The 144,179-nt window shown below is 42.0% G+C and overlaps 1 long non-coding RNA gene across 1 annotated transcript; it reads right to left on the bottom strand.

Annotated features, from left to right (window-relative positions):
- Positions 1 to 36,899: 36,899 nt before the first annotated feature.
- On the bottom strand, positions 36,900 to 124,598 carry LOC140190511 (uncharacterized). Its single transcript, XR_011883621.1, has 3 exons — positions 124,019 to 124,598; positions 70,366 to 70,472; positions 36,900 to 36,970 (listed from the first exon to the last, which is right to left on the bottom strand). It is a non-coding gene; the product is annotated as an uncharacterized lncRNA (long non-coding RNA).
- Positions 124,599 to 144,179: the final 19,581 nt, after the last annotated feature.

Below are 144,179 nucleotides of genomic sequence, written 5' to 3'. Positions count from 1 at the left end.
GATATCAGACTGTACCTTAATTGATAATTTCACTTCAAGGGGCAAAACACACAGTGAGAATCCTATTTAGTTCATTCTCGGGATATGGGCAGTTTGACAGGACTCAGCGTGTATTTTCTACTTGCCCTTACACAGGAAATGGTGGACAAACCTGAGAAATTGCTGGATTTGGTCAGGAGTCTTCAGAAACTTAAATCACTTGAGGAACTCGTGGCAAAGGCTTGGGTCACCTGACCTGAGGCACACCCAGATTTGGTCTATCACCTGATCTTGGCTCTGTTTGCCAGGAAAATCTCCATGCAACTCACAGACAGTGCTGGAGGAACTCAATAGGTCAGGCAGCAACTATGAAAATGAATAAACATTCACCCATTTGGGCTGAGACCCTTTATCAGTACTCAAAAGGAAGGGGGAAGATGCCAAGAATTAAAAGGTGTTGGGAGGGGATGGAGGATTGCTAGATGGTAATAGATGAAGCCAGGTGGGTGGGAAAGGTAAAGGGCTGGAGAAGAAGGAATCTGATAGGAGAGGAAAGTGGACTATAGGAGAAGGGAATGAGGAGGGGCACCAGGGGAGGCGATAAGTAGGTGAAGAGAAGAGGTAAGAGGCCAGAGTGGGGAATAAAAGAAGGTGGAAGAGGAAGGGGAAAAAGAGAGAAGAAAAAGAATTACCAGAAGGAGAAATTGATGTTTATGCCATCAGGTTGGAGGCTACCGTCATTTCCTGCGCACACTAACCAGCACCCTGTGTGTCTATATCAGCTGGGTCCAAGGGTTAGATCCCTGAGAAGGTCCACAGATATGGGTAACCAATTGTTTACTTTGTGGTGAAATTGTCCCAATGCCTATAAAGAGAGATTTGTCGGATTTTGATTGTGTTGTTCCAAGCTGGGATGGCACACACAACTTTCGAGCACACAATGCTGCAGACATTTCTGCTGCATAGCTTCTCAGGTAGGGGAAGGGATGCAATATCAAGCAAAGATTAATGGCTGCCAATCTTTTTCCACAGTTTGGAGTTCATTTCCGACACTGTTCTCTAATAAACCTCTGTACGTTCAGCCCATAGAATGTGTGAGTTTTTCATGTGCGTTCCCATTTCCTCCCACAGTCCAAAGATGTATCAGTAGATTCATTGATCATTGTAAATTGTCTCGTGACTAGGCTAGGGTTAAATCGGGTTGTGGGGGTTGCTAGGGCCACATGGCAAGAAAGGCCGGAGGAGTCTTCTTCACGCTGTATCTCTAAATCAGATAAATATTTAAATTTAGCTTTGGTATTGCTTTATTATTGTCACATGCACCAAGATAGAGTGAAAACCTTGTCTTCCATATTGTTCATACAGATCAAATCGTTACACAGTTCATGGAGCTCGAATAAGGTCAAACAATAGCAATGCAGAGCAAAGGGAAAAAGCTACCAGAAGAGTCGAGTGCAGGCTAACAATAAAGTGCAAGGTCATAACGAGGTCGATTATCTGGCCAAGCTGCCATCTTACTGTACAAGAGGCACCTTCAAGTCTGTAACAGTGGGATAGATGCTGTCCTTGAGCCTAGTGGTTCATGCTTTCTGGACTTTGTATCTTCTGCCTGATTGGAGGGTGGAGAGGAGAGAAAAATTCCAGGAGGATGGGATCTTTGATTATATTGACTGCTTTACTGAGGCAGCCAGAATTATTGACAGAGACTCCAGAGCGAAGGCTGGGTCCTGCGTGTCCAAAACTCCCTGAAGTGGAAATTATCCACTCAGACAGTAAAAATGCACCCCTCGCTTTGGTGATCACTCTGTATAAGGAGTCGGAGTAGTCCTGGTGGTGATCGCTCTGTATAAGGAGTCGGAGTAGTCCTGGTGGTGATCGCTCTGTATAAGGAGTCGGAGTAGTCCTGGTGGTGATCGCTCTGTATAAGGAGTCGGAGTAGTCCTGGTGGTGATCGCTCTGTATAAGGAGTCGGAGTAGTCCTGGTGGTGATCGCTCTGTATAAGGAGTCGGAGTAGTCCTGGTGGTGATCGCTCTGTATAAGGAGTCGGAGTAGTCCTGGTGGTGATTGCTCTGTATAAGGAGTCAGAGTAGTCCTGGTGGTTGCTTGGAATTCCCAGCAGCAGCTTGCTGAGTACATTTTCATTCAGTTAATCATTTTTGGTCAACATTTTAACTACAAATGCTATAAATTACTTTCATTATTAAAATGCCTGAAATCTTTGTTGTGGCTCCGGAAGAAGATGGTGCCAGCGAAAATTGCTACCGCAGCGACACTCTCCAGGTAGTGCAGGCAATGTTTTTTTTAATTTCTATTATGTTTTTTCTTTAAGTGTGTTTCTGATACTGCTGGAGCCTGTGATCTACAGTTTGATGGGGTGTCTTGGACCGATTGAGTGACCTGGTGCTTTGCTGTCTCCAAGAAGGTTCTGAGAGGTGAACAGCAACAAACCCAAGAAGCTTCGAGATGGAGGATGGTACCGAAGTTCTGGGTCTACAGTTGTGGATTGGACTGTAGTTTCTGTTTGCTCCTTTACTGTTGCAATTTTGCTATTTTGGGTGACTTTGATTCGGGGCGGACTGCAGCTAATGAACACTGAGCTGAACTGAATATGGACATTTTTTGATTTTGTGTTCTGTGCTCGGTGCTTTCACTTGTTTTTTCTTGTTGCTGTTTGCGCATGAGAGGGTTTGATGCTTTTCTTTGAATAGATGGCACGGATTTTCTTTGTTTTGTGGCTGTCTGTGGAGAAGACGAACCTCAGGGTTTTATACTGCATACATACTTTGATAATAAATGTACTTTCAACATTTCACCCCAGACTGGCAACCACTCTCATTGATAATATACACTTACTTCCAGAGATAGGAGAGTGAATGTTTAATCCGATGATTATCTGACAAAATCCAGCTATTACCTACAATTATTAAACAAACAGGCTTTGCTACCTAGAAAGAGTGACTTGAGAATTAGGCAGATATAACAGTGGCATCTTAAAGCTATGTACGCCTTCCTTCTCTTCAACAGATAGGTTAGAAAACTGAGCATATGTTTGACAGATGGTGCAGGAAAACATATTTTGGGTAATTGAATAGGAATAGGGCGGAAACTGTCGGTTGTACACAACAAAAGAATGTTAATGAACAGATTAAGGTTTTAAGACTAGAATTCTTTAAAAGCGACAGCATAGGCTGGTGAAGAAGGAATATTGTATGTTTGACTTCAAAGTTTGGAAAGCGACAGCATAGGCTGGTGAAGAAGGAATATTGTATGTTTGACTTCAAAGTTTGGGGGATAGAATATAAGAATCTATCCAGCTTCTTGGTAAAGCTCACTCAGGTGTAATACTCAAACCGTCCCTGCACAACATCCGTTAAATGTTCTTTCCTACTCTCCTTGTCCTGTTGATAATTATTGGGTCTGTTCATATGTGCACATTTATTTAAGTTTGATTATTGACCTTTGTGCATGTGACCGTTTGGTTAATTGATTGACCTCGTAGCCGTTTGAGCTATTGTCTTGAAAAGTGTTTGTTGCTATTGTGTTGCCTGTTATAGTATTGTCTTGAGTTTTATGTTTGGCACTGAATCACAATCAATTCTGGCATGTTTCACATACTGGCAATGAAGTGATTCTGATAAGAGTTGGGATGTTGTGTTGTGGCACGACATCTAAAACTTTGACTAACTTCCATTGATGTGTAGAGGAGATTGTATTGAATGGTTTCATCACGGCCTGCTACGGAAAGACCAATGCCTTTGAATAGAAACTCCTACAAAAAGTAGTGGATTCGGCCCAGTACATCATGTGTAAAGCCCTCCCAACCATTGAGCACATCTACATGAAAAACTGTCTCTGAAAGTCAAATCCATCATTAGACATCCTCACCACCCAGGCCATGCTCTTTTCTCACTGCTAACAAGAGTCTCAGGACTCACACCACCAGGTTCAAGAACAGTTACCAACCCTCAACCATCAGGCTCGTGAGCAAAAACTACACTCACTTGCCAATCCATTAAGATGTTCCCACAGTCAATGCTCTCACTTTAAGGGCCCTTTTATTGATTTTTCATTGATCCTGTTATAGTTACTATTCTATAGATTTACTGAGTATGCCCACAGGAAATTAAATCTCTGGGTTGTACGTGGTGACATATATGTACTTGGATAATAAAATTTACTTTGAACTTTGTAACCTTACAGTTCTGGTTGGCTCACCATTGGAAGGATGTAATCACACTGTAGAGAGTGCACTGCAGAAAAGATTCACGAAGATGTTGTCTGGATTGGAGGACTGTAGTTATAGGGAGAGATTGGTTAGGCTGAACTTGGTTTCTCTCAAATGAAAGAGGGTAACTGATGACCTGATTGAAGAACATAAGATTATGAGAGGCATAGATAGTGTAGATAATTCAAGTCTTATTCCAGAACTAGCAGGCGCAAATGGTAGCATAGTGGTTAGTTGAGTCGATATTAGAGCTCGGGGTGTGAGAGTTTGGATTTCAATTCCAAAGTCATCTGTGAAGAGTTTATATGTCCTCACCTGAGGAGCATGGGTTTACTTCGGGTGTTCTGGTTTCTCTCACATTCCAAAGACATACCAGTTAATAGGTTAATAGGTTATTATAAATGTGCTGTGCTTGGGCTAGGGTTAAATCTGTGGGGTGCTGAGTGACTTGGCTCAATGGGCTAGAAGAGCCTATACTGCACTGTATCTCAAATAAATAAATAAACAAACAAACAAACAAACCCCAGACTTCCAGAATGGAGGTAGAAGTATAAAGGACAGCAAGGCCAGTATTAAGGTGCAATGTAAATATTTTAAATGAGATCTGAGAATTAAATTTTGTTTTACACAGACAGTAGCTGGTGGAATCAAATACAATCACTACATAGAACATAAAACATAGAAATCCACAGCACATTACAGGCCCTTCAGCCCACAATGTTGTGCCAACCATGTAACCTACTCTAGAGACTGCCTAGAATTACCCTACCGCATAGCCCTCTATTTTTCTAAGCTCCATGTACCTATCAAGGAGGCTCTTAAAAGACCGTACTGTATCCGCTTCCACCACAGCCACCAGCAATGCATTCCACGCACCCACCACTCTCTGTGTGAAAAACATACCCCTAACGTCCCCTCGGTGTCTATTTCCAAGCACCTTAAAACTATGCCCCCTCTTTTTAGCTATTTCAGCCCTGGGAAAAAGCTTCTAGCTATCCACACGATCAATGCCCCTCATCATCTTATACATCTCTATCAGGTCACCTCTCATTCATTTCAGAGATACTTAAATAGACTTAGAGGATATGGTCATAATGAGTCCAAATAGGATTAGTGTAGATGGGCAGAAAGGCTGCTATGTACTTGGTGAGCTGAAGGCCCTGCTTCTGGGCTAAATGACTCTACCTCTGCAATCATAATAAATACTCAGTTAACCTTGAGTGAATTCCAGGATGGGTAGATTTGCAAGACTTCTATTGTTTAAGAATCTGTAGCTGAAGGTTCAATGTGCCACTGTTTCCCTCAATTCCATTTAGTATTCAAGTGCTCTGCTGTCCCCAAGAAAATTCCAGGAGAGGACAATGAGCACGAGCTGTCTCGAGTAGAAAACCAGAGATGGGGTGCAGGGCCATAATCGATTCCATTTTTTGCTGATCAAAACATCGAGGAAGGTTTAAGCATTAAGGCGATTGCAGAGGAGGCCAGGTCGGTGGTCAGGTTCACGGTAGGTTTCCCACGTCAGGCCGGAGGTCCCGAAGCCGCAAGTCCACTACAGAAGGACCGTGTTCGAGCTGTTGTTCTCCTCAATGCTGACAGAGAGTGTTTTCAAAGTTCCTAGACATATGTGATTATTGGTGGGGACCTTCAGTTTTCTGTGTTCTCTTTCTTGTCGAATGGCAGGCAGGCGATCGGTTACTTTTTGGGCAAGGAAGGGTTTGGGGATTTGGAGTCCAATGTTCTTGTGAGTGTTTTTCTGTGTGGGCAATCTGTTGGTTTTTTGTGTGCAAGAGTGGGGGCTAGGGGTTTAACATTTTAGCTGCCGTTTTCCAGGTGGGCGATCTGTTAGTTTTTGTACAAGGGAGGGGTTGGGGATTTGGGGTTAGTGAGTTTTGTTTTGTTTTCTTTTTCATGTGGGAGGGATTGATGTCTTTTCTTTCAAAGATTTTCATGGTTTTTCTGTATTTCATAGCTATCTGGAGAAGACAAATCTCAGAGTTGCATTCTGCATACATACTTGGATAATAAAAAACATCTTTGAACCTTGAACCTGCCTCCAAGTTGTGTACACCATTGCAGCTTGGAATATATCACCATCACTGGCTCGAAAACATAAATTCTTTCCTCTGTGGGAAAACCTATGCACCAAATTCTCTCCTCTGTGGCCAAATACTGTACTGCAATCATTCAAAAAGACAGCCACCCAGGTATTATTTGTAAATTTTTGCTTGTTGTATTCAATCTTCCAGTAAGTATGAAGTGGCCACCAACTATTCATGAAGTATTCTCCTCAGATTTCACTCAAGGTTAGCCAGGTCTCTGCTGCGATTGATTTTCTGTTCTGCCCGAACCACATTAGGAAATAAACAAGCATTTCCAAAGTTCACTCCTGGGCATCATTCTGCATTTAACAATATATATCCACTGGCTTTACCTCAGTAGCTCTCCTCCACTGTAAACCTCAAAGGAACATTTTGCATTTTATTTAGCACTCATTATGACTTCAGGTCAAAGGTGCTTTATACCCAGCACAGTACACTTCAAATACAGTGGTGTTAGAAAGTTTGTGAACCCTGTAGAATTTTCTCTATTTCTGCATAAATATGACCTAAAATCTGATCAGATCTTCATGTAAGTCCTAAAGCTAGATAAAGAGAACTCAATTAAATAAATAACACAAAAACATTATACTTGTTCATTTATTTATTGAGGGAAATGATCCAATATCACATATTTTTGTTGGAAAAAGTATGTGAACCTTTGCTTTCAGTAACTGGTGTGACCCCCTTGTACAGCAATAACTTCAACCAAACGTTTCTGGTAACTGTTGATCAGCCCTGCACATCAGCTTGAGGGAATTTTAGGCCATTCCTCCTTACAAAACTGCTTCAACTTTGGGATGTTAGTGGGCTTCCTTGCATGAAATGCTTGATTCAGGTCCTTCCACACTATTTCTATAGGATTAAGGTCAGGACTTTGACTCAGCCTTTCTAAAGCACCAATTTTTTTTTCTTTTTAAACCATTCTATTGTTGGTTTACTCTTGTCTTTCCAATCGGTGTCTTGTTTTTTTTATTTTGTTATTTACAGGATGTGAGCATCACCAGCTAAGCCAGCATTAATAGAAGTTGTATTATCCAAGTTCCGTTAAGCTTCAGATGACAGACTGCTACCTTGACCTTCTCCTGTAAAACACCTTGATACTATTTTGAATTCATCGTTCCCTCAACGATTGCAAACTGTCCAGGGCCTGAGGCAGCAAAGCAGCTCCAGACCATGATGCTCCTTCCACCATGCTTCACAGCTGGGATGAGGTTTTGGTGTTGGTGTGTAGTGCCCTTTTCCCTCCAAACATAGCAAGGTGCATTTTTGCCAAAAAGTTCAACTTTTCTCTCATCTATCCACAGAACACTATCCCAGAAGCATTGTAGAACATCCAGCTGATGTTGGAGCTGGTCTTTTGCAAATTTTTGACGTGCAGCAATTTCATGTTTTTGGAGAGCAAATGTTCCCCTCTGCCATCCAATTCCTAAATGGACACTATCTCACGTTTTTTTAATACACAGTATTTCTGTTTTTGCACATTTTAAAATCTATTCAATATAATTTTACTTGTTTATTTATTATTATTATTTTTGTTTTATTTATTATTTTTTTCTCTGCTAAATTATGGATTGCATTGAACTGCTGCTGCTAAGTTAACAAATTTCACGTCACATGCCGGTGATAATAAACCTGATTCTGATTCTGATTCCTCTGGGGTGCCCTTCGCTGAACACTATTCTTGTTCAGTGCTTTTTTATAGTGGACACATGAACACAGACTTCAGCAAGTTCTAGAGATTTCTGCAGGTCTTTCGCTGTTACCCTTCAGTTCCTTTTCATTGCACATTGTGCTCTTGGTGTGACCTTTGCAGGATGCCCACTCCTAGGAAGCGTAGCAACAGTACTGAATTTCCTCCAATTGTAGATAATTTCGCTTACTGAGAACTGATAAACACTCAGCTATCTAGAAATGACTTTTTAGCCTTTTCCAGCCTCATACATCTCAACAATTCTTCTTCTAAGGCCCTCTGAAAGTTGTTTTGATTGAGGCATGGTGCACATAAATAGATCTTTCTTGAGAAGAGCAGGCTCTGCCCTAAACCTGACTTTGTGTGTCTCTTTTATCGGGCAGGGCACCTCTGCAACCCACACCTCCAATCTTGTCTCATTGGTTGGAACACCTGACTCCAAATAACTTTTATAGAAGGCACTACCTCAGAGGTTCACATACTTTTTCCATTAAATACATATAATATTGGATCATTTTTCTCAATAATTAAATGAACAAGTATAATGTTTTTGTGTTATTTATTTAATTGGGTTCTCTTTATCTAGTTTTAGGACTTACATGTGATCTGATCACATCTTAGGTCATACTTATGCAGAAATAGAGAAAATTCTGCATGCTTCACAAACTTTCTAGCACCACTGTATACCATTGGAAGAAAAGCAACAACCAATGAAAGACAACAAGTTAATAAGGATCTGTTTTACTGTTAATAATTGAAAGATAAACATTAATTAGAGCACTGTATACAACCTGAAATTATACTAATTGATCTGAAAAGGCAAACAGAACCGCAGTTGAACATTCAACCTGACTGAGCTATTCTCCTGGGCTGAGCATTATAGTCCAGAACAGGGTTCCCAACGCCAAAGCCTCATCCCAGCACAGACCCCTTGTTTAGAGGTGTTGGTCCATGGCATAAAAATGTTGAGAACCCCTGGTCTAGAATGTTGTTGAGGAGTCACAGACAAGGACTGAGGTTGAGTTTTTTGTCACGAGTGCATTGGGAATCACCAGCACGTAGCCTCATTTTAGCAGCATTCACAAGATAAGTATAAAGTAAGTGCAAATTATACATAATTTTACTAGAAAAAATCTCAATTAGAACAAAATCAAAGTCCATTATATGGTGGACACCAACCACTGCCCCCAAATTCACTGTATGGTGCAGCAGTGCTAAATAAAGGCCTTACTAAGCAATGATTTCTACATATAATCAAATGTTTAGCTTTAACATTATGTTAACTATCAATCTTAGAATCAGAGCTGTTTTCTCTCAGGATTTTGTGTGTGTTTCTCCGGATTTCCAGCAACTGCAGAATCTCTTGAGTTTATGATACATACAGATCTATCCAAAAACTTGTAATACATGCCCCTAAATCAGGAATTTGTTTATTTATTTGTTTATTGAGATGCAGTGTAGAGCAGGCCCTTCTTGTCCTTCGAGCTGCACCACTCAGCAATCCCCCGATTTAACTCCAGCCTAATCATAGGACAATTTACAATGAGCAATTAACCTACAAACCAGAAGGTACATCTTGGGGCTTTGGAAACCAGAGCACCTGGAGGAAACCCATATGATCACGGGGAGAATGTACAAACACCTTACAGTCAGCGGTGGCAACCTAGAACACTTGGTCAAGAAGAAGAAAGCCCTTAACTCCGATTGGAGTCACCAGGACGCCGTCATGACAGTGTTCTTTTTTTAGCAGGCTTTCTTATTTTTACGAGGTCGAGTTGCTAGCTCGACGCTCAACCCAGCACGAACGGAAAGCGTGCAAGGGAGCATTTGGTCAAGAGGTAAGAGTCAAATCCAATGAGCGCAGGTCCCCCCCAGGTTATGAATATACAACTTATAGACATCCTGTACGCATGAGTGAGTGCGCAGGAGACAGTGGGACAGGCGGAGTTGGGCTTGCTGATTGCAAGCATCATTAACTGGGTGGAAGTGGGGCACTTTTACAGGTCTCCAACAATTGGTGGGGTGGGGGGGCGTAGAGCCAAGCAGAGCAGAAAGCACTGAATGGATTCCTTTGGTCAAATTAATGAGTCAGGTAGGACAGCTGTCAGTCAGCCTTCCCACACCGTGTTAATCTCCCATCACAGCTGTTTCTGTCATCTACTCCTACTTTCTTTTCCCCTTCCCTTTCCCTTCTCGTCTGTTCCCACTCTGGCCTCTTACTTCTCCTCGCCTGCCCAACACTTCCCCATGTGTCGCCTCCTCCTCCCCTTTCCCTTATGGGCCACTTTCCTCTCCAGCCCTTTACCTCTTTCCCCTCACCTGACTTCACCTATCACCTACCTATTCTCCTTCCCCTCCCTCCACCTTTTTATTCTGGCATCTTTTCCCTTCTTTCTCAGACCTGAAGAAGGGTCTCAGCCCAAAACATCGACTGTTGATTCATTTCCATAGATGTCGCCTGACCTGCTGTGTTCCACCAACATCTTGTGTGTGTTGCTTCTTTCCTTTTGCTCATTTATGACTTCTGAGCAGTGTGGGTTACCACTGTTCTTTGGAGTGGAATCCTGTTGTAACCTAGGCACTGCATGTGAGGTAATAAAAAACACGAGAAAGTCTGCAGACATTGGAAATCCAGAGTAACACACACAAAATGCTGGAGGAACTCAGCAGGTCAGGCAGCATCTATGGAAATGGATAAAAGTCCACATTTCAGGCCAAGACTTTTCTTCAGGACTGGAGAGGAATGGGGAAGATTAAATAGGTAGGGTTAGGAGTACAAGCTGGCGGGTGATAGGTGAGACCGAGTAAGGAGAGGATGGGAGGGTGGGGGAGGGAGGATGAAGTGAGAAGCTGGGTTGTGATAGGTGGAAGAGGACTGAAGAAGAAGGAATTTGATAGGAGAGGAGAATGGACCAAGGAAGAAAGGGAAGCAGGGGTCTCAAGAGGAAGGTGCTGGCAAAGTTGGGAGAGCAGAGGGGATGAGAGGGCAACCACAGTGAGGAATGGGAAAGGAGAGAAGGAGGGAGAGGGAAGAAATCACTGGAAGTCTGTAGCTACAGTATGTTCCTAAATGGGACAATCACAGTGAATCTAAAGGAGTGGATATTCGAGATTATCATTTCTCTCCATTCATGCATGCCTTCCAGCTGAAGCAAATTGAGGAACCATAAAGGAGTTGAACCCTGGCTGGGTGTTCCATCTTACCCTGATATGCTCAAGGTGAATGGTTTTATCACAAAATCATTGTAACATACATTAACTAGTCCAGCATCTAGTTCAATGTTCACTGTGTACAACTTAACTGCAGACCAGATTGTAAACATATTGACAGGGTTAGTTGCTCTGATTATTTTGAACGTTGGAGTTCTGGTGAGATTTAAAAGCTTGCAATTCCATACCTCCTCTGGTGTAAAATCCCACGATGACAGAATAGACTCCCTTCATTCATTGAAGAACACATGGATAGGAAAACTTTAGAGCACAGGTTCCAGACCTTTTTTATGCCATGGACCCTTACCATTAACCTGTGCTACAGAGGGATATGAGCCAAAACAGGGAAATGGGATATGGGAGAGTGCATTAGTGGTTGTGGGTATTGATCAGTCTTGCTGATAGGGTAAAGTAACTGTTCTTGTGTCTGGTGGTCCTAGCATGCTTGCTACGTAGCCTCCTTCCTGACGGAAGTGGGACAAACCATCTATGAACAAGGTGTGTGGAATCCTTCATGATGTTACTGCACTTTTTCATGTTTTTAAATGTCCTTCATGGTGGATGGGCTGGTGCTGGTGATCTATTAGGCAGTTTTGGCTGCCCGTTGTAGAGCTTTCCTGTCCTCTGCAGTGCAGCTTCCGTACCATGCAGTGACACAGCATGCTAGGATGCTCTCTGCAGTGCATATGGAGAATGATGTGAGTATAGATCTGCAAATTCCAACTCTCTTCAGCCTCCTCAAAAAGTAGAGGTGTTGGTGAGATTTTCTTATAGTGTATAATGTGTTCTGGGACCATGAGAGAGATGTGCACTCCCAGGAGTTTGAAACTGCTCAGTTTCCACCACTGTGCTGCCAATGTAAGGAGGGGTGTGAGTCGTGCAAGTCCTCTTAAAGTTGACAACTACCTCCTTTGTCTTGTTGACATCGAAAGAAAGGTTATTTGCCTGGTACCAGGCTTCGAAGTCTTCCACTTCCTCTCTGTAGGCCATCTCTTCATTGCGACAAGTCCTGTTATGCTTTATAACTCCAAAACATAAGAATTAATGGGAAGAAAAACAAGGCAGTCCAGCTATGTGAGTCTAACTTTGTTTTACTTCGAGGTGCATAGATATGATGAGGTGGCATGATGATGTATGACATTAGCATACTTCATGTATATAACAATAATGAATTTTTAAACAACAGTATATTTACAATATTATTGAAAAATTAAACTCACAACAAGCCCCATCACTGCCCTGTCACTGGCAAACTTAACACTGTGTTTACTCGGGTGTTTGGCCATGCAATCGGTCGTTTATATAGAAGTGTTCACATTTTCACCAATTGATAGAGAATGTAAGATTATAAGAGGCAGAGACAGAATGGACACCCAGCGCTGTTTCCCAGGGCAGCAGTGACTAACAACAGAAGACCTCTTTTTGAGGGAGGGCTTCCCAACCTGGGGTTCACTGACCCCACGGTTAATGGTAAGGCTTCGCGACATAAAAAAGGCTGGGAACCCCTGTTTTAAGGTGAGTGGAGGAAGCTGTAGGGAGGGGAGATGTCAGAGGTAAGTTTTTTACATGAAGAGTGTTAGGTGCATTCGGGAATGGTGGTTGAGGCTGATACATTATGGGAATACATCTGACTCTAACATGGATGAAAGGAAAATGGAGGGTATGGATAGTGTAAGAGAAAAGGTTAGATTAATCGTGGAATAGGTTAAACCATTAGCACAATATCAAGCACCAAAGGTCTCGAACTGTTCTAGATTCTCTGTTCTATGGTCATTATTAAGACATTTCTGAACATTTTACAACTAATAATGTAATCCTAGAAGTATATGATGTGGTCCAGCATATTTATGTGTGGCATTCACCTAAAACAGCAATGTGAGTAATAATCAAAAGACTAAAATTCTATTCCTACTTACATTCTGACAAGTCACCATGGCCTCCTCTTGTGCCACGATGAAGTCACTCTCAGGAATGAGGAGCAACACCTCATATTCCGTCTAGGTGTCCTCCAATCTGAAGGAATGAACACCGATCCCTGTTTCTCCTTTTCCTTTCTTCCCTTCCCCTTCCCTCTTCTTCTATTCTCCACTCTGGCCGCTTACCTCTTCTCCTCACCAACCCCTGGTGTCCTTCCTACTTCCCCTTCTCCTACGGTCCACTCTCTTCTCCTATCAGATTTCTTCCTCTCCTGCCCTTTATCCTTTCCCACCCACCTGGCTTCACCGATCACCTCCTAGCTAGTCTCCTTCCTTTCACCCCACCTTTTTATTCTGGCATATTCACTCTTCCTTTCCAGTTCTGAAGAAAGGGCTCAGCCCGAAATGTCTACTGTTTATTTACTTCCATAGATGCAGCCTGACCTGCTGAGATCCTCCACTATTCTGTGTGTGTTGCTCTGGATGCAGCATCTGCAGACTTTCTTGTGTTACTAAACGATCTGTATTTTGTTTATCAGAATCAGAATCAGGTTTAATATCACAAGCATATGTTGTGAAATTTGTTAACTTTATGGCAGCAGTACAATGAAGTACAATGTAAATAAATATACAGCAAAGAACTGAGTTGCATTAAGTATATATGCCTATAAATAGTTGAGTTAAAATAATGCAAAGAAAAAAGTAGTGCAGTATTGTTCATGAGTTTAATGTCCATTTAGAAATTGAATTACAGAGGGTAAGAAGCTGTTCCTGAATTGCTGACTATGTGCCTTCAGGCTTCTGTATCTCCATTCCAATGATAACAATGAGAAGAGGACATGTCCTGGGTGGTGGGGATCCTTAATAATAGACGTCACCTCTCTAAGGCACTGCTCCTTGAAGATGTCTTGGATGCCATGGAGGCTAGTACCCATGATGGAGCTGACTAATTTTAATTGCGCAGTAGCCCCCCACCCCCCCATTCCAGATGGTGATGGAGCCAGTCAGAATGCTCTCCACAGTAGTTTGTAGAAGTTTTCAAGTGATTCAGCTGATAAACCAAATCCCCTCAAACTCCTAATGAAATATAGCTGTCGTCTTGCCTTCTTTATAGCTGCATCAATATGTTGTGTCCTGGTTAGGTCCACAGTGATACTGACACCCAGGAATTTGAAATTGCTTACTCTCTCCACTTCTGATCTCTCTTTGAGGATAGGTTTGTGTTACCCTTGTAGTCTTTCTGTAGTCCACAGTCAGATCTTTGGTTAAGTGCAAGGTTGTTGCTGCGACACCATTCAACTAACTGGTATATTTCGCTGCTGTACCCCTTTTTGTCACCATCTGAAATTCTGCCAACAATGGCTGTATCATCAGCAAATTTGTAGATGGCTTTTGAGCTGTGCCTAGCCACACAGTCTTGGGTGTAGAGAGAGTAGAGCAATGGGCTAAGCACACATCCCTGTGGTAAGTCAGTGTTGATGGACAGCGAGGTGGAGATGTTATTTTGAATCCGTACAGATTGTCTGTGGTTTTCCAATTAAGAAGTCGAGGATCCAGTTTCAGAGGGAAGAACTAAGGCCTAAGTTCTGTAGCTTTTCAAGCAGAACTGTAAGAATGATGGTGTTAAACACTGAGCTGTAGTCAATGGACGACATCCTGACACAGGTGCTTGTATTGCCCAGGTGATCCAAGCCATGTGAAGAGCCATTGAGATTGCATCTGCCGATGACCTTTTGTGGCAATACACAAATTGCAATGGGTCCAGGTCCTTCCTGTGACAGGTGTTGATTCTAGCCATGACCGACCTCTCGAAGCATTTCATCACTATAGATGTAAGTGGTACTGGACAACAGTTGTTAAGTTAGCTCATGCTGCTCTTCTTGGGCACTGGTATAACTGGTGCTCTTTTAAAGCAGGTTATTGATGTTCAATGATGAAAGATATCAGTCAAGGTACCAAACTACATCTCCTCTGAACTTGAAATAATGCTACAGATGTACAGATGAGTCCACAGGTTAATGCCTCATCCAAAAGACACTGGCTCCTGCCGTTCAGCTTTTTGGTGCAGGTTCTTTTTGACGATAGGGGCAAGACAGCTACCCGCAGAACCACAGCTGATAATACAAAGTTAACAATGTTTTCACACCATGTGACAGATTTCATATTTCAGTAGTGTGTGACACTATCTTTTTAATCAGCAGGAAGGTGGCTGAAATGATTCTTTGGTTGCTAAACTGTCAAAACAAGATAATTGTTCTGACAAACATCTCTCTCCTGTGAACATAATTTAGACCTGTATGTATGTATCAGGCAGCAGCTCTGATGCCTTGAAACATTAATCAGTGCTTGCATATATCATTCCGTGTGGAATGTGGTCTCTGATTCCAAAAATTCAACAGTAGCCTGCAAACATTCATCTAGCCTAAAATTTACATGTAGATCCTCGCCATGTTTCCCACATAATGATATAGTATTCATATTGAGCATGTTCTTAAAGCATTTGTATTGTTACCACTTGTTAAAGTTCAAAGTTTATTGTTCAAAGTAAATTTTTTTATCAAAGCACATATACATCACCATATAAAACACTGAGATTGATTCTCTTCTGGGCATTCACAGTAAATACAACAAGAAAAAAAATTAATAAGCAATAAAACATGAGATGAAGAGTCCTTGAAAGTGAGTCCATAGGTTGTGGGAACATTTTAATGATAGGGTGAGTGAAGTCCAGGATCCAGCTACACAAGGCAGGGTGAAGGCCGAGGTCTCTGAGCTTCCTGTCAAGCCTGGATGGAATTATGGTGTTGAATGCTGAACTGTAGTCCAAGAACAGCATTCTCACATAAGCATCCCTCTTCTCCAGGTGTGTAAGGACAGTGTGTAGAGGAGTGGTTATTGCATCGTCTGTCAATCGGTTATGTTGGTAGATGAATTGTTGGGGGTCCAGTGTGGATGGTAGCTTGCTGCAGATGTAGTCCTTGCCCAGCATCTCAAAGCATATGCTTATTATTGAGGTGAGTGCGACAGGATGCGAGTCGTTCAGACATGACTGAATTTTTAGGAACAGGGACAATGATGGATGTTTTGAAGCAGGAGGACACTCTACACTGGGAGAGGGAGAGATTAAAAATGTCTGTAAACACGGCTGCTGGTTGTGCTGTGCACATCCTGAGTACCTGTCCTGGGATGCCATTCGGTCCCGCAGCCTTGGGACTGTCCACTCATTGGAAACACCTGCGTACTTCAGCCTCAGAAATGACCAAGGTGTAGTTCGCTATGGCAGCTCTCCTTGGGGTCTCAGTGTTGGTGACATCAAACCAAGCGTAAAAGAGATTCAGTTCATCTGGGAGAGAGGCAGCAATGTCAGCAGCACCACTGCGCTTAGCTTTGATGTCTGCAATGGTGTGCAGACCCTGCCAGAAGTCTGCAGTGGTGTGCAGAGCCTGCCAGAAGTCTGCAATGGTGTGCAGACCCTGTCAGAAGCCGTGTGTGTTGTTGGTGGAGTGTTGTGTCTGGGCTGTATCTGCTACTTTGTGTTGGCTTTTCCATTCAAGGGCATTGGTGTTTCCATACCAGTCTATGATGCATTCAGACATTATACTCTTCACCAAACATTTACTGAAGCTTGTCAACATTTTAGATGACATTGAATCTTTGCAAACTTCTATGAAAGTGGAGGTGCAACCGTGCTTTCTTTGTAGTGGCACTTACATGCTGGCCTCAGGACACATCCTCTGAAATGATGGCATCTCTGATCCCCCGACGAGGACTGGTTTATGGACCTCCAGTTTCCTCCTCCTATTGTCAATAATCAGCAATGTAGAGACAGAGAAGTAAAGCACTCTTGATTTAACTCCTTAGTCACTATGTCTAGTTATACTTTTGCTTAACAATCTTCTCCAGCTGAGCCAGCAACAAGTACCATTTGTAGAAGATAGCTTTGAACATCTGCTATCCTTTCCACTGAAAAATATTTGCGAACTCTACTCTAGAATAGCTTGTATCTTATTTGTAGTTTAGGCTGTGTGGTCTTCTGTTCCTAAACTCCTGAAATGATGGAAGAACAAATCAGATCAAGTTTCATTACCATTCAACCATACATGGATACAGCTGAACGAAATAGCGTTCCACTGGGGCCAAGGTGCAAAACGTACACAGCACATTTAAAATAACAAACAAAAAATCAACACAGTAACACAAAAAAGCACATATAGTCCAAGACCCTGAACGACTTGTCCTGCAAACTCAAGGTACAGTCTCCTAGTAGTGTGCAGATGCACATAATCCAGCCTGTCATTCTACTAATTAAACACTGGAGGACAGCCGAGAACTAATGCCAGGCTACACTGCCTCTGGTGTCTCCTCACCTGGGCTGCAGCAGCAGGCAAGCCCACGGCTTGAGGCCTAGTCCTAGCTACATCAGGGGCTACGCAGCTCCCACACTGCTTGCCTTTCCACCAAAGAAGGGAAACAGGCCTGTGGCATCTTACATCAGAAATACCCAACAGTGTTTTGTGATGGCAAGAGAACCATCCAAGACAATCACCCAACGTTACACTGCATGCTGTTTTGCACACCAGCTCCAATGCCTTCAATTAGCAGGCAGCTCTTCTGAATCCAATCTGGCTCCTCCACTGATGCTCTGACCAGCTCTTTCTCCAACACACCGGCCAGCTACTTCGATCAACAAGCAGCTTGCTGATGCATTATACCTGTTGTACCCAAAGTTCTTGGAGTCCAGTATCGACTTGTGATCACACAAAAAAAATACATTTAAAAAGAAAAAAAAACACTTTTGATTGGCCCCCGAGAAGCCACTGTGTCTGAATGCTCTGCCATCTTACCAGAACCTCAGCATTCTTAAATTTCGGCATTCAATTCATATGTTGGTGCAATGTTATTTTGGCCTTGATTGTCAGGTACCATGTGCTCATGTTGGCATGATATTTGCTGAAGTTTTCATAGTGCCCATTGTTATAGAGACATTCTGATGGGTTGTGAATTCATAGACTCACTGAGTTCTGAAGCATGGAAATGGGCTCTTTGACCAACTCGTTCATGATGACCAAGATTCCCTGGCCTGTTTGCCTGCACTTGGCCCCCCACTAAACCTTTCTGATCCATGAACCTATCCTAATGTCTTTTAAACTGCCTCTACCGCCTCCTCTGGCAGCTTGCTCAATATACCCATCACTCTCTGTGTGAAATACTTCCACTTTGATCCCCTTTCCCTCTTTCACTTCTCACCTTAACTGATGACATCCGTTTTACACTCCCCTACCCTGCAATAAAGACCATGACTATTTACTGTATTCATGCCCCTTTATAAGGTCACCATTCAGCCTGTTTAGTCCCAGCCCAGCCTATCCAATCGCTCCTTATAACTCAAGTCCTTCAGCCCCTGCACCCTTCTAAAGTTCAAAGTAAATTTATTATCAAGGTACATACTGTACATGTCACCATATACTACCCGAGATTCATTTTCTTGCGGGTATTCAGAGTAAATACAAGAAATACAATAGAATCAATGAAAGACTACACCCAAAAGGACAGACAAACAACCAATGTGCAAAAGACAACAAACTGCAAATACAAATGAATAATAAATCAATAAATAGATAGGTAGGTGAAAGGAGGAATGAATAAATAAACAGATAAATAAATAAATAAACAAACCAACAAACAAGCAAGCCAGCAAGCAATAAATATTGGGAACATAAGATGAAGAGTCCTTAGAAGTGAGTCCACAGGAGTGGGAATAGTTCAGTGATGGAATGAGTGAAGTTGTAGCTTGCTCACCAGCAGTGCACACAATACTCTAATTGCATCCTGATCAGCAATCAGTGCGGCTGCAACCTGATGTCCCGACTCCTGTACCCAAAGCCTCAGCCAATGAGGGCAGGAATACTATTATTATGGCTTTGTTACAATTTTGCATACGTACATTGCCACATTTGGGGAACTATGTACTTGTTTGTATCCCAAGGTCTCATTGTTCAGTAACACTGCCCAGAGTCCAGCCATTCACTGTGTTTGGTCAGGCCTGGTTTAACTTCCCAAAACACATCATGGGTTAAACAGGTAGATTTTCCTTTTAAACGGAAATCTCAGTAAGGCTCAGTATATAATACCGTGACTCTTTTTTATGCTCAAATGTTAAAACAGATGAGAATTGGTAACCATATAATCTCAGTGGCTCTATGCAGTCAACATAGAGGGAAATCAATATGGCAATCCTGCTTTCCCTCTGCGTAGAGATAAATCCTTTATTGATCCTTTCTAAACTAACACTCATGACCCTGACTGGGCTCCAGTCCTGCCTACTGTGTTGTGTGATTCATTATTGCCTGACTGCAGTTACGGTGAGCAAAGCTCTCACTAATGAGGTAGTTCCTCCAAAATATCCAGGAAGGCAATCTATTTACCGTTACATCCGATTGTCTGCAGTCTCATTTTGAAACTGTCCACTGTTGATAAGGTAGCAGTTGGCGTGATGCTATCATAGCTTGGGGCATTGAAGTTCAGAGTCCAATTCTAATGTCATCTGTAAGGAGTCTGTACGTCCTCCCCGAGGAAGGCGTGGGTTTCCTCTCACAGTCCAATGACATACCAGTTAGAAGGTTAATTGGTCATTGTAACTTGCCCTGTGATTAGGCTCTGGCTAATCGGGGGTTGCTGTGCCAGAAGTGGTGTTCCATGGTGTATCTCAATAACCATATAAAGAAGAATCTGCAGAAATGATAGATGTTGCATTTTTACTTGTAGCAAAAAATATTAATCAATTAAATTATCCTCTAACATATAAACCCCTTTGTGTACTGGAGTGGCTACGTTCATCACCTGATCATAGCTAATCTGTTAATGAAAACAAGCTCAATTTAAGAAAGTATTATTTTTAGATAACACTTTAAGATAAGTAAGGGAAATTGAAAATCTATCTAAGTGGTGTCATAATCAGAACCTCTCGCTCAATGTCAGCAAGACCAAAGAGATGATTATTGACTTCAGGAGGAGAAAACTGGAAGTCCATGAGCCAATCCTCTTCGGGGGGGTCAGAGGTGGAGAGAGTCAGCAACTTTAAATTCCTCATTATCATTTCAGAGAATCTGTCCTTGGGTCAACATGTAGATGCCATTATGAAAAAAGCATGGCAGCGCCTCTACTTAGAAGTTTGCAGAGATTTAGAATGTCTTCTGAAACTTTGACAAACTTCTATAGATGAACACTGGAGAGTATATTGACTGGTCGGATCATGTCCTGGTATGTAAACACCAATGCCCTTGTGGAGAAATTCCTACAAAAATTAGTCAATATGGCCCTGTCCATCACAGGTAAAGTCCTCCTCACCAGTGATTCAATCTACATGAAGTACTGTCAGAGGAAAGCAGCATCCAAGATCAAGGACCCCCTACCATCCAGATCATGCTTTCTTCTTGCTCCTGCCATCAGGAGCAAAAGCCTCAGGTCCCACAACACTAAGTTCAGGAACAGTTATTACCCCTCAGCCATCAGGCTCTTGAACCAAAGGAGATAACTTCACCCAACTTCACTCACCCCATCTCTGAAATGCTCCCACTGAATTAGACTCACTTTCAAGAACACTTCATCTCATGTTCTTAATATTTTTTGCATATTATTATTATTATTATTATTACATCTATGATTTATTTTTTTCTCTTTCTTTTTGTATTTGCACAGTTTATTGTTTTTTTTTTGCATGTTGGTTATTGTCCATCTTGTTGGGAGCAGTCTTTCATTGATTCTGTTGTGTTTTGTGTACTTACCATGATTGCTCACAAGAAAATAAACATAAAGGTTGTATCTGGTGACATAAATGTAATTTAATAATAAATTTACTTTGAGTTTTGAATTTTTTATGTAGCACTTCCAATAAGAACATACGACCAGAAGACATGGTAGAGGAATTCAGTCCATCAAGTCAGCTCTGCCGTTCGATTTATTCTCAACCCCACTCTCATGCCTCTCCTTGTAACCATTAACATCCTGACTAATCTACAACCTATCATCTCTGCTTTAAATATAACAAATGACTTGGCCTCCTCTACTGCCTTTGGCATATTAGAAGTCTTCACATCAAATAGTTACTATTGAAGAAAGATCTAAGAGAATATTGAAGTTATATGAATTATGAATGCATTCTGAAGTTGGAGACGAAGAAATAAAATGCAATGTGTTGGAGTTTCAAAGAGCCAGAGAGGACTTCATTAAAGCATATAAAATCCTGAGGGGTTTTGATAGAGCGGACATGAAGAGGATGGCTCCCTTGGGGATGAATCTTGAGACAAGTTTCAGGGTTTTGAAAGTAATGAGTCACCCATTTCAGAAAGAGTTGAAGTGAATTTGTTTTCTCTGTGATTCACAGAGTTGTAAAGCAATTCAGCATGGCTACAGTCCTTTCAGCCCATCCAGTCCATGGAAGAGTCTTCCTCAAAGGATAGTTAAAGAAGAGAGTTGAATATTATTAAGTCGGGGTAGATTACTCAGCAAGCAGAGGAGGGAAATGTTATTGGGGTAGAGAGGAAGCTGGGGTTGAGGCTACAATTAGATCAGCTATAGCTAATGGAGGAAGATGAGGAGGATATTCTTGTTTCCGTACCTATGTTCCAAACTGTAAGACCATAAGACATAGGAGCAGAATTACATCATTCAGACCATCAAGTCTGCTCCGCCATTTGACCATGGCTGATTTATTTTCTCTCTCAACTCCATTCTCTTGCCTTCTCCCTGTAACCTTTGTGGCCTTTACTAACAAGAAACTATCACCCTCCGCTTTAAATATACCCAATGACTTGGCCTTCACAGCCATCCGTTGTAATGAATTCCACAGATTCACCACCTTCAGGCTAATGAAATTCCTTGACATCTCTGTTCTAAAGGGATGCTCATATTCGGAGCCTGTACCACCTGGTTCTACACTCTCCCACTACTGATGAATCTATAGAATTCATTGATATAGATGACTATGTAGGCCAAGTTGTTGGATATATTTGAAGCGGAGTTTGATTGGTATTTGATTAATCAGGGCATCAAAGGTTATGGGGAAATTCAGGTGAATGGGGTTGAGAGGGATAATAAATCAGCCATGATGGAATAGCAGAGTAGATTCAATGGGCTGATTGTACTAATTCTGCTCCTAAGCCTTACGATATTATGATCTAATTGAAACCGTTCTCTCCAGTCCACTTTATCTGTGATGTTCAATATTCGGTAGGTTCAATGAGACCCCTCCCCCCCATTCTTCTAAACTCCAGTGTGCGCCGGCCCAGAGCCATTAAGTGCTCCTTGTACATTAACCCTTTCAATTTTGATCATTCTCACAAACCTCCTCTGGACCTTACCCAAGTGTCCGATTTGGGTTGCCATGCATCTTTGGAGCCTATGTACCACTAAATCTGCTCATCCCCTCGAGCTCCAATTCCGTAATGTTTTGTGATTTCTTCATTGGACACTTAGTAAAGGCAATTCATTTATTTGAAAAGACTATTTGTCTTCCCCTTTGCTGGGTCCATTTCAGTCTAACACATCTCATTTGCCAGACCTGATCTGAGGATTCAGGCAATTTTCATATTCTCACCATGCCACAACTTCAGGTCCGGAATTTCCATTCTCAAACCATTTATCTATTGCCATTCCTGTTGTTGGTGCAGAAGTTTTATTCTTGTATGGAAAATAAAAAAAGAGGAAGAGATCATGGCCATTTTTATCTACTCGGCAGCTGAAACTCTGTTCAAATTCCCATTCACAGCGTCAGTTCACGCAGAAGAATTGTACCTTTGAGTATAATGCAAGCACAAGAAAATCTGCAGACGCTGGAAATTCAGGCAACACACACAAAATGCCGGTGGAACGCAGCAGGCCAGGCAGCACCAATAGGAAGAAGTACAGTTGACATTTCGAGTACTTCTTCCTACAGATGCTGCCTGGCCTGCTGCGTTCCACCAGCATTTTTTGTGTGGTACCTTTGAGTATTTTAGATTTCTGGTGCAATTTATTATTCACAGAGTTTTCATATCTGTAGCATCTTTCTGCATTGGATTTGTCTTAAGAAAAATGTGGCTAACAAAATACTTAGACAGGTGACAAGTTGTAGGTTTTAAGAAACATCCCAAAGGAGGTGAGTGCAGCAGAGAGCTACATACTGGGATTTGCATGAGATAAGAATTGGAAAGGAAGTACAAAATGATCCAATTAGATTTATTGATAAAAAATGCTTAGTGCCACGAAAAAAAAATGAACACAGTGTTGGATTCTGATGTTTTAATACAAGGTTCTTTCAGAAGTCAGGAAAGAGGCATAAAACTTGTTTCTTCATGATGTTTTCCTAAGCACTGACACAACAAAGAAAAATTGAAATAGACAGTGATAGAGGTCTGTTAACAAAGAAAGAGAAAAACTATTAATGTGGTGATGCTTTGCGGAGCAGCTATGTTATACTAATGGATAAGGAAAATTCTATTCAAATTTATAGATAAAGGGTCAGCCAATTAGAAAGCCATTGTTCAAATAATGCAGAACAAAGAAGCTTCCAGAGCTTTCCAGATTTATACTTTGTATAACCACATGAGCCATATCAATATTGCATATACATACCACTACCACTAGGAAGCATACTAGGCAGTTACTTGTATTGAAGTAATTATATAAAATATGAGAAGATAATTAATTATTAAATTATAAAGTAAATACCAATTAAACTGTCTAATCTAAGAATTAAGCAGTCAGTTCCAACAATAGGCTGGTGGAATACAGAGCACCCACTGTTTCCACACACAGGTGACAGATTCATTCTCACAGCAGCCAATATCTGACCAGCACAGAATGTCAATGTTGCCGCTACTGGAGGTAAGTTGAACAGAATTTTATGGTGCCTATCTATTAAGATTTTTTTCTGTATATTAAATAATTAGCTACATGGAAATGTTTAACCACCAATATGCAAGCTAACAGATTTTCTCTGTGTTAATTTACCATTGGGAGTATGAGTACATCAGGCACACTCAGGCAAATTAACTAGTCTAACAAGTAGAAATTAAATGCCTGACCTTTCAATGATGATTCACATTTATTTTTTCTTGCTAATAACTGATATCAAATAACAAAGAAGTTCTGAGATCAGGGCTTGTTGCAGGCTGTATAAGACCATAGATAAGAAAGGTAAATAGGGTTGAAAGAGTGCAGAGAAAATTTACAAGGATGTTACCAGGTCTGGAGGACCTGAGTTATAAGGAAGGGTTGAATAGAGTAGGACGTTATTCCTTAGAACATGGAAGATTGAGGGGAGATTTGTGAGCGGTATACAAAATTATGAGGGGTATAGGAAATGTAAATGCAAGCAGGCTCTTTCCACTGAGGTTGGGAGGGCCTACAACTAGAAGTCATGGATTAAGGGTGAAAGGTGAAAGGTGAAAAGATTAAGGGGAACATGAGGGGTAAATTCTTCATTCAGAGGGTCATGAGACTGTGGAATAAACTGCCAGTATAAGTGGTGCTTACAAGCTTGATTTCAATGCTTAAGAGAAAGTTGGATAGGTACAGGGATGGTAGGGGTATGGAGGGCTATGGTCCTGGTGCAGGTCGATAGGAGTAGGGAGTTTAAATGATTTTGCACACACTAGAAGGGCTGAAGGGCCTGTTTCTGTGCCGTATTTTTCTATGACTCCATAACTCTAAACCTTAGTCAAAAAGAACAGTATAAAACATAGAACAGGGTGATAAAGGAAGAAAAAGTGCAAAAATATTTTTAAATCTATCATATAGTGCTAACTTTTAGCAAATGCATCTGCTCTGGATCTTAATTTCTTGTTTTCTACAAAAACACAAGAAAACAGGTGCACAAGCAGGAGTAGGAACGGGACACCAGACCCACTAGCCTGCACTGCTCTGCATATGGTGACTCAATGTGGCTGATCTATGGTGGGCTCTAACCCTCTTCTGCACCATTTTCCTATAGCCATGTGTTCCTGGATTTTTCCAATAATCTGTTTCCACATTAACTATTCCTAATAATTTCTGGCTTCCACTATGCTTGGGGCAGAGGGCTGCAAACTCAGTCAGTTCCATCATAGGCACTTGCCTCCCACCATTGAGGAAACCTTCAAAAGTCAATGCCTCAGAAAGGCAGCATCCATCATTAAAGACCCCCATCACCCATTTCATGACCTCTTCTCATTACTACCATCAGAGAGGAGGTGCAGTAGACTGAAGACACACATTCAACACTTTAGGTACAGCTTCTTCACCCAGGAAATCAGCAGTTCCTGAGATACTCAAACCACCCTATCAGGCAGCAACAATGATTTCACAGACAAAGTCACTAAGATCATATTTCTTCACTGTTCTGATGTTTGGTCTGAACAAATGAACCTCTTGACCATGTCCATGTGCTTTTATGCCTGCTGCCACGTTTACTGGCTGATCAAATGCTTGCATTAACAAGCTGTACAGATGCACCTGATACAGTGGCCACTGAGTATATTTCAGTGATAACAAACCTGACTCTGATTATTACTTCTAGCGGTGATGAAACAGCCTACAGAGAACAGGTAGGCACCCTGACACAGTGGTGCCAAGAGAACAAACTCTCCCTCAATTTCCAAAAATCAAACGAGCTGATTGTGGATTGCAGGAGGAACGGAGCCAGACTCGGCCTGATCAACATCAATGGGTCTGCAGTTGAGAGGGTGAGTAGTTTCAGTTCTTCAGAATACACATCAGCAAAGATCTCACCTGGACCGTACACACAAGCTTTGCAGCAAAAAATGCCCAATAGAGTCTCTTCCACCTCAGGCGACAGAAGGAGTTCAGTATGGGCCCCAAAATCCTCAAGGCCTTCTCCAGAGGCACCATTGAGAGCATCCAGACTGGCTGTATCACCGCCTGATACGGGAACTGCACCAACCTCGATCGCTGGGCACTGCAGAGAATGGTACGGACAGCCCAGCGCACCTGTAGATGTGAACTTCCCTCCACTGAGGACATTTACACCAGCAGGTGCAGGAAGAAGGCCTGGAAGATCATCAGGGATACCAATCACCACAATCATGAACTGTTTCGGCTGCTTCTGTCTGACAAATGGTATTACAGGTTAAAGCCAGAACCAACTGGCTACAAGACAGCTTCTTTCTACAAGCCGGTAGTCTTTTAAATTTATATGTCTGTACATTGTGATGGAGTCATAATACAAAGATTTTTACTCCCTCACGTTGTGGGATGGATATAAGATTTAAATAAATTCAATTTCAAATTCTAATTATAGATACTTACTTCAAGAGAATAATGAGACAATGAAATCAATCCACATGCGCCTTAATCCAACAACTCCACCATGGCCAGTCACAAGCCCAGCTAGACAAAGAGGTGGGTTGAGCAACCCCATCCTGCAATAACCCAGAGCTACTGAAATGCCTACAGAAGCTCCAAGGACCTCATCCCAGGGAGAGGAAGGATACGCCAAGAAGATGACTAACCTGAAGACTGGCCCAGGACAGAGGACAGGCCGATGTCAACAGCCTTTGCCCCAGTAGGTGTGATGGGCTTAAGAAGAAGACATTGGTCCAACAGAAGCAATGGCAAATCCAATGCTCCCATTAACCTTTCTCCTCACTTCTTGTGCAACAGCAGGAAGTGATGCCTGCCCATGGTATTTAAAGTGATTATCACTACTTTTTGCTTCATTGCTCATTTAATTTCTGCTGGTTTCGCTGCAATTCACAAATGTCAGATGCTTTCTGGAGATCTTTAAAATAATTAAATTCTACTGCATGAGCTGATTGCTGAATCATTTTATCTTGGCTTCCAAGCACAAACCAATTGCTTGCCGATATGGGTGAATAAACAGGCACCAGTCCAGGATTACAACGTACAATAGCTGAGGTTGAATGCAGAGGGCATGCAGAGCAAGAGAATCTGCTAGAAAATGGAGAAGGTGAGTGTGGGGAGGGGAGTCTGTATTCGAAGGGCCTTATACAGCAGCAGATCATATGTCCTTCAGGTCATAGAAACATAGAAAACCTACAACACAATACAGGCCCTTCAGCCCACAAAGTTGTGCCGAACATGCCCCTATCTTAGAAATTACTAGGCTTACCCAGAGCCCTCTATTTTTCTAAGCTCCATGTACCTATCTAAGTGTCTCTTAAAAGACCCTATCGTATCCGTCTCCACCACTGTTGCCGGCAGCCCACTCCACGCACTCACCACTCTCTGCGTAAAAAACTTACCCCTGACATCTCCTCTGTACCTACTCCCCAGCACTTTAAACCTGTGTCCTCTTGTGGCAACCATTTCAGCCCCGGGAAAAAGCCTCTGACTATCCACACGATCAATGCCTCTCATCATCTTATACACCTCTATCAGGTCACTTCTCATCCTTCGTCACTCCAAGGAGAAAAGGCCAAGTTCACTCAACCTGTTTTCATAAGGCATGCTCCCCAATCCAGGCAACATCCTTGTAAATCTCCTCTGCACCCTTTCTACATCCTTCCTGTAGTAAGGCGACCAGAACTGAGCACAGGTCACCAAAAAGTTCTTGCCAAGTTTACCAAAGAACACTGTGTGAGACACTTGTCTTCACTAAAGACGCTCTCAGTAACATACACTCAGTGGCTATTTTATTAGATACCCCCTGTACTGAATAAAGTGGCCACTGAGTGTATGTTCGTGGTCTTCTACTGTGGTAACTCATCCACTTCAAGGTTCATCAGAGATGCCCTTCTACACAGCACTGTTATAACAGGTGGTTATTTGAGTTACGTTCGCCTTCCTGTCAGCATGAACCAGTCTGGCCAATCCCCTCTGACATCTCTCATTAACAAGGTGTTTTCCCCTACAGAACTGCTGCTTACTGGATGTTTTTTGTTTCTCACACCATTCTCTGTATCTCTGGAGACTGTGTGTGCATGTGAAAATCCCAGGAGATCAACAGTTTCTGAGATACACAAACCACCCCGTCTGGCACCAACAATCTTTCCATGCTCAAAGACACGTAGTTCAATTTCTACCCCATTCTGATGTTTGACTGAACAACAACTGAACCTCTTGTCCTTGTCTGCATGCTTTTATGCATTGAGATGCTGCCACATGATTGTCTGATTAGATATTTTCATTAACGAGCAGTTGTACAGGTGTACCTAATAAATTGGCTACTGAGGTATATCATATGCTAAAGATAAGCAAAACACAGGTCAGGATGAGGGTTAGTTTGCACTGGTTTCTCCATGTCTTAACATCAGCTTCTACCAAAGATACCTCACCCCTATACTCAGAGAGTTACCAAAGTTAGTCCCTCATTTTCACTCAGGCAAATGGACAGAAAGTGTGACAGAGGCAAGCTAAGCTTCACACTAGTGAAAACTAAATATAAATAAAGAAATAACCAGCTATAGGGGATCAAAAGAGGGCAAATGTGAAGAACTTTCCCTCTGTTCATCACAAAAAGTAGGAACTCCTGGTGGTCATCCATTTCAGTTCAACTTCCCATTTCCATTCTGACATGACTGTCCATGGCATCCTCTGCTGTCAAACTCAGGTTGAAGGAGCAACATATCATATTCTGTCTCATAGCCTCCAAACTGATGGCAAGAACATCAATTTCTGGTATTCTCCCCCCTCACCACTCTTTTTCCATTGGTTACCCCCTCAGCCCTTCTCTTCACTTGCCCATCACCTCCCTTTGGTTCAGCTTTTAGAATCCTTCTTCTTCAGTCCTTTACCACTTCCACCTATCATCTTCAGCTTCTTACTTAACCTCCCCACCCCGTCCACCATTCACCCACCTCCTGCCTGGCTCACCCACTTTCCCCTCACCTGGTTTCACGTATCACCTGCCAGCTTGTGCTCTTTCCTCTCCCCCTGTCACAGCCACGGACTTGGCTGAAGGGTCTATGCACCCCGACAGGCGGGCTGCGCAGCAGGTTCAGCAATTGTGCCCATTAATATGCATGTGTCAGTTAACTAATATTTCATTATGCTTCTCCGTGGATTGTCGCCTTGACGTGGTGGAGAAGCTTGTGTGGTCCTGTGATCCCGAGAGCAATGCCGTTTGGAGCTATGCTCCTGGTAGGGTCACCCATGGCGGTAAGGTCGAGGGTGAGGTCCCTGACAAAGAACAATCCAACCAAGACCTCAACGCTGGAACAAGCGGATAAAGTTACTTCGAACTCAACGGCTGTGAAGGCAGATGAAGGCTGCAACAAATCCATCATCTCCATTCATCGTGGTTTCCATGCTATTGGAATCAGTTTGTTGATTTGTGAAGTATCGTGTGCTTCTTGGAGTGCAACATCAAGTACACATTAAACAAATACACGCACAGGCGTCTTCACTCTGTGGAAAAACAGAACGAAGACCATCATCCTCAACTTCGAGGGACAGGCACGACGACAATTTCATTATGGCTGTATCTAACTGTTTTTGTTGTAGCGCTTGTCAAGACTTGGGCAAGGCACAGCAACGTTACGCTGCCTGATCGCTTGAGAAAGTGAACCATCGAGTGGACAGGCACTGGAGACTAGCCGTATTCATTCTATATTTAGATATTCTGTTCAGCCACAGTGTTGGCTTCCAGTTTTCTATTTGGGAGTTTTAGTTATGGTCCTGTTTGTCTTAAAATCCTGTTTGCATTAAAGTTTGTGAACTTGCGGCTCACTTCTGTGTCTCTCTCCACACTTGGGCCATATCCAAGTGTACTGACGGCAAAATCAGAGCCCTGCATTCCCCTCCCATCCATGTACTTCTCCAAGCTTATCTTAAATGTTGAAATCAAGCCTGCATTCATCACTTCAGCTGACGAAGGTTCTCAGCCTGAAACACCAGCTGTTAATTCCCCTCCATGGATCCTGCCTGACTTGTTGAGTTCCTCCAGCATCTTGTGTGTGTTGCTCGAAATTTCAAGCATCTGCAGAATCTCTTGTGCAAATGTATTATAGTTGTCCCAAAACTACGTCTCAACCAGTAATCAAGCATATTACATAAATGAATATTGGCGCAATGTACAAATCCCCTGTCCTATCAACTCACTGCATCACTCAGGGTCACGTTGTTTACTTCAGTTTAAAGTTTGATTCATCATCATCATTATGTGCCATATTGTATGAATGTGGATGATCATGGTCTTTCCATGACTATGACTGGTCTTGGCAAATTTTTCAACATAAGTGGTTTGCCATTGCCTTCTTCTAGAAACATAGAAACATAGAAAATAGGTGCAGGAGTAGGCCATCCGGCCCTTCGAGCCTGCACCGCCATTCAGTATGATCATGGCTGATCATCCAACTCAGACCCCTGTACCAGCCTTCTCTCCATACCCCCTGATCCCTTTAGCCACAAGGGCCATATCTAACTCCCTCTTAAATATAGCCAGTGAACTGGCCCCAACTGTTCCCTGTGGCAGAGAATTCCACAGGTATCTTTACAAGACAGGTGACCCCAGCCATTATCAACACTGTTCAGAGATTATCTTCAGTGGTCACTTAACCAGGACTTGTGATAGGCGCCAGCTGTTCATATCACCATCCACCACCTGTTCCCATGACTTCACGTGAACCTGATCGTTGGGGGGGTGGTGAGACTGGTGGCTAAGCAGGTACTACATGCCTTGCACCTCCTTTGGTAGAGACGTATCTCCACCCCACCACCCTAAAGTTTGATTAGTTAATTTAAATCTGACCTTTTACAAAAATCTTTACAAACTGCAAGAACATTATTTATCCTCTTAAGCCTTTGGAGGATGCATTCATTCATTTAATAAACTGGTCACCTAACAGTGAATGTGGATCAAAATCCCGAAGCTCAATAATTTTTTTTGGTTCTTTTGAATGTTTCAATATATTCAATTCCTTTTCTTTTCCCAGGTAGGCATTGATAGGGCAGGAATATGGAATTAGGATGGAAGCACAGGCATGGTTTTAATATGGTGCGTGGGGAGCTTGGATTGATATGTGCCTAGTTCTCATGTTCTAGTGTGCTGACACTACTTTTACTTCACAACCAGCTTGGAATATCTGAAGTAACCTCCGGCATTGTGCTGTGCATAAGCAATCCAGAAAGACAAAATGGAGGCATGAGAGTTTGGGAAAAATTATTATGTGGGACAGTGGGAAGTAAATTGGATAATGTTTATTGGTGCTTATGCTAAGTTCAAATTCAAGTTCAACTTTAATTACCATTCAATCCTACAATAATACCGCCAAACGCAACAGTGTTCCTCCAGAACCAGGGGACAACACACATTACCGACAGCTCACAGCACATAGCACTTCGCTCAAGTAGTACATATGGTTACGATTTCAGAAGAACATACAGTCACAAAGAAAAAAATATATATATTCCAGGTCCCAGAGTGGTATGACTGGAGATTGTCCTGGTCAATCTTGTTCTTCCACCGAGCAAACACTGGACAGCAGCATAGAGAGAACGCCAAAGGGCAGTGCCAAGCTAACTCTGGAGGCCTGCATTTATGAAAGAGAGGGGCAAATCCCCAATCCAGTACAGATTCCAGTGTGGCCAACTGAGGCCACTGCTGTCTCCCACACTGCCTCAGCTCTCCTGGGCAGCTGCAACAGGTAACACCGCAGCCTAGGCCTAGTCCTCATCACAACCAAGGCAAAGGAGCTCCCCCACCATCGGTCTCACCAATGAACCAGTGAATCAGACTTGCGGTATTCTTTGTTACCAATTTCCAACAGGGTCTGGCGATCCCAATAAAGTTGTCCAAGCCAATCACTTGTACCATTTGTTGGATTGTGCACAATGGTACAAAACACTTCCAGGCAATGACACAGCAGTACACAATAAGTTCAACTCTGTCACTATCAAGCAATTCGCTGATGGGATAGTCCAGCGGCACTGATGGTCTTCGTATGCAGAGTGACTCGCGATCGTAAAAAAGATGTACAAGATGAACAAGTATGCCTTTGATAGGACCCGGCGTGGCTGCTGTGTCCGAGCACACTGCCATCTTACCAGAAGTTACTAAACACTATCGTGTTCCAGTCAGTGATGGATAGAATGAAATAAAGTCACTCATAGTTGTGATATCAGCAGAATATTTTATTGTTTCAAAGGCATCTATAGCTCTGTTTACTCCAAATTTATTACACTTAGGAATTTGCCAACACATAGTAGTTAGGTTTTTCATTACAAAAGATGTGAGATCTGCTCATTAATCAAGACCTTTACAAATCAGTTTTCAGGCAGGGATTATCTGGGCATAACTGCAGCACATAAAACAAATGCTACAAGCTCAGAAGAGATAATTGCCTTTAATGTATGTATTATATCCTGGAAAGTGTTGGCAAATATCTACACTGCGTGCAAAAAGAACATTAGCATTCACACAGTAATGATGCTATTATTCATAAAAGTGGAAGCTGGTGAACTATAATCAAACTACCTGAAACATTTGAAATGCATCTTGTAAGTGATGTACTATTGCTATATCTGTATGAATGCTAGATGTAGCTAGAGTTGCAATCCTTTTGTCTCAGGACCGCAGGGTAGTAGGTTCAATCCCACTCAAATAATAAAATATTATTGGGCTGCTTCACTGTGTAATACTTTGCTGGTGAAGCTGTCCTTCAGGTGAAAGGTAAAATCAAAGCCATGATTTCCCCTTTAGGTAGACCAGTTTAAGAAGGGGAACAGAATTACTCTTCCTGCGTATAACACGAACAAAATGCTGGAGAAACTCAGCATGTAGGAAAAGAGTACAGTCGAGGTGTGGGGCCAATGTGTCGACTGTACTCCTTTCCTAGATGGTGCCTGTCTGCTGAGTTTCTTCAGCATTTTGTGTGTGATCTGCAGATTTTCTCTTGCTTCCTGCATATAATTTATCTTTATCTTTCAAACAATATCATGAAACCAACACCTCTACTTCCTTAGGAGTCTTCAGAGATAAGGTATGACTTCTAAAATATCGACAAACTTCCATAGATGTGCAGTGCAGAGTACATTGGCTAGCTGCATCACGGCCTGATATGGAAACACCAAAGCCGCTGAATGGAAACTCCTACAGAAAGTAGTGGATTCGGCCCAGTAAAGCACTTCCAGCCTCTGAACACATCTACATGAAATGCAGTCATAGGAAAGCAGCATCCATCATCCCCCAGCTCCCAGGCGATGCTTTCTTCACTGCTGCCATCAGATGGAAAGTACAGTACAAGCGCCTTAGGACTTGTACTACCAGATTCAAGAACAGTCGTTACCCCACAACCATCAGGCTCTATACATTTGCTGAGTATGCCCACCGGAAAGTGAATCTCAGGGTTGTATATGGTGACATATATGTACTTTGATAATAAAATTTACCATGAACATATGGTTCTCATCATATGTTCTTGAATTTCTTGAAAATTCCCTACCTCAGTTTCTCCTGTTATTTGTTTGTTCGTTATGTGCCATGTCATATGATATGAGTGATTGTGGTCTATCCTTGATCATGCTCTATCCTTGACCATGGTCTATCCTCGACCATGAATGTTCTTGGTAGTATTTTCTGCAGAAATGGTTTGCCATTGCCTTCTTCTGGGCAGTGTCTTTACAAAAGACAGGTGACCCCAGCCATTATCAATACTCTTCAGAGATTGTCTGTCTGGAGTCAGTCATCAGATAACCAGGACGTGATATGCACCAGTTGCTCATACAACCATCCACTAACTGTTCCCAATGCTTGATGTGATCCAGATTTGGGGGGGGCGGGGGAGGCTAAGCAGGTACTACACCTCGCCCAAGGGTGACTTGCAGTTGTGGAGTGAAGGACTGCCTTACACCTCCTTTGGTAAAAATGTATCTCCACCCCACCACCCCTGTCTTGTATTAGCATTGGTTTATTATTGTGACATGTACGAAGATACAGTGACGTTTGTCTTGCCTACTGTTTAAATAGATCAGATCATTACACAGCGCATAGGGGTAGAACAAGATAAAACAATGCCAATGCAGAATAAAGTGTGTATTGATTTGAATTGAATTGACTTTATTACTTACATCCTTCATATACATGAGGAGTAAAAATATTTATGTTACATCGCTGTCTAAATGTGCAATATGCAATTTATAGTAATTTATAATAAATAGTATGTACGACAGGAGCAGCCAAACTAAATCAAAACCAAAACATAACAATTGCAGCTGCCAATGACCCTACGGATTGTTATACCTGCATAACACACCCTCAGCTTCAAAAAAGCTCCAAAATGATGTCTTCAGAGATTGATAGGTATCTGAGTAGCCAGGGCATCAAAGGCTATGGTGAGAAGGCGAGGGAGTGGGACTAAATGGGAGAATGGATCAACTCATGATAAAATGGCAGAGCAGACTCGATAGGCCGAATGGCCGACTTCTGCTCCTTTGTCTTATGGTCTTATGGTCTAAAAGTCAAGGAATAGCATTCAATCCTTTATTAACAATTAGCAAACGTACAATCTTGAAGCGATCATCAGCCTCATCTACTACAAACTGTGACAAACAATGCACAAATATGTGACTTATTCCCTTTGCTTTTACCACACCCCCACTCATGTGACTAGTTACGATAATAAACATGCAACACAGATTACAATGCAGGTAGAGAACAGATGCATGGCCCCTAAAAAGAGTAACAGCTACAGAGAAAGAGCAGTGCAGGTAAACAATTAAGTTCAAGATTACAGTGAGGTAGATCATGAGGTTAAGTGACTATCTTATTGTACAAGAAGTCTGTTGAAAAGTCTGATAATAGCATGACAGAAGCTATTATTTTGCCTGATGTAAATATAGAACACCTATTACTGGACTGAGTTATTTTTCTGTGTAAAGGGTACTGAAAAGAAGCTAGCCTTTGTAAGTGAACTAAGAGAAGTAATAGAGTGCAATTGCAAACAGCACTTCTTTATAGATAGAATCAATAATTCAAATTACAATAGTACCCAAGTTTAATAATAAACTGTGCACTAACAGCACAGACCGAAATACCCAGTGGAGTCTTCAGAATGCTGGCTATACTAGAAGTAAATATTCACAGCATGGTCTTCAATTCTCAATAGGAATATGACCTCCATGTACAAGATCCTACTGTAAATTTTTTTGCAAACAAAACTGCAAACTTTCATTCATTCATGAATGGTTGCAGAAGCATTATTGAAATTACCTGTGGGCTGATAGCATTTTATCCTGTAAGAACTGTATCCCCATTACTGCTCGTGCCTTGCTGTGTTGATCAAGCAAAGTCATAAACACAAAATTGCTCGCAGTAAATTCAGTGGATAATAAACACAAGGGATTCTGCAGATGCTGGAAATCCACAGTCACATGCACCAAGTGATGGAGAAACTCAGCAGGTCAGGCAGCATCTACGGAAATCAATAAACAGTTGATGCTTCAGGCCAAGACTCTTCTTCAGGAATGAAAAGGAAGTGAGAAGATGCCAAATTAAAGGTGGGGGAGGGGAAGGAGGATAGTAAGAAAGTGATAGGTGAAACTAGGTGGTTGGGAAAGATAAATGGCTGGAGACAGATGAATCTGATAGGAGAGGAGAGTGGACCATGAGAGAATGGGAGAGACTAGGGGACCCACGGAAAGGTGATAGGCATTTGAGAAGAGGTAAGAGGCCAGAGTGGGGAGAGGAAAAAGAGGGGAGCAGGGGATGGGGAAAGAATAAAAAAAGAAAAAAAGCATCAATTACCAGAAGGAAAAATCAATGCATGTGGCATCAGTTTGGAAATTGCCATCGCTTCCTGTATGTGGTACACCAACATCCTGTGTGTCTATGAGCTGGGTCCAAGGGTTAGATCCCCTGAAAAGGTCCATAGAAGGGCTGGAGAGGAAGAGTGTGTTAGGAAAGGAGAGTAGACCAATGGAGCAAGGCAAGGAGGATGGCACCAAGGGGAGGTGATAGGCAGGTGGGGAAAAGAGGTACATATTCAGGAGAAATGGTTTTACCTGCTGAGTAGAAAGAATGTCGAACTTGGTGACACAAATATTTAAGACGATCAATGTAGTTGCAGTTGAGTGAGTATTAGAAAAGTACATCAGGATGAGAAGTACAGATGATATCATGAGAAGATGAATTAAAATGGGTGGGAGGAGGTTCATGTGGGGCAAAAACCTATTGAATGGATGACTTGATCTTATGTCCCAATGGCTTGAATGATTTGTTCCTTGTAACATTATGCAAATGTAAATAAATGTGTACTATTTTAGCCTGTATGCTTCAGATTAATAAAATGGTATTTAAACTATTTCAATGAGGATATAGTAGGTACCTCACATTAAATCTGACGTACCTTATGTGATAAAAAGGAATTGTTCTGAACTACTTGGAGCAGAATACTCCAAGTAAAGAAGTAAGGAGTGGAATTCAACTTTGCATGGAGTGTCAGACTGAAGTGGAGAATTAACCAGCCGAGCTGATATAAAAATGAAGTGGTTCCTAAGTGTTCATTTTGTAGTCAATCCCATAGATCTTGTCTCATTAAACATTTGGTCCGATTGTGACTATTTTCCAACAGCAAAGTAATTTCCATGTTATTTCAGCAAGTTTCACCTGTTTGAAGTTTCAAGATGGAATAATTAGGGGATAAATCAATCAGTGTCGAGTGTTGAATGTAATGAATCGTGGATACAGGGAGGATTGGAAACTATTTGCATTGACATTGAACATTGCATTTCATGATGCCATCCACACTCTCTAAATGTCCCAAAGAACAGTCACTGAGAGATTCGGAAGAGTGGTCACTTTGAATATGGGAAGCAACCACAAATAACAAAATGGTAATACCTGGGCAATGTCCTTTCCATAATGCTGATGGCTGGCTATTCCTTCCTCTTCTTTACAATGGGATCATTCATATTCATCTGAGAAGACAAAAATATTTCAGTCTAACATCTTATCCAAGAGACAGTAATAACACTCCCTCAGTACAAGATTAGTAACATAGACCTAGATGTTTGTGTTTAACTTACCGATATGAGACATACAATCTCCTGACACAAGTTCAAGTTTAATTGTCATTCAGCCATACATGAACACCCATGAATACAGTCAAAGGAAAGAGCGTTACTCTGGGGCTAAGATACAAAACATAGTATCAACAGTCATACACAACACAAGTCACATACAGCACATATCAGATAGCAGTAAATTACAGTCCAAATCCCTGAGTCCATGAATGTTCCAGCGGTCTGCACTCAAACACAATATTGCTTGTTTTCTGCAAAATGAACACAGCGAGGCGGGGGGTGGGTAGTACTGACTCCAGCATTGTACCACACTACCTCTCGCACTCCAGTGGAGCATTCAACTCTGACACCTCCTCCTGGGTCGCTACAGAAGGTGGCACCACTGCAACCGAGGTCACGCAGCTCCCCTGCTGTTTGCCAATACATCAAAGAATTGGACTTGCACTATTCCACACCACCAATGCCCAGCAGGGTCTTGAAACCAGCAGAAAAGTGACTAAGATGATCATTCGCTGGTAGACTGCACACCACCCTCTCTGATACATGCAGCAACATGATCCGCATCAAGTTTCTCTAGCAATAAACAACTCGCTGATGGGGTAGATCCGCGATCGCAAAAAAAAAATGTTTAATAAAGACAATAACACCTTTGGTTGACCCCATAGCAACCACTGCATCCGAACGCACTACCATATTACCGGCTCATCAGATGAGCCACCTCTCACTTTTTGAGGCTTGAAAGAAAGTTAATGAGAAGTGATCTTATGAAACTTTATAAGTCGTATGAAGAAATAACACAAGATATCTGAGGCCCTCCTTTGGTCCAGTTGACATTCTAGCTGTACACAAGCAAGGGCAATACGATATGGAGAGCAAGCTGGTGCTCATACAGCAGGCTGCCCGTCTCCATGCAGCTGATGGATTCAAAGGAACAGCAGAAACCATTACAGATTGGCACCAACGATATCGCAGGAGTTGTCAATCAGCGTGGAACTTAACATAGGACTGTCTTAAGGACTCCAGCTCCAGACTTCTCCTCGGAGTTTAGTCCTGAAGCCTTCCCCATGAATGAGCATAGCTGCACAGCAGTGCAGGTTTGAGATCAAAGTTTTCCTTCTCCTGGATGAGCTGCCAGCCAAAGCTGATGAGTCCTATCCATCTGCCCAAGTATAAGGTAACTGGATAGAATTAAGTACTGTGGAACATTCTTTCAAAGTGAAACAAGACTGTATTGAAAAATCTTAGATTTGAAGGATGTTGATTTATTGGGATTGCTACAGCTTCATTATTGTTGTATCATGTTATTACCTCAGAATGGAAGAAGCCAAACTAGATGGAAGATTTTCCTGTAATTCAATTCCTATGTTCCTTTGTGGTAAAATAGTGAAGGAAATTGTGCTGGAATAACTTAAAGAAACAATCACACCACCACCAGGTTCAGGAACAGTTATTAACCCTCAACCATCAGTCTAATGAACCAGAGGGGATAACTTCATTCAATTTTGTTCAAACCATCACTGAATTGTTCCCATAACTATGGACTCACTTCGAAGGATTCCTCGTCTCATGTTCTCGATATTTATTTCATACTTACTACTACTATTATTTCTTTTTTTCTATATTTTTGTATTTGCACAGTTTGTTGTCTTTTGCACATTGGTTGTTTGTCCGTCCTGTTGGGTGTGGTCTTTCATTGATTCTATATGTTTCTTGAATTTACTGTGAATGCCTGCAGCGAAATGAATCTCAGGGTTGTATATGGTGACATATATGTAATTTGATAATAAATTTTCTTCAAACTTTTAATCAGATGCTACAGTAAGAGACTGACCTGAGGGTCTCAGCCTGAAACATCGACTGTTTACTCTTTTCCACAGATGCTGCCTGGCCTGCTGAGTTCCTCCAGCATCTTGTGTGTGTTACAGTAAGAGACTAAAGGTTTTTTTTTGGACAGATGAGTTGGGTTTAGTGGAATTCTTTCACTCTCTCAGGTTAACCAGCTTTAATAACATTCAAGACTTTTATTAGCTTGACTTTAGAGTTCAGTGAAGGTGAATGTTGGAAAAGGTTCAAACGAGCTTCAGTCCTGTGGCGTGAGAGCTAGTGAATTTATTTAAATGGTATGCTTCATTTTCAAAAAAACGAAGCAATTACGTGATCACTCTCATTCTTTTTGATTATAAAAATCACATTCCCTAATACATTTTCAAAGTTGAAAGTTCTGATGCAGAAAAAGACATTAAGGATCTTTTGGGCATTCAGGCACACTCAATTAAGTCCCAGTTCACTGAAGACTCTTGAAAATTTTTACTGATGTACAGTGGAGGGTATTCTGTCTGGTTGTAAATGCCTAGTGTAAAGCGTCCAATGTGCAGGACAGTAAGATGCTGCCGAGGGTTGTGAACTCAGCCAGCTCCATCATGAGCACAAACCTCTGCACCATCAACAACATCATCCAGAGGTTACCACTGAAGAGGCTCCATTCAGCAAATTAAATGAAGGGGATAGAGATTTTAATAAGCAGAATTATCATTGAAGTACATCATAATTAATTTTTGTTTTGCAGTAGACGTACAGTGGCTGGCTGGTGGCGCAGTGAGATCAGCGCCGGACTCCGGAGCGAAGGTTCCCAAGTTCGAATCCAGGTCGGGCCACCCCCAAGCACGCTTTCCATCCGTGCCGGGCTGAGTGTCGACCTAGCCACTTGGCCTCGTAAAAAATACAAGGGTCGAGTCAGGAACGTTCATATTGTGACCCGGTTAATCCTGACACCACATGCCAGACAAGAATGGCTGAATGTCTGGTACAACATGCTTAAAAAAAAAGTAGAAGTACAATAATTATTCAATTACTAATAAATAAATATTGCAAAAGAAGGATAACAAGATAGTGTTCATGAGTTCATGAACAGTTCAGAAATCTACAGTCTTAAGTACAAAGGGAGTATGGTGCAAAAATTGCCAGGAAATACAACCTCTACTTAAAGAAGACTGGGTTTTCTTGTGATGCCTAGACTAAACTTCACTTTAAATGCAGAACAGATGCTCATCCGCCTCATTCTAATTTGTGACAACTGTGGCCAGATGTTTTTCAATTATTCATCTTGGCATCTATACTACAACCTTATACATCTTCCAAGCCCTTGGAAGTTCATTCTAAACATTAGCATTAATCAATCAGTATGTTCCGGGCGTAAATATAACTGCAACTATATGCCAATAAAATCTGAAATGCTTAAAGTCCAGTCTTTCTTTCTTATTCCTTGATTTTTTCCTTCTGTCAGTTGAATATACTCACTATGATCTACAGATTTTGACATGTGGTCTGACGACATACTGATAGAACGAGTAAGCGCAACCTGCTCTTGGTATCTTGCTGTTAACCGCAGTATAACAATCCTTGTTCAAAGCTCCTGTGTCTTGTAACTGTTATTATAAGCAGAACTTACCAGTATTCAACAGTACCTAAGGACCACATTAGAATACATTGTGGTCACTTATTAGATGCATTAATGCATATTTACTATGCATTGGGGAAAAATAAAAATAGTCCAGATGTTGCTCTTCTGTTCCAGATGTCATTAGGTTCTCTGCAGAGATCCACAGACATAAGAAAAAGTTGAGAACCCTTACTCTACAGCAACAGATGGTAAGAAAATGGGGTCAGAAGGTTGTTGTTTCAAGCATCTGATCCACTGGGATATTGGTGTGCATCCACAGGTAAATCTGCAAATCAGGAAACAAACTGGATGCAAGAGCGCATGGGGAAGACTTAACTACTATTATTATTTTGGACAGAAAATCCACAAGGATGTCAGGTCTAGCAAGTGCAGGTTTCAAAAGTGTGTGAATTGTCATAAATTATATGGAGAGCATGGAGATGGCTTGTTTGAAGTGCTAATTATATTCATGAGCTGGGGTACGATGTTCAAGGCATTGAATGCTGTAGAGAAGAAGTAGAAGAAACATAACTATTCCGAAATGCATTCCATGCTATATTATTTAGTAGCCCTGCAGCAAAATATAATACAATATTTTTGTTGCAGCTGTCCAGGAGTTAGAGGAAAATTTCAAGTCACTTTGAGATAGGCGAGAGCTAGTAATTTGACAAAATAAGTCAAAAGTTGGGAGAAGCCATCAGTGACAATACTACTGCACCCAAGGTCTACCATTCTTTTGCAGCTTTTTGAGATTCCACAGTGAGAAAGGTGTTTGTTTCAGTGTGCAAATATGCCTTGTGTGTGATTTGACTTCTATGTAGGTGCAGCTAAAAATACCAGGAACTCCATCCTGTGATATCCATATATGTAGCAGTAGTCTGCCATTAAAGGATTACTCCAGAGGCTTTGGCTCAGAAATGAAGAAAACATCACGTCTGCAATGACAAGGTTTCTTTTTCAGATGTGCTAGCAATCATTCCTCATTCTGCTCATGTAAAGATTCCAAATCTTATACTTTTTTGAAGAAAGGATGCAACAGCAGAAGTTTGTAAACTGAAATACTAGACAATAGGCTGGAGGATCATCTCAAATTCAATTTCAACAAGGAGAATGAGTATTGTCATAAAATGGGAATCCGCATGAAATTACAATCTGCGTAAGTGACATAGAATTTATTGTATCAGTGTTCTGAACAGCCAGAGTGTGAGGCAGCAGTCTAAGTTTCAGTCCTGAAGACAACATGTCACTATGGAGACGGACTGACATAAATGAAGGCTGTTCCATCGCAGGAAGGAGGTGTGCATCATTCTAGTCCTTTATCCTTATTAAGCAACCAAGTCAGTGCCAGAATGTTGAGTTGGGATGGACGAGTAATAATATGATTTCTTGATAAAATCAAAACTATTGGGCATAAGTGGTTGATATTCCATCAATTTTAATACATGTGTCATCAGATGTTGGTAATGAGAGTTCACACTCACAGTCAAAAATTTCTGTCTTTGAAAATGAAAAGAAACCACATTTCAGCAAGATGTAAAACCAAAGCAACTTGTTGGGAAGAAAAACTAACCTGGATAAATATCCAAATAAAATCCTAGAGCCATTTTATATTCAAAGGTTTGAATTATCAATCGGGTTAAGGCCAGGATTCTGACTGGGCCACTCAAGAACATTAGCTTTCTTCATTTGAAGCCACTCTGTGGTTGTTCTGGCAGTGTGTTTTGGGTCATTAACCTGCTGAAAAATGAACTTCCTCCCTAGTTTAAGCTTTCTGATAGAGGCAAGAGGTTTTTATCCAAGATCTCTCTGTATTTAGCAGCATTCATCTTCCCATCAAACCTGACGAGATTTCCCGTGCCTTCTGGTGAAAAGCATCCCCATAGCATGATGCTACCTCCACCATACTTTACGGTTGGGATGGTGTTAACATGATAGTTTATTTGTGCACATTCACATGTACTCCCAGATAGATTGATATAATTTCTGAAGGAACAGTAGAATGTATCATTGAAGTGTTGTGGATCTTTGCTACACATAAAGTTGGTGTCCATTAACTTGGCATTAATTTGAGAGTTATATGCAGTATCACAATATGGCAAATATACTACACAATGTCATGGAGTGATTGAGTTAAACACCATGGAAACAGGCCCCATGTTCCACTATCCGCAGGGATCACTCCCTATGAGACTCCCTTGTCCATTCATCCCTCCCCACTGATCTCCTTCCTGGTACTGTCCTTGCAAGCATAACAAGTGCCATACTTGCCCCTACACTTCCTCCCTCACTACCATTCAGGGCCCCAAGCAGTCCTTCCAGGTGAGGCGACACTTCACCTGTGAGTCTGTTGGGGTCATCTGCTGTATCTGGTGCTCCTGGTGTGGCTTCCCGTATATTGGTGGAACCTGACATAGACTGGGAAACTGCTTCACTGAGCACCTAATGCTTCATCTGCCAGAAAAAGCAAGATCTCCCGTCGGCCTCCCATTTTAATTCTACTTCCCATTCCCATCATTCCCATTACAAGTGTCAGCCCATGGCCTCCTCTACTGCCACAATGAGGCCACACTCAGATTGGAAGAGCAAAACCTTATATTCCGTCTGGGAAGGCTCCAACTTGATGGAATGAACATTAATTTCTCGAACTTCCAGTAATTGCCCCCTTCCCCTTCACTATTCCCATTCTCATTTCCCTCTCTCACCGTATCTCCTTACCTGCCCATCACCCCATCACTTCCCTCTGGAGCTCCTTCCCCTTCCCTTTCTTCCATGTTCTTCTACTCTGTCCTATTAGCCCTTTCTCTCTTTCAGCTATCAGCTTCTCAGCTCTTTACTTCACCCCTCCCTCCCTCCCAGTTTCACCTATCACCTACCACCTTGTACTTCTTCCTCCCCCCCCCCCAACTTCTTCCTCTAACTTCTCTTTTTTTTTCCAGTCCTTGATGAATGGTCTTGGCCCGAAACGTCGACTGGTTACTCTTTTCCATGGATGCTGCCTGGCCTGCTGAGTTCCTCCAGCACTTCATGTGTGTTGCTTGGATTTCCAGCAGATTTTCTGCAGATTTTCTCATCATGGTGTAAAGTGATTCACTTTGGAGGGCCAAACATGAAGGCAGAATTTGTGGATGAGTCCAAGATTGAGGGTGTTGTGGATAGCAAGGAAGACCACCAAAACTTGCAGTGGGATATAGACCAGCCAGAAAAGTGGACTAAAAAATGGCGGATGGAATTTAATGCAGACAAGTGTGAGGTTTGCACTTTAGGAGGACCAGACAAGGTAGGTTTTACACAACGAGCAGGAGAGCAATGAGGATTATGGTCGAACAGAGGGATCTTTGAATACAAATCCATAATTCCTTGAAAGTGGTGTCACAAAGGTCATGAAGAAAGCTTTTGGCACATTTGCCTTCATGGATCAAGCTATTGAGTACAAGAGATAGAATGTTATGTTAAAATTGTGTAAGATGTCGATGAGGCCTAATTTGGAGTATTGTGTCCAGTTTTGGTCATCTACCTACAGGAAAGATGTAAATAAGATTGAAAGGATACAGAAAAATTACACAAGGATGTTGCCAAGACTTGAGGCCCTGCTTAATGGGGAAATGTTAACTAGGTAAGGACCTTATTCCTTGGTACACGGAAGATTGAGGGGAGATTTGATAGAGGTATACAAAATTATGAGAGGTATAGATAGAGTAAATGCAAGCAATCTTTTCCCCTGAGGTTGTGTGGATCTACAGCTAGAGGTCATATGTGAAAGGAGAAAGGTGAAATGTTTAAGAGAAACCTGAGGGGGAATTTCTTCCCTCAGAGGATGAGGAGAGTGTGGAACGAGCTACGAGCAAAGTGGTGGATGCAATTTTGATTTCAAGTTTAAGAGAAGCTTGGATAGGTACATGGATGGTAGTGGAGGGCCATGGTCGAAGTGCAGGTCGTTGGGATTAGGCAGATTAATAGTTCAGCACAGAGTAGATGGGCCGAAAAACCAATTTCTGTACTGTAGTATTCTATGACTCGATGACTCTAATACAGGATTATTGGCAGGATCCTTCACAGTACAGATGAAAAAAAGGAATCTTGGTGTTCATACCCATAGATGTCTCAACGTTGCAGTGAAAGTTGATAGTGTGGTCCAGAAGCCGAATGGTGTGTTGGTGTTCATTAGTCGAGGAATTGAGTTCAAGAGCTACAAAATAATGTTACGATCCCATAAGATTCTGGTTAGACCATACATGGTGTACTGTGTTGAGTTTTGTGTTCATTTCAGATCACCTCCTGATTCAAAGGAGGTGGTACAAAGGAGAGTTACCAGGATGATGTCTGGATTAGGAAGCATGCCCTGTGAGGGCAGGCTGAGTGAGCTTGGCTTTTCTTTTAGGAGACAAGGTGAGTGAGGCATAACTTGATAGAGGTGTACAAGATTATCAGAGGCATAGATCAAGTGGACAGTCACAGACGTTTTCCCAGGGTGGAAATAGTTAATACAAGGGGGCATAACTTTAAGGTGTCGGGAGGAAAGTATAGGGGGAGTGTCAGAAGTTGGTGTTTTACGCAGACAGTGGTAGGTGTGTGGAGAACGTTGCCAGGAGTGGTGGCAGAGGCAGATACGTTTTTAGGTAGCCACCTAAAAGAAGAATGGAGGACTATGTGGAAGGGAAGGGTAGATTGATCTTAGAGTGGGTTAGGGGATTGGAACCGTATCGTGGGCTGAATGGCCTGTACTGTGTTATGGAGCTAAGCTACACTCTGAAAGATTATCTTCAGTTGCTCTACACTTTGGCTGTTGAGTTATTCATGATTACATTTAGTATACTCCACTTCATCTGAACCTCCCTTTGATTCAGCAACAGCAGAGTACCATTTCCCATGGTGTCTCTGAGCTAAAGCTGATGATGGCCCCTAATAATTAACAAAATTAATGAAACATAGAAGAGTAACTACTCATCACAGCTGCAGTGCTTTACTCTTGCATGAGTGACAAAAGATGTTGTTATCTACTGACCTGACATAGGTTAATCATAAATCTTAATAGTTATTATTTTTGCAGAACAAATCACACTCACAGGTAACCCGAAGAGTGTGGTTAATAAAAGTCAGTCTTGCTTTAGATCTTTGCTTTTACCTAGATTACAACCTGCATTTAAATCTTCTGCTGGGAATATTGCAGTACACAGTTTGTCAGCTGCTGCTCAGTATAGGAATACTACTGGAATCTGACTGATCTTTACCGTGGAAAGGGCAAAATGAAGACTGGGGAAATCGTTACGAACAAGCAGGAAAAAATTATAGAGATTTTTTACATTACCTTGTGTTTGGGGAATGGAAATTTCTAGATACAGTGAGTTGGTAAAATAAGAGTGAAGGTGAGGAAGGGTTTGTCCTCTGACATTTATTCACTTACAGTCTGGAAAGGCTGACGTTTACTGCTTACCCCATCAGCTGGAGAAGGCAATTAATAGAATAAGCAAAATACAGCTCTTCCTCGAAATCCCAAACCATAATGTGAAATGCACAAAGAACGAAGGTCAGGTAGGGGTGAGCAAGAAAGCAAGGGGGAGAGGGATGAGAGAAAGGGAGAGGAAATGGGAGAGGGAAAGCGAGAGGGAGAGGCAGAGAGAGAGAGGGCGAGAGACAGATGGAGAGACAGGGGCAGAGGGGACAGGGACAGCTGTGAATAGCGGGAGAGGAGAGGGAGGGAGAGGGATGGGGAGCAGTGGAGGGAAAGTGAAAGGCAGAAGGAGAGGGAGAGGGGAGAATACTTCAGGGATCATTGTTGTCAAAGTAATTGTTGCTTTAAATTGTGGCAATTAGAAACAAAAGAGAAAATAAGTAGATGAAATTGGAACAGAAATATCAATCATTCTTTGGAGAGAAATACAAGCTAGAAATTACTGAACTAATTACAAAATGTAAACAAAGAGATACAATAGGTAATCAGAAAGGCTAATGGAATGCTAGAGGGAAGGATGTAAAAGGTCAGGTACTGATCCATCTTTATAGGGCACCTGGACCACTGCAGAAAGTGATTGTCTCCATATTTAAGGAAGGATGTGATTGCATTGGAGATAGTGATGTGAAAATCTATCAAGACGGCTTTTGGGATTCAGTAGTTGACATGTGAAGGTTAAGCTGAACAGGTTGAGTTCTAGATAATTCAAATATGGAAAAGATATAAAGAGGACTCACGGTGTGCACTAGAAGGGATGTTTTCCATAGTTGGAATGTTCTGAACTTTCAGACTCAGATGAGGAGGATTTTTTTTCAGAAAGACATGAAATTTGAAATTCTCCATGTGGAGTTGCTAAGTAGATTTCACAATTCTTCTAGGTCTAGGTAGTTGTAGGAAATGATAAAGTTTGACCTGGAACTAAGGTTTTAAGTTGGAAAGGTTTGTAAAAATCCAGAATCAGTATGTCCCTGTAAGGATTTGAAGCACATGTGGTAGGATTAGGGAACCTTGGAAGAGGTCATTGAGGGTTTGATCAGAAAGAGGAAGGAAGTGCATGCCTGCAATGCCAGAGGTTCTGCAGTTGCTGGAGATCCAAAGGAACACACACAAAATGCTGGAGGAACCCAGCAGCCCAAGCTGCATCAATGGAAGGAAATAAACAGTCGACATTTTGGATCAAAACAACTTCATCAGGACTGGAGAGGAAGGGGGAAGAAGCCAGATGCCAGAAGTGCATTCAGTTTGAGAAATCATTTGTTAAGTGAGTACTGTGAGGTTTATAGAGGAACCAGTTAGGAGGCCAAAAGGGGGACCAGGGTCCTAACAGAATTTAACAATCCAAAGCAGTTTATACATACATAATCAGAATTAGAATCCAGGTTAATATCACTGACATACATTGTGAAATTAGTTGTTTTGCAGCGACAGTACTTGCGAAACATAATAATAAAAACTGAGAATTACAGTAAGTAGTATATTTTTTAAAGTAGTTAAATCAGTCGTACAAAAAATAGTGCACCATTCTGGCCCCCACTCCACAGGAGGATGTGGGAGCTTTAGACAGAGTAAAGAAGAGTCAGCTGGATGCTGCCTGGGATGAAGAGCTTCAGTTACAAGGAGAGATTGGACAGATTGAAGTTGTTCTTGTTGGAGCGCAGGGTGTTGAAGGGTAAATTTAGAGGTTTACAAAATTATGAAGTAGATAGATGGGGAAGGCATCACAGTTCATTCCAATGGTAGGGGAGCCTAAAACCAGACAACGTAAGTTTAAGGTGAGAGGGGAAATACTGAAAGGAAATCTGATCAGCAACTTTTTTCTCACAGAGGGCAGGGGTTACATAACACCATCTGTCAAAGGAGCTGTCAGAGGCAGGTATATTCGGTGTTTAAAAATCATTTGGTTGGGTAGATGGACGAAAAGAAAAGGATGTGGGCCAATTGCAGGAAAGTGAAATTAGCATAGTTTAGATAAGCATCTTGGTCAGAATATTGTGCTTTAGACCGAGTGAGGAAAAGTCTGCATGGAATGGCTGGGTCAAAGGACCTGTTTCCATGCATGAACCTATGACTCTAGGAGATCGAAGCCAAAGACTGCCATACATTTAAATTACAAGAGAGTCGAGGGGTATGGGAAGACACCATCAAAGAGGCATTGAGACCGAGATTGGATTGGTCATCATCTTACTGAATGACAGAGCAGGTTAAAAGGCTGACTTACGTGCACTAACTTCTGCTCCAATTCGTTTTGGTCTTACCTCACATCTGTGACAATGTAAGCATGCAGTTGATCGTTTAACAGAACACTTTAGTCCCAAATTCTCCTGAACTCTGGAGACCCAGTTTGCTCATGTATAATTTGTACAGGATACCAGCTCTGTGCAGACTGGCTGGAGCGTTAGTTTCTTCACAAGTATTTCATATTGACAATGTCTGCTGAATATTTCAAACCACACCAGATGTGACTTTGCATTCATGCGTACGTCCTGGGTTTTTCTAATGAGATGGAAGGGAAGGTTGTACGTGATATGATTGAGATTTTCTGAGTGTGCTGGGAGGGCAGGGGCATGTGATATGACTGACATTTTCTCAGTGAGATGGGAGGAGAGGGGCATGTAGTGTGATTGAGATTTTCTCAGTGAGATGGAAGGGGAGGGGCATGTGATGTGACTGAAGTTTTCTCAGTGAGATAGGAGGGTAGGGGTACTTGGTGTGATTGACATTTTCTTCATTTTTGTGACTCCATTTATTTTGTCCATCAATGCCTTTCAATTTTGTTTGGCCAAATTTTGAGTCTTATTTATAAATTCTAATCTGATAAAATAGAATTAAAAATTGCTTTTTTTAATTAAATCACATTCACTTACTGTAAAAATGACAACAAAGTTAGCCTTCTTCTGAACTGTAACCTTTCCATAATTCTGTAAAATTACTTCTGCTGGTTGACTAAGGAAAAGGTAAAATTATAAATAGATTTTTCAAAGTGAAGTTGTGAAATGCCTCTCCATCTCAGAAAGTCCTACAATTTGTGATAATCTTCTGCAAATTACATCCAGTGACCAGCCAATTGATTTTAAACCTGAAACAAGAATCAATCTGCAGGGAGAACTAGATGAGTTAAGCAGCATCTGTGGAGGCAAAGGGATGGTCAAAGTTTTGGGATGAAATCCTACATCAGAACGGAGAAATTAATGGGAAAAATAGCTGGCATACACAAGTGAAAGGAAGGAGTGAGACTGAAGCTGGTATGTGATAGGTGGAACCTGACGAGGGGGTGAAGGGGTGGTGGAGCTAGAGAGATGGACAGGCAGAAGTAGGTGAGGGTGCGTGAGAGGAGGCCTGTTGGATCAGAGGCGGGTAGGTTAAAGGTGGGGCGGGGAAACTTTAAGCAGATGGAATAGGTGGGAGAGGGTGGAGACAAAGGTTGGTAAGTGATAGGTGGAACTAGATAAGAGAGGGGTAGTGGACAGATGAAAGCAGGTGGGGAAGGGGATATAAAGGTGAACCAAAGGAAGGTAGGTATGTGCATGGTGGGCAATTTGAAGCAGGTGTAGGATTGTAATGAGTGTAGGTGATGGGATTCAGGGGTGTGGAAGGTAATGGAAGATTTGAACAAAGGAAGAGAGAAAGTTGCTGGACCAGTGGGAATGGGGAGGTGACTCAAGGTGTGCCTATTACCTCAAGTTTGAGTATGATGAGGCTTTCGCAACCAAATGTACTAAGGGATATGTGGGAAAGACTGGCACATAGAATCAGACCATACTTTAAAACCATAAGACATTGGAGCAGAATTAGGCCTTTCAGCCCATCAACTCTGCTCCGACATTTCACCATGGCTGATCCACTTCCCTCTCAACCCCATTTTCCTGCCTTCGCCCTGGAGCATTTCACACCCTGACTTACCAAAAATCTATCAACCTCCACACTAACTACACCTAATAACTTGGCCACCACAGCTGCCTGCAGCAATGAATTCCACAGATTCACCACAGCTGGCTAAAGAAATTCCTCCTCATCTCCATTCTAAATGGACATCCCTCCATTCTGAGACTGTGCTCTGTGGTCCTAGACACACCCATAATAAGAAAATTTCTCTCCACATCCACTCTGTCTAGGCTTTTGAATATTTGATAGGTTTCAATGAGATCCTCCCCTCATTCTCATTTCCAGCGAGTACAGGAGCAGAGCTATCAAAAACTCGTTATATGATAAGCCTTTCAATCCCAGAATCATCTTTGAGAACCTCCTTTGGACCCTCTCCAATGTCAGCACATCCTTTTTTACATACGGGGCCCAAAACTGCTCATAATACTCCAAGCGAGGCCTCACCAGGGCTTTATAAGGCCTCAACGTTACTTCCATGCTTTTATGTCCTAGTCCTCTTGAAATGAATGCTAACAATGCATTTGCCTTCCTCACCACTGACCAAATCTGCAAGTTAACTTTCAGGGAAATCTGCACAAGGACTCCAAAGTTCCTTTGCACTTTGGATTTTTGAATTTTATTTCCATTTTGAGAATAGTCAACACTTTTATTCCTTCAAACAAAGTGCATGACCATATGCTTTCTGACACTGTATTCCATTTGCCACTTATTTACCCATTCTCACAATCTATCTAAGTCCTTCTGCAGACTTCCTGCTTCCTTGACACTACCTGCCCCTCCACCTGTTTGTATCATCTGTAAACTTGGTCACAAAGCCATCAATTTTGTTATCAAATTATTGACATACAACATAAAAACAAGTGGTCCCAACACGAACTCCTGTGGAACACCACTAGCCACTGGCAGCCAGTCTGGAAAGACTCCATTCTGCTTCATGCCAATAACCAATGCTCTATCCATGCCTGCATCTTTCCTGTAACACCATAGACTCTTATCTTGCTCAGCAGCCTCATGTGTGGCACTTGGGCCCCTTTAACACAAAATGGTAGAATAGCATTAAGGATCTAATCATCTTGTACTGATATAGTAAAACACCATTAATTGGGCATGCTTAGGACTCTGGTGGGAGATTTTGTGGACTATTGGATGTTATTCCAGTTATCACACCAGCACACTTTCAACTCAATTTTCACTTAGACCCTATGGCCATAAAACATTGGAGCAGAATTAGGCCATTCCATCATGGCTGATTTCTCATTCTTCTCAACCCCATTCTCATGCCTTCTCCCTGTAATCTTTGACAGCCTGACTAATCAAGGACCAACCAACCTCTGCTTTAAGAATACCCAATGACTTGGCCCCAACGGATGTTTGAGGCAATGAATTCCACAGATTCACTACCCTCTGGCTAAAGAAATTCCTCCTCACCTCTCAACATTTCTGACTGAAACGTTTCATCAGGACTGAAAATGAAGGGGGCAGACATCAGAATAAGAAGGTGAGGTGAGTGGAAAGAGTACAAGCTGATAGATGAAATTGATAGATGAGACCAGGTGAGGGGATGGTAGTTGGGTGGGGGAGATGGGGTGAAGTAAGAAGGACAGGGTCACCCATGCTTTAAGAAAATGTGATCATGAGTTTACGTTCCTCAAACCTGAGTCTACTGTTTCTCAGCGTACAGCCATGACACCCCGTTAGAGTTGTGTCAACACTGATAAAATGATGTGGCAGCTGTGGGAACCCCATGAAAAATAGAGGTAAAAGGAAGGGAGTAGAAGAACCAGGAGAGACACCTGTTAACTATTCCCTATGCAAACTTACAATAACTTTATGTCCTTGCACTGTACTACAAAACAAATGTTTCACATCCTACAAGGCATTGATAATAAACTAATTCTGACTCTGAGCAGTATTTTTTCATTCCGTGTCACCGCTTGACTTCTTGCTCTTCCAGAGGCCCAATTTTAACTGGGCACCTCATACGGATTTAACCTCTAAAATTCCCTCAGTAAACCAGAAGGAATTATAATTGTTCACCTGCCTTAAGATACTCTCATGTCATTCAATGTAATGTTGTATTGGAAAGTACCCCATGAAGAGTCTTTGGAATTTCATGCCAAATCAAAGGTTCTGTATAAATCTTAACCCAAGCACTGAAGTAAGTGTTAAGTTTTTGATGATTACGTGGAAAATTCACATCAACATCCTTTGAAAAAATCTCAAGCTTTTCTCATTTGTCTATGACCTCCTCTGTTGTCATGATGAGACAATTCTCAGATTGGAGAAGCAACACCTCACATTCCACCAGGGAACTCTCCCACCTGATGGCATCAACATCAATTTTGCTCATTTTTATTAATCTCTCCCCTCCCCCTCTTTCTTTGTTCATTCCCCTTTCTGGCTCCTCTTACCTCTTTTCTTCTCCTTGCCTGCCCATTACCTCCCCCTGGTGCCCCTCCTCCTTCCTTTTCTCCCATGGTCCACACTCCTCTCCTATCAGGTATCATCTTCTTCATCCCTTTACCTCTTCCACCTATCACCTCCCATGCTTCTCACATCATCCCAGCCATCCCCTCACCTGGCTTCATGTATCAACTGCCAGCTTGTACTCCTTCCCCTCTTCCCACCTTCATATTCTGGCTTCTACCTCTGCTTTCCTTTCCAGTTCTGATGAAGGGCCTTGCCCAAAAACGTCAACTGTTAATTCACCTCCATAGATGCTGCCTGATTTCCTCGGTTCTTTCATCATTTAACGTGTGTTGTCTGGATTTCTAGCTTCTACAAAATCTCGTGTTTAATCTTTTTGTTTAAAAGGTTTTAATGCAAATTTTCTGCATTGCTGTTCTAACTTCTTCTTTAAGACCAATTTTAAAAATACACTGACCTACTACAGTAAAATGCTTCCCAGAAAAAGATGATGAGGTTAACTGAAGGAAGTACATGACCACATGGGCACCATGGCAACAACACACTGAGCCCTGTCCTTTCCTTTGTGAATTGCCCATTGGTGCAGAATGGGAGTTAATGCATAAATATCAGGCAGGAGGATGCAATACAGGAGAGATGAAAAGGGTAAGGCATGATGAAAAATTCTAAGTTTTCTTAAATAACCTGCCTATTCTGGAGCCAGAACCAGGCTGTGGCTTTGAATCACAGTTCAAAGCCTACAGATAAAACCAGCAAGCACCTTCTGGTTTGTTGCCTGTCCTGAGAAGGCCCACAGCATGATACCTTGCACACAGTGAACCTGATGGTTGAGAGCTGGAGGAGCAGACATGCTAAACAGAACTGCTACCTTCTGTTCAATACTTAATGTTCCTACCACTCATGCCCTAGTGGAAATAGAATCTCAAAGATAGATTGAACTGACTCAGTTACTGGGATCGTATTGAACGAGTCCATTCAATACTGCACCATTTTTGACTGTTTTTAATTCTTCCAATTCCCCATTACAAAATGACGTTATAACAGTCATACTAGAATCTAGTCTCACATTAGAATCAGCCCACCCCCTGACACTTTTCCCAACTTTAAATGGAGAAAGAGAACAAGTAAACTGAAGGTAATTGTGAATACTTTTAGATTAGTAATTATTTTTTGTCTGTCAATCAAACAACATTAAGCTTAACACTGATCACACCTGACTGCAAGATCCTACAAAAGATTGCAAGGACTGCTGAGAGCATTATCGGGGTCTCTCTTCCACCCACCCCAGATATTTACCAGGAGCACTGCATACACAGGACCCTTAACATTGTCAGTGATCCCTCCCATCTGTTCCACAATCTCTTAGAACCCCTACCATCAGGCAAAAGGTTACCATAGCATTAGGACAAGGACTGTTAGGATGGAAACAACTTCCTCCTGCAGTCCATTAGGACTACTGAACTCCCTGCCATCTCCTGGTCTCATCGCGTATAATGCACCAGTAGCGTCATGCTGTTTACCTTTAATCTGTGTCGTATATTCATCTTATGCTAAATGTCAATCCTCTGTAATGCATTTTATTATTTGTTAATTTATTTGTGGTGATATTATTTTATGTGTTATGAGTGTGTTATATGTGTTGTGTTGTACACCTTGGTCTGGAAGAACATTGTTTTGTTCAATGATATACATGAGTAACATTGGATGACGATAAACTTGCACCTGAACACTGACTGATCACACCACTGCAATGACATTCCCTATGCTTTTTAAAGGACACTCCTCCTCTGATCCATCACTGTAGACAGATGCAACGTCATCATTAAATACAATTTCTTCAATCTCCAAAGAATAGTTGATTAAAATTCTGAGTGAAAATTTTATAACAGATAGAATTTTCTTTCAATTTCCTTTTCAAAGGAAATACAACAAATCTCTCAATCATGTTTAATTACAGAAAGAAAGAATTATATAGAGCGTCGACAGCTCATAGCATCACACAAGACAAATTATATTAAAGAACCAGTGTCATTATGTAGCAGTCAATCTGCTCCCAGGATGATTCCCTCAAGCAAGACTTCCTTTTAATTCTCTCAGATGTAGATGTCATTAGCAAGGCCAGTATTAAATGCAGGCTCCAGATGCCAGCCCCTCTTTGCCATGGCATGCATGATAAGGAGCTATTATATTTTTTTAGGTTTTCCATTGGGATCAAGGTCTGGCATTCACTCCAGTTCTTTGTTTTCTAAGGTGAGTAATGTAGCTCTTCCAGAGGTAGTTTCTGCAATTACCACTATTGTGTGTTCAGGACGTATATCCTTGAGATGCAGATTGGGTGACCATTTTGTAGAGTACTTGCATGCAGACTGCAGTGGAAAACACCAAACCTCCTGGTGCCTCCATCCAATCCCCACTCTGATCTATCCAGCTGACACCTCTTGCACAATTACAACAAGCTCCAAAGCAAGCTTGATGGACAACACCTCAACTCCTATTTAGGAACATTGTAGCTTCCAGACTCATTATCATTCCCATAACCACGGACTCTGACGCAGAGTATTGGCAAACTTGCAGGCGGGGCTGCGGAATGGGGCTTGCAATCATGCTTCTGAGTATGCACATTCCAGCCAATTAGAGATTCATTGTGATTGTATTTAACACCCTTCTTCTTCTTTCAGTCTTGTCAGGTTTTGACCAAAAGCATCAACACTCCCTGCTTACCGTTACTCTTGGTACGGGAAAGAAGACTACTGCTAGATTGACGCTGAAAAAGAGCAATGTTTACTTAGTGTTAGGTCACTGCCTCTGAGCCATAATGTTAGTTTAAGAGTTTAGTTAATGGCCCGTTGGCTTATTGTTTATTACTTTTCCTTTAATTCTGCACAGTTCTTATTAAAAGTCAGTGAGCTGTTCATCCACTCTGCACTAGGGCCATCACTGCACACCCTTGTTAATTGTGATAACCCACTTTCTCTCCCTGTATCAGACCAGCCTCTTTTGCTGTAGTCATTGCTTTCTGATATTGGCTCTGTTTTTTTGGCACACCCTACCCCACTATATACAACACATCACACTTCTCTGTCTCTCTCAAAATAACATGACCAGGTACTCTGGCTCCATCACACATTTTGCCTCTGCCCTATCATCCCTCTCTACCCATCATATCTGCAGAAAAAGTAACCCTCTTTTCCCCTCACAATCCCAGTTTTGATGAAAGGTCTTTGACCCCAAACATTAACTCTGCCTCTCTTTCCATAGATGCTGCCTCAGTGTTTCCAGCATTTTCTGTTTTTGTTTCATATTTCCAGCATCTGCAGTTCTCTTTTGTTTTCAACCGCAAGGCCACTAGATTGGAATGTATGCTATTTGTGGTTTGGGGTCTGCGTGGTTCACTGTCCAGTTATTTGCCTTATCTTTCATTATCCACGTCCCTCTTAGTGTCAAGTCTGTATATGCAAACACCTCCCAGTCTCCACCCAGCGAACAGGAGTCATCTGCCACTCATTCTAAGCTCATCACCTGCAGTCTTTGTTCACTCGTCAAACCAGCGGGACTCAACCAGTTACTGTGAGCCTTCAGTTACCTTGTTGTCTATTGTATTTGGTAACTACTCCCTTTTGTTTTGTGTCCCCTCATGGCTTGTTATCATGCAGTCTATTACTAACGCTATTGCTCACTGCTAAATCGTCTCCACTGCTCTGCATCTAGGTCAAGCCTCCTCTACATTTCCTGACACTTAGTTTTTGAAGTGGTGTGGATTCATTATACTTTTTAAAATAAATTTATAAAATTATATTAAAAAATAAATCTGCCTACAGCATTAAACCCTCATTTTCGTAATATTGCCGCAGATTGCAAGACAGTATTTATTTGAAATCAGTTTCTGGTGTCATTTCTCTTACCCAGGGTCCCATTTCATGTTATGTTTCAATTTACAGCCCCTTTACAATAAAATCAGGAGATTTTACAATACTGGTCTTGACAAATAACTAAAAATTAACCACAGTTACGCAATTACAGATAGTTTGTCAACCAAACAAAAATTGCATTCTCTGCCTGGGATTGCTACTCCTCAAATACACCAACAATCATGAAAAGCAAGAAATTAAATTCATCCAAGGTCATATACTGCAGTGGCTGCTCCTCAGAAATGCCATTCCAGTGGTGTGAATTGAACCCAGTTTCAGTGATGGGCTGCAGTGGGCCTTTCGTTGTCTCTTGAATATTCAGTAGACAAGCACAACGATAATTTTTTTTCAGGAAATATCTACTCTATCATTGGCAGCAATCACTGAGTGTTAATCATAAATGAATACATTTTAAAACAAAAGGTAAGTGCAAGACATCCAAACTATGAAAACTACTGGAGATATTTTCTTGTAATTACTAAGAAATAGTATATGCATTTCAGAATCAGAATCAGATTTAATATTATTAGCATATGTCATGAAATTTGTTAACATCTTCAGAATTTGATAGCTTAAATATAGCACATAACATCAAAATCTAAAGTAATTTTATTATCAAAGTACATATATGTCACTATATACTACCTGGAGATTTATTTTCTTGCAGGCATTCACAGTAGAACAGAAACATACAATAGAATCAGTGACAAAATATACACAAAGATTGACAAACAACCAATTTGCAAAAGTGGTAGAGTGAGTCCATAGGTTGAGAAATCGGTTCAGAGTTGAGGTGAGTGATGGTCTAAGGGTAAGAATTGTTTCTGAACCTTATGCTGTGGAACCTAATGCTACTGTACCTCCTTCCTGATGGCAGCAGTGAGAAGAGAGCATGGCCTGGATGGTGGGCTCCTTGATGATGGATGCTGCTTTCTTGTGGCAGGACTCCATGTAGATGTGCTCAATGAGAGAGAGGGTTTTCCTGTGTTGGACTGGGCTGTAACCATTACTTTTTGTAGGGTATTCCATTCCTGGGCATAAGCCCTTAAGGCATAGTTGCAAACTTAGGCCATTTGGCCCATCAAGTCTGTTCCATCATTTCCCGATAACTTGGCCTCCGTGACTGCCTGTGGCAACAAATTCTACAGATTCACCACCCTCTGGTGAAAGGAATTCCTTCTCATCTCTGTTCTAAATGGACGTCCCTCTATTCTGAAGCTGTGTCCTTTGGTCCTAGAGCTACCCACCATAGGAAACATCCACTCCTTCATGACCTTTCAACATTTGATAGGTTTCTATGAGATCCCCCTTCATTCTGCTGAATTCCAGTAAGTACAATCCCAGAGTCATCAAATGCTCCTCATATGATAAGCCTTTCAGTCCGGGATTTATTTTCACGAGTTTCCTTTGAACCTTTTCCAATGTCATCATATCCTTTCTTAGATAAGGGGTCCAAAACTGCTCACAATACTCCAAGGGAGACCTCACCAGTGCTTTATAAAGCTTCAACATTACATCCTTACTTTTATATTCTAGTCCTCTTGAAATGAACACTAAAGTTGCATTTGCCTTCCTCAGCACCGACTCAACCTGCAAATTAACCTTTAAGGAATCCTGCATGAGGACTCCCAAGTCCCTTTGTACCTCAGATTTTTTTTTGAATTTTCTCATCATTTAGAAAATAGCCTCCACTTTTATTGCTTCTGCCAAAGCGCATGACCATATACAACCAGACACTGTATTGTATCTGCCACTTCCATACCGATTCTCCTCATCTGTTCAAGTCCTTCTGCAGTGTCTCTGATTCAGTCTTGGTGATTTCATACATGGCTCAGTTAGCCTACATCTTTAGGTTCAAAGATCATGGAGTCAAGTCTCAACTCAGAAAATAGACCATCAATAACAGAGGAAAAGCGAGCTGCATTGAAGAAGCTCGAGACTGTCTCAATACTCTAAACGGCTGCTATTTCTCAGGTTCCACAACAAGCAACTATTGATGTATTTTAAAAATGTGACTAGCAGTGCAACGAAGAAGGCAGCCAATTTGTGCACAGAAATGGCATCGGCATTGTTGGATGGAAAGGTGTATTTATGTTGCATCCATTGCAAAGTTGAAATTAAATTTATTATCAAAGTATGTCACCATATAAAAAAGGAAGGGTACGTCGCATCCGGAGTTTCTCCAATTAGCGGATGATTTCCCTCCACACCTCTCTGACGTAGTGGGGAACCACGTATGAGGTAATTAAAGCAGTGGTTTGCCATTGCCTTCTGATGGGTGAGTTTCACCAGCTCGTAACCCAGCACGGATGAAAAGCGTGCAGGGGAGCCGGGTGGTTTCGAACTCAGGACCTTTCGTCCCGAAGTCCGGCGCTGATGCCACTACGCCACCAGCCGGGTCATGTCACCAGATACTATCCTGAAATTCATTTTCTTGCAGGCACTCACTGTAGAACAAAGAAATACAACAGACTCAATGAAAAACTACACTCAAATAAAATCTGACAAGCAACCACTGCACAAGTATAAAAAAGACTCCATCCCTCGAGTGACAACTTGTGCTAAAGTGTAAGCAGCTATATACACACCAGCTTACTACACCACTCACATCTAATGGGACTGCACCATGTGGACTCGAGCAGAATCTGATATCTACTTTAAAAGGAAATATTTGCAAGGCTTGAATTGAATCAGTTGGTGCTTTCAAACAACCAGATGCTGTATGATGTGCCTTTCATTTGGCCTTCCTTCTCAGCTGCGTGCTTTCTGTCATGATATATTTCTTATCATTTGGATCTTCATAACAGCGTGACCAAGAAAACTCAGTGGAATTCCGGAGCTTAATGTTCCTAGGAAGTGTTCATTTTTAAACCTGCTTGGATCCAGTTGCATAGGCAGAATTAATGATTTAAGTTCAAAAATTAATCTTCTTAGTTTTTCAATGTATTCTCTGCTAGCATCATAAGGTATATTATACTGTCACAAGCCTGCAAACAGCTTTCCTCGCCTTCACAAGACCAGTCAACAGCAGGTACTGTATGGACTAGGTGTTTAGCTTCCGGATGGTTACAAACCTGGATCCAGAAATGGACTCAGATCAGGGATGAAAGCAAGGATGGTCGCAGAAACAATGAAGTGAGAAGTCAAAGGATTTAGGTCACACCTTGTAGGTATGAAGTCTTCACTGAGATGAATGCTACACAAAGAATCATGTGCTGATTTCCAGGCTATTTTGCCAGTGAGAGAGTATTTACCAGAGCGATGGCGGTTGCCCATCGTATCCGACGATAACAGGAAACCTGTGTGGGAGAGTTTTCAAAGTGGAAAAGCCATTGAGCTGAGCAGTTCCACTCTCTCGACCTCAGAAGTCCGGGTCCAGTGGTACGAACAAGTATTATGAACTAGGGTGTTCCGTGGTTACAGAGGATGGTCATGATGTCTTTTATGCCATTTCACACCCTTCACTCTCCACAGAGCATTGCAGTACCTCCTTCCTAGCTGTTGGACCTCACTGTAGATTTCATCCACCCAGTCTGTCGGTATTGGCTTTGCATGCCAGGATAGGCATGCCCCTACCTCACCGGGGTATGAGGCTGCCGGCAATCTTCACCTGTTGAATTGGGGTACCGGGGCATGGCTGCTGTCGCATGCAAACGGCTAGCTGGAGTCACGGGTGAGAGCTGAGTGCCTGGGGGGGACTAAAGGTGAGTGAGTGGCCCTGGAATGGACACAACAAGCCTCTTCAGCAGAGGTGCTACCCCTCCCTGGACACCCCATTCCCCCCAGACTCTATTAGAGAGATAGAGTCAGACTATCACTCGATCCACCACCAACCCACAGTCGCTACAGCTCGTACCGTTTACAGGATATGACTCATCAAGCTGTCTCAGGTAGCACCTTCCACACCCATGACCTCTATTGACCAGTAGAACAAGGACAGTAAAAGCACAGGAACACCACCATCTTGACATTGCCATCGAAACCACACACCTTCCTGACTTGGAAATAGATCGTTGCTCCTGCACAATTCCGGGCGCAGAACAAAAAGAGTCTACGAAACAAACTAATTTAAACAGTATGATTGTAGACCGGTCATATTCTGCATGGAGGTCGGTGACCAATGGTGTGCCTCAGGGATCTGTTCTGGGACCCCTTCTCTTCGTGATTTTTATAAATGACCTGGATGAGGAAGTGGAGGGGTGGGTTAGTAAATTTGCTGATGACACAAAGGTTGGGGGTGTTGTGGATAGTGTGGAGGGCGGTCAGTGGTTACAGCGGGACATCGATAGGATGCAAAACTAGGCTGAGAAGTAGCAGATGGAGTTCAACCCAGGTAAGTGTGAGGTGTAAACACGAGGAATTCTGCAGATGCTGGAAATTCAAGCAACACACATCAAAGTTGCTGGTGAACGCAGCAGGCCAGGCAGCATCTCTAGGAAGAGGTACAGTCGACGCTTCGGGCCGAGACCCTTCGTCAGGACTAACTGAAGGAAGAGCTAGTAAGAGATTTGAGAATGTGAGGTGGTTCATTTTGGTAGGTCAAGTATAATGGCAGAATATAGTACTAATGGTAAGACTCTTGGCAGTATGGAGTATCAGAGAGATCTTGGGGTCCGTGTCCATAGGACACTCAAAGCTGCTGTGTAGGTTGATTATGTAGTTAAGAAGGCATATGGTGGACGTCATCGTCCAGAATGGCAGCTTAAAATAATAGCTCCTCTGGAAAAACACTTATTTGCCCTGTTAATCCACCAAATACAAGATTTCTCGAAAATATCTAAACTGGTAAGAGGGGCAAGAATGGGGAAAAGGAATGGAGGTAAAAAAAAAGCATCACTGCAGAGCCTGTGGATGAGGGGCTGCAACGAGCGGCTCTCCTACGCAAACACATGGTAGCAAGGCTGAGGCTGGACCTCGTTCAGGCAAAGCGGCAAACTTAGTAAAAATTCTGGAAGAGATACTGGAATTCCAAAAAGACATAAAACAGCAACTAAATGATATCAAGTCAGAGCTCACCAACGTTAATCGAAAAATAGCGGTGGCTAAGACACGAATTGAAAAGGTGGAAGATTGCATTCAAAATGTGGAACAAATATTACGTAAGATGATTAAAATGTTAAGTCAACAGGAAAATAAGCTACTCGACCAAGAAGGAAGGTCACGACGTAAGAATATTAGGATATATAATGTTCCCGAAGGAGCAGAAGGGTTGTCTACGGTGGAGTTTGTAGAAAAGTTACTATGGAATACACTGGAGATTCCCTCGACTATGGAACTTGAAATTGAGAGAGCACACCGCGCGCTCGCCCCGAGGCCTTCTGGAGACAGGGAAGATAAGCCACGCTCAATAGTAATCAGATTCCTTCGGTACAAATCCAAAGCAGAGATTCCACGCAAGGCTTGGGGAAAGAAGAAGGAATTTTTGAAAGGGAAATTAATATATTTTGACTAAGATTACCCCCCAACGGTCCTGCAGAAACGTAAGGAATATTCTGAAGCGAAGCGAGTATTAAAGCAAAGAAAGATTAGATACCAGACTCTGTACCCTGCTAAGCTGCGAGTATTTTATGAAGACAGGACGCAGCTGCATCAGACAGTGGAAGAGGCGGCTGCAAACGTGAAGGGCAGAGGATTGCCCATCAGCGTGTTCAAACCGAGGGAAAGTCTGGCTGAGCAGCTATCCCACTCTGCTTGGGAAATACTGAGCGAATCGAGAAAGCAAGGGATGGGAGGAGGCCAAGAGAAGAATATCTGGAAGAGACTGTGAGTTTTCAGAAGACAGCCCTCACCCCTCCAGAAGAGCCATAAGGTCTGACTAATTTCAAAAGTGTTGATAAGGTAAACAGAAGCAAAAATAGATGGTGAATACTTATCTCAAGAAACACATATTACAATGTGGTTTTTATATTACTCAATTATTTTATTTTTTATTCATTCATTCACTCCTTTTTCCCCATCTAAGTGAGAATATATACATGGGAGGAATACACAGGGAAGTCTTTTCTGTGTAATGGACACAGATTTTTTTTCATTTAATTTTATGGGTACTGCAGTGGGGGCCCTCAACTCACAGGTAGGAGAGGCTATCCCATATGGTTAGACGTTTCCTCTAGCTCAGCTCAGGGTCATCTACTAGAGACCCCAGCCTTGGAATCACACCTTCATTACCTTTTCTCTCATTCCCATTTCTTGATTCTTATTTGTTCAGGGAGTAGTTCGATTAAGTTTTATTCTGCTAATTTCAATGATATACTGACAGATAAACACACATGGCTAAGGACAAGTAAGATTCATTTCTTTTAATGTCAATGGGCTGTTAAAGCCAATCAACCGCAGTAAAATTCTATCCAAAGTGAAGAGAGCACAAGCCCATGTAGTACATTTACAGGAAACTCACTTAAGTGATAATGAGCATGGAAAATTAAAGAGAATGGGCTTCACTAATTTGTTTTTCTCCTCATATAAATCAGGACATAGGAGAGGAGTTACTATTCTCATCTCAAGCAAGCTAAATTTTGAAAAAGTATTCGAAATAGGAGATAAGGAGGGCAGGTATATTCTGGTAAGGGGGAGTATAGATGGAAATTCAGTTACTCCATTGTAGTGGTCGCCAACCCGGTCGATCTTTGAGACTTTCCCAGAAGATCCCGAAAAAGAATGAAAAATAAATAAATACACAAATACTGTTGTAATGTGAGCATTATAAAAATAAGTAATACTAATTAGGATAATTGTAATATAGCAATACTGCCGCTACTGGAAGCTGTTTGTAAAGAGAGATTTTTTCCGGGTTGCGGGGTTTGAGTTTCGTTCTTTCTGCCCACTGCACATGTGTATAGCTCCTCCGCCATGCACCCTGGTAGGAAAGACCGGAAGTAAAACCTCGCAACCCGGAAGCAACCTGTCTTTACAAACAGCTTTCCGTAGCCACGTAGCTACGGAATTGCTATATTACCATTATCCTAATTTGTATTAACTTATCTTTATAATGTTCACATTACAACACTTCTCCCCCTTTAAATTCCAACATTCCCCAAATGTAAGTAACTGAGAAACAAAAAACAGTGGTGTCATTATCTTGCGTACCTCTGAAACTTCTGCTAGTATCTCAGTAACAGCTTACCAATACAAAACACCTGAAAAACGTGGCAGGTTCGACATTCAGTCTAACAAAGGAAACTGTCCATTCAAATATTCATCTGTCAGGAGGTTTGCGAGGGCGCTGTGCTGCAACAGATGAAAATTATGAAATCGAAGTACAGGAGCTGTTTTACTGACAGACACTTCACAGACTGTCTCAGACTGGCTGTCTGTAGTTATGAGCCAAATTTCAGGGAACTAGCAGAAAGTATTCAGCCCAGTCATCACACTGAGTGCAACAGTCAATTTTTATTCATTTAATTTTTCATGTTGAAATAAAATTAAATAATGAAACATAGAATTAAAGGTGTTGTAATGTGAGCATTATAAAAATAAGTAATACTAATTAAGATAATGTTAATATAGCAATACTCCAGCTACTGAAAGCTGTTTGTAAAGAGAGATTGTTTCCAGGTTGCAGGATTTTACTTCTGGTCTTTTCTGCCCAGTGCGCATGCATGTGACTAAACAATTTAGTAGGTCGATCTTGCCTTTCACTAAGGCCGAGGTAGGGGATCTTGGCCTTAAAAAGGTTGGCAACCACTACTCTATTGAATATATATGCACCCCCAGGAAGTGATATTAGTTTCTTCCAGAAAATTACTAATATTATGGTAACGGAAACAGAAGGTCTTTTGATAAGTGGAGGAGATTTAAATTTACAATTACAACCAAAGTTAGACTCTTCCAATAGAAAAAACTATGAAACAAAATCCTTACATAGGGTCGCAAACACGAGGAAATCTACAAATGCTGGAAATTCAAGCAACCCACACAAAATGCTAGCGGAATGCAGCAGGCCAGGCAGCATCTATAAGAAGAAGTACAGTTGACATTTTGGGCCGAGACCCTTCGTCCTGATGAATGGTCTCGGTCCAAAATGTCGACTGTACTTCTTCCTATAGATGCTGCCTGGCCTGCTGCATTCCGCTAGCATTTTGTGTGGGTTCCTTACATAACATTTTTGAGGATGTTGGTCAAATTGATATATGGAGGGACCTTTTCCCTGATGGAAGGGATTACGCTCATTATTCTGCACCCCCCCCCCCATTCTGTATATACAAGAATAGACTATTTCATAACATTTGGAAAAGATAAAGACAAAATAAACACCTGTGGAATTGGGACAATAGATGTAAGTGACCATGCACCTGTATATTTATCTGTTGATTTTGACCTACAACCAAAGAATACTATTTGGAAACTAAATTCCAAATAGGAATAGTGAAGAGGAATAAGGAACCTTGGTTCTCAAGGGATATTGCAACTCTGATAAAGAAGAAGAGGGAGTTGTATGACATGTATAGGAAGCAGAGAGTAAATAAGGTGCTTGAGGAGTATAAAAAGTGCAAGAAAATACTTAAGAAAGAAATCAGGAGGGCTAAAAGAAGATATGAGGTTGCCTTGGCAGTCAAAGTGAAGGATAATCCAAAGAGCTTTATGCAGGTAAATTAAGAGCAAAAGGATTGTAAGGGATAAAATTGGTCCTCTTGAAGATCAGGGTGGTCGGCTATGTGCGGAACCAAAGGAAATGGGGGAGATCTTAAATAGGTTTTTTGCGTCTGTATTTACTAAGGAAACTGGCATGAAGTCTATGGAATTAAGGGAAACAAGTAGTGAGATCATGGAAACTGTCCTTGCTGTCTTGAGGAAAATTAAAGTGGATAAATCCCCGGGACCTGACAGGGTGTTCCCTCAGACCTTGAAGGAGACTAATGTTGAAATTGCAGGGGCCCTGGCAGAAATATTTAAAATGTCGCTGTCTACAGGTGAGGTGCCTGAGGATTGGAGAGTGGCTCATGTTGTTCCATTGTTTAAAAAAGGATCGAAAGTAATCCGGGAAATTATAGGCCAGTAAATTTAACGTCGGTAGTAGGTAAGTTATTGGAGGGAGTACTAAGAGACAGAATCTACAAGCATTTGGATAGACAGGGGCTTATTAGGGAGAGTCAACGTGGTTTTGTGGCGTGGTAGGTCATGTTTGACCAATCTATTGGATATTTTTGAGGAGCTTACCAGGAAAGTGGATGAAGGGAAGGCAGTGGATATTGTCTACATGGACTTCAGTAAGGCCTTTGACAAGGTCCCGCATGGGAGGTTAGTTAGGAAAATTCATTTGCTAGGTATACATGGAGAGGTGGTAAATTGGATTAGACATTGGCTCAACGGAAGAAGCCAAAGAGTGGTAGTAGAGAATTGCTTCTCCGAGTAGAGGCCTGTGACTAGTGGTGTGCCACAGGAATCAGTGCTGGGTCCATTGTTATTTGTCATCTATATCAATGATCTGGATGATAATGTGGTAAATTGGATCAGCAAATTTGCTGATAATACAAAGATTGGAGGTGTAGTGGACAGTGAGGAAGGTTTTCAGAGCCTGCAGAGGGACTTGGACCAGCTGGAAAAATGGGCTAAAAAATGGCAGATGGAGTTTAATACAGACAAGTGTGAGGTATTGCATGTTGGAAGGACAAACCAAGGTAGAACATTCAGAGTTAATGGTAAGGCACTGAGGAGTGCAGTGGAACAGAGGGATCTGGGAATACAGATACAAAAATCCCTAAAAGTGACGTCACAGGTAGATAGGGTCGTAAAGAGGGCTTTTGGTACATTGGCCTTTATTAATCAAAGTATTGAGTATAAGAGCTGGAATGTTATGATGAGGTTGTATAAGGCATTGGTGAAGCCGAATCTGGAGTATTGTGTTCAGTTTTGGTCACCAAATTACAGGAAGGATATAAATAAGGTTGAAAGAGTGCAGAGAAGGTTTACAAGGATGTTGCCGGGACTTGAGAAACTCAGTTACAGAGAAGGGCTGAATAGGTTGGGACTTTATTCCCTGGAGCGTAGAAGAATGAGGGGAGATTTGATAGAGGTATATAAAATTATGATGGGTATAGATAGAGTGAATGCAAGCAGGCTTTTTCCACTGAGGCAAGGGGAGAAAAAAACCAGAGGACATGGGTTAAGGGTGAGGGGGGAAAAGTTTAAAGGGAACATTAGAGGGGGCTTCTTCACACAGAGAGTGGTGGGAGTATGGAATGAGCTGGCAGACGAGGTGGTAAATGCGGGTTCTTTTTTAACATTTAAGAATAAATTGGACAGATACATGGATGGGAAGTGTATGGAGGGATATGGTCCGTGTGCAGGTCAGTGGGACTAGGCAGAAAATGGTTCGGCACAGCCAAGAAGGGCCAAAGGTCTGTTTCTGTGCTGAAGTTTCTATGGTTCTATGGTTCTATGGTTCTATGGTTCAAGTCTACTCAATCAACCCTATTTTAAGGAACAAATTAAAAAAGAAATTGGTCATAACTTAGAATTCAATGATAATGGAGAGGTTTCACCTCCCATTCTATGGGATACTCTGAAGGCTGTCTTAAGAGAGAAAATTATGGCGATATCCTTATATAAGAAAAAAATAAGGAATAAAGCATTAGAGGAATTACAAAATAAGCTGAAGGAACTAGAAAAAAAGCACGTTGAGTTTGGCACAGGATACATTAGAGGAAATTTTAAAAATTAGGAATGAAATAAATAGTTTGGCTACACAAGAAATCAGGAAAAATCTAATGTTTCTGAAACAGAGACACTATGAAAATGGATCTAAATCTATGAAAATACTGGCATGGAAACTGAAAAAAAAGATAGCAGAAAATACAATTTATAGAATTAGGGATCCAAGAACAAATGTGATAAAAAAAAAATAAGCTAAGCGAAATTCAAGAAGGTTTTGAAGTGTTTTACAAAACTCTATATTCCAAAGTTCCAGGGGGAAGCATAACCCAAATTGACACCTTCCTGAATTCTATAGAGTTACCCACTTTAAGCAAAGAACAAAATAGAACGATGACTGCTGACATAACTGAAGCTGAACAAAAAATTGCAATTAGTAGGCTTAAATTAAGCAAGTCACCAGGATCAGATGGATATACGGCAGAGTGGTATAAAGAATTTTAAAATGAGTTAAATCCTGTTTTACTCCCCACACTGAACTGGGCTCTAAAAAAGGCGCAAAAGCCACCCAGCTGGAAGGAGGCGATAATCTCAGCTATACCGAAAGAAGGCAAGGATAAAATGGAATGTGGATCACTTTGACCAATATCTGTTCTTAATGTAAACTATAGATTACTTACCTCCAACATGGCCGAACGATTAGAAGAGTTTCTACCCATACTGATACATAAGGATTATACAGGTATTATACAACAATGCCAAACACAAGACAATATACGAAGGACACTTCACATTATGGATCATATACAAAAAAATAAAATTGAAGCAATAGTGATAAATATGGACGCTGAAAAGGCATTTGATTTGGTTAATTGGAATTTTCTTTACAGAGTTTTACATAGATTTGGTTCACATGACACAATTATTAAAACTATACAGGCACTATATGACAATTCTACTGCTAGGATTAAAATCAATGGATATTTATCAAATAGTTTTACATTAGAAATGGGCACGAGACAGGGTTGTGCATGGTCACTGCTACTCTTCACATTATATCTGGAACCAGCAGCTCAATACATCAGACAAAATGAAGATATCAGGAGAATTACTATTAAAGGGACAGAGCATAAATTGGCCTGTTAGGCAAATGACTTTTTGATCTATCTAGGGCAACCAACATACTCTTTACCTAAATTGATGCAATCCTTTGATCAATATGGTCAATTATCAGGATACAAGATCAACATAGATAAAAACCAATTACTTTCGTATAACTATAGCCCAGCAAGAGAAATTGAAAGTAGATATCCTTGGGCATGGCAAACAGAGACTTTCAAATATTTGGGCATCATTATGCCAAAAGGTTTGGCAAAATTATCAGAATGCAACTATCCACCTATATATAAAAAAAGTTAAGGAAGATATAACAAGATGGAAGCTAATTCCTTTTTTTGTCTCAGTTCAAGGATTGAATCCATTAAAATGAATATATTGCCAAGACTATTATATCTCTTTCAGACCCTACCAATATAAAACAAAATCAATTCAATGAATGGAACAAAATGTTATCAAGATATATATGGCAAGGTAAAAGGTTTGTCTCAAAACTTTGCAATTAGACAAGGAAAAGGGGGGATGGGGCCTACCTTCTCTTCGAGATTATTATTTTGCAGCACAGATGAGAGCTGTGATATGCTGGTGCAACCCATCATATGACGCTCAATGGAAAAACATTGAGGAGAGGATACTTTCCATCCCCATACAGGCAATTTTGGCTGATAACAACCTACAAAGTTATATAAATACTATTGATAACCCATGGGTGAAATAGACTCTCAACATATGGAAAACTATTATAAAAGAATATAAACTAGAGGGAGATATTGCAATTCTTAAGTGTGCATATGACTCGGATTTTACGCTGAATAAACTGGATGCTAGATTTAAGGACTGGACAGCTAAAGGAATAACAGTTCTTTGCAATATAATAAAAGAAGGAATACTGTTCAGTTTTGAAATGCTTAACAAGAAATACCTATTAGAAAAACAAGACTTTTATCAATATTTGCAGATGCGACAGTATGTTCATAGGAGGGTTAAAAATGTAACTAACGCAAGTACATTTTTGATAGAGCTATTTAGAATGGACAATAATATAGAGGTATCATTGGAAGTGTACCAATTCACAGAAATGGAGGGAGTTTGGATGGAAAAACTTGGTAAGATATTTTATTACACCCTCTCAGAGATCCCATTATGATAGTAACCTCCCTGTTTGCTGGAGAAATTGTGGAAATCAAAATGCTAACCATTATCATATTTTCTGGGAATGCCCCGTTATCAAATACTACTGGAGTGGGATACACAATGCCCTACAAGACATCTTTAAATGTGAAATACCCTTAGAAAGTAAGACCATATAGTTTGGGTATATCCCTCAAGAACGGTTGAAAAGAGATAAATATTTAATGAATATACTACTGGTGGCTGGTAAAAAGACTCTTACCAGGAAATGGTTATCACAGGAGAGCCCAACTTTAAACACATGGATGGAAATTACAATGGACATTTACAAAATGGAGAAGATAACAGCATCTGTTAATCATAAGTTGGAACAATTTGATTCATATTGGGAAAGGTGGTTTAACTACATAACATCTCATAGGCCTGAATTTATTCTCACAGATCAATGAATATGTTGTAAAAAAAAAATCACAGTTTTAAGGTGCTTGGAAGCAGGTACAGAGGAGATGTCAGGGTAGGTTTTTTACGCAGAGAGAGGTGAGTGCGTGGAATGGGCTGCCGGCGATTGTGGTGGAGGCGGAAATGATAGAGCCTTTTAAGAGACTCCTGGATACATACATGGAGCTGAGAAAAATTGAGGGTTATAGGTAACCCTAGGTAATTTCTAAAGTAGGTACATGTTCGGCACAGCATTGTGGGCCGAAGGGCCTGTATTGTGCTGTAGGTTTTCTATGTCTCTATGTTTCTAGAACTCATTAAAAAACAGTGCATCAAAGTATCCTGTATAAATGAAACCACTAACAAGCTAAATAAGTGGGTTATTATGTGAAACAATGTACTTAAAATAAATCACAGTAATATATAGTAAATTTGGGTTTCATAAGAGGTGAAAACCACAATCATCTCCATTCTAGTGAAAATTTGTGCTGTGTTTATGTGCAGTCTTAATAAGAAATTGTACAGAAAATAAAGAGAAACATGGGGAAAGCTCCTTTCCTCCAAGATCAATCTTTCACTGTGTTTTCTAGCAAATAAAATGCAAAGCTCAAAAGGAATACTCTTCACATAAAACTATTGTCACAATTAAACTATTGTCTTTTGCTGCAAGTCTCCTCTGAGCTATCATGACAGAAGTGAGAGGGCAGTACTGAGAAAGATACAACCTGTAGATACAATCTGGATCACTAGCAGAGAAGCCTACTCCACTAACTGTCTACATGCATACTTTGTCTCATTGGACTTAAAGATTCCTGTGGAGTTGAGTTGTCAACTCTGGTTGATGTATTCCTGGAGATTTTCTTGCATGATTCCCTATCTCTAACAACCTGGCATATTTAATGACCCTTACCTTTACCTTTTATCCCCCAATATCTGTTGAAGTTTTCGGAGTCATCATTTTGAAGGTGGTGGATGAGCGATTAGCTCACTGGACAGAACTCGGTGAATTTGATTCTGCTGGTTTAATCATAAACATGGATAATTGAGCAAATTGGGCAAGTATTAGAAAGTCTCCGGTCAATGTAAAATCAGTTAAAAAAGCAAAGCAATTAGATTACAACTATGCAGAAGTAAAGGATCAATTCACGTTCATTATCAAATACAAAATGTTACACAAAGTCAGTACAACATACATCTCAGTTTCATTCATCTGATTAACTTTCATTTGAGCTACTGATGTAAAGAAATCTGATTTCAGTGCAAATGAGTCAACTACCTATTCATGTAGTTCTATATTGGAGCTGCCAAACTCATTACCATTACAAGAACTAATGGAGACATTGAGTGAATACTTACACAGTGCATTTATTTTCCCAGGGCAAAAGAGGTTTAAAAATGATTATTTACACAAACATGTATACAAACAAAAGGAGGCATTCTGTACCAAAAACAGATGCAAACAATCATAGAATATATATTGATAGGGTCAATAAAATCCTAAATCAACCTCATCATTGTAATCTGGAGTTAGGGATATGCAGACAGGGACAGAGTGATCAGCAACACTGGGGCTCCACAGGGGACTGTCTTGTCTCCCTTTCTCTTCACCATTTACACCTCGGACTTCAACTACTGCACAGAGCCTTGTCACCTTCAGAAGTTTTCTGAGGACTCTGCCATAGTTGGATGCATCAGCAAGGGAGATGAGGCTGAGTGCAGGGCTACAGTAGGAAACTGTCACATGGTGTGAGCAGAATTACCTGTAGCTTAATGTGAAAAAGATTAAGGAGCAGGTGGTAGACCTGAGGAGAGCTAAGGTACCGGTGACCCCTGTTTCCATCCGGGGGGTCAGTGTGGACATGATGGAGGATTACAAATACCTGGGGATACGAATTGACAATAAACTGGACTGGTCAAAGAACACTGAGGCTGTCTACAAGAAGGGTCAGAGCCGTCTCTATTTCCTGAGGAGACTGAGGTCCTTTAACATCTTCCGGACGATGCTGAGGATGTTCTACGAGTCTGTGGTGGCCAGTGCTATCATGTTTGCTGTTGTGTGCTGGGGCAGCAGGCTGAGGGTAGCAGACACCAACAGAATCAACAAACTCATTCGTAAAGCCAGTGATGTTGTGGGGATGGAACTGGACTCTCTGACGGTGGTGTCTGAAAAGAGGATGCTGTCTAAGTTGCATGCCATCTTGGACAATGTCTCCCATCCACTACATAATGTACTGGTTAGGCACAGGAGTACATTCAGCCAGAGACTCATTCCACTGAGATGCAACACAGAGCGTCATAGGAAGTCATTCCTGCCTGTGGCCATCAAACTTTACAACTCCTCCCTTGGAGGCTCAGACACCCTGAGCCAATAGGCTGGTCCTGGATTTATTTCCTGGCATAATTTACATATTACTATTTAATTATTTATGATTTTATTACTATTTAATTATTTATGGTGCAACTGTAACGAAAACCAATTTCCCTCGGGATCAATAAAGTATGACTATGACTATAGTGAGAATCCAGTAACCACTTATGTATAGGACTGACTGTGACACCATTTATGATAGCATATTTAATTCAGGGGCATTTTTCTGGCAAGATCTCGCCATTCATACCAATAATGACCTGGTCAAAGTGATATATCTATTCTGAGAATGGAAAAATTTAATTTGGTTTATCAAGTGTCTGGTAACTTCTCAACTGGTCATGAGAAGGCGGCATAGGGTCAAAGGCTTGGGACTGGGCTTGTAAAACAACCAATGACAGAAAGATGGGAGGAGAGGCTTCAGAATGGGCCATGTCCTGAAAATTTCAGAAAGATGTCAGTTGTGACTGACAAAAACTGAGCGTGTAGGAAGCTGTAAATGGAAAACATGAAAGGTTTTATTCGCAACAAACCGTCAGGAGGGTCCAGAAGATTCCAAGTAAATCTCACTCTCCTGACTTCATGTTTTATACTCTTCAATACCAGGATAACCTACATAATTAACTACAGTTCCAGTGGCTCTAATCACCTACTTAAATTTAGCATTTTGATATAGCCAGGTAGATTAACAGAATTGCATATTAACAAAGGTATCACATCCCAACTAGCAGGGACACTTTAAATATTCAACACTAGTGTCTGTCCCAAAGCTTTTGAGTACAGACTGCCGACACCCAAGATCTACCCCTTTAGTAACAGTGCTGAAAGATGGCTCCATGAGTTAAAACTGGCAGAAGGTTAAGTGACAAAGCAGATCCCCTTTAACAATGTGGGAATATCAGGAATATTGATGAAGGGCCTCAGCCCAAACATCTACAGTTTATTCCTCTCCGTAGGTGCTGCCTGAGCTACTGGATTCCTCCAGCGTTTTGTGTGTGTTGTTCTGGATTTGCAGAATTCCTTGTGCTTAACATTCATCTGTTGTCTTCCCCATTTACTTTCAATGGGACTGAAAGCCAAGTGTCTATTGCATTTTAAACTGTGCATATTTTATTTCCTGGTGGTTCCATCGAAGTTCTGATCTGCAGTGACACTCAGACTGTGGTACTTTTTACGACAAATGAGTTCTTGTTTCTGGAGCTCACTGGCCAAACATTTTTCGACGTTCTCCAAGCATAGCTTGGAAGATGGCGCCTCTGGGGTGCGGCCCTGTGGAAGACCGATTCCAGCCCAGTGTTGCCAACAGAGGCATTGAGCAAGGAGCACCATGATTTCACTGCGGTGGATGTATGGACAGAGGTCTCTGTAGTCGAGCAGTCATACTCTCTCTTTTCCTCTCGATGGTGGGATAATTACTCCCAATTCTCGAGTCAGAGAATCTTGGAATAAAAAGTAACGCAGCGGACCCTAACAGTGTCTGTCATTCTCCCCTTTCACCATGAAAATGGGTGAGATCTCTCTGTCCCTTTTAGTGAGAGTGAGAGCCTGTGGCATGTTGAACTGTCAGGTAAACAATAGTTTTTTCGTTGACTGCTGATCATGGGTGCTTTGCTGTCACTTGGTGGGTGGTGGGTGCGGAGGTTTTTTGCTTAAACGGGTGAGGGGACGAGAGGGGAGGTTGATACATTGATGCTTGATTATGTGGGGGGAGGAGAGGGAAATTTGGGGTTCTAATGTTTTTCTGTCATTCATTCTTTTGGGGTTCTGTTTTTCATGGATTTCTGTGAAGACAAGTATTTCAGGTTGTATACTGTATACTTACTCTGACAATAAATGGGACTAGTTGAACCATTTGAAGACTAGCTCTCATTTTAGTTAATAATTATGCTTTCCATAATTCCATAAATCAAGAATGGTCCTTAACAATGTCCATCCAGTCTTTATACTCAGCAGCCATTTTATTAAGTACCACCTGTTGTAACCCATGGTTATTTGAGCTACTGTCTCCTTCCTGTCAGCTTAAACCAGCTTGGATTTCTCCTCTGACCTCGCTCATTAACAAGGCATTCTGGCCCACAGAACTGCTGCTCACTGGGTGTTTCTTTGTTTTTTTGCACCATCTGTAAACTCTAGAACAGGGTTTCTCAAACTGGGGTCCACAGACACCTCAGTTAATGGTATTGGTCTATGGCATAAGAAAAGTTGGGTACCCCACTCTACAGACTGCTGTGCATGGAAATCCCAGGAGATCAGCCGTTTCTGAGACACTCAAACCATCCCGTCTGGCACAAACAATCATTCCATGGTCAAAGTCACTTAGATCACATTTTTCCCCACTTTGATGTTTGGCCTGAACAACATCTGAACCTCTTGACCGTGTCTGCACACTTTTATGCATTGAGTTACTGCCACATGGTTGTCGGATTAGAAATTTGCATTAACAAATGGGTGTACAGGTGTACCTAATAAACTGGACTATGAGTGCAGATTGGATGATACTAGCTACAAGTAGAGGCTGGACAAACGTGGATTGTTTGTTTCCCTCTTGAGCGACCTGTGAGAGAGATATAAAATTATGAGAGGCAGAGATAGAGAGGAGTCAGTGTCCAGGGTGAAAATATCAATATTACTGAGCATTGATTTAAGGCCAGAGGGAGGAAGTTCAAAAGAGATTTGTGACGACATGCAAAATGCTGGAGGATTTACTCAAAGGAGATTTTGAGGCAAGCTTTGCAAAGAGTGATAGGAGGTACAAACAGATATGATAGCAACATTGAAGAGGCATTTTATACAGACAAATGAACAGACTTGGAATAGACAGAAAGACACTATGTGCAAAAGTTTATCTGGCATCATAGTTAGCTAATGCAGTTAGACCTGCAAATGTTGTACATTTCTCTGTTTCTTATTGATAGCTCCAACAAATCATCTGCACTACAATTGGTCTTGTTGGGGTGTTGGAAAAGGGACAGTATTTTCAGGCAATAAGGATGGCATGTAAATTAGACAGAGGACAAAAGTCAGGAAAAAGAAAGAGAACTAAAGTGATGTTCTTGCTCAGTCCTGATGAAGGGTCTCAGTCCAAAACATTGACTGCTTGTTCATTTCCATAGATGTTGCCCGACTTGCTGAGTTTCTCTAGCATTTTTTATGTGTTGCATTGAATTTCCAGCATCTGAAGAATTTATCTTGTTAAAGTGATGTTACATAACCACCCCTTGAAAAAGGCGATTTGTTTCAGTAACGATCCAAAAACCAGCAGGGACTCGCTTATCTACGGCGTTCAGCCATTCAATGGCATCAACATGAGCGACAATATAAACAGATGTGGAGATTAGATAAATGAATTTGGAGCTGACATTCAATCAACACGGAAATGTGAAAGTGCCTCAGACTCTATGTTTCGTCAAAAGGACTTCCTGTGGGGTTGGAGTAAACAATATTACCTATTGGATCATCAATGATGGATTAAAGGCTTCTATCATTTTCTTTTCAGCATAGAATCCAATCCATCTCAACAATCCATTTCCTAGCATAAATAACTTCAACTTTTGCATGGGTAGACATCGTCTTTGTGTTGGCCATTCTTAAAAGCAATGCAGTAGCTCTTTCTGAATTCTTAAGAAACTCTTTAGGAAGAACATTGACAAATCCTTAAGAACAGAGCAAGCTGCAGATATAGGTAATTAACAAGATAATTATCTCATCCAGACCACTTTCAATGAACTATTCACATCCTATCATGACCCAAAACCATTACAACCAATTCTATACTTTCCGTCACTATTGTAAAGTTGGAAACACAGAAGCCAATTTGAACAAAATGAGTTCTTACAAAATATTGCAGTCTTGGTGAAGGGTCTCAGCCTGAAAGATCGACTGTTTACTCTTTTCCGTGGATGCTGCCTGGTCGAAGTTCATAGAAACATAGGAAACCTACAGCACAATACAGGCCTTTCAGCATACAATACTGTGCCAAACATGTACTTACTTTAGCAATTACTTAGGATTACCCATTGCCCTCTATTTTTCTAAGCTCCATGTGTGGGTGACGGACTAGTGCAGCTGATTTTGGCCATTAAAGGCACTAAATAAAGTCAGGTTGCCAGTCCCTTACACCATCTCAAGTGGATCCTCCTTTCAACTCCATTCCAGTTCAAAGGAATTTGTCTCTATCCTTTCCCCGTTCCCTTTTTTCTTCCTTATACCTTCAGAGATTGATTCTATTGTTAAATTTCTCTCTGCTCCTCCCACCCCATCAATTACTTTAATAAATAAGAATTAAACTAGCTGCAAAGATTAATAACTCTTTGTACTGTTTCCTCTGTATTTCCGATTTGATATCTTAGTGCAAATGTCATATGCTGATCTTGTCAACCATTAGCCTCTTCAATCAGAAAAAGGTTTAATGTAGAAACATAGAAACATAGAAACCCTACAGCACGATACAGGCCCTTCAGTCCACAATGCTGTGCAGAACATGCCCTTACTTTAGAAATTACCTAGGGTTACCCATAGCTCTCTATTTTTCTAAGCTCCATGTACCTATCCAGGAGTCTCTTAAAAGATCCTATCGTATCCGCCTCCACCACTGTCACCGGCAACCCATTCCATGCATTCACCACTCTCTGCGTAAAAATTTACCCCTGACATCTCATCTGTACCTACTTCCAAGCACCTTAAAACTGTGCCCTCTCATGCTAGCTTTTTCAGCCCTGGGGAAAACCTTCTGACTGTCCACACGATCAATGCCTCAGTTCCTCTAGCAGTTTGTGTATGTTGTCTTACAAAATGTTTTCAGTGAGGTTTATAGATTGAGCACTTTTTCAAGTGAATTTCTCTATGTGTTGCCTGTAGAAAATATGGAAAGTGAATAGCCTTTCTGTCTGAGTCACCTTGTGTACAGACACTGCCTTGCTTATTGTCATTTTATGTATATAGGATTAATCTATGTACGTAAGCTATCTTACGTATTTATATTTACTGTGTTTTTATTATGTTCTTTATCTTGTTCTATGATGTTCTACGAGTCTGTGGTGGCCAGTGCTATCGTGCTTGCTGTTGTGTGCTGGGGCAGCAGGCTGAGGGTAGCAGACACCAACAGAGTCAACAAACTCATTCGTAAAGCCAGTGATGTTGTGGGGATGGAACTGGACTCTCTGACGGTGGTGTCTGAAAAGAGGATGCTGTCCAAGTTGCATGCCATCTTGGACAATGTCTCCCATCCACTACATAATGTACTGGGTGGGCACAGGAGTACATTCAGCCAGAGACTCATTCCACCGAGATGCAACACAGAGCGTCATAGGAAGTCATTCCTGCCTGTGGCCATCAAACTTTACAACTCCTCCCTTGGAGGGTCAGACACCCTGAGCCAATAGGCTGGTCCTGGACTTATTTCCATCTGGCATAATTTACATATTATAATTTAATTATTTATGGTTTTATATTGCTATATTTATACTCTATTCTTGGTTGGTGCAACTGTAATGAAACCCAATTTCCCTCGGGATCAATAAAGTATGTCTATCTATCTATCTATCTATTTATTGTGCATTTTTTGTGCTGCATCAGATCCGAAGTAACAATTATTTTGTTCTCCTTTACACTTGTGTACAGGGAATGACATAAAATAATCTTGAATGTTGACTTGCAGAAAGACTTCTTCTGAGATACTTATCAGTACTGGCCTGATAGATGCTTGGGATTCCTCAGTGATCCCTGCAGCTCCTCATGCTGATGAGGCATTAAATCAACTTCCTGGCTTTTAAGAAGCTCATTCGGTAGATCTCTTTTGTCAGATTCCATGGAGTTACGACAATATCCTGTCTCATTTCCTGCGATTTATGGAAGTCTATAGCATGAACCAAATCTATTGGCAAGCTGACAGCAGAGGCACAGCTAGGATCAGAAATTATTGACAATCAAGAACTAAATTCTAATAGCTCCTTATCCTGTACACACACAACTAATAGTTGCTAGTTTAATACAACAATGCCCCTCATTACTGATGCAGACTGCATCTGAAGAAGAGTACAGGCAGGGTAGGATATGCCGCATCCAGTAAATAAAGTCAGATTATGGAGTCATAGAACAATGCAGCACAGAAATAGATCCATTCCACGCCAAACTGATATTTTGCCTAGTCCCATAAACCTGCACCTGGAGCTCAGCCTTCCATTCCCCTCCTATCACTGTAATTAACCAATTTCTCTTAAATGTTGAAATCAAACCTGCGTCCACCACCTCTGCTGGTAACTTGTTCAACACTCTCCTCATCCTCTGAGTGAAGAAGTTCCCCATCACTTTTCATCCTTAACCTATCACCTCTGGTTGTAGTCCCACTTAACCTCAGAGGAAAAAAGCCTGTTTGTATGTACTGTATCTATACCCCTCATAATTTTGTATATCACTATCAAATCTCCTCTCATTCCCTTATGCCCCAGGGAATAATATCCTAGCCTATTCAACCATTAGATTAGATTAGATTATGAGGACACTCAGTCCTCGTTTATTGTCATTTAGAAATGCATGCATTAAAAAATGATACAATGTTCTTCTGGTATGATATCACAGAAACACAAGACAGACCAAGACTAAAACTGACAAAACCCACATAATTATAACATATAGTTACAACAGTACAAAGCAATACCATAATTTGATAAGAGCAGACCATGGGCACTGTAAAAAAAGTCTCAAAGTCCCGATAGCCCCAACATCTCACGCAGACAGCAGAAGGAAGAAACTCTCCCTGCCATAATCTTCCAGCGCCGCAAACTTGCCGATGCAGCATCCTGGAAGGACCCGACCATAGTCCGACTCTGAGTCCGTCCAAAAACTTCGAACTTCCGACCAGCCCTCCGACACGGAGCACCAAGCACCATCTCTGCCGGGTGCTTCAATCCCAGCCCAGGCCGCCGAGCAACAGGCAAAGCCAAGGATTCGGCGCCTTCCCCTCTGGAGATTTCAGATCACACAGTAGCAGCAGCAGCAAAGCAGGCATTTCAGAAGTTTCACAGATGTTCCTCCGTGCTCTCACATCCATCTTCATCAAACAGCATTTCTATGCAAACAGTCAGCAGCAACAATATAATAAGAGTTCTTTGAACCAAACTCACAAAAAACTACAGCCTCCCCTCTATGGACTCTGTCTATAATTCTCACTGCCCCAGTAGAGCAGCCAGCATAATCAAAGGCCCTACCTACCCTGTACATTCTCTCTCCTCCTCTCGCCCATTGGGAAGAAGATGCAAGAGTCTGAAAGCTCAAGGATGGCTTCCATCTCACAACTATCAGATTCTTGAACAGACCTCTTGTACAATAACTTGGGCCCTTAACCTCACAATCTACCTTGCTATGAACTTTTACCCTATTGCTCACCTGCACTGCAATCTTTCTGTAGCTTTTACACTTCATTCTGCATTGTTACTGTTTTACTTTATTCTAGCTCAATGCACTGTGTAATGACTTGATCTAATTAAACAGCACACAAGGCAAGCTTTTCACTGTGACAACAATAAACCAATACCAATGCATGAGCTTGGTAGCTTTTCAAATATGACATTTCACACTTTTCTTACAACAATAGAAGGACGTGATGATATTCAGCGGCACTCAGGATAGTCCCCAACCACTTGGTACGGCAACTGCTCTGCATGTGACCGTAAAAAAACTGCAGAGAGTTGTGGACACGAGGAAATCTGCAGATGCTGGAATTTCAAGCAACACACACAAAAAATTGCTGGTGAACGCAGCAGGCCAGGCAGCATCTATAGGAAGAAGTATAGTCGACATTTCAGGCCGAGACCCTTCATCAGGACGTTGTGGACACAGCTCAGCACATCACGAGAACCAACCTCTCCTCTACAGACTCTGTCTATACTTCTCACTGCCTCAGCAAAGGAGCCAGCATATTCAAAGACCCCACTCAACCCCTCTCAATGGGCAGAAGATGCAAAAACCTGAAAGCATGTACCACCAGGCCTAAGGACAACTCCTGATGAAGGGTCTTGGTCCAAAACACCACTGTTTATTGATTTCCATAGATGCTGCCTGACCTGCTGAATTCCTTCAGCATTTTGTGTGTGTTGCTTTCAAACCCACTGTTATTAGACCCTTGGATGGACTTCTGATATGATAAGATGGACACTTGACCTCAATCTACTTTGTTATGATCTTGCACTTTTAATTGTCGTACATTTTATTCTGCATTGTTATTGCTTTACCTCATTCTACCTCAGTGCACTGTGCAATGATCTGATCTGTATGAAGACAAGTTTTACAGTGTATCCTGGTAGCTGTGCCAGTAATAAACCAATACCTCTCAATGAATGAAGGGGTGCTATTTATTTATCTAACTAACTGTTCGTTTGTTTATTTATTTATTTGTTTGTTTGCTTATTTATTTATTTAGTGGTACAACGTGGAGTGGGCCCTTACAGCTCTTTGAGCCACACCACCCAGCAATCGCCGCCAAAACCCCAACCTAATCACAGGACAATTTAAAATCACTGATTCACCTACCCTGTACATCTTTAGACTGTGAGAGAAAACCAGACAGCCCAAAGAAAGCCCTCACATTCCACAGAGACCCCTTACAACATGGCACCAGGACTGAACGCCGAAATCCGGAGGCCTGAGATAGAACAGCATCGCACTAACCACTATGGTACCATGGTGCCCAAAATAATCATTAAATCCCACAAATGGAGGATGGTGCAAATGAAGTATGTAAATTTTATCACAGACCCTCAGAGTGATTCTGTGGCCAAACATGAATAACAGGGAATTACTCAATCAACTCTATTCTGATCATGTTCAGTCTATACACCTCTGTCCCTTTGTTCCCGAATTAAGCACCCAAGAAAAATGCTATGAGAAATGATTTCCTTCATTCATTTATAGGCAATTCCACGGCTGGGAGAGAAAGATTCCTGTTTCAGTTCTACCATCAGACCAGGAAATGACTCACGTGACATCCCAAAGATGAAGAAGTATTCTAAAGGGAGGATGAGTCAACCGAGGCTGACAAGGGAAGTTAAAGACAGCAAAAAAGTAAAAGGGAGGGCATATAATATAACAAAATTTAGAGAGAAGTTAGAGGGTTGGAAAACTTTTGAAAACCAACAGAAGACAACTAAAAAACCATAAGGAGAGAATAAATGAAATATGAAGGTAAACTTTCCAATAATATAAAAAGGATACTAACAATTTTTAAGGAGTAAAGGAGAGTTGAGAGTGGATATCGAATCAATGGAAATGACACTGAAGAGGTAGTAACGTGGGACAAAGAAATGGCTGACAAACTTAATAAATATTTTGTGTCAGTCTTCACTGTGGAAGACACTAGCAGTATGCTGGAAATTCAAGAATGTCAGGGGAGAGAAGTGAGTGTCATTACTATTACTAAGGAGAAAGTGCTTGGGCATCTGAAAGACCTGAAAGTAGATAAGTCACCTGGACTAGATGGACTACAGCCAAGGGGTAGCTGAAGAGATTGTAGAGGCATTAGTAATGATCTTTTAAGAAACACTATATTCTGAGATGGTTCTGGAGCACTGGAAAATTGCAAATGTTACTTCACTCTTTAAGAAAGGAGAGAGGCAAAAGAAAGGAAATTATAGGACAGTTAGCCTGACTTCTGTGGATGGGAAGACATTGGAGTCCATTTTTAAGAATGAGGTTTCGGGGTATTTGGAGGCACATAATAAAATAGACCAGTGTCAGCATGGTTTCCGTAAGGGGAAATCTTGCCTGATAAATCTTTTGGAATTGTTTGAGGAAGTAACAGGCCATATAGACAAAGGAGAGTCAGTGAATGTTGCTTACTTGGAGTTTCAGAAGACCTTTGATAAGCTGCCATGCATAAGGCTGCTTAGCAAGATAAGAAGCCATGGTATTACAGGAAAGATACTAGCATTGGCTGACTGGCAGGACACAAAGAATGGGAATAAAAGGATCCTATTCCGATCGGCTGCCAGTGACTAGTGATGTTCCACAGGCGATGGTATTGGGACTGCTTCTTTCCACCTTATATGTCAATGATTTGGATAACAGAACTGATGGCTTTGTGGCACGTTTGTGAATGATACGAAGATTGGTGGAGGGGAAGGTTGTGTTGAGAAAGCAGGGAGTCTGCAGAAGGACAGACTGGGAGAATGAGCAAAAAAGTGGTAGATGGAATATAGTGTAGGGAAGTGTGTGGTCATGCACTTTGGTGGAAGAATAAAAAATGTTTAAAGTACATTTTTATCAAAGCATGTATACATCATACAACCTTGAGATTTTTTAACAGGAATCTATGAGACAAAGAAACCCTAAAGAACCCATATATATAAATGATTGCTACAAGAGGACACAGGTTTAAGGTGCTGGGGAGTAGGTACAGTAAGTAAGTTTTTTATGCATAGAGTGGTGAGTGCATGAAATGGGCTGCCGACAACAGTGGTGGAGGCGGATACGATAGGGTCTTTTAAGAGACTTTTGGATAGGTACATGGAGCTTAGAAAAATAGAGGGCTTCGGGTAAGCCTAGTAATTTCTAAGGTAGGGACATGTTCAGCACTACTTTGTGGGCCGAAGGGCCTGTATTGTGCTGTAGGTTTTCTATGTTTCTATGTTTCAAACACCCAATGTGCAGAGATAAAAAACACATCATGCAAAGAATAACTGCAAGCAAATAGCATTCTGAACTGAAGTTTGCAAAGAGAGTCCCATAGTTCAGCCTGGTTCAGCGCAGAGTCAAGTCATGGAGCAGTGATCTGAACTGACCTGTCCCTTGCCTTGGGCCCCGACACACTGATATTTTCAATCTGGCCTGGCACTTAAATCGACATCCAAATGTTGGGTTCAATCGCCTTGATACGCTCTGAGGCCAGGACCCCAACGCCTCGACTCAGGCTATAACTGATCTTTCCGACTCGGGTTATAACTGACCTTCCCGATTCGGCATGGCTCTTAGGTTTCCATTTAAATGTTGAGACCTTGCCACTTTGATTTGGCCTTCAGCATGGCATTTAAAACAATGGAGTCTCAGGTCTTCCTCGCTCTCAGTGACTGGCCCACTGCCTCACCCCACCTCAGTTCTGCCACAACCTTCAAGTCCAAAGGGAAGTTACAGACTATTACTTGCGATGATCATTTGCCAGAATAAATGTGATTAACAAAGTATTTAGTTGTTTTCCTTGTTTCGTTAGTCATCAGTCAGAAGTCACTGAGACTCAGCAGCGCCATCTAAACCGGAAGGCATAGACTATTATCTAAACGGGCAGAAAATTCAAAAACACTCAGTGTAAAGGTACCTTGCAATCCTTGTGCAGGATTCTGTAAGGGTTAACTGGAGGTTGAATTGGTGGCATGGAAGGAAAATGCAATGTCAACACTCATTTCATGAGGACTAGAATATATGAGCAAGGATGTGGTGTCAAGGCTTTGTAAGGCATTGGCCAGACCACACTTGGAGTATTGTGAGCAGTTTTGGGCCTCTTATGTGCTGGAATTGGAGAGGGTCCAGAGGAGGTTCCCAACAGTGATTCTGGGAATGGAAAGGTTAATATCTGAGGCTCTGAGGCTTTACTTATGGGAGCTCAGAAAAATGAGAGAATCTCATTGACACCTATTGAATGTTGAAAGCCCTGGATTGAGTGTATGTGGAGAGGATGTTTCATACAGTGGGGCAGTCCCAGACCAAAGGCACAGCTTCGAATAGAGGCTGTCCCTTTGAAACAGAGCTGAGGAGGAATTTCTTTAGCCAAAGTGTGGTGAATCTGTGGAATTCATTGTCACTGGCATGTGTGGAGCCAAGTTATTGGGTATATTTACAGCGGAGGTTAATCGGTTCTTGGTTTGTCAGGTTATGGGAAGAACGCGGGAAAATGGGGTTGAGGGGGATTAAAAATCATACATGATGGAATGGCAGAACACACTTGATGAGCTGAGTATCTTAATTGCACAAATGCCTTATGGTCTTATCTCACATGCGTGCTGGGTCATCTCGACAAAAAACAAATGCAATTGAAGTGCAGCTAACGTTTGCCACTGGTAAATTTAATATGCCATTTCCCTCTTTAATTTAATCATTTGCCCTAATTTTAATGCATTTATTTTGAAACAGCTTCGAGTCTCTCAAAGGTTGTCATTCATGGAGACCTGAAGTTTGTCATAGAATCCTAGCATAGTACAGCACAGCAGGAGTTCATTTTATTCATTGAATTGCTACTTTGAAAGAGCAATCTAATTGGTTTGACTTCAGCTCTTTCCCTGCAGCCCAGCAATTTTCAGCCCTTCAAGTATTTATCCAATTTCCTTTCGAAAATCACCACTGAATCCGCTTAAATCACCTCTCTGGCTGTGTTTCATACATCAAATCACTCGGTAAAGAATTCCTCATCATTATATCCTTCGCTCCTTAGTCAATAATCTTCCAACCACTGGTACGTATCAGCCTATATCTCTCCAAACCTTTGAGGCATGTTAATGTGTCAATAAATATCATCACCTTAAAGGCTGATTTATACTTCTGCGTAGGCTCTACGCCATAGCCTACGCAAGTGGCCTACACCATTATGAGCATTTATACTTGTGCTTTGGTCTGTCTGCGTCGCTCTGCAATTCACCGCCAAAGCGATAGTTGGCAGTAGGGTTTCTACGCCACTGTGTTGAGTTTCTTCGTGTTGAGTTTCTTTGCGTACCTCAAATAATGGCGACTGAAACTGAGCGCATCATGTTGGAGTTGGAGCTAATAAATGTTGAGCAAGAGTAACTTTTATTGAAATTACTACAATGCAGAAAAGAGAGAAGGAGTCGGAGGAGTCGGTGTGTGTGACCACTGAACGGATTGAGGCAGAAGGAGGGTGAATTTTCTGTGCTTGTCTGGCCACTGAGAGACATGAACGAGGAAATGCATTTCAAATACTTTCCGATGTCCAGGTAGATTTGACAATTTGATGAGGAAAAGCAACTGGAAATGCAGAGGAGGAAATGAGATGCTACCAAGTGGACCAATCACAGTTGTTGCGGTCTGTGTCACTGCGACGCGTAGTTACATTTTTGGGGAGGTGCACATCAGGCTATGGCGCAGATTCCGCACAGAAGTATAAATTGGCCTTTATGTGTCGTGTTGTATGATCTGGGCAATCATGGTCTTTCCATGATCGTGATTGTTCTTGGCAAATATTTCTGCAGAAGTGATTTGCCATTGCCTTCTTCCAGGCAGTGCCTTTACAAGATGGGTGATCCCAGCCATCGTCAATACTCTTCAGAGATTGTCTGCCTGGCATCAGTGGTCGCATAATCAGGACTTGTGATGTGCACCGGCTGCTCATACGACCATCCCCCACCTGCTCCCATCGCTTCATGTGACCCTGATCATGGGCCTAAGCAGATGCTACACATTGCCCAAGGGTGACTTGCTGGGCTAGCAGATGGAAGGAGTACCTTACACCTCCTTTGGTAGAGATGTATCTCCACCCACCTACCCCATCAATAAATGTAGTGATCCAAAAGAACTTCCCTAGAGTTGCAGTATAACTCGTGAATCAGCACTGAGGTAGAAGTACACCTGTACTCTGTTCTGCACCTGTTTATTAATGGTATTATACTGCTAGAGAAGGAAGGCATTTAGAGCAAATGTACGATCACAGTTTCTATATTCACTGCAGAGACCTCCTTTCACACTCCTTCATCACATCCTCACCTTCCTCAACTAATTAGCTTCAGTGACTCCGTGTGGCAACAGGTTCTGTCTTTAATCAGATATGCAGTTTCAAAAGACTATTTGGATCCAAAACGTCCAGTAAAAATGCTCACATTTTTGAAAGCTGCTAGAATCATTTTGGTCTGAATTAACATTTAAATTATTTCCCACTGGTTCTTCCTTCAAAATTGATTTATTGTTTTTAAAGCATAGCATCATCGTCATAGAAAAGTACAACACAGAAACAGGCCCTTTGACTCATCTAGTCTGTGCCAAATCATTTAAACTGCCTACTCCCATCAACCTGCACCAGGACCATAGCCCTCCATGCCCCTATCATCCTTGTTCCTACCAAACTTCTCTTAAGCATTGAAGTTGAGCTCGCATGCACCACTTGTGCAGGCAGTTCGTTCCACACTCTCACCAGCCTCTGAGTGAAGAAGTTTCCCCTCATGTTCCCCTTAAGCTTTTCACCTTTCACCTTTGGCCCATGACCCCTGGTTGTATTCCCACCCAACCTCAGTGGAAAAAGCTTGTTTGCATTTATGCTATCTGTACCCCTCATAAATTTGTATACCTCTATTAAATCTCCTCTCGATCTTGTACATTCCAAAAAATAAAGACCTAACCTATTCAATCTTTCGTTATAATTTAGGTCCTCCAGACCCAGCTACATCCTTGTAAATTTTCTCTGGACTCTTTTAACCTTGTTTACATCTTTCCAACAGGTAGGAGACCAAAACTGCACACAATATTCCACATAAGGCCTCATCACTGTCTTATACAATTTCAACATAACATCCATCTCTTTATTCATACTTTGATTTATTACATTTAATACTCTAATTTGCAACTTTTATTCTGCTCTCAGGTTTCAATATTCCAAAAGTTCGATCACTAGCAATATTCCAATCTATGGAAGAGGCTCAAAAGAAAAGATATCTCTTTAACTAATCCTCTCAGAAGCTGCAGCAAAGATGCTGGTCAGTCAGACACTTTTAACTAATAGCCAACCACAGGTTTTGAAGGCTTTACACGCAGGCTGTCAGGCATAAGATGGCCACAGTATGAATATTCCAGTCTGCCACCATTTACCCTGGAGCTTCCTGTGCCTTTTCATTCATCTCACTCAGTTTCCTGGTACATCAACAATTAATTTCACAACATTGTGTTTTGCTGCTATACTATGCTGCTTTTGATATCATTTGGAGGTTTTATGCAAAAATAAAACTTCAAAGTTTAAATGTTCAAAGTAAACGTATATGTCACCATTTACAATCCTCAGATCCGTTTTCTTGTGGGCATACTCGATAAACCCATACCAAAATAATGATCATAACAGAATGAATTTGCTGTTCAACCAGTGTGCAAAAGGCAAAAAACTGTGCAAATACAAAGAGAAAGAAGTAATAAAGATAAATAAATAAGCACTAAATATCAAGATGAAGAGATAAATATTGAGATGAAGAGTCCTTGAAAGTGAGTCCATTGGTTGTAGGACCTTTTCCATGATGGGGCAAGTGAAGTTGAGTGAAGCTATACCCTTTGATTCAAGAGCCTGATGGCTGAAGGGTGATAACTGTTCCTGAACCTGGTGGTGTGGGTCCTGAGGCTCCTGTACCTTCTTCCTGATGGTAGCAGTGAGAAGAGAACATGACCTGGGTGGTGGAGGTCCCTGATGATGGATTATGCTTTCCTGTGACAGCGTCTCTTATAGATGAGCTCAGTGGTGGGGAGGGCTTTACCCATGATGGACTGGGTCGTATCCACTACTTTTTGTAGGATTTTTTGTACAAGGGCCACAAAGGACAACAAACATTTTATATTGCTGCCATTAGTTTTATTTGAAAGTTCAAAGCTCAAAGTAAATTTGTTATCAAAGTACACCTATGTCACCTGAGATTCATTTTCTTACAGGCATTCACGTAGAAACAAAGAAAGACAATAGAATCAATGAAAATCTACACACAAAGACTAACAAATAACCAAGTTCAAGGCAGGAAGGGATACGGAGAGAAGGCAGGAGATTGGGGTTGAAAGGAAAATTGGATCAGCCGTGATGAAATGTCAGACCAGACTTGCCGGACCAAATGGTCTAATTTTGCTCCTATATCTTATGGTTAATGTGCAAAACAAGACAAACTGTGCAAATAAAGATAAAAAAGTAAATCAATACTACCGAGAACATAAGTTGTAGAGCCCTTGGAAGTCGTGCAATCAGTTCCAAGCTGAGATTGTGAAGTTTAAATTGATCCACTAAGATTCAGGGCAGTAGGTACAAGTAATCTTACCACTTACAATTCTCCAGTCATCCCACAATTGATGTCTGTCTCTTATGACACAACAGTTCTCATCTGCGTTAGGCAAACAGACATTTAGAATAGATACTATTTAAAGTGATAAGAGCAACTTATCCATTCTCGTCTAATTTCAGAATGTCAGATATGACTCAGTCGATGACACTTCTGTCACCACATTAAATTGCAGCAATTCTAAACTCCACTCTAGAGCCAAATACAAAATCTTGCCTGAGATTCCAATGAGGTTCTGAAGCGATGGCTGCACTGAGATAAGCTGCAGTTACTACTGTCCCATCTTTCAGATAAGGCTCCATTAAAAGATGGATGAAAAAGTGGCCATTGCATTACTCCAAAGGGAGGAATTGTAGTTATAGTGTCATAGTGTCCTGGCCAATATTCACTTCTTAATTAACATCAGTAAAGCGAACAGAGCAACAGCTTATTCAGGCAGCTCTAGAAGGAGGACTCCACAGGGGACTGTCTTGTCTCCCTTTCTCTTCACCATTTATTGATTGATTTATTTATTGATTAACAGATTGATTCCTGGGATGGCAGGACTTTCATATGAAGAAAGACTGGATGAACTGGGCTTGTACTCATTGGAATTTAGAAGATTGAGGGGGGATCTGATTGAAACGTATAAAATCCTAATGGGATTGGACAGGCTAGATGCAGGAAGATTGTTCCCGGTGTTGGGGAAGTCCAGAACGAGGGATCTCAGTTTGAGGATAAAGGGGAAGCCTTTTAGGACCGAGATTAGGAAAAACTTCTTCGCACAGAGAGTGGTGAATCTGTGGAATTCTCTGCCACAGGAAACAGTTGAGGCCAGTTCATTGGCTATATTTAAGAGGGAGTTAGATATGGCCCTTGTGGCTACGGGGATCAGGGGGTATGGAGGGAAGGCTGGTGCAGGGTTCTGAGTTGGATGATCAGCCATGATCATAATAAATGGCAGTGCAGGCTCGAAGGGCCGAATGGCCTACTCCTGCACCTATTTTCTATGTTTCTATGTTTCTATTTATACCCCAGACTTCAACTACTGCACAGAGTCTTGTCATCTTCAGAAGTTTTCTGATGACTCTGCCATAGTTGGATGCATCAGCAAGGGAGATGAGGCTAAGTACAGGGCTACGGTAGGAAACTTTGTCACATGGTGTGAGCAGAATTATCTGTAGCTTAATGTGAAAAAGACTAAGGAGCTGGTGGTAGACATGAGGAGAGCTAAGGTACCGGTGACCCCTGTTTCCATCCAGAGGGGTCAGGGTGGACATGGTGGAGGATTACAAATACCTGGGGATACGAATTGACAATAAACTGGACTGGTCAAAGAACACTGAGGCTGTCTACAAGAAGGGTCAGAGCCGTCTCTATTTCCTGAGGAGACTGAGGTCCTTTAACATCTTCCGGACGATGCTGAGGATGTTCTACAAGTCTGTGGTGGCCAGTACATTCATGTTTGCTGTTGTGTGCTGGGGCAGCAGGCTGAGGGTAACAGACACCAACAGAATCAACAAACTCATTCGTAAGGCCAGTGATGTAGTGGGGATGGAACTGGACTCTCTGACGGTGGTGTCTGAAAAGAGGATGCTGTCTAAGTTGCATGCTATCTTGCACAATGTCTCCCATCCACTACATAATGTACTGGTTGGGCACAGAAGTACATTCAGCCAGAGACTCATTGCACCGAGATGCAACATAGAGCGTCATAGGAAGTCATTCCTGCCTGTGGCCATCAAACTTTACAACTCCTCCCTTGGAGGGTCAGACACTCTGAGCCAATAGGCTGGTCCTGGACTTATTTCCTGGCATAATTTACATATTACTACTTAACTATCTATGGTTTTATTACTATTTAATTATTTATGGTGCAACTGTAACGAAAGCCAATTTCCCCCGGGATCAATAAAGTATGACTATGACTATGAGCCTGAATTTGCACAATTTTCTGCTTACTTTGATGCCCACTCAAAAACTGACTTCCTCCTTTTTTTTGGCAAGATTTTCATTCACCCTAGCAATTTTCTTCTGGCATTAAAACCCTAAAATGACATCAACAGTAGTACAACATACTTTATTGTATTTTGAACATCGTCAATTTGAAAAATGTATTTTATTTCTTACTTCTAACTAGTTTTATCAAATTCCACTTCAAATCCCTTCAAACAACACTATTTAAAATGCTCACATTCTATTTTTTTTGTCTTCAGCAAGATCTCTGACCTCCTATAAACTAAAATACAAGTTTATTTATACCAGGGTTATTGTCACACCCTTCATCATAGCCTACGGATAATTTCAGGTTACTGCTACTGATTTCTACCACCACCTAGGCATAAATGTCTTGACTTTGCATTAGAATTCACTAAAACTCCACACTCAAGAAGAAGCAACTCCATTTACTCTAACCCCGGATATGACTGGAAGAAGAACCTGCATGGGCATTCGTTTTGCAAGTTTGCCCAAAATGGAAACATTCAGGTTATTACAGGGATCTCCTGACTTTCCACTAGGTTGTAGATTTGGAGGGCTACTGTGGCTATCCTGCACTAGAACCTGCCTCCTGTTCCACAGCCTGTGCTTTCACTGACCCTGTGGAAACACTGTCCCAGCACACTCAGCTGCCCGATTCCTATCACTGCAATATCGATACATTCATTAGTAACACTTCTCTGTTGCTGTAAGAGTATTGGTTTTATTGCGGTTTATGCCTGCAAAGGTTGCATCTGCTGAGCTATATGCTGACAGCAACAATTTCTGAATAGGGAAAGCTAAAGGGACCCTAACAACATCAACTTCTGCCAGGTGTTATTCCATGAAACCTAATGGGGCTGCCTGTAAAATCCTTATTCTTTACTGAACTTTTACAAACGGTGATAGGGTTACCCACACACTCAAAACGCTGCAGGAACTCAGCACGTCAGGCAGCATCCATGGGAGGGAATAAAGGGCCAACATTTCAGGCCAAGACCCTTCATCAGGTCACACTCTCCATAGATGCTGCCTGACCAGCTGAGTTCCTTCAACGTTTTGTGTGTGTTGTTCTGGATTTCCAGAATCTGCAGAATGTTTTGCATTTAAGATTATCTACAACACTGTTCAAATACCAACAAAAAGTGACATGGAGTAATATCTGCCTCTCCCCCTTCTTGAAGAGTGGAGTGACGTCTGCAATCTTCCAGTCTTCCAGAACCATTCCAGAATCTAGTGAATCCTGAAAGATCATTACTAATGCCTCCACAGTCTCTTCAGCCAGTCTCCATGGTGTTTGTAGACCTTCTTATGACCAGTTAGCTGCTGTATTTACGGATTAAAAGAGTAATGATTAGTTTTGGCAATTAAAACATACAGTGAAAAGCACCGTATGTGTCAATGACCAACACAGTCCAAGGATGTAATGAGGGCAACCTGCAAGTGTCACCCATACAGCATGCCCACATTCCAAATCTTGGTTCATCTGCTCCATCTGGCCATTGGACTGTGGATGAAACCCAGAGGAAAGACTTGTTGTTGCCCCAGTCATCTTACAGATTGCCCTCTAGAAATGTGATGCAAATTGTGGACCACAATCCAAGACAATGTCCATGTGAATTCATGGATCCTGAAGACCTGGTCCAGGACAATTTCAGCCACTTCCACTGTGAATGGTAGCATCTCAAAGGCAATGAACCTGCAGGCTTTTGAAAACTGATCAACAACTACCATGTTGTCAGTCTTCCCCTTGGATAGTGGAAGACCTGTGACAAAGTCCATAGAGGCATGCACTCATGGTCTTTCCAGAACAGGTAATGAGTGGAGGAGCTTTGAGATCGGGTACAGGGCTCCTTGTTCTGGGTGCACACCTCACATATTTTGTCATTCCGGGCCACCGATATCTCCTCTTGATAAACTTGATGGTCCTGGCAATCCCTGGGTGAGCCGTCGATAAGTGTCTCTATTGGAGTTCCTAGGGCCAGACAGAACATAGGACAAACAGCTGACCCAGATGAATCTTCCCTTGCATGTAGGCCTTGAGGACAAGAGCATCGATTCTCCAAAAAATTGACACAAACACCTTGACTTGGGGCAAAATGGTGTTATGCTGCTCCTCTCATTCTGGTTCGTCAAATTGACGGAGAAGGCATCTGGCTTCAGGTTCTTTGATCCCATTTAATAGGTCAGGATGCAATTAAAACAGTTAACAAACAAAGACTACCTGGCCTGCCTGGAATTCAGCCTCTTGGCCTCCTAGATATAAGCCAGTTTCTTGCGGTCTGTCCAAACAATAAAAGGGTTCTTTAACCCTTCTGTCCAGTGATGCCATTCCTCAAATGATAACTTAACTGCAAGAAGCTCCCAATTCCCAATGTCATAGTTTCGTTCCACCAGGGATAGCTGCCTGGAGAAGAAAGCACAGGGATGCAGTTTGCCATTCAAAGGTGATCACTGAGACAACTATACCCACCCGATGCCTGGGGCGTCCACCTCCACATTGAAGGGAAGGTTTGGTATAGGAGAAACCAAGATAGGAGCTGTTGTGAACTGCTGCTTAAGCTCGGTAAGAGCAGCCTCAGCTTCGGTGTGGTGAAAGAGTTGATAATTTTCCCTTGCTAGAAACCTCCTGCAGAAGGGACTTCAACCAGTTTTGGTGTTGCTATCTCCTCCGGACCTTCCTTCGAGGACGACTCCTGAGTCTTCGTAGGTGGCAGGGGTGATTCGACAGATCTCAGAGTCCCCTCCCTAGGTTCTCAAAACTCATTCGTAGAAACAGTGGCCATATCAGAGTCCGAATCCCTGTCTGCATCCTCAGGCAACAGCAGCAAGGCTTTACTGATGGTCCTTGCCCCCCGAGATTAGGCGTCAGGAATCGGGGTAGAGGAATCTTTCTTTTCCTCGAGACATGGCAGCTGGATTCTTTAGGCTTAGCTGCAAGTTTCCCAGTCTGCTCAGGCATCTCCCTTGTCTTCTCCTGAACTAGTGATTCCCTCTCTCTAGTTCTCGAGCGGACCCGACCAGACAGTGTCAAGACTTGCACAGTCCAGCTTGTCTGTCCATGAGGGCAGGACTAGATCTCCAGAAGGCCTCAGGTTACCGCGCACTGAAGGCTGCAAACAAACCCTCTTATAATGACTGGACCAAGCAATAATTCTCCCCTCCCTCCAGTCCACAGATGGGTTATGCTGGAACAGCCAAGGGTACCCAAGGATCAGGGGTATGAGTGGCGAGTCAGTGATGTATAAACATATGTCTTCCACATGATCCTCAATCCTCATCTGCAAAACCACAGTCTGTTGCTGGTTCTGCCTGGAACCCAGCAGCTGGCCATCCTAGACGGTCGTGGGCATGCACTGGCTCAACTCTCGCAGTGTGGTATGTTGAACAAACGGGTGGTTCCCAAGTCCATAAAATTACCCGCTGCCCCAGAATCCACAAGAGCCTTCGCCTGCCCCAGGTGAATTCCCCAGAATCGATGGGATTGGGAGTAGTGGCTTCTCTGTCACGGTCTTCCCCTCACTGGATGGTCTTAGCCTGGGACATTTGGCCAGCAGATGATCTGTTGCCCCACAGTAAAAGCAGCTAGATTGATTCCAATGCCAGGACCTGTCATCAGCAGAGAGTCTAGTGCAGCCGATCTGCGTGGGCTCGACAGGATCTTGAGCAGGAGATGGGCTGGTCATGGTCCAAGGTTGGGGAGTGGGACTGCGATGCGTTAGGACCAGGCTCAGACCAGCTCTCTTTGACTTTCTGAAATAGTCCCACCCTAGCTCTGCCAGGCGATTTTCGAGACAAACGGATTGATCTATCAGGACCTCTAGGTTCTCTAAGAGTGAAGAAATTATAATCAGGAGCTAGTATGTCAGCTGATTTATCTACTGTGACAAATATTTTGATCCCGACTGAACTCTTGTGATGATATTAAATAAAGGGAAATTGACATATTCTCCATTAGTAAATGGAAGGTAAGTTCATTATTGCTTTCATGACCAAGCAACTTAAGAATAAAAAGTGCAGAATCAGAACTGAGGTTTAATATCACCGGCACGTTTCTTGAAGTACGCTATTTTGCAGCAGTAGTACATTGCAATACATAAGAGTATAAAAGAACTATAAATCACAATAAGAAATATATTTTTAAAATTTTAATTAAATAAGTAGTGCAAAAAGAGAGGAAATAATCATTCAGGTTGAACTGTTTCCCATAAGTTGCCAAGATTCATTCCACTCTCATAGGACGTTTATTGGAGGTCGGGTGTAACATTGCAGCGAGAAAGATTGAGAAAAGAGTTCAGACAGTGACACAGCATTGCTTGACACCAGTCTTCAATGAAATTAGTTGTGTTGTAGGCCCATTAGTTGTGTAATAGGCCCGTTGGTAGTAAATATGTTTACAACAGAATGCCAGGGAGCAAAACTGAGATGGAGATGGATTTCAGTTGTGCTGTAGGCCCATTGGTAGTAAGTGTGTTTACAACAGAATGTCATGGAGCAAAATTGAGATGGAGATTGATTTCAGTTGGCACCTGACTTTGAAGAGGGTGATAAACAATTCCTCCCAAATGATAGAGTCAGACGTTTTAATAAAGTCGCCGAAAGCCATATGCTGTTGTTCACAGTGAAATTCAAATCCACTTGTCATCTAAATAAACTGCAATGCAGTCAAAGATCAGGTGTCATTCTCTTTTGCCCCTCTTTCAGGATGCCATGGTTTTGAACCCACTCATTGGATTTGTGCACCAGATCTAACTTCAACAAGAGGCAGCTGCACCACTGACCTTCAGAGGAAGCATTATACAAAGCACCCTGTTTGATCTTGAACATGGACATCAATGGTATCCTAGCATTATTTTAGAGGAGTTATCAACAGACATTACCTAGGCCAATATTCATATCCTAACTCATACCAGTTATTTGATGGCTTCTCCACAGATGTTTGCAAGGCCTTGCCTAGTGCAAGTCAGACTGTTGTGTTTCCTGAACCACACCCGTAACTACGTTTCAGACAGATAGCTCTGGTTATGGAACAGTGATAGCTACTGTACTGGCAACATGACTATATTGCTCAGCATATCACAGGAAAGTAACTTACAATGAAACTGAGAAGTCCTAGAATGTAATGGATATCGACCTGGAGAGCTACTCAAAAAATTCTTATTCATGTCAGAATGTTGAACTGATCCAAAAGTATGTAAGCACCATGGTAATTAAATCACAAAAGATTTGATCTATTAGCTAAATTAAAATAACTATTAAAAACCAAGCCATGCCATATTTGCTTAAATACATGTAATGTGGAAGCAATCATACTTTGTCAGATTTACTTAATTCAGAATGTAATGAATAACATAATTGAAAGAAAACCAATATCGAGCGGATGATTTTGAATAAACATGTTCTAAGTCCTATGCGCCATGGTAGTGTAATGGTTAGCACAATGCTTTACAGTACAGGCAATCTTGGTCCAATTCCTGTCGCTGCCCGTAAGGAGTTTGTACATTCTCTCCGTGACCGCGTGGGATTCCTCCGGGTGCTCCAGTTTCCTCCCACAGTCCAAAGATGTACCGGTTGGTAGATTAATTGGTCATTGTAAATTGTCCTGTGATTAAGCTAAGATTAAATTGGGGGATTGCTGGGCAGATTGGCTTGAAGGACTGGAAGGGCCTATTCTGTGGAGTATCTCAATAAAACAAAATTAAATTTTTTAAAAAATGGTTATCCATTATTTTATAATGATTCTTAGCTTTACTATCTAGTTAAGGTTTTTTTCTTGAGTATGTAAAATATTTTTAACTTTTTGTCCCATCCTGTCATGATATAGAGTCCTTCTTTATCCTAATGTCACAGCCTTTGAAGTGGTTCACCAACACATCTTCCTCCAACATCTCAAAACTGTTTTTCAGCTGTTCAGCATTGCACGCCCCAAATTCCACTCTTATTTATCTAAAGTTCACCAGGAATGACTTCTACCACCCTTGTGGTTACTCTTAGTGACCCGTCAGAGGTATTCAGATACCTCCCCCTTTTCAATTACAGACATCTTAACACCAACATCTGAAAACAAGGATATATACTGAAATCATCCAACTTGGCCCCAGAGGCTTTTCTATCTCTAAATTGTCAGCCTTTTTGCCCAATATCTATAAATAAAATAGAGGAAAAAATTCCTATCAAATAGTGGAGATGACAGTGTCATGCTTGGTCACCAAAGCATATTCCCTGGTACTTTTGCTCATCCATCTTCCTTACAATCTTCTGAAACTAAACCAGACTGTTCACAGCCTCAGTGTTATTTGAGACTGAATTACATCTATGCCTTCCTCTCAGATCACCCATTAAGAGAATTCATAAGAACATTGTCTACTAAAATGGAATTTATAATGCAGTTATATGAGGGATAAGGTAGGCAGGAGACAGGTATAATGTTGATAAATATAGATAAGGAAGGATGGAAAGAGGTTTGAAGTGATTGTATGTATTAGAATAGATTTGTTGGGTTAGACTGAAACAAGGACACTGCAGGTAATAACCAAGACATTGTTCCCTGTGGTCATGGCAATTAGCTGACTGATGGTGTAGTGGCATCTGCACTGGACTTTGAGGCCAGATGTCCCAGGTTCAAATCTAGGGGGCTGCTTGCATGCTTTCCATCCGTGCTGTGTTGAGCATCTAGCTAGCAACTCGGCCTTGTTAAAAAACAGACAAAAGCTAAAGAAACGGCAAGGTTGCCACCTGATGCATCACAAGGCATGGAGAGAAACAAAATAAATAGCAATTCAATCACACTTCCAGCTGCTCTGTCTTATTCCATTTCTTTCTAAACTTCAGGTCACCCCTGTTACTCCAGTCCTATCATGATTCAAGACCTGATTACAAAACATCTTGAACCATCTGATGCACATTGGCTCCTGTTTGAGCAATGCTTTGCTTTTAAAATTCTCATCTTTGTCTCCAATCTCTCTGTGCCTCCACAAGTCATTCCCTCACTCACCATTCAGATCTCAGATCCTGAGTTTTCCGTGCTCAACCAAATCTGACCCCTTGATCTACCCCTGATTTAATTATTTACCACTGGGACCTATGTTTTAAGGTGACAAAGTTCAAAGTAATATTTTTTATCGAAGTCCATATATATCACCATATACAACCTTGACATTCATTTTCATGTGGACAAATTCAACAAATCTATAGAATAATAATTATAACAGAATCAATGAAAGACCACCCCACCAGGGGACAAGCTATGCAAATGCAAATAAATAGCACTAAATATCAAGAACATGAGATGAAGAATTTAAAGTCACAGAATTTGTTAACAATTTGTTCCAGAGCAACTGGTCATCCACATTATCCTAGTGCAAACTAGGAAACCGGACATGGTCGCTTCCTTTCCTTTCACATAGGCATGGTAAGGAACAACAGAAAAGAGGCGGGGTAAAGTTATGTACTGAATTAAGACAACCAATTAATAACATGCATGAAGGCTGAATGGCTTGCTTCAATCCTTTCACTCTGGGAAAGGTCAAGGCAGGAGTTTGCAGTCTACCTCACTGATTACACATCACTACTTAGGTAATTTAATGAACTTGTGACGCCCCATATCAAGGTTGAACAGCAGTCTAACACAGCATGAAGAAATCTAAAGCTCAGTGATCAAATCACCAGCCAAATCTTTGATCAGCACCAATACTACAGCAGTTTGGATTTGCATTATCGGCTCAACATCTAGCTTTTGGTGATCATTTGAGCCCACATGACCATAAGACTGAAATTATTGCTGGAACGATTGAAAACAGCATCACCTGTTCCTCTTGGGCCTCCTCTTTCCCCACCCCACCCCCAACAGCACTTGTCTAAATCAATCACAAATTTGTTAAATTAGTCTTACTTTCAACATCATTTATTCCTGCCGCTGCCTGTAAGAAGTTTTTTCACATTCTCCCATGATCGCATGGGTTTCCTCCAGGTGCTCCAGTTTCCTCCCACAGTCTAAAGACGTACTGGTTGGTAGGTTATAGGACATTCTAAATTAGGCTAGGATTAAAATTGGGGGAACTGGGCCGCACGGCTCAATGGGACATAAGGGCCTATTCCATGTTCTATCTCAATAAAATAAAAAATAAAAATGGCACAGTGATTTAAAGAGAGACTCTGGTGGGTAGTAAATTAAAGCTTCACACCCAAAATGCTGGAGGAACTCAACAGATCAGGCAGCATCTATAGAAGGGAATGAACAGCCGACGTTTCAGGCCGAGGCCCTTCATCAGCTTGAGGCTGGAGAATTATAGAATAGAATTAATGAGTAAAAGATGTACAAGATCATAATGGTATTTTTGTGAAGAACATGTTAATTCACCTGATTAGCTAGACAGTACTTACCCTTCAAAACTCATTCAAATAGATTAATCAGCCATTTCTCATGTTACTGTGGGACCTTGCTTTGTACCTGCCACACTTAGCTTCTTTGAAACAGTGAATCTCTCTTCAAAAGTACTTCACATATTGTAATGAACCAAAGGACATGCTTGAAGTTATAAAAGCTGCTGCATTAATCCAGGTTTTTTTAAATTTTCCCCCAGACCAGCCCTTTTTTGCTGACATATTTCCAGACCAATAAAATGCTTCTTTTGCTTGGTCATAGAAAACACCATTACACCTTTCTTTTTATTTTGTGATCAATGGAATACAGGTGCTTCCTGGATTACAAGTGCTTAATTTATATAGAGCCCTTACATGCAGATAAGCATTTGAGAGATCAGTGGTAGAGATTTATTGTCTTTTGTGGGGTTGCAGGTGCCTTCCGCAGGGGGGAGTGAAGCATTTCCACATTCCTTCTGTCCCCAATGCCCCCCTCCTCAAGACTGACAATCAGGGGCTGGGTCAAGCCCAGAGCTGAGACCTCTGAACAGGTGCACTCGCTCACTCTCTGAGTCTGTGAGAACAGCTGCTGGCCTCTCTTCCCGTGCCTATTCGCTCTCCCATCACATCTCTTTGTGCAATCCTTTCTTAGTTTGTTTGTGACTAACAAGTAATTTGGGCAACAAGCATTTTCATGATTAGAACACTAATGTAACCTGGACATAGCCACTAGTACAGCAGGGATTGGCTGGATTATTTTCCAGAAATAATTATTTATAATTTGGAAGCAATATTTCATTCAGTTAAGTGGATCAGAGTGGGGGTTTGGTGAGGTTTTGAGCAAAGTGTGTGGCTTCAAGGCAAGAAGCCTGGAGACCATGATCAACTCCATTTCTCTCCAATCTCACCAATTAAAGTGTCGAGGAAGACTGAAATCAACAATGACAAGAGCAGAAGGTGAGTGTGTACTTAGCACTGCCTGCCAGCAGATGACTGGTCTCTCTCTCGCTCTTGCTCAGTGCTGCTGGAGGATGGTGCCAGAGTCTTGGGTCTTGGGCAAGGTTTAATTGACGCGGCTTACGGATTGGACTCTATATTGGTGAGATGTTATGCTTCTGGTTTCTGGTGGCTTCTTTATTTGTTGCTCTTTTGTGTGATCTTGATTGGGGCAGACCGGCTCCGCGGCTGTGTCAACGAATGACACAGCGCTAGACTGAACTGAACTGAATATGCCTGGACGGTTTTGATGATTTGTGGTTTGATGTGTTATATTCTGTGTTTCTCGCTCTTTTGTTGATGCCATTTGTGTGATTCGTTCTTTACGTGTTGGGGAGATGTTCTTCTTTGAATGGGTTCTATGGTGCTCTTTATTTCATGGCTGACTATGGTAAGACAAATCTAAGGGTTGTATACTGCATACACACTTTGATTATAAATGTACTTTGAAACTCTGAATCTTTGAATCAGAGGATGATCAGAAAACAGTTTGCAGAATTTGAATAAGCAACAGGAGATTGCTTTCTGCTGTTTATAACAGTGGTCCCCAACCTCCGGGCCGTGGACCAATACCAGGTCACGAAGCACGCAGGGGTGCAGCGGTAGCCAGAGCACACCCAGCACATCTTTAAGAAAAAAGCCAAAATAAACAAGCTAATTAATTAGGTGCCGCCCAGAAGCCAGTCTTCATTAGAGGAACTGAGGTGGAGAGAGTCAATAACTTTAAATTTTTCGACATTAAGGATCGACATTTCTCTCTCTGAAAAGTGTCAGAGGATCTGTCCTGGGACCAGCATGTGACTGTCATTACAAAGAAAGCAGGGCAGTGCCTATACTTTATTAGAAGTTTGTGTAGATTCAACATGTCACCTCAACCTTGACAGCCCTGTCTTTTCAGCCTGTCTGGGCTGGCGTTTAAATTGACCCAACAATGGAACAGCTAATGGCTCCAGCACCCTGGAAAGAGGAGTGAACATCACGTAGAGCAAGTGAAATCTGCAATCACCTCTGATCTGGGCCGACATTTGCATGCCAGGCGTCACCTAATTAATTAACTTGTTTATTCGGCGTTTTTCTTAAAGATGTGCTGGGCGCACTCCGGCTACCACTGCACCCCTGCACCCCTGCATGCTTCACGGCCCGGAGGTTGGAGACCACTGGTTTATAAGACACATCCAGAGATCAGAAAGGGAAATATACAAGAGGATTTGCTCTCAAGATATGTGTTGATACATCATGGAGCCCTTAACAACAAGTAGATTATTGAGATAGACGGTGCTGTGTCATTTAGAAGTGAATCGGATATGTATTTTAACAGGGAATCAGTAAAATGGTGTAGGGAAAGGACACAGAAATGGATCACATCATTTAGAGAACCATCACTGGGAACAAGAATGCATAACCTTTACTATTGTTTTAAATTGTATGATTCTATATATCCTTCACTCTTGTCAAAAATGCCCATAATTCCTTGCTGTTCCGTGGAACTGAACATATTGTGTGCTTCTGTGAACAGAACACAGAGGAGCACACGGTGAATTCCTGGTGCAAATCACATAATAAACTCTAATTTATTCTTCAGTTCATGATTTTTTCATGAAGTCCCACATCAGTCCCTCATGCTTTCAGCGTACATGTTTCAATCTTCTATTTGCAATTTCCGGTTTAAGAGAGCAGCCTCCTAAATCAATGCAGGCAGTTTCATTTTGTCAAGTCAGCTGAATAGATATCTAAACTGATATGAAAATCGTTAAACAATTTCCCTCACCTGCACAGCTGTAAGTAATTGCATTTTTATATTAGTCACACCAGTGACAAGTCATTATTCCTTCACTGGTGGGTGGAGGGTGTATTGGGAAGTGTGTGGAACTGCCTAGGTTTCATTTAATTCTGCCAGAAAGGAGTGGAGGCAAGTAAAGTAAATCCATTAGACGAAAAGTAAATTCATACACGGCCTTTAATAATCTCGGGGCCTCCCAAATCTATTTACAGCAAACAAAATACTTCTTGTTACTGACACTGAAATATAAGATATGTGGCCCTCAAATGCACAACACTCACTCGAATGCCAATAAGATAAATAGTCATATCATCTGAAAGTAAGTTTATACGTTCTTCCCGTGTGCATGTGGGTTTCCTCCGGGTGCTCTGGTTTCTTCCCACAGTCCAAAGGTGTACCAGCTAGTAGTTTAATTGTCAATGTAAATTGTCCCATGACCAGGCTAAGGTTACATGGGTGGTTTGCTGGACAATGCAGCTTGGAGGGCTGGAAGAGCCTCTTCTGCATTGTATCTCTGACTAAAAAATAAAAAATCTGATTTAACAATATTATTTAAAACTCCAGCATTGAGTGAGAGTTATAGGAAGGGATCATGAGGGTGTGTGGATGGAGAATGGAGAAAAGATAGGCATCTCACCACAATGGGAAAGAGAGGATGCCAATGTCCAGGACTGAAAGAAGTTGAAGATAGTTGTGAACGTTGGTCAGTCTACCACAAAAGCCAGCCTCCCCTCCGTTGGAGGTACAAAATGTTGGAATCTGAAGTCATGAAGTCATAGAAAAGATACAGAAACAGGCCTTTTGGCCCATCTAGTCCATGACAAAACCACTTAAACTGCCTACTCCCATCCACCTGCACCCGGACCATATCCCTCCACATCCCTACTATCCATGTACCTGTCCAAACGTTGAAATTGAGCTCACATCCACCAATTGCACTGGCAGCTCATTTTACACTCTCACAACCCTCTGAGTGAAAAAGTTTCCCTTCATGACCCCCTTAAACTTTTAACCTTTCACCTTTAATCAATGACCTCTAGTTGTAGTCCCACCCAACCTCAGTGGAAAAAGCCTGCCTGAGTTTACCCTATCTAGGCCCCTCATAATTTTCTATACCTTCATCAAGTCTCCTCTCAATCTTCTATGTTCCAAGGAACAAAGCCCTAGCCTATCCAATCTTTCCTTATAACTCAAGTCCTCCATAACTGGCAACATCCTTGTAAATTTTCTCTGTACTCTCTCAACCTTATTTACAACTTTTCTGTAGGCAGGTAACCAAAACCAAACACAATACTCCAAATTAGGCCTCACCAATGACTTCAACATAACATTCCATCTCCTGTACTCAATACTTTGATTTATAAAGGCCAATGTACCAAAAGCTTTCTTTGTGACCCTATGGAATAATCTGTCTGGATGGCAAGCAGACAAAACTTATCAATGTATTTTGGATCATGTGATAACAATACACTAATTACCAGTGAAGGACTTCCAGACTCCTTTCTGAAGATAGAAGTCTCCATCCTCCCCAACAATCCTTCAATCTCTTTCTGTCACCTGATTGTCCAGGAGTCCACGCACTGGCTCAAAATGAACTTGTTGGTCACCATCCAGACCTTTGCCCATATTCAGACATCTGATTAAAATTACTGAAGAAATTCCAATTACATTAGTGAACCCAAACTGCATATTAAAATATTCCTCCTACCCAACTGCTCAAAAATATCAGGGCAGAGGAGGAGGAAGTAAGGTCACTGTCTGAAGCTGAAGCAATTATTTTAAGCGGCCCTGACATGGCAAGCAGAGACAGTCAAAACAGAAGGCATGGAAAAGAAAGAACAAGAAAATAACAAGTTAAATCGCAGTCTGTGTTCATTTCTGAGGGCCACATTTTAGGAAGAATAGATTTAGAAATAGAATTAGCATTAGAATTTTATTCCTTACATAGATCTCACAACACGAGAGAGTAAAAATGTTGCATCTCCATTGCTATGTACAATCAATAAGGAAGGGAAATATGGGAGGATACTGCCCACACATTAAGATTGCATACAGAATTGTTTTGTACACATGTATGCACAGTCAGATACAATGTACAATCAGATCAATGTGTAGTGATAAATCTGATGGCCTGGTGAAAGAAGCTGTCCCAGAGCCTGTTGGTCCTAGCCTTAATGCTGTGCTGCCATTTGCCAGATGGAAGCAGCTGAAACAGTTTGTGGTTGGGATGGCTGGAGTCCCTGATGATCCTTCGGACCCTTGTTACGCACCTGCTGTTGTAAATGTCGAATAGGGGAAAGTTCACAACCACAGATGTGTTAGGCTGTCTGCACTACCTTCTGCAGTACCCCGTAACTGGGGATAGTACAGTTCCTGTACCAAGTGATGACACAGCCAGTCAGGATGCTCTGAATGGTGCCCCTGTTGAAAGTCCTGAGGATCTGGGGACTCATGCCAAACTTCTTCAGCCATCTGAGGTGAAAGAGCTGCTGTTTTGCTTTTTCACCACAAAGCCAGTATGCACATTCCAGGTGAGATCCTCAGTGATGTGTATACCAAGGAATTTGTAACTATTCACCCTCTCAACTACAGTCCATTGATGACAATAAGGACTAGGCTGTCTCCATTCCTCCTGTAATCCATGATCAACCCCTTTGGTTTTCTGACATTGAGGGAGAGGTTGTTTTCTTGGCACCACTGTGTCAGGGCATTGGCTTCTCCTCTGCAGGCTGTCTCATCATTGCTGGAAATCAGGCCTGTCAATGTCGTGTCATCTGCACATTTGTTCAGCAGATTGGATCTGTGCATGGCAACACAGTCATGGCTGTATAGGGAGTAGAGAGGGGGGCTCAGGACACAGTCCTGGCAGATCCTGTGTTGAGGGTCAGAGGGGCAGAGAAGAGGGAGCCCACTCTTACCTCCTGCTGGCAATCCAGCAGGAAGTCCAGGATCCAGATGCACAAGGCAGGGTGAAGGCTGAGGTCTCTGAGCTTCTTGTCGAGCCTAGGGGGAATTATGCTGTTGAATACTGAACTGTAGTCCAAGGACAGCATTCTCACTTAAGCATCCCTCTTCTCCAGGTGAGTAAGGACGGTGTGTAGAGCCGTGGCTATGGCATCGTCTGTTGATCGGTTGTGTCGTTTGGTGAACTGTAGGGGTCCAGTGTGGGTGGTAGCAAGCTGCAGATGTAGTCCTTGACCAGCTTCTCAAAGCATTTGCTTATGACTGAGGTCAGTGCCACATGATGCTAATCATTCAGACATGTTTCCTTGGTTGTCTTTGCTAGAGGGACAATGGTGGATGTTTTGAAGCTGGAGGGCACTACACACTGAGAGAGGGAAAAATTAAAAACGCCTGTGAACACACCAGCCAGCTGTGCTGCGCACACTGTAAGGACCTGCCCTGGGATTGTATTGGAGAAGCTGAAGAATGAGAATTTTTAGAATGGTACAAGATATATGGAATTTAAGTTCCCTGGAGAGACGATTCATTCCTTTTCGAGCAGAGCAGTTTATGGGAAGATTTGAAGCAGGTATTTTAAATTATGTAAGGATATGGTAGTGTAAGAATAAGAAAGCTGGTCAATGAGCAGGGTTTTTATAACCGACAGATAATTCACAAAGTACTGGGCCAATGGCCAACCTATTTTTATTGTCAACACAGCATTTTGATGGTCCGTTAAGCAGTAGCTCTGTCATTACAAAAGAATCCAAGACCATATAAAGGTCATGATAATTCAATGTCTCCCTCCACCAACTCATCTCCTACCCCAAGTCTTTAATCCTGGCACCAGGTAGGCAAAATGACCATTGCAAATCACATTGCAGCAGATCATGTCTATTCCACAAACGACTCCCTTCATTTTTAATTTTCTTCAATTTTCCCAAAATGTGTGACCCGTGTTTTTGTTGTTGCAGGTCTGCTCATCATCCATGCTGCCTTAGAGTTATAAAGCCATAGAGTAATTCAGCATGGGACAGGCCACTCGGCCCAACTTATCCATGCTAGCCATGCTGTCCAGCACAGTCCCACTTGCCCACATTTAATCAATACTTATCTAAACCCTTCTTATATATCTAACCCCTCCCACCACCACCCCCCCCCCATGGCAACACAGACTACAGAAACCTGGCACCACATGGACTAATTCAAGGCTGCCTTTTGGATTTCCATACCTGACTATTTCTCATGCTCGCCTGCCCTCATCCACTGTTGAAAACTACAGGAATTAATGTCAGGGCCCTCTCTTGTGGACAAGGATCAACATTCAATGTGAGCTATTTATTTAGAGATACAGTGTGGAACCAGCCCTTCAGCCCAGCAATCGATTTACTTAACCCTAGCCTAATCACAGGACAATTTACAATGACCAATTAACCTACTAACCGGCAGGTCTTTGAACTGTGGGAGGAAACCAGAGCACCCGGAGGAAATCCATTGGTTATGGGGAGAACACACAAACTCCTTACAGGCAGTGCCAGAATTAAATTCTGACCTCCAACACCCTTTGAGGACACAAAAATAGGTGGGTATAATAAATTATGAAGAAGAAATAAAGACCATAAAACCGTAGAATCCATCAGCTTCTGCCTTAAATATAGCCAATGACTTAGCTGGTGTGTCAAAGAACTCCACATATTCACCACCCTCTGGCTAAAGAAATTCCTCCTTATCTCCATTCTAAAAGGATGTCCCTCTATTCTGAGGCTGCACCCTTTGGTCTTAGACTCCCCACCATAGGAAGCATCCTCTCCACATCCACTCTATCTAGGCCTTTCATCATTCATTAGGTTTCAATGACGTTTCCAGTAAGGCAGATAAAAAAGGATATAGGGTTAAGTATGGACAAAGATTGGGCAAAAGGAATATAATGTGAGAATCTGTGAAAGCAGGGAAAAAATAAAAACAAAAACATGATAACTATGTGAATAATGGGAGGTTAAAGAATTCTAAGGTGCAGGGGAATCAAATTACCCTAGTGAATAGTTCCCAGCAAGCTAGTCTGCAGGAACAACAAGTAATTGGATAAACTAATGGGATGTTATTGCTTATTGCTGAGAAAAGTTAATCTAAGACTATGGAGATTATGCATTAGACACATGGAGTGTTGGTGAGAAGACATCTGGTCTCCTTGTTTAAGAGATTACATTAATGTATTGGCAGTTGAGTGATGGTATACTAGACTGATACCGGAACAGATTGTCTGTCTCGTGAGAACATGGTGCAAAGACTGTGTTTGAATTTGCTGAATTTTGAAGAATAAGAAACAGTTTGGAGGTAATCTGTGAGTTCCTGAGGGATCTTAACAGGAAGGATGTGGAGAGAATGCTTCCTCTTGAGGGGTCTAGAATTAAGGAGAACTTTGTAAAAATAATGGATCATCCTTCTAAGACTGAGATTATGCCTTTTCTAGTTCTCTGATAAGGTTTCTGTCTGACATGTTCTTAAAAGGACATGTTTTTTAAATTAGCTTGAAGCAGAATTTCATTGATGGAGATGCAAGGGGCTGCAGATGCCCCAGAACCTGGGGAGAAAAGAAAAACAAGCTTTGTTGGTCAAACTTCATCTGTGGAGCAAAAGAACGTTCGATGTTTTGAGTCAAGGCCCTGTATCAAAACTGTAGAGGGAAGATAGTCAATAAAAAGAGATGAGAGATAGCGGGGTGAAGCAGGAGCTGAGGGGCGATAGGTGGAACCAGATACAGTGAGGTCGATAAGCTGATGGAAACCACCTGGGGACAGGGAGTGGGGGGTTTTGAGAGAGGAGCTGCGGGGTGATAGGTGGAACCAGATACAGTGAGGTCGATAAGCAGATGGAAACCACTTGGGGATTGGGACTGGGGGGTTTTGAAAGAGGGGCTGGGGGTGATAGGTGGAAACAAATAAGAGAGAAAAGAAAATAAAAGAAATATTAGGTAAATGGAGCCAGGTGGGGGAAGATAGAGATACAGGCCAGAAAGTGATGTGGAACCAGACAAGTAAAAGATGATGGACAGGTGGAATGAGATGGCGGGGGGAGGGGAGGGGTTAGGAAAGGGTCAGCCAGGGGTTTATAAATTCATAAAGCTAGTTGGGTGGGTGATTGGTAGATGAAACAGGGTGGGGAAGGTTAACGTATCTTGGTAACTGGGGAGTGGAAAAGTGAAAGGTTAACAAGGGGATAGAGAACCTTGGTGGACCAATAGGACAAGGAAAGGAACACATGGGTTGTGGGTTACTTGAAACTGGATAACTCAATGTTCATATCATTAGATCATAGGCTACACAAGTGGAATATGAGGTTGGTAGACATTTGATATGCAAGGGGGTAGATGTCATTGTAGTTGTCATCCATTCATCTGCATTCTTCATAAATGGCAAAAAACACAAGAAATTGAAGGCCTACTCCTGTTCCTTCTCATATGTTACGGACAGCGTTATACGTGCCTTCACTGTTTATTCCATGGAGGAGGGTGTCATGGACACAAGCAGCTTCCTAGACTCAGGATTAATTCAGGCAACTGTCGCAGATCTCTACCACCTCTCAAACAGGACAGATGATGAGAAATGACTTCATCTAGACTGGGTACCCAAGAGGACAGTGGAACTTAAATCACCAAATATATTCAAATGAGAGATAGATAGATGTTTAGATATTAATGGCATCAATCAAAATGGAGTCATTAACAAATCATAGTCAGTCAAAATCTTACTGAATGGCGGCGTTTAGCAAAAGGGACTGAATAATCTATTCCTGCTTTTTATGTCTTCTCTTCATTCTTGTACGCTGCATTAGGGAATCACTCAAGTTCAATACTCGAGGTCATGAGACTTGACTATACTTTCCTGTAGTCTATAGGTGTAAATGTATCAGACATGGACATTAGCTTGCAATGTAGGCTTCACTACAGGCATGAAGAGACTGCACTTACAGACCTTACAACAACAACCTTGCACTCAACATCACTAACACCAAGGAATTGATTGTGGACTTCAGGAAGAGAAAGTTGGGAGAGCACACACTAGTCCTCATAGACATAGTCATAGTCATACTTTATTAACCCTGGGGGAAATTGGTTTTCGTTACAGTTGCACCATAAATAATTAAATAGTAATAAAACCATAAATAGTTAAATAGTAATATATGTAAATTATGCCAGGAAATAAGTCCAGGACCAGCCTATTGGCCCAGGGTGTCTGACCCTCCAAGGGAGGAGTTATAAAGTTTGATGGCCACAGGCAGGAATGACTTCCTATGACGCTCTGTGCTGCATCTCGGTGGACAGAAGGATCAGAAGTGGAAAGGGTGAGCAGTTTCAAGTTCCAGGTTGTCAACATCTCTGAGAATCTATCTTGCACCCAATATATTGATGCAATTACAAAGAAGGCATGACAGTGGCTATATTTCATTTGGACTTTGAGGAGATTTGGTCTGTCACCAAAACCACTTGCAAATTTCTACAGGTGTATCATGGAGAGCATTCTAATTGGTTGCATCACTATCTGGTGTGGAGGGGCCACTTCGCAGGATCAAAATAAGCTGCAGAAAGTTGTAAACTTACCACCTCCGTCAGTTTCACTAACCTACTAGCATTCTGGGCACCTTCAAAAGAGGATGTCTCAAAAAGGCAGTATCCATTATTAAGGACTCCCAGCACACTGGACATGCTCTCTTCTCATTGCTACCATCGAGGAGGTGGTACACACACTCAACATTACTGGAACAGCTTCTGCCCCTCCACCATCAGATTTCTGAATGGACAATGAACCCATGTGCACTACCTCAGAATTATCTCTGTCCCTTTTTGCAGTACTTATTTAGTTTAATTTTTATATACACCTATATGACTGAAAGAATTGGATCAGCCCATGATTGAATGGCGGAGCAGACTCGATGGGCCGAATGGCCTATTTCTGCTCCTATATCTTATGGTCTTATGATTTTATTGTAATTTATATTTATATTATTATGTACAATATCACAATGTACTGCTGCCACTAAACAACACATTTCACAACATAAGGCAGTGACATTAAACCTGATTCTGATTCAGCAATGTCCTTAGCAAGCTTCTGTCTGAAACGAAGGGCCTAAAGGGCCACCATGGTCCGCAAGCACAACAACATACTTTCAGTGGGCACTGTTGTTCACCGCACGATCCACACACTTCTGATCTCTGCAAGCACTTTCTCACTTCCCACACCTGCCTCCCTTTATTGTTACCTCTGGCAACTCTTCCCAGAACTAGAAAAGGTGTAACATGTGTAATATAACTTCCATTTAAGAGCTGACTGCAAAGATTAACTGCATGAAGTCATGCAGCACAGCAACAGAGAAGGAAACACAGAAGACGGCAGCACCAGTTTCAGTATATCTTAACAACACTTTTATAAACCTCATTAATTAAGATTTTATTGTTTACAGGACTTTCACAAACTCACATTTTTTTTTAGCATTAAAAAGACTATTAAGAAGAGGACTTTTTTAGCCAGGAGGTGGCAAACCTGTGGAATTCATTGTCACAGATGGCTGTGGAGGCCAAGTCATTGGGTACATTTAAAGCAGAAGCTGGTGTGTTCTTGATTAATCAGAACATTGAAAGTTATGGGAAGAAGGCAGGCGAATGGAGTTGAGAGGGATAATACATCAGCCATGATGGAGCAAACTTGAAAGGCTGAATGAACTCATTCTGCTCCTAGGTCTTATGATCTAATTCTTCTGTTACATCTTATGACCTATTAGAATAATTTCTAGGCAAGGAAATTTGATCTATGTGTTTCAATATCTAACCAAAGATGTAACCTCAATTACATCTTTGATCTAAAGTTCGTTATTCTGAAAGACTCTCTGATGGGGTCTGAATTTATGGATTTAATTCAGAAGCAAGATGTTCCAAGACAACATTGTTAGCACTAAGTATATGAAAATGAAGAATGGACAAGTTTTAAAATCTATGGTCTAGTGTTTTGATACGTTTTAAACAGAAGATCGCATACTTGGTAATCTAATTGAGCTTTAATACATTGATTCCTTTTTAATGCCCGTGTTAATTGATTATGGTTTTTTTGCATACAGCTTTTTGTCATTAGAACAAGCTTCTTGGGAGTCAGCCAAAGAGTGTTTCATGATGAATTGTGCTGTAAAGAAAGTAAAGCCAGCGGTAGAGCATAGAAACTGCAAACCAATCATTCTGGAATTCTTCCAAATTCTGACAGTGATTCTTGTAAATTTGTTTTAATTTGTAGTTTATAAAATTTTATTTAGAGATACAGCATGATAACAGGCCCTTCCGGCCAATGACCCCGTTCTGTCCAATTACGCCCATGTGACCTACGGACCTTATGGGGAGCAAGGAAATGGCAGACCATTTGAATAATTACTTTGGTTCTGTCTTCACTAAGGAGGACATAAATAATCTTCCAGAAATAGTAGGGGACAGAGGGTCCAGTGAGATGGAGGAACTGAGCGAAATACATGTTAGTAGGGAAGTGGTGTTGGGTAAATTGAAGGGATTAAAGGCAGATAAATCCCCAGGGCCAGATGGTCTGCATCCCAGAGTGCTTAAGGAAGTAGCCCAAGAAATAGTGGATGCATTAGTGATAATTTTTCAAAACTCGTTAGATTCTGGACTGGTTCTTGAGGATTGGAGGGTGGCTAATGTAACCCCACTTTTTAAAAAAGGAGGGAGAGAGAAACCGGGGAATTATAGATCGGTTAGCCTAACGTCGGTGGTGGGGAAACTGCTGGAGTCAGTTATCAAAGGTGTGATAACAGCACATTCGGAAAGCAGTTGAAATCATCGGACAAAGTCAGCATGGATTTGTGAAAGGAAAATCATGTCTGACGAATCTCACAGAATTTTTTGAGGATGTAACTAGTAGACTGGATAGGGGAGAACCAGTGGATGTGGTATATTTGGATTTTCAAAAGGCTTTTGACAAGGTCCCACACAGGAGATTAGTGTGCAAACTTAAAGCACACGGTATTGGGGGTAAGGTATTGATGTGGATAGAGAATTGGTTAGCAGACAGGAAGCAAAGAGTGGGAATAAACGGGACCTTTTCAGAATGGCAGGCAGTGACTAGTGGGGTACCGCAAGGCTCAGTGCTGGGACCCCAGTTGTTTACAATATATATTAATGACTTGGATGAGGGAATTAAATGCAGCATCTCCAAGTTTGCGGATGACACGAAGCTGGGTGGCAGTGTTATCTGTGAGGAGGATGCTAAGAGGATGCAGGGTGACTTGGATAGGTTGGGTGAGTGGGCAAATTCATGGCAGATGTGGATAAATGTGAAGTTATCCACTTTGGTGGCAAAAATAGGAAAACGGATTATCTGAATGGTGGCCGATTAGGAAAAGGGGAGGTGCAACGAGACCTGGGTGTCATTATACACCAGTCATTGAAAGTGGGCATGCAGGTACAGCAGGCGGTGAAAAAGGCGAATGGTATGCTGGCATTTATAGCGAGAGGATTCGAGTACAGGAGCAGGGAGGTACTACTGCAGTTGTACAAGGCCTTGGTGAGACCACACCTGGAGTATTGTGTGCAGTTTTGGTCCCCTAATCTGAGGAAAGACATCCCTGCCATAGAGGGAGTACAAAGAAGGTTCACCAGATTGATTCCTGGGATGGCAGGACTTTCATATGAAGAAAGACTGGATGAACTGGGCTTGTACTCGTTGGAATTTAGAAGATTGAGGGGGGATCTGATTGAAACGTATAAAATCCTAAAGGGATTGGACAGGCTAGATGCAGGAAGATTGTTCCCGATGTTGGGGAAGTCCAGAACGAGGGGTCACAGTTTGAGGATAAAGGGGAAGCCTTTTAGGACCGAGATTAGGAAAAACTTCTTCACACAGAGAGTGGTGAATTTGTGGAATTCTCTGCCACAGGAAACAGTTGAGGCCAGTTCATTGGCTATATTTAAGAGGGAGTTAGATATGGCCCTTGTGGCTACGAGGATCAAGGGGTATGGAGGGAAGGCTGGTGCAGGGTTCTGAGTTGGATGATCAGCCATGGTCATAATAAATGGTGGTGCAGGCTTCAAGGGCCGAATGGCCTACTCCTGCAGCTATTTTCTATGTTTCTATCCTTGGAATGTGGGAGGAAACTGGAACACCCAGGGGAAACCCACACGGTTATGGGGAGAATGTACAAACTCCTTACAGGCAGCAGTGGGAATTGAACCCTGGTCGCTGGTACTGTGAAGTGTTACACTGACCGCTTCACTACCACGCCACCCAGTCATGTCAGTGTTTCTAGCCTGTCACGAGAGAACTGTGAAAGAAAATTGAGCTGAAAGATTATCCTTATTTGTCACATGTACACTTTCATGAAGCATGCATGAAAATGTATCATTTACGTCAATGTAAATCAGCAAGCATTGTGCTGGACAGCCCGCAAGTGTTGCCACACTTCTGGTGCCAACATAGCATGCCCACTAGATCCACTTCAGGGGATAAAGGGAAGCTGATAAGTCAGAATGGAAGAATTTAAGGACAATCGGAAAAGAGAAGAAGGGAGAAGAGAATTAAAGATCAACATTCAACATAACTGAGGGCATAATGTTAAGGTAATTGAAGGAAAACATAGACGGTGGAGGGGAAGTTAGAGGTAGGATTGTTTTATTTTTTGCACAGAGAGTGGTGGGTGTATGGAACGCACTGCCGGGCTGGTGAAAGAGGCAGATACATTTTGAACATGTAAGAGGCTCATCTATCTAATGGAGACAAATGCAGGGCCACGTGGGAGGACAGAGTTAGACTGATCTTGGAGTAGGTTCAGGAGCAGGTCGGGACAACAGTGTGAGCTGATCAGCCTGTACTGTTCTATGTTCTAAATTCTATAGCGCATCACAAGCTAAATGCCTTCTTCACTACCCTATCTGCCTGAATGGTTTTTTAGAGGGAGCTATGAACTTGCACTCTAAGGTCCGTCTGTAAATCAAGCTTCTAAGACCTTGTCGTTTACTGTACTGACGTTAACTAAGTTTATGTCGACTGAGGTTAGCAATGTGTTCAGTGAAACGGTCTCCCAGTCTGCGTCGGGAGATCCTGTCGTTTGCTGTACTGAGGTTAACTAAGTTTATGTCGACTGAGGTTAGCAATGTGTTCAGCAAAACGGTCTCCCAGTCTGCGTCGGGAGATCTTGTCGTTTACTGTACTGAGGTTAACTAAGTCTATGTCGACTGAGGTTAGTAATGTACTGAGCTGCTGCTGCAAAAAAAAGATCACATTCACAGCATTTATACCTCGGGTTTGCAAACTTACTACTTGTCAATCCAATTCACAAGCAGACGTATATCAATTCCTTTCTCAACCTTACCTTACAAATAACTTATAGTTTCAAAGTTCAAAGTAAATTTATTATCAAAGTACACATATGTCACCATATACAACCCTGAGATTCACTTCCTTGTGGGCATTCACAATAGAACATAGAAATACAAGAGAACCAATGAAAAATTACGCACAAAGACTGACAACCAATGTATAAAATAAGACAAACTGTGCCCATACAAAAAGTAACTAATTAATAACATTGAGAACATGAGTTGCAGAGTCCTTTATTGTAAGTCCATAGGCTGTATTCAGTGAACAGTTCAGTGCTCAGGAGAATACAGTACATAGACCAAAACTGCACAGGCCCTTCGGACCACAATGTTGTGCCAATATTTTGAGCCACTCTAAGATCAATCTAACAATTCCTTCTCACACATTGTAGCTTCCCATTTTCTTTCATCCATGTTCCTATCTAAAAATCGTTTAAATGTCTCCAGTGTATCTTCCAGGAGTATATTCCATGCAAATACCATCCTTGTGTAAATAAATGTACCTGTGGCATCCCATCCCCATAATTTCCTCTTGGATTAGCCATTGCTGCCCTTACTGTCCACCCTATTTGTGCCTCTTATTATCTTATACACCTCCACCAAATCACTTCGCATCCTGCTTCACTCTAAAGAAAAAAGCCCTAGCTTGCTTAGCCTTTCCTCTCCAATCCAAACAGCATCCTGATGGATTTTATCTGCACCCTCTCTACAGCTTCCTCACCCTTCCTATAATGAGGCAGCCAGAAATGAACACAATACCCTAAGTGCCCAAGTCTAACCAGAGTTTTATAGAGCTGCAACATTACCTTGTGGCTCTTGAACTCAATCCCCCAACTAATGAAGACTTACATACAGTCCCATATATCTTCTTGACCACCTTATCAACCTACACAACAACTTTGAGGGATCTATAAGTGTGGATCTCAAGATCCCTCAAAAGTTGTGCAACTGATGCTATGTGCCTGTAATGCTGCTGCAAGTAAGATTTTAATTGTATCTGTGTGTACATATATGTGTGCACAAGACAATAAACTCAACTTTGAGTTTAACTTTAGCTGCTGGTCTTCAACCTTCTGGTCTAGATGCAGGATGCTATCCACTGAGGCACAACTCATATTTGCCATCAAGCAGAAACCTGTCAGTACCTCCAGCTGAACTGTCCTTTTGTGTGTTTTCCCCCTAGCCGTCAGTCTGTGGTTTTGTATTGCCGTGTGCTTGTTTGTTTTCATGCCCCATGTGCTCCTGTCCCTATTCCTGCTCTTCTCCGGCCCCTGTATTACTGAGTACTCCGTCTCTCACCTGTTTCTCATTATCACCTGTATTGCTGCCACTTCTGTCTCATTGTGCTCCACCTATCATCTGTCTCTCTGTTTATTCCTCAGCGTATTTCAGTCCTGTGTTTTCACCTGATTGTTGCCAGATTGTGCCAGTGAATATTCCTGAGCCTTTCCAGCATTCATATCTGTACTCTGTCTGTTTGAATACCGACTCTGCCTGTTTCCCAATTCTGGTTTTTGGATTTCTCTGGATGTTTTGATCTCTGCCTGAACTTTGACACCAACTTTGTTGCCCCCCACCCGAGATTTGCTACACAGTAAATACCACAGCACGCACAGTACTTGGTGTGCAATTGGGTCCCAGCTTCAGCACCCTGACAAAACCCAAACCTATTTTGAATGGAATTTGACTATTGCTTGAAAATCATGTACATGGAGGCGGTACAGGAGCCTGAAGCCCCACACTTAACATTTTAGAAACAGCTTCTTCCCTTCCACCATTATATTTCTGAATAGACAGTGAACCCATGAATACTAGCTCAGAAATTGTTTATCTCTCTTTCTGCACTACTTATTAAATTTTATATATATATATATATATATATATATATACATTTGTAGTTTTTATTATTATGTATTGCAAAGTACTGCGGCTGGAAAACAACAAATTACAAGACACATGCTGGTGATATTAAACCTGATTCTGATTCTAAAATAATTTATGGATTGTATCTGAGAAAAATAGGCCACAGTTGAATATGGGGAGAAAGGTTGGCTTTGTTTCGATTAACTTTCAAATCTGACTGTAAGTAAGGCTGCTCTTTACTGACATGAATAAGTGGATTTGCGGTCTTTAATTCAAAGGCCAGTATTGAATCCACAGTATGCAAAGTAAATGCCTTCTACATTATGGTCTGTGCTTTCACATTTCACAGTGAAATAAGTGATTTTCTCCAGGAAAACAAAATATCAAGCCAGTGACTATTGACTTGTACTCTCCGTGTGACAAACTTCACTTTCTGATAAAGATCTTTTGTTCCTATCCACTTTCCTCCTCTGCTTTGCACAACTGAGAATCATTTTATTAAAAGCACATGATCTATTTTTTTAATATTTCCTTTTATTGGAGGCTAATTGAAATCAATATCGTGAAAATTGCTAGATTTTCAAACAGGCCACTGGTTCACTCCTCAAGCTTTTTCCTCTTAGTTAATGACAGGGACAACAGTTAGTGTAATGCATGGTAACCAGCAGTTAGTGTAATGCATGGTAGCCAGCAGTTAGTGTAATGCATGGTAGCATGGCCGTTAGTGTAATGCATGGTAGCCAGCAGTTAGTGTAATGCATGGTAACACAGCGGTTAGTGTAATGCATGGTAGCCAGTAGTTAGTGTAATGCATGGTAGCCAGCAGTTAGTGTAATGCATGGTAGCCAGCAGTTAGTGTAATGCATGGTAACACAGCGGTTAGTGTAATGCGTGGTAACACAGTGGTTAGTGTAATGCATGGTAGCCAGCAGTTAGTGTAATGCATGGTAGCATGGCCGTTAGTGTAATGCATGGTAGCACAGCGGTTAGTGTAATGCACAGTAGCCAGCAGTTAGTGTAATGCATGGTAGCATGGCCGTTAGTGTAATGCATGGTAGCACAGCGGTTAGTGTAATGCACAGTAGCCAGTAGTTAGTGTAATGCATGGTAACACAGCGGTTAGTGTAATGCACAGTAGCCAGTAGTTAGTGTAATGCATGGTAGCATGGCGGTTAGCGTAATGCATGGTAGTGCAGCCGTTTAGTGTAATGCATGGTAGCATGGCGGTTAGCGTAATGCATGGTAGTGCAGCCGTTTAGTGTAATGCATGGTAGCATGGCGGTTAGCGTAATGCATGGTAGTGCAGCCGTTTAGTGTAATGCATGGTAGTGCAGCCGTTTAGTGTAATGCATGGTAACACAGCGGTTAGTGACCAGGGTTGAACTCCTGCCATTGTCTGGAAGGAGTATGCATATTCTCCCTGTGACTGCATGGATTTCCTCTCGGTACTCCAGTTCCCTCCCTCATTCAAAGGATATGGAGGGAAGTGAATGAGTGTCTGGGTGTAATTGGACAGCAGGGGCTCTTTGGGGTTGTTACCATGCTGTACTGCATCTCTAAATAAATCAATATGACCATATTGAGGTCCTCAGAGCAATCTTACCTCACCATTCTCAGTGACATAGTTATAAGGTAGAACTGGAGTGGTCCTTTGACCCACCACAGGCAAGCTGAGCATTTTGACCATCAACATGAATCCCACTTCCTCACAAGAGGGCCATACCATCTAATGCCTTGTCTATTAAGTGCCTGGCTAAATTTCTCTTAGGTCTCATGATTGCATCTGATTCCACCACTTTCTCGGGCAACGCATGCTACATATCAAAGCTAAAAAACTTTTACCTCAGATACCCCTAAAGCTCCTTTCTTAAACCTATGCCCTCTTATTTTGATATCGGAAATGTTGGGGTGGAGACACGTCTCTACCAAAGGAGGTGCAAGGCTGTCCTTCCCTCTGCTAACCTGCAGGTCACCCTTGGGCAAGGTGTAGCACCTGCTTAGCTTACCCCCTTCACCTCCCCCCCCACCCCGATCAGGGTCATGTGAAGCCCTGGGAGTCCTGGTTATGCGACCACTGATGCTGGACAGACAATCTCTGAAGAGTTTTGATAATTGCTGGAGTCACCTGTCTTGTAAAGACACTGCCCAGAAGAATGCAATGGCAAACCACTTCTGTAGAAAGATTTGTCAAGAACACTTACATCATACAACATGGGACATAATGATGATGATGAATGTTGGAAAAAATTCTATCTGCCTCTCATAATTTACTTTACTTTTACCAGGTCACCTTTCAGGCTCTTTAATTCCAGAAAAAATAAACCCTGTCCAATTCTGTTCCATAGCTAAACCCCTCCAACCAGGCAACAGTTTGCTGAATCTCCTCTGCACTCTCTACAGTGCATCACAGTTATTTCCTCACTCCAGAGAACTGAGCATCTAATTTAAGATGAAACATCTATTGCTATATGGAGCTACTGCAAGGTGGATTAGAATTACTGTCTTTTGGATGAGATGAAAGCTAGAGGTGTAATCTATCCCAAGGTCACAGAATGTAATTAAGGAGATTCTCATTAATATCCCAGGTCAATATTCATCTCTGGACCAACACAAATGGCTCAGCATTTGCAATCAGCAGTTCATCATTTGTAAGAATCAGAATCAGGTTTATTATCACCGGCATGTGACATGAAATTTGTTAATTTAGCAGCAGCAGTTCAATACAATACATAATCTAGCAGAGAAAAATAATAATAAATAAAATAAAACATAATAAGTAAATCAATTATGTATATTGAATAGATTATTTTTAAATGTGCAAAAGCAGAAATACTGTATATTAAAAAAAAGTGAGGTAGTGTCCAAAGCATCAATGTCCATTTAGGAATCGGATGGCAGAGGGGAAGAAGCTGTTCCTGAATCGTTGAGTGTGTGCCTTCAGGCTTCTGTATCTCCTACCTGATGGTAAACACAAGGGACTCTGCAGATACTGGAAATCCAGAGCAACACACACAAAGTGCTGGAGGAACTCAACAGGTCAGGCAGCATCTATGGAGAGGAATAAACAGTCGATGTTTCAGGCCACACTAAAAAAAAAATCAGATTTAATCTTTTTATAGGAAGGTGAATTTGAGGGAGGTGGGGAGATAGTCCATGGAGTAATGGGAATGAGGTATGAGCTGAGACATTGAGGACAATGTGATGAGGTGGTGGATGTGATAAAGGAATATAGTGGGAAGATACTTCAGGGAATATAGTCAGGAGGAGGATATGCACAATTGAAGTATGTGGTGAGATAATGATATACAATAAATTGTACTCAGATTTTGCATCTACTGGTCGAAAAGAAATGTGTTACAAAGGCAAATACAATGTTCCATTGTGGAAGCTGCAGCAAGGAGAAGGTTAAGATAATGTCCAGGCAAGGAGAGTTTACAGATGGAGTGCAGTCAAACCAGGCAAGTGAGGTTTTTAAAGAGAGTTCTTTGGAGAACATAGTTTCCCTTTGCACAACAGGGGACTGGAGCCATGTTAACAGAGACAAGATAAGTATATATGTACGTAATCCAAGGATGCAAGAGGAAAACACCAACTAGGAGACAATTATACGTAATTTTGGTTGCTAGCTTGTAGTGTCTATTGAACACCTGTATTGTGAATGGTGATTGATAATGCAAATCTGAACACCCACAAGGTCACTAATTTGTCAATATTCATAACTGCTCATCATTTCTATATAAAAATTGCATTTTCTGTTCAAAATTCACAGCAGTGCGGTAACAGGGCCAATGCTGCTCTCCTGTGCACAAGTAAATAAATTGAGACTGAGGAACGTGTGTGAATTTTCAAAGTCCAGTTAATCAATGATGATGTCACTTTACTTTACTTGCTGACTTTCACCCCAGATTCTATGTTCAACATTCGCTCACCCCCTCCCCCCAACAGTAGGAAAACAGAGTTGCAGAATGCATGGCAGTGATTTGCATTAGTTACTGCAGAACTGAGGTGAGACGAGCAGAGGTGATGCAGAGTCGAGACAGCAGGGCCTGGTCCCGGGCATGAGAGCAAGGAAAGACTCAAGGTGTGATCAATTTAAGTGCCTGGTTGAATTGGAAAAGTCGGGTACGGGCTGAATTGAGGCAGCAGGACTGGGCCCAAGGGTGTATCAAAGCAGCAGGGCCTGGATGTGAGAGCGAGGAATGACCCAAGGTCTGGACGAGTTAATTTCCAGGCCAGATTGAAAAGATTAGGGAGTTAGGTCGGAGGCGATGATGGGCTGGTACAGCTCACTGCTCTGTGAGACTTACTCATCTCTGCACTAAACCGAGGGTGTGGCTTGCAACAGACGGTCTTCTGAATCTACCCACTTTCGTGAACTTCTATTCTCAATGTCACTTGCTAACTGTTTGTGCATTTTTTTCTCTGCACAGACTTGATGGTCTTCTTTATTTTAATGGGTTCAATTGGATTTCTTTGTTTTGTAGCTGCCTGTAAGGAGACGAATCTCAAGGTTGTATAATGTATACATGCTTTGATAATAAGTGTATTATGAGCTTTGAACTTTGAACTGAGGGAATATTCTTACTAAATGAAATATAGCTGATCAACAAAGGTATCAGAATGCAAATCCCCAGCATCTCCTCAAGGGTTTTCAGGAATCAAGGTTAAGTTTAATTGTCTTTCAACTATACAGGAATACCCATGAATACAGCCAAACGAGCCAGCGTTCCTCCAGATTCAAGGTGCAAAGCACAGTACCAACCGTCATACACAGCACAAGGCACATATAGTACATATAAGACAGCAATAGCCCAGTGAGTCTTACTTGAGTGGTTGGTAAGTTGATGGAGAAGATCCTGAGAGGCAGGATTTATGAACATTTGGAGAGGCATAATATGATTAGGAATAGTCAGCAAGGCTTTGTTAAAGGCAGGTCGTGCCTTATGAGCCTGATTGAATTTTTTGAGGATGTGACTGAACACATTGATGAAGGAAGAGCAATAGATGTAGTGTATATAGATTTCAGCAAGGCATTTGATAAGGTTCTCCATGCAAGGATTATTGAGAAAGTAAGGAGGCATGGGATCCAAAGGGACATTGCTTTGTGGATCCAGAACTGGCTTGTCCACAGAAGGCAAAGATTGATTGTAGATGGGTCATATTCTACATGGAGGTCAGTGACCAGTGGTGTGCCTCAGGGATCTGTTCTGGGACCCCTTCTCTTTGTGATTTTTATAAATGACCTGGATGAGGAAGTGGAGGGATGGATTAGTAAATCTGCTGATGACACAAAGGTTGGGGGTGTTGTGGATAGTGTAGAGGGCTGTCAGAGGTTACAGCGGGACATCGATAGGATGCAAAACTGGGCTGAGAAGTGGCAGATGGAGTTCAACCCAGAGAAGTGTGAGGTGGTTCAATTTGGTAGGTCAAGTATGATGGTCGAATAGTATTTATGGTAAAACTCTAGGCAGTATGGAGGATCAAAGGGATCTTGGGGTCCGTATCCATAGGACACTCAAAGCTACTGCGCAGTTTGACTCAACACACATAAAAGTTGCTGGTGAACGCAGCAGGCCAGGCAGCATCTCTAGGAAGAGGTGCAGTCGACGTTTCGTCAGACCCTTCGTCAGGACTCGGCCTGAAACGTCGACTGCACCTCTTCCTAGAGATGCTGCCTGGCCTGCTGCGTTCACCAGCAACTTTTATGTGTGTTGCTTGAATTTCCAGCATCTGCAGAACTCCTGTTGTTTGCGCAGTTTGACTCTGTGGTTAAGAAGACACACGGGACATTTTCCTTCATCAACCATGGGATTGAATTCAAGAGCTGAGAGGCACAGCTTTATAGGACCCAGGTCAGACCCCGCTTGGAGTACTATGCTCAGTTCTGGTCACCTCACTACAGGAAGGATGTGGAAATTATAGGAAGGGTGCAGAGGAGATTTTCAAGGATGTTGCCTGGATTGGGGAACATGCTTTATGAGTGTAGGTTGAGTGAACTCAGCCTTTTCTACTTGGATCGACAGAGGATGAGAGGTGACCTGATAGAGGTGTATAAGATAATGAGAGGGATTGATCATGTGGATAGTCAGAGGTTTTTTTTTCCCAGGGCTGAAATGGCTAGCATGAGAGGGCACAGTTTTAAGGTGCTTGGAAGTAGGTACAGCTGGGATGTCAGGGGTAAGTTTTTTTACGTAGAGTGCTGGGCGTGTGGAATGGGCTGCCAGTGATCGTGGTGGACGTGGATACAATACGGTCTTTTAAGAGACTTCTGGATAGGTACATAGAGCTTAGAAAAATAGAGGGCTATGGGTAAACCTAGGTAATTTCCAAAGTAAGTACATGTTCGGCAGAGCATTGTGGGCCAAAGGGCCTGTATTGTGCTGTAGGTTTTCTATGTTTCTACGTTTCTATATTTAGTAAATATACAGTCACACAGAATATATATATATATAGCCAAGTCCCTGAGTGACATGCCCTGTAAAATGACGGTCAGCAAGAACAAGACTTCAGCAGTCCGCAAATAAACGCATGGACGCATTTATCGACAATTAATGTTGATCTCACCAGTCAGACTCATATTCCATAAATAAATTAAACTAAAGTACCCTTTCAATATGTAATAAGAATTCATTACTACCAATCAATCCTTCTGGCCCAGTAAACCATCCCCAAGTGGGGAATTTCATTCCTTCTCTTTTAAATTACTTTTGGAGACAACAAAAACCTTCAAATGTTATTCTTACATCCTTTCAGTGACCTCCAGCAATTCGGTTTCATATCCATATTTATTTATTTATCTATGCCCGATTTGGCATTGAATTCATCCATTCTAATCTACATGCCTTTCTAATTCAATATCCTGTTTACTTTAAAATTCATCAGCTTGATTGATTGAAGAGGCACTAGAGGCTACAGATGCTGTAAACTGATAAGAAACAAACAGCTGGAAAATCTCAGTGGGTGAGCATCGGCTGTGGACACAGAAAGATTGCCATTGTCCTGATGCAAATATCAACCAGCCCTCTGCTTCCAGAGATGTTGCCTGACTTGATGAATTCCCCCCACAGTTTCTTTTTTTAAGGATACACTCAAACTCTTTCCCTCTTCGTCTAAGATCCTGAAGAAAAATCTCAGCCCAAAACATCAAATGGTTGTTCATTTCCGTAAATGCTGTCTGACTTGCTGAGTTCTTCCAACATTATGTATGTGTTACTTTGGGATCCAATTGCCTTGTTTCCTCCACTGTGCTGTTAGCAGTTTGTACTTTGACCTATTACCATGTACTGTAATGAATTTTAACATCAATAGGTGCAAGGGAAATTCAGCCAGCTGTAAACACAAGAGATTCTGCTGATGTTAGAAATCCTGAGAAACGCACACAAAGTGCTGGACAAACGTCAGGGAGCATCAATGAGGGGAAGGAAATAAACACTCAATGTTTCAGGCGGAGATGCTTTATCAGAACTCAATTAGCTGTAATTGTCCTTGGACCTTGGCACCAGTATATTAAAACTCGTTGCTTTTAAAAACACCCATCTGTTACTTATTTTTATACACACATTCTTTCTCTCACTCTCCTTTTTCTCCCTCTGCCCCTCTGAATATACCCCTTGCCCATCCTCTGGGTCCCCCCCCCGCCCTCCTTGTCTTTCTTCCCGGACCTCCTGTCCCACGACCCTCTCGTATCCCTTTTGCCTATCACCTGTCCAGCTCTTGGCTCCATCCCTCCCCCTCCTGTCTTCTCCTATCATTTTGGATCTCCCCCTCCCCCTCCAACTTTCAAATCCCTTACTCACTCTTCCTTCAGTTAGTCCTGACGAAGGGTCTCGGCCTGAAACGTCGACTGCACCTCTTCCTACAGATGCTGCCTGGCCTGCTGCGTTCACCAGCAAATTTTATGTGTGTTATTTTCAGACTGTGGGATTTTAGATTTAATTTAGGGGGTACGGGAGGCATCAGAAATAATTCATAGCTTCAGAGAACAAATCTATTCTCAAAATTAATCATGTCAGCAATATCAAAATATTTAATACTAAATGGATTACGGGTAACTTTCAGCAGTCTGACCAGCATGTATGGAAAAAGAAACACAGTCAACAAGAGGGTTCAAACTGGTTCACTTTCCACAGATGCTGCTTGACCTGCTGAGTGTCTCCAGCATTATTTTATCTGTTAAAAAAAAGGCTGCAAGGATCAATGGGACAGATACGGCAAACACAAAATAGGTGTAACAAAGTTCTGTTTTATGCAATATACACACAATGCTGGAGGAACTTGGCAGATTAGGCATCTTAATAGAGGGAAGTAACAGTCAACATTTGCACGTTGAGACCTTTAATCGGGTCTAGAGAGGAAAGAGGCAGAAGCCAGAAAAAGAAGGTGTAGGTACAAACTGGCAGGTGATAGGTGAGGCCAGGCAAGGGGAAAGGTGGGTGGGGGGAGGGAGGGAGGGGCGATGTGAAAAGCTAGGAGGTGATAAGTAATGGAAGCAGAAGGAATCTAATAGGAGAGGACAGTGGACCAACGAATAAAAGAAAGGAATTAGAAGACCAGAAGAATTTGATGAACAGGTCATGAGAGCAGGGTCGAACAATGGAAAGTGTGAGAGGGTCACCAGAATGGGGGGAAATAGAGGGGAGTGTTTACCAGAATTAAAGAAATCAAAATTCTGTTTTTGATCCACTGAGGACAAAGGTACACTACTCAAACTGCAACCAGGTTCAGCTCTGGGGGCTGCTTATGGTAGGCTCTGAGGATATTACATAAATAACTAAAGTGACATTGCCCATGAGGAATTCCATGGATCATGAGGGGTGCTGTTGCCCATGAGGAGTTCCATTGCCCACAAGGAGTGCCATTGTCCATGAGGGGTGCCATGGCCCATGAAGAGTGTCATTTAACATCAGGAGTTCTATTTACCTTGAGGAGTGCCGTTGCCTGTGAGGAGTTCCTTTGCCCACGAGGAGTGCCATGGACCGTGGGGAGTTCCATTTAGCTTGAGGAGTCCATTGCCCAAGAGGGATGCTGTTGCACATGAGGTGTTCCATTGCCCATGAGGAGTTCCGTTGCCCATGAGGAGTTCTGTTGTCCTTGAGGAGTTCCGTTGCCTATGAGGAGTTCCATTGCCTATGAGGAGTTCCGTTGCCTATGAGGAGTTCCATTGTCCTTGAGGAGTTCCATTGCCTATGAGGAGTTCCGTTGCCTATGAGGAGTTCCATTGTCCTTGAGGAGTTTCATTGCCCATGAGGAGTTCTGTTGCGCATGGGGAATTCCATTGCCCATGAGGAGTTCTATTTACTTCGAGGAGTTCCATTTACCATGAGGAGTGCCGTTGCCCACGAGTAGTACCGTTGCCCGTGAGGATTTCCTTTGCCCGTCAGGAGTGCCGTGGTCCATGAGGAGTCCTATTGCGCATGAGGACAGCCATCGCCTATGTGCAGTCCCATCACCTATGAGGAGCTCTGTTGCATAAATAAAATTTTGCAGGAGCTGTGATTAGCCTGATATATTTCCTCAGTAGCTGACAAACTGAAAGGCTAGACTATTCTTTATAAACAATCTGGAAAATATTGCAGTGAAGCCAGAAGCAGAACTGCCTACGCAACACCCACAAACCTCTCCAGAATGATTGCAAATAGAAAAACAATCAGATCAAAATGCTTAATGATGTAATGGAGCAGCAGTCCACACACGTTCTTATTTACACTGCAAATCAGTGCACTACACTAGAACACGGTTAGGAGTAATGTTCCAACCATTTAGTTTGGTGAGATTAACTAAAATACTTCAATGTAACTTTCAGAGGTTATTCCAGAAGTCAATAAAATCCTGTCCCATTCATGCAGTCAATGTAATTAATTTAAGGACTTTGCCTGTCTGAAGATGAATTTAACTTATTTTCAAACAATCAGTTCAAGAAAAATAAATCACTTAGGGTTTTCAATCAGAACATTCTTGTTTTCAAGATCGAAAGGTGCTGTCCAAACCAGAGGTTAAGGTTGATGACCTATTTCAAACAGCCCTTCGTTTTCCTGTTTTAGTGAGCAGCGATTATAACAGTTATCTCCTGTCACTATACCAGCACTTTGTGTTTCTGATTTCACATCTTTATACCAGTCGAGGAAATTCAGTAAAGAGGAGAATTCAGAACGTCCCTGGGCTATAGATCAGAGAGAAGGCAGAGAAAGGGGCTTGTTGTCTCTCTCATCAAATTAAGAGCATTCTATTTTTATTCATCCAGGGATTAAGGGTGTGGCTGACAAGATCGGCATTTATTGGCCATCTCTAATTTTGAAAGGGAAGAAGCCTTAACTGCCCACGGAAGCAGTTGAGGCTTCTTTATTAAATATATTTAGGAAACAGATAGGTTTTTACATAGTAAGGGAATTAAGGGTTATGGAGAAAAGGCAGGCAAATGGAGCTGGGTTTACGGACAGATCAGCCATGATCTTATTGAATGGCGGGGTAGGCTCGATGGGCCGGATGGCCTACTCCTGCTCCTATTTCTTATGTTCTTATGAGAGTCAGTGCCACGGCAGGAGACTCGTGTGTCGTCAGAGAGGCCGGAAAATCTTTCACTGTGGGCCTGAAGACCCGAGGTCTTTGCAATCTTCGGACACAGAGCTCGAAAAAAGCAATGAAATGTTCTTTTAACATCGTAAACCAGTGGGTTGTTGTTATGGCTCCCACTGGCTGTGAAAATGGGGGACACCTCCCTCTCCCTTACCAGGGACAGAGAAAACCTGTGGTCTGTCGAATGTCAGATGAAATGCAAAGCCTTTGGGGTGACTTTGTATTGCTTAGCACACGCTTGGGCTTGCTGGCAGTACCGATGCACCTTTTTTTTTGCTGGTGGGGGGAGGAGGGATCATTGCTTGCTTCTGCTTACTCACAGGAGGGGGGAGCTGGGGGGGAATTTGGGATTCTCACATTTAATTGTTGTTCATTCTTTGGGACATTTCTCTGTTTTCGTGGATGTTTGCGAAGAGAAAGCATTTGAGGATGTACATTGTATAGATTTCTCTGACATTAAATTGGACATTTGAATGTTTGAATTAGTTGGAATCCAGGTCATTGGGAGTATTTTAGACAGATTGAAGGATACAGAGAGAAGCTGGGGTAAGGGAGGGGGATCACACATGATTGAATGGTGGAACAGACACAATGGGTTGAATGACCTAATTTGGCCCTTATGTCATATGATCTCATGTCCTTTTCCAAGATGGTAGAGAGATTACAAGCCTTGGTGCATAGAAAATACAGGGGACTTTCTAAATTTCAGAAACCAGCTGTCAGTACAGGCCGACTTAGATGATGAAATTGATCATTACCCGCTATGCAGCAGGGAAGAGTTGAGCAAAGCAAAGTAGTGTTTGAAGATCACATTGTCAGCCTTGATACTAGGCACCTGTACTGCCTCGGCATCAAGACTATGGGCCAAGTGGAAGATGGGTTTAAGATTGATGAGTGCCCAATGGTCAGCATGTTGAAGATGGGCCGAGTGGCTTTTCTCCCTTGCTATTTGACTCTAAGCCTCTTGACCAATTAAGAAACAGTAATTGCTACCCTCCAATATGCTTCAAAAGCAGCCAGTTCAAAGACCTGGAGAGGTCATATCCACAACTGTTTCTCAAAGCTTTCAGGTCTATTCACAAGATAACTAAACCAACATCAGCGATGTCTCGTTATGGCTAAAGAGGATTTAAACATCTCTGTCAAGATCCTAGCAATTTCACCGCTTCCATCTCACAATAACCTGGAATAGATTACATCACACCCACGGGACTTTATCACCTTCAAGAGCCAAAACTCTTCCTCCCCCTTGACATCGAGGGGAATCTGTAATAAAAGCAGAAAATACTGGAAATTCTCAGCAGGTCAGGCAGCAGCTGTGGGAAAAGAAGCAGAGTTAATGTGTCAGGTTAATCAGACTTCATCAGTAAAAGGAAAGAGGCGGGGAGGAGTAGAAAGAACTGATACTATGTTTGCCGAATGAGTAAAATCTGTACTTTCTTTCAGCTCTAGTTAACTACATAATCACAATATTCTTTATCTAATAATGTTATTTCTCAAAGGACTGAACTTCTGGAATCAATAGATCAATCATTCTCAGTACGGAGAGAAACATTTCAAATCAAGAGCCTAACATCTGAACTAAGGATGTATTTTAATTTGCGAGGGACAGGCACCAAGAGAACAGAGGAACTATCTGAAAAAGAGTGCATATGAAAATGGTCAAGGCATTATTTGTATTAAAATCCAGAAATTGGAGACAGAAGAGGAGAAACAGGTACAGAAAAGAACAGTTACGTCATGAGAGAGATAAAAGCATGGTTTACTAAAGTTGCTAAATTCAACATATCTTTTTTATTTATTGAGATATGGCATGGAATAGGCCTCTCTGGCTCTTTGAGCCATGCTGACTGACAATCCTCCAATTTAATCCTAGCCTAATCACAGGACAATTTACAATGACCAATTAACCTACCAACCAACAAATCTGGGAGGCTATGACAAGCCCTGATGAAAGATAAGATGCTGTTCCTCAAGCTTCTACTGTTGGAGAAGTGCAGGAGAAATCAAGGCTAGGGTGGGACCAAACGTTAAAATGGCAAGAAACCGAATGCTTAGCGTCACTCTTGCAAATTGAACCGAGGTGATTAGCAACCCAAAATGAAAGCCAAAAATGCTGTAAATCCTCAGCTGGTCAGTCACCATCAGTGGGGAGAGAAACAGAGTCAACGTTAATAGAAAAACAGGTTTTAAGGTGCAAGGAAGGGGTGAATGGAAAGGACAGGGAATGTATGTAATAGCATAATAATTAGTTTAGTAATTATTGCTCCAAATGTTATTTCTTAAAGTTTGAAAGTTCAAAGTAAATTTTATTATCAAAGTACATATATGCCACCACATACAACCCTGACATTCATTTCCCTGTGGGCATACTCAGCAAATCTATAGAATAGTATCTATAACGGGATCAATGAAAGTTCGACCAAAGTGCAGAAAATAACAAACTGTGCAAATACAAATATAAATAAATATCAATAAACAACAAGAACATGAAAAATCAAGATACAGAGTCCTTAAAATGAGATCATCGATCGTGAGAACATCTCAATAGATGGGCCAATGAGGGTAGTTATTCCCTTTTGTTCAAGAGCCTGATGGTTGAGGGATGGTAACTGTTCTTGAACCTGACTTTGTGAGTCCTGAGGCTCTTGTGCCTTCTACTTGATGGCTTAGCAAGAAAAGAACATGCCTAGGTGGAGAGGATCTCTGAGGATGGATGCTGCTTTGCCGTCTGTGGGAGTTTGTTGTGCAGAAACTGGCTGCTGTATTTTCAATATTACTACAATAACTATGAATAAATGTATCTGAAAAATGAATTTCATTGGCTGTAGATTGCTTGGAGATATCCTGAAATAATAATAATCAGTGCAGCTTTGCAGACCTTCCTTTGTGTTGATGACTAATGTGAATACATCTAGGGATATGACATTTTTTATTAAACTTAATTAATGTCACCTGTTAAGCTTTAAAACTTCAAGTGATGATATTTTGATTAAAAGAAGTTACACCAAAAAAACTAAGAAGTGTTCATTATTTTATATAACAGTTGAATGGGTTATATAACTCATCTCCTCTGCAGTGAAAAGCAAAGACAATGTTCTTTCAATGAACATCTTTAAGGAGCCAACATTCTGAATGACCCCAAAGACCGAAAAGAATATAATTCCTCAAGATTTTTAATAAAAATAATACATAGAACATTTGAAGAGATGTAAATGAGTTATATGCACTTTTTTTAAGAGCTTTGAAGTACTGCTAATTATGGCCAAATGAGCAGCTCTTCTTTTTTCCCCATCTATTATTTGTTCTAGGTTGACCTTTACAAATAATAATTACACAAAGTAGAGATGATTCTTCATATATCTAAAAATTACATCCACCTATTAAAATATTCAATAGGAACATAAGACATAGGAGCAGAATTCAGACATTCAGTCCACCAAGTCTGCTCCACCATTCCGTTGTGGCTGATCAACCTCATTCTCCTGCCTTCTCCCTGTAATCTTTGACACTCTTACTAATCAAGAATCTATCAACCTCCGCCTTAAATATAGCCAGTGACTAGGCCTCCATAGCCATATGTGGCAATAAATTCCACAGATTCACCACCATTTGACTAATGAAATTCCTCTTCATCTCTGTTTTAAAGGGATATCCTTGTATTCTGAGTCTGTGCCCTCTGGTTCTAGACTCTCTGACTATAAGAAACATTCTCTCATATCCACTCTATCTTGGACTTTCATTATTCATAATGATGAATAATACAGTTCATTCTGATATGCACATGTAGGTTTGCACATTAGCAAAAGCAGCATTCAAAAACACTGTAAGGGACAAGTTCCTTGTTGAAAAGATGATTGGATATTTGTATTATGAACAGGAGTATTGTTACATTAGAGTATGGGTTCCAAACCTTTTTTTATGCTATGGACTCCTACCATTAACTGAGGCATCCATCGACCCCAGGTTGGGAACCCTGCCTTAGAGGATTATACTGTACATGGATAAATTTTTAATCTACTCTCTGAAGCACATGTGAAAGCTCAGCTGGGGAAATCTACTCACTGTGTTGGCCAGGACTTAACCAGCAAAGAACAAAATAAATTATCTGTTTGTTACCTTATTGCAGCTTGTGGGAGCTGCTGGGTGCAAAGTGGTTACAACAATGTCAACTTTACTTGATACCAGCAGGACTCTTTAAGAGAAACCAAGATCCATGAAGTTAAATTAAATTAGATTATTGTCATATACACCATGGTTCCCATACAACTCAAAGAGTAAACAGTACACATGACAATAATAAATACAAACCAAAACAACAGATTAGTAGAAAACATTTTACCCACAAATTCTTTGTTTTCCTTCTTCATGAGCAGTCTTAAGTGCAGAAACTTCTAGAATCAAGAACTATGAGCAGTATGCAAAATCTCATTATTCAATTCCATTAGATTTCATTCTTAGTTTTCAATAGTCATTTAAATCTCAAATTCAGAGTTCAAAGTAAATTTATCATCAAAGTACATATTGCACCATATACAACCTTGAGATTCACCTTCTTGCAGGCATAGTCAGTAAATCCAATACCTATAATAGAATCAGTGAAAGACTACATCCAAAAGGGAAGACAACCAGGGTGCAAAGGACAACAAACTTTTCAAATTCAAAAACAACAAAAACAGAAATAATAATAATAACTAAATAAGCAATAAATATCAAGAACGTGGATGAAGAACCCTTGAAAGTGAGTCCATAGATTGTGGTAGTTGTTCAGTGATGGGGCAAGTGAAGTTGAGAGTAGTTATTCTCTTTTATTCAAGAACCTGATGATTGAGGGTAGTAACTATTCCTGAATCTGATGGTGTGAGTCCTGAGGCATCTGTACCTTCTTCCTAATGGCAGCAGTGAGAAGAGAGCACAATCTGGGTGGTTGGGGTCCCTGATGATGGATACTGCTTTCCTGTAACAACACTTGTGCAGATATGCTCATTGAGTGGAGGGCTTTACCCATGATGGACTGGGTCATATCCACTACTTCTAGTGCACAAGTGAAACACAAGGGAGTCCACAGATGCTGGAAATCTGGAGCAACACACAAAATGCTGGAGGAGCTTAGTACGTCAGTCAGCTATGGAGGAAAATGGGTAGTCAATGCTCCTGGAGTGGGGAATGGTCTAGACCCAAAGTATCAACTGTTCATTCCTTCCACAGATGTCATGCTGAACTCCTCCAGTATTTTCAACCTAGTTGAAGTACTAAGGGTGTCATGATTTAACCTTATCCATTCTATCATGTGCAAATGTAACATCCCTCTGCTCTACTTGAGATATGAGTGTAAAAGTTATAACTAAGTTTTCTCAGACCATGAAGTTGAAGTGTTCACCCGGAAATCCCACGCACTCCTGGATTTGCCAGAGTAACCCTGAGTAACATTTTTTAATGTTCTCCATTATGTTTGTTCTCAGGCTAATTATTAGATTCATGCGAGGATTATCTGGATGTTACCAAGAAAATAACCCTCTGATGATTGAGTCAAGATGGCCGATCATGGACAATGTCAGGAAATAAAGAAAAGTAGAAATCTGGAGCTCTTTTCCCATAACACTGTGGAGTTGGGATTAATGGAAAAATCTAAACTGATTTTTTTTGTTAAACGTTAAGGAAACAGGAGATAAAGTGATAAGGTGATGTACCTGAAAGCCAGAGGAGGCACTAGTGCTGAATACCCCTCTACTCCAATGCTCCTATATCACCCAGACTTCATAATGAAACCATACTGATGGTGTTTTGTTTTGGGTATCACAAAGGGGTTCCAGAAAAAGAAAACAAATGGTAAAATCTTCCAATGAAAGAAGGATTCAAGGTGATGAGTTAATCACACTGCAGGGCTTAATCCATTATAGCATTTGATTGCCCAACATTAGGACGAATAGCCTGATGTTCTAATTGGGAACATCATAATTTTCGAGTGATAGGATGCATACTGTGTCTATTTTCACCAGCAGCATTACATACTAATCCATTCGAGTCTCAGAGTGTGTGCATGCATTGCATTTGTTGATGCTGACAGGGAAGGAATTGGGGTCAAATCTGGACATTTATTCTCCCTTTGTGTTACTGTGAGTATAGAGAAAATTGGTTTGGTTATTATCACAGGTACCGAGGTACAGTGAAATTCTTGACCAGCACATAAGTCATTTCATTACAATAGTGCACTGAGGTTATACAAAGTAAAATATTAACAGAATGCAGAAGTGTTACAGTTACAGAGAAAATGCAGTGCAGGCATTCAATGACGTGCAAGGTTCTAATGAGGCAGATTGTGAAGTCGTGAGTCCGTAAGACCATACAATATAGGAGCAGAATTAGGCCATTTGGCCCATTGAATCTGCTCCGCCATTTCATCATGGCTGATCCATTTCCCTCTCAGTCATAATCTCCTGCCTTCTCCCCGTATCCCTTCATGCTCTGGCTAATCAAGAATCTATCAAACCCTGCTTTAAATATACACAATGGCCTGGCCTCCACAGCCACCTGTGGCAATGAATTCCACAGATTCGCCACTCCCTAGCTGAAGAAATTCCTCCTCATCTCGGTTCTAAATAGACAACCCTCTATTCTGAGGCAGTTTCCGAAGGAAACATCTGCTCCACATCCACTCTATTGAAGCCTTTCAACATTCGATAGGCTTCAATGAGATACCTCCTCATTATTCTGAACTCCAGTGAGTACAAGCCCAGAGTCATCAAACAGTCTTCATATGACAAGCCTTTCAATCCTGGAATAATTGTTGTGAATCTCAGCTCCAGTCTGCTGATCAAATCTGCAGATGACATAACATTGACAGGCCTTATTTCCAACAATGATGAGACAGGCTACAGAGGAGAAGTCAATGGCCTTACACAGTGGTGCCAAGAAAACAACCCCTCCCTCAATGCTGAAAAAACAAAGGAGTTGATTGTGGATTACGGGAGGAATGGAGACAGGCTAGCCCTTATTGACATCAAAGGGACTAAGTTGAGAGGGCGAGTACTTTCAAGCTCCTCGGTGAACACATCACCGAGGATCTCACGTGGTCTGTACATACCAGCTGTGTGGTGAGAAAAGTGCCTCTTTCACTTCAGATGGCTGAAGAATTTGGCATGAGTTTCCAAATCCTCAGGACATTCTACAGGAGAACCATCGAGAGCATCCTGACTAGCTGTGTCACTGCCTGGTATGGGAACGATACTACCCTCATCGCAGGGCATTGCCCAGAGCAACCGTGGATGGAACTTTCCCCAATTCAGGACATTTACAACAGCAGGAGTGTAAAAAGGGTCAGAGGATCATCAGGGACCAGCTATGTTAACCACAAACTGTTTCAGCTGCTTCTGTCTGGCAAACGGTACCACAGCATTAAGGCCTGGATCATCAGGCTCCAGGACAGTTTCTTTCACCAGGCCATCAGATTTATCAATCACTATTGAGCTGATTGCATATCTGACTGTACATACTGTACATGTGTACAGAACAATTATGTATACAGTCTTAGTGTGTGGGCAATATCCTCCCACATTTCCCTTCCTTATTGCTTGTACATAGCAATGGAGACACAACATAAAGATTTTCACTCTTCACGTTGTGAGATGGATGTCAGAAATAAAAAATTCTAACTCTTTGAACCCTCTCCAATGTCAGCACATCCTTGCAAAACTACTCACAATACTCCAAGTGAGGTCTTACCGGTGCTTTATAAAGCCTCAACATTATATCCTTGCTTTTATACTAGTCCGCTCGAAATGAATGCTAACATCGCATTGGTCCTCCTCACCACTGACTCAATCTGTAAGTTGACCTTTAGAGAATCATGCAGAAGGACTCCAAATCCCTTTGCACGACAGACTTTTGAATTTTCTCTCCATTTAGCAATTAGTCTATGTTTTTATTTCTTCTACCAATGTACATGACCATACACTTCCTGTCACTGTATTGAGTCCATTTTATCATTGTAGGGAACTATTCAATAGCTTTATAACAGTGGAGTAGAAACTGTCCATTGTTTGGCAAGTGAGATCCTGGGGATTGGATGAACTATGCCAATGGTAATTATGTCCCACTGTTTGGCAAGCGAGGCTCGAGGGACCAGATGAACCATGCCAATGGTAGTTATGTCATATTGTTTGGCAAGCAAGACCCCAGGGTTCTGATGAACGATGCAAATGGCTCCTTCCCAATGATTCTGGCCCAAAAACATTTATTTTAATAAAACATCAGACCTGACTTAAGAAAAGCATTCATTCTACTTCAGGAAAATATGCAGAATAAATACTACTGACCTAAAGCTAATTATCATTTATTGTAATCCAAGCGGTAATTAGCTCCATCGAAGCATGAACATGAAGCCCTGTGCCTGCTAATTGGCAACTTGGAGTGAGAATCAGATAAAAGTCCAGCTCTTGAAAAGCAGCACAAAGCTCCACTCTTGCCCTTTTGTCTATTGTTACCTAAATTGTGGAGTCAATGGTGTAAAAAAATTACATTGAAGGTACTTCAACTGAGAGTTTATGTTCTTTTAGTCTTTTTTTGATTAAGGGTAAGAAATAGAGGACTGAAAAGTGAAAGAATGGAGGAGTTCAAAATAATGGAAGGACTTGATAGAATAAGAAAGTAATACTTCCTTTTCAGAGAAAAGATTTAAACAGCACCTCCTCGTCTCACAATGCCCCAAAGTGCACTGGAGCTAGTGCACCACTTCGGAAGTGCAGTCCTGGACATAATTCAGAAAACATGGCAAGCTCACATAAACAACAATGCAATAATGATCAATTTTGCGTCATTGTTTGACTAGTAAGTATTAGCCAGGTTATCATACAAAGAACGTTTGATGCCTCTGGGTCTATACTCACTGGAATTCAGAAGGATGGGGGAGATCTCATTGAAACCTTTTAAATGTTGAAAGGCCTAGACAGAGTAGATGTGGAAAGGATGTTTCCCATGTGGGAGAGTCTAGGACAAGAAGGCACAGCCTCAGGCTAGAGTGGTGCCCTTTCAAAACAGAGATGCAGAGAAATTTCTTTAGCCATAGGGTGGTGAATTTGTGGAATTTGTTGCCACATGCAGCTGTGGAAGCCAGGTCGCCGGGTGTATTTAAGACAGAGGTGGAAAGGTTCTTGATTGGACATGGCATCAAAGGTTACGGGGAGAAGGCCGGGAACTGGGATTGAGGAGGAAATAGAAAAAAAGGAACTGCCATGATTGAATAGCGGAGCAGACATGATGAGCAGATGGTCTAATTCTGCTCCTGTCTTATGGTCTTATGGTTTATGGAAATTAGCAATAATCTTGCTGCGCTCTTCTACTAAGCTATAGTCATAGACTTTGGATGAAGTTTTGTAGGGAGAGGCCAGTGTTCCTCCCAGATTAGATATGAGAGGTGTCCTGTTGGATAATTTCTAACTGTCTAAATCAGTTTCAGAATCAAGATATGTCATGAAATTTGTTGTTTTACAGCACTAGTACAATGCAATATATACAAAAAATACTCCATAACTCCATAATAAGGATATTGAAAAAATTAGTAAGTAGTGCAAAGGGGGGGGGGATAGTGAGGTAGTGTTCATGGGTTCACTGTCCATTCAGAAATCTGATGGTGGAAGGGAAGAAACTGTTACTGAAATGTTGAGTGTGGCTCCTGTTCCTCCTCCCTGAGGGTAGGAATGAGAAGAGGACATGTCCTGGTTGATGAGTGTCCTTCATGTGGCTGAGCAAGGTAAGTTAAGGACTGCATAAAAGCCAGGGAAAGTAAGGTAGCAAAACTGAGTGGGAAGTTGGATAATTGTGATGTTTTTTTTTAAAAAATCAAACAAAAGGCAACTTAAAAAACTGTAAGAAGAGAAAAGATGAATCAGGAGAGCAAAGTAGCCAATAATATAAAGCAGGATCCCAAAAGTTTTTTCAGTTATACGAAGAGTAAAACTGAGGTGAGAGCTGATACTGGACCACTGGAAAATGATGCTAGAAAGGTAGTAATGGGGGACAAAGAAATGGCAGATGAACTTAATGAGTAATTTGCATCTGTCTTTACTGTGGAAGACACTAGCAGTGTGTCAGACGTCTGTGAGTGTCAGGGAGCAGGAGTGAGTTCCATTGCTTTTACAAACGGAAAAGTTTCTAGGCAAACTGAAAGGTGGATAAGTCACTTGGATAAGATGGAATACATCCCAGAGTCCAGAGAGATGTTGCTGAAGTGATAATGGATGCATTGGTCATGATCTTTCGAGAATTACTTGATTCTGGCATGGTTCCAGAGGACTAGAAGATTGCAAATGTCACTCCACTCTTTAAGAAGGGAGGAAGGTAAAAGAAATGAAATTATAAGCCAGTTAGCCTAACCTCAGTGGTTGGGAAAGTGTTGGAGTCTATTATTAAAGATGAGGTTTTGGGGTACTTAGAGAGTAATGATAAAATAAGTCAAAGTCAGCATGGTTTCTATAAAGAGAAATCTTGCCTGACAAATCTATCAGACTTCTTCGAGGAAGTAACAAGCAGGGTGGACAAAGGAGAGGCAGTGGGTGTCATTTACTTGGATTTTCAGAAGACGTTTGATAAGGTGCCACACATGAGGCTGTTTAACAAGATAAAATCCTATGGCATTAGAAGAAAGATACTGACACGGATAGAGGAATGGCTGACAGGCAAGAGACAGCAAGTGTGAATAAATGGGGCCTTTTCTGGTTGGCTGCCACTGGCTAGTGGTGTTCCTTAGGGGTCAGTATTGGGACCGTTAATTTTCACATTGTATGTCAATGATTTGGATAATGGAGTTGATAGCTTTGTGGCAAAGTTTGCAGATGATACAAAGATAGGCCCTCGAATCCTCTTGCAAGACTCCCAGAAGGTTAATTTAGAGGTTGAGTCTGTGGTAAAGAAGGCAAATGCAATGTTGGCACTTATTTCCAAGGAGACGAGAATATAAAAGCAAAGGGATAATGCTGAGCCTTTCTAAGACACTAGTCAGCCCACACTTGGAATATTGTCAACAGCTTTGGGCCCCATATCTCAGAAAGGATGGGCTGTCATTGGACAGAGTCCAGAGGAGGTTCACAAGGATGATTCTGGGAATGAAGGGGTTAACATATGAGGAGCGTTTGGCAGCTTTGGGCCTGTACTCACTGGAATATAGAAGAATGTTTGGGATCTCATTGAAACCTACCGAATGTTGAAAGAACTAGATAGGGTGGATGTGGAAAGGATGTTTCCTATGGTGGGGGTATCCAGAACTAGAGGACACAGCCTCAAAATTGAGGGACAACCTTTTAGAACAGAGGTAAGCAGGAATTTTCTTAGCCGGAGTGGAGTGAATCTCTGGAATGCTCTGCCACAGACTGTGGTGGAGGACAAGTCCTTGGGTTTATTTAATGCAGAGGTTAAACATTTCCTGATCAGTCTGGAGATCAAGGGATTTGGCGAGAGGGCAGGTGTATGGGGTCAAATGGGATCCGGGATCAGCCATGATGGAATGGCAGAGCAGACTCAATGGGCTGAATGGCCTAATTCCGCTCCTTTCCCTGATGATGGATGCTGCCTTCTTTGGACTAATCGGCACCTGTCTAGAGGAAGGGAACTGTAACCACTCATTTAGTTAGCTTCAACCCAGAGAAGGCCTCTGATAGAATATTGCATAATGGATTCTCATGCACTTCAATATGGTACTCACAGTGCAAATCCATGATTAGATACATCAACTTTATACAGGCATCAGAAAACTTCCAAGTTAAACTTGAATTTGGGGTCCTTGGTACTCTTTTGTGCTTGAGTATCATAACAAACTTATTCCATCAGAAAGGATTCTTGCACTGGAAAGTGACTGAAAAATCCATGGAGGTGATTGGTGCCCTCAACTTGTATGCTATTGAATATTACAATAATGGAATTGTAAACTAAACCTTTAATGGCCCACATTTATTGATGCCTTGCCTGCTTTTGGCGACCGAGAAGGAGGTCGAATCGTTCGGACAGAGATGGCGCTCAGTACTCGGTGTCGGAGAGCTGATCAGAGCTCAAAGTTTTCGGATGACTCAGAGTCGGATTGTGGTCAGCATTGCAGGGAGAGTTTTTCTTCCTTCTTCCGTCTGCGTGAGATGTGGGACATTTGAGAGACTTTGAACTTTACTGTGCTCATGGACTTCTTCATCAAGTTATGGTATTGTTGCACTGTTGTAACTATATGTTATAATTATGTGGTTTTGTCGGTTTTTTCAGTCTTGGTCTGTCCTGTGTTTTGTGATATCACACCGAAGGAAATATTGTGTCTTAATGCATGCATTACTAAATGACAATAAAAGAGGACTACATGTCTTCATAATCTAAAAATTGACTAATAACTATTTAGCTATACATGGGTATTGTCACAGTAATTTAACCACACTAATTTAACATGGCCCTGAGATTAATTGTCTTGTGGGCATTCTCAGAAATCCATAGGTAAATAACCATAACAGAATCAATGAAAAACCAGACCAACTTGGGTGTTCAACCAGTCTGCAAAATACAACAAACTGTGCAAACACAAAACCAAGCTCAGACCCATTTAAATAAGAGATTTCCTGCCAATCTGAGGCCAACCAATTTACCAAGGTTTTAGCTTCATCTTCCTTCAGACTCTAAAGGTGTACCTGGTAAAGCACTGAAAACCTGTGCCAGCCAACTGTCCAGGATATCTTCAATCTGTCACTGCTGCAATCGGAGGTTTCCATCTGCTTCAAAAGTGCAACGATCACACCAGTGCTCTAGAAGAGCAAGGTGAGCTGCCTCAATGACAATTGCCCAGTTGCAATCATAGCTACTGTGATGAAGTGCCTTGAGAAGTTGGTCATGGCTAGGATTAACTGCTACTTGAGCAAGAACCTGAACCCTCTGCAATTTGCCTATCACCACAATAAATCAACACTGGATGCAATCACGCTGGCTCTCCACTCATTCGTGGATCACCTGGACAATAGGCTGCTGCTTATTGATTACTGCTCAGCGTTCAACACCATCATATCCTCAGTACTAATCAACAAGCTCCAAAACCTGGTCCTCTGAATCTCCCTCTGCGAGTGGATCCTTGACTTCCTCAACGGGAGACCACAGTCAGTGTAAATCGGAAATAGCATCTCCTTCTGGCAGACATCATCACTAGCGCATCTCAAGGATAGGTACTTAGCCCACTGCTCTACTCTCTCTACACCCAGAATTGTGTAGCTAGGCACCACCAAAACACCATCCATAAATTTGCCAATGACCCAAGTATTGCTGGCAGAACTTCAGATGGTGATGAGGAGACATACTTCAGGTGTGAACTAGATCAGTGCTTGAGTGGTGTTTCAACAACAACCTTGCTCTCAATGTCAGTGAGCCAAGCATTTGAATGTGGACTTCACAAAGGGAAGTCGAAGGAACGCACTCCAGTCATCATCAAGTGATCAGCAGCGGATTAAGTGAGCAGTTTCCAGTTCCTGGGTGTCAACATCTCTGAAGATCTATCCTGGCCCAACATATTGATGAAATTACAAAGAAGGCATGACTGTGGCTACAATATATTTCATTAGGAGCTTGAGGAGATTTGGAATGTCACCAAAGACTCTCGGAAGTTTCTACAGATGTATCATGGACAGCATTCTAACTAGCTACATCACCATCTGGTATGAAGGGACCACTGCACAGGATCAGAAAAAGCTGCAGGAAGTTGCAAATTCAGCCAGCTCTATAATGGACACTAGCCTCCCACCATCGATGGCACCTTCAAAAGATAATGTCTCAAAAAGGCGGCATCCGTCATTAAGGAACCCCATCACCTGGGACATGCCCTCTTCTCATTGCTGCCATCAAGGAGGATATACAGGAGCCTGAAGATACGCACTCAATGATTCGGGATCACCTTCTTCACCACCGCCATCAAATCTCCGAATGGACAATGAATCCATGATCACTAAATATTTATTCTTTTTTTACTCCCTTTTTGCACTGCAGTACTTACTTAATTTTTAATATATTTCTTATTATAATTCTTTTCTAATATTATGTATCGCAGTTTACTACTGCCGCAAAACGACAAATTTCGTGACATATGCCAGTGATATTAAACCTGAATTCTGATTCTACACTTTCATTGTTGAGTTGCTTGGGAGCAATAATGGATTTATCTTCCATTCACTAACAGAGAAGGTGTCAGTTTCCCTTTATTTAATCCCATCACAAGAATGCAGTCTGGATGAAAATGTTTGTCACAGTTGATAAATCAGCTGATATACCAGCTTCTGACGAGAATCCCTTTGATCCGTTCTACTTTAAAGTAGACTTTATGCTCATAAAGATGGTCTATGACAACCAAAGCAGAAAATAAATCTATTTCCACCAAATATGTGGGTAACCATTTTCAGCAAAGCAGCAGTTGTTAGCTTATCATATATTTGTTGTTATTGCAGGGTGTAGATGCAAAATACGCATTTCACTGTGTGTTTCAATATACATGTGATAAATAAGTCAGAAGCTTGAATCTTACATCTTGACTCTCTGCCTCTATTTCTGGTATACAACTCACATCCCTGTCTTCTGGCCAGACGGAACAGTAATCTGTTAAACTCGTTTACAACAGGTCACACTGAGTTAGGCTTGAGACCACCCGTGGAGATGTTGCTTGGACTATACACAATTCCAGCAGGTCCTACTCAAAGTTCAAAAGTTCAAAATAAATTAATTGTCCCGTACCAGATGGCAAAGCACTCCAGCGTGTGGTGAAAACTGCCCAGCAGATTATTGGCACCCAATTGCCCACCATTGAGAACATCTACCATAAACACTGCCTGGGCAGGGCGAAAAGCATTATCAAGGATGCATCTCACCCTAACCATGGACTTTTTACTCTCCTCCCATCTGGTAGGTGCTACAGGAGCCTCCGTTCCCACACCAGCAGGCACAGGAAGAGCTTCTTCCCTGAGGCTGTGACCCTGCTGAACCTCACATCACAGCACTAAGCAGTATTGCACCTATATTGTACTGTCTCAGTACTTTTATATTTGTGTACTGTAGCATTTACTTTTTATTCACAGTTGTTTTGTAAATAACACTATTCTTTGCATTTCTGGTCAGACGCTAACTGCATTTCATTGGTTTTGTATCCATACTCGGCACAATGACAATAAAGTTGAATCTAATCTAATCTACTTATCAAAATATGTATATTGTTACTATATACTACCCTGAGATTCATTTTCTTCTGGCCATTCATAGTAGTTACAAAGAAATACAACGGAATCAATGAAAAACTAAAAATAAACAGACGGACAAACAGCCAATGTCCAGAAGAAGACAAATTGTGCAAATACAAAAAGAAAACAAATAATATTAACAATAAATAAGTAAATAATACCGAGAACATGAATTGCAAGAAAATCCATAGCTTGTGGAATCATCTCAGTGTTGGTGAGTGACATTATCCACAGTGGTTCAGGAGCCTAACTGTTCCTGAACCTAGTGGCATGAGATCGAAGGCTCCTGTCCCTCCTTCCCAATGGCAGCAGCAAGAAGAAAGCATGGCTTGGATGGTGAAGGTTCTTGATGATGGATGTTGGTTTCTTGTGACAGTGCTCCTTATAGATGTGCACAATGGTAGGAAGGGCTTTTCCTGTGATGGACTGGGCTGTATCACTTTATGTAGACTTTTCCATTCATGAGCATTGGTGTTTCCATACCAGGAGGTGATGCAACCAGTTAGGATACTCTTCACTGTGCATATACAGAAATTTAGCAAAGTTTTAGATGTCAGGCTGAATCTGTGCAAACTTCTAAAAAAGCTAGATGTGGCGACCCACTTTGTGGCACACACGAACCGGCTCACAACAGCGCGTGCAGGCAGAGCACCGGCCCCAAAAAGGGCGCCAGGCCATCTTCACCAGCAGGGGGGAAATCCCGCGCGCAGAAAGGGTCTGGGAATATGCATTCCCCACAGCAGTCCCGCCCCAGGGAGGGTCTGGGAATATGCATTCCCCACAGAATATGCATTCCGCGCAGAAAGGGTCTGGGAATATGCATTCCCCACAGAATATGCATTCCGCGCAGAAAGGGTCTGGGAATATGCATTCCCCACAGCAATCCCGCCCCAGGGAGGGCGGGAACGGGAAGGCTTTAAAGCAGGCCGCGAAGTTTGAATAAATCTTTTTCATCGCAACTCTAACTCACCGACTCCGTGTGGTTATTCTAGCGCTGTGTGTAGCACACCGCTACAATTGGTGACCCCGACGGCCCAAACGATATTTGGACCAGAGATGACCGACGCTGCATCTGTTCACGCAGGTTTGTTAAAACTGCCAAGCTTCTGGACGCTGCGACCCCATTTATGGTTGGAACAAGCAGAAGCACAAATCCACATTCGGCAGATATCCTCGGAATCCACTCGTTACTACTACGTGCTGAGCGCACTCGACCAGGAGACAGCTGCACAAGTTGAGGAGTTTATACAGTCGCCCCCGGAGGATTGCAAATACACAGCATTCAAAGCCCTGCTCATAAGGACTTTCGGACTCTCACTGCGCGAACGAGCACGCCGCTTAATGCACCTGGATGGTTTGGGAGACAGGCCGCCGTCAGCATTAATGAACGAGATGCTGGCCCTGGCTGAAGGACGCAAACCCTGCCTCATGTTTGAGCAGGCGTTCCTAGAGCAACTGCCCGAGGACATATGCTTGCTGCTGTCCCACGCAGATTTCAGCGACCCCCGGGAGGTGGCGGCCCCGGCAGATGTACTGTGGAATGCCAGGAAAGAGAGAGGGGCATCCGTCGCACAGATCACCAAGCCACGTGCCCAACGACAGACCAGACCAGGCCCGGCAGCAGAGCCTACAAAACCCGGCGACGGGAGTGAGGAGCCCAACGAACAATGGTGTTTCTACCACCAGCGGTGGGGCACAGAGGCCCGCCACTGCAGACCACCCTGCAAATTCCCGGGAAATGCCAGGGCCAGCCACCGCTGATGGCTACGGCGGCTGGCCATCAGGACAGTCTCCTGTACGTCTGGGACAAGCAGTCGGGACGCTGCTTTTTGGTCGACACCGGAGCGGAGATCAGCATCTTACCTCCAACGAGTTGCGACACCCGCAACAGAGAACCGGGACCCACCCTGAGGGCCGCAAATGGCAGCACAATACGAACCTACGGCACCGGCACAGTGCGGCTACAGTTCAGCTCCAGCTGGTTCATGTGGGACTTCACACTGGCCGCCGTGGCCCAACCACTGTTGGGAGCAGATTTTCTACGAGCCCACAGCCTGCTGGTCGACCTGCAAGGAAAGCAATTAGTCCACGCCAAGACTTTTCAAACGTTCTCCCTGGGTGAAGCACAGTTGCCAGCCCCACACCTGGACTTCATCACGCTGTCCGACGATGAATTCACCAGGGTCCTGGCGGATTTCCCATCAGTACTGACACCACAGTTCATGGCAGCCATGCCCAGACATGGAGTACAGCACCACATCCCGACCCAGGGACCACCCCTCCACGCCCGTGCTTGAAGGCTTCCCCCGGACAAGCTCCGACTGGCGAAGGAGGAGTTCAAGAAGATGGAGGAATTAGGGATCATACGACGGTCCGACAGCCCATGGGCCTCCCCCCTTCACATGGTGCCCAAGGCAACGGGGGGCTGGAGACCATGCGGTGACTACCGCAGACTGAACGAGGCTACAACGCCAGACCACTACCCTGTGCCGCACATTCAAGACTTCACAGCAAACCTACACGGTGCAAGGATCTTTTCCAAGGTAGACCTCGTCCGGGGATACCATCAAATCCCTGTGCATCCAGATGACATCCCAAAACAGCACTTATCACCCCGTTCGGACTTTTCAAATTCCTCCGAATGCCGTTTGGTCTAAAGAATGCCGCACAGACTTTCCAGCGGTTAATGGACGCGGTGGGACGCGACCTGGACTTTGCATTCATCTATCTGGACGACATCCTCATAGCCAGCAGGAGTCGGCAGGAGCATCTGTCCCACCTCCGCCAGCTCTACTCCTGCCTGAGCGAATTCGGCCTTACAATCAATCCAGCCAAATGCCAGTTCGGACTCGACACCATCGACTTCCTGGGCCACAGGATTACTAAAGACGGGGCAATCCCGCTTCCCGCCAAGGTAGACGCGGTCCGCCACTTCCCCCGACCCAACACAATCAAAGGCTTGCAGGAATTCGTGGGTATGGTGAATTTTTACCACCGTTTCCTCCCCTCAGCAGCCCGAACCATGTGCCCCCTGTTCACCCTGATGTCGGGTAAGGGCAAGGACATTACCTGGGACGAAGAGGCCGCAACCGCTTTCATTAAAACCAAAGAAGCCTTAGCAAACGCCGCGATGCTAGTGCACCCCAGAACGGACGTTCCTACTGCCCTCACGGTGGACGCATCCAACACAACGGTCGGTGGAGTGCTGGAACAACTCATCGAGGGTCGCTGGCAACCCCTGGCGTTCTTCAGCAAACACCTACGACCACCCGAACTCA

The sequence above is a fragment of the Mobula birostris genome, chromosome 30 (assembly GCF_030028105.1).
Source record: "Mobula birostris isolate sMobBir1 chromosome 30, sMobBir1.hap1, whole genome shotgun sequence".
In the NCBI taxonomy this organism is placed as follows: Eukaryota; Metazoa; Chordata; class Chondrichthyes; order Myliobatiformes; family Myliobatidae; genus Mobula; species Mobula birostris.
This window is presented reverse-complemented; position numbering and strand designations above follow the sequence as displayed.